The sequence below is a fragment of the Coregonus clupeaformis genome, chromosome 7 (assembly GCF_020615455.1).
Source record: "Coregonus clupeaformis isolate EN_2021a chromosome 7, ASM2061545v1, whole genome shotgun sequence".
In the NCBI taxonomy this organism is placed as follows: Eukaryota; Metazoa; Chordata; class Actinopteri; order Salmoniformes; family Salmonidae; genus Coregonus; species Coregonus clupeaformis.
This window is the reverse complement of record NC_059198.1, coordinates 15,807,099-15,951,277: the sequence shown is the minus strand read 5'-3', so window position 1 is coordinate 15,951,277 and position 144,179 is coordinate 15,807,099. Positions and strand designations below refer to the sequence as shown.

General features: G+C 43.5%; 2 protein-coding genes across 6 annotated transcripts; both read left to right on the top strand.

Annotated features, from left to right (window-relative positions):
- The first annotated feature begins 37,705 nt into the window (after nucleotides 1-37,705).
- LOC121569912 (nuclear receptor-binding protein 2) lies at nucleotides 37,706-109,926 on the top strand. Its single transcript, XM_041881243.2, has 17 exons — nucleotides 37,706-38,251; nucleotides 81,320-81,442; nucleotides 82,264-82,365; nucleotides 82,556-82,645; nucleotides 82,915-82,955; nucleotides 83,312-83,406; nucleotides 83,678-83,701; nucleotides 85,427-85,513; nucleotides 86,077-86,132; nucleotides 102,447-102,542; nucleotides 102,748-102,880; nucleotides 103,235-103,388; nucleotides 103,577-103,712; nucleotides 108,932-108,985; nucleotides 109,172-109,235; nucleotides 109,325-109,380; nucleotides 109,474-109,926. Exons 1-17 carry the CDS (start codon nucleotides 38,132-38,134, stop codon nucleotides 109,558-109,560), a joined length of 1,518 nt encoding a protein of 505 aa, XP_041737177.1. The 5' UTR covers nucleotides 37,706-38,131; the 3' UTR covers nucleotides 109,561-109,926.
- Nucleotides 109,927-128,319: 18,393 nt separating this feature from the next.
- On the top strand, nucleotides 128,320-143,256 carry LOC121569913 (poly(U)-binding-splicing factor PUF60). Of its 5 annotated transcripts, XM_041881246.1 has the most exons (12): nucleotides 128,320-128,403; nucleotides 129,093-129,178; nucleotides 129,495-129,590; nucleotides 129,704-129,793; nucleotides 130,396-130,446; nucleotides 131,757-131,918; nucleotides 132,429-132,521; nucleotides 133,940-134,153; nucleotides 134,246-134,478; nucleotides 140,259-140,433; nucleotides 140,784-141,043; nucleotides 142,581-143,256. In XM_041881246.1, the coding sequence occupies exons 3-12, from the start codon at nucleotides 129,510-129,512 to the stop codon at nucleotides 142,878-142,880; spliced, it is 1,659 nt and encodes a 552-aa protein (XP_041737180.1). In that variant the 5' UTR covers nucleotides 128,320-128,403; nucleotides 129,093-129,178; nucleotides 129,495-129,509; the 3' UTR covers nucleotides 142,881-143,256. The 5 variants fall into 5 exon arrangements, with proteins under 5 accessions (XP_041737180.1, XP_041737182.1, XP_041737181.1 ...); XM_041881248.1 differs by lacking the exon at nucleotides 129,093-129,178 and having other exon boundaries at nucleotides 128,334-128,403; nucleotides 134,246-134,436; nucleotides 140,259-140,415; XM_041881247.1 differs by lacking the exon at nucleotides 129,093-129,178 and having other exon boundaries at nucleotides 128,334-128,403; nucleotides 134,246-134,436.
- Nucleotides 143,257-144,179: the final 923 nt, after the last annotated feature.

The window sequence follows — 144,179 nt, the reverse complement described above, 5'->3', positions numbered from 1 at the left end:
ATCAGTCGTCCTGGTCCCATAACAGAAAAACAGCCCCAAAGCATGATGTTTCCACCCCCATGCTTCACAGTAGGTATGGTGTTCTTTGGATGCAACTCAGCATTCTTTGTCCTCCAAACACGACGAGTTGAGTTTTTACCAAAAAGTTATATTTTGGTTTCATCTGACCATATGACATTCTCCCAATCCTCTTCTGGATCATCCAAATGCACTCTAGCAAACTTCAGACGGGCCTGGACATGTACTGGCTTAAGCAGGGGGACACGTCTGGCACTGCAGGATTTGAGTCCCTGGCGGCGTAGTGTGTTACTGATGGTAGGCTTTGTTACTTTGGTCCCAGCTCTTATCAGTGGTCTTGTATGTCTTCCATTTCCTAATAATTGCTCCCACAGTTGATTTCTTCAAACCAAGCTGCTTACCTATTGCATATTCAGTCTTCCCAGCCTGGTGCAGGTCTACAATTTTGTTTCTGGTGTCCTTTGACAGCTCTTTGGTCTTGGCCATAGTGGAGTTTGGAGTGTGACCGTTTGAGGTTGTGGACAGGTGTCTTTTATACTGATAACAAGTTCAAACAGGTGCCATTAATACAGATAACGAGTGGAGGACAGAGGAGCCTCTTAAAGAAGAAGTTACAGGTCTGTGAGAGCCAGAAATCTTGCTTGTTTGTAGGTGACCAAATACTTATTTTCCACCATAATTTGCAGATAAATTCATAAAAAATCCTACAATGTGATTTTCTGGAGAAAAAAAATCTCAATTTGTCTGTCATAGTTGACGTGTACCTATGATGAAAATTACAGGCCTCCTTCATCTTTTTAAGTGGGAGAACATGCACAATTGGTGGCTGACTAAATACTTTTTTCCCCACTGTATGTGTGTGTAAATATATATATATATATATATATATATATATACTTGCAAAAAAAACATATGGGGGATTGGAAGTGATGCAGACAATTACATTGATGGAAGTTATAATCTATCTGCAATATTAAAGCTGATCTACCCCCTAAAATCTTCTTTTTTTTATTTATTAAAAAACAATTAAAAACATTTCTAAATATTTCTAAAAACCTGATTTTGCTTTGTCATTATGGGGTATTGTGTGTAGATTGATGAGGGGAAAAAAAACTATTTACTACATTTTAGAATAAGGCTGTAATGTAACAAAATGTGGAAAAAGTCAAGAAAAAGTCGGAATACTTTCCGAATATAAGGTATATTTTTGCGACTGCTCGACTAAAAAAATTGAATGTTATCAATACAGGCCCCTTCTGTCATACAGTATTCCATATAAGGCACCCAGACCTTATGAAAGTTGCACAGTATACCCATAATCTTGTAATACATCAAATCTAGTGATACAAAACTTGACATTTCTGCCATCTATTGTGACATTATGGGAGGATAACCAACCTTCCAATTAATGGCAATGCATTTCTTAGCCGCTATAAATGCTAGGTTACACAGTTTCGTCTGATAACAGTCTCCAGTATCAACATTTCTAAGCAAACAAAAACATGGAGAAGGGAGAATCCGTAGACCTGCTGTGATAAAAGAACATACTCTTTGCCTGAATTCAGCCAGCCGTCACATGATCATAACGTATGCAAATATGTCCCCTTTTGTGTTTTACACCTCCAGCAGAGGAATTACATTTCTGAGTGCATGATATTCAGTTTCACTGGCATATAGTATGTTCTATGGATGGTCTTACACTGTACTAATTTCTGAGATTATATTAACATATCTGTATCCATTCATCATCATCAATAATGTCTCCCAGGTCTTCCTCACATTTTTGTTTGCAATGTTTTGTGTCATCGGGAAAAGCCTCTATCAACCCTTGATACAGTTTGGAAATCAACTTTAGCGGTTTGTCAGACTGCCTTAAAATAGTTTCAATCTTTTAAGCTTCTGGCTTTCCAGTGTTTGCTGCACAGAGAGAATAAAGTGTTGTATCTGTAAAAGTTCACTTTAGCGTTGTCACAGACTAGTCTTCCCTGGTTGCCTGACTCTGCTGAGACCCCTGTCACCATCTGATCCTGCTCAGATGAGGCATGACAAATAATTACCTTGGTGTACATTTATACATTATATTATCCAAGAATAGAATCAATGGTTCAATAATTGAAATTACCATTATTCCCAGATCACAGACCGTAGCCTTCCCATCAACTCAAGATGGAACTTTGTATCCCATTCACTGATAATATACTATATAATATACTGCAAAATTCACTTGCGCTCCATAGACTGGTCTTCCCTGGCTGTCTGACGCTCCTGGGACACCTATCACCAGCTGATCCTGCTAAGACATGATGAGCATAGTGTTGTGTACTGACTGTGCACCATGACAGTGTAGCCTGTAGAGCTGTTTATACCACATCAGTGTGAAAAGTAGGGAATTAGCTAGGGAAACTGACAGATCAATAACGCTACATTGCTATACTGACTCTAATAAAAACTCACATTACGCTGTCAAAAAACGTCAGAATATTGGTCTTCAATCGTTTGGCCGCTGGTTTCATCGTTTGATTCAGGGCTAGTGTGATTGAGCAAAAATAGTAGCTAAAGTTAGTGAGCTAGCTAGCTAACTATTTTGGCTAGCTCTAATGGTACATCAACTGGTGATAACTAGCCAAGTTAATTTACTTTTGTTGAAACGGGACATAAAGGCTACAAAACATTTCCATACACACAACCGCTGTTAGATACTGCTACCTGACAGATAGCTAGAGGCTAGAGCTGAACTGGCTGTGGTAGCTACTAGCTAGCTAGCTAGTTCTTTCTCTTCAGACAGAACTTCAGTCGAGAGGGGATGAAACATTAGCTAACGTTACATGTCCGTTACAGTAATATCTCAGCACTGGGAATAAATACTTTTTTTTCTGTTAAGTCAAAAAGCAGTTACCTTGCCAGCTACATTAGTCAAATATAGAGTAGCCAGTTTCTGCTCTGCTTGCTTTTACAACTCAGAGAAAGAGTGCAACACACACAGACAACAGCACCGTGCTGGTCCTATAAGGCAGCCTTTCAGAAGCTTTGCCTTCACACAGCCTGTCCGCACGCTTGGTGGTGTCCTCATGGTCCTAAATCCAGCCGTCTGAAACCTCCAAACAGTCTACCCGACCGCTCTGAGGCGTCCGCATGGTCCTAAAGCACATCGATGCTTCTTTTTGTATCACAGTGCATTGATAAAACTGGGGGGGACAAAAAGGCAATTTTAGAATGTGGGGGGTTCATGTCCCCCTCTTCCCCAGTGAAAGTTGTGCCCCTGGATACCGTGACGAGATCCTGAGGCCCATTGTCATGCCATTCATCCGCCGCCATCACCTCATGTTTCAGCATGATAATGCATGGCCCCATTTTGCAAGGATCTGTACACAATTCCTGGAAGCTGAAAATGTCCCAGTTCTTCCATGCTTGCATAATCACCAGATATGTCGCCCATTGAGCATGTTTGCGATGCTCTGGATCGACGTTTACGACAGCGTGTTCCAGTTCCCGCCAATATTCAGCAACTTCGCTCACCCATTGAAGAGGAGTGGGACAACATTTCACAGGTCACAATCAACAGCCTGATCAACTCTATGCGAAGGAGATGTGTTTCACACTGCATGAGGCAAATTGTGGTTTCACCAGATACTGACTGGTTTTCTGATCCACGCCCCTACTTTTTTTTAAAGGTATCTGTGACCAACAGATGCATATCTGTATTCCCAGTCATGTGAAATCCATAGATTAGGGCCTAATTTATTGATTTCAATTGACTGACTTCCTTATATGAACTGTAACTCAGTAAAATCTTTGAAATTGTTGCATGTTGCTACGGTAGCTAAATATCTGTCAGATGAAAAGCAAGCAGGACCGTGGCATGTGTCAGAAGCATTTACATTTACATTTACGTCATTTAGCAGACGCTCTTATCCAGAGCGACTTACAAATAGGTGCATTCACCTTATAGCCAGTGGGATAACCACTTTACAATTATTTATTTATTTTTTATTTTATTTTGGGGGGGGGGGGTTGGGGTAAGGGGGGGATAGAAGGATTACTTTATCCTATCCCAGGTATTCCTTAAAGAGGTGGGGTTTCAAATGTCTCTGGAAGGTGGTGAGTGACTCCGCTGTTCTGGCGTCGTGAGGGAGCTTGTTCCACCATTGGGGTGCCAGAGCAGCGAACAGTTTTGACTGGGCTGAGTGGGAACTATGCTTCCGCAGAGGTAGGGGAGCCAGCAGGCCAGAGGTGGATGAACGCAATGCCCTCGTTTGGGTGTAGGGACTGATCAGAGCCTGAAGGTACGGAGGTGCCGTTCCCCTCACAGCTCCGTAGGCAAGCACCATGGTCTTGTAGCAGATGCAAGCTTCAACTGGAAGCCAGTGGAGTGTGCGGAGGAGCGGGGTGACGTGAGAGAACTTGGGAAGGTTGAACACCAGACGGGCTGCGGCATTCTGGATGAGTTGTAGGGGTTTAATGGCACAGGCAGGGAGCCCAGCCAACAGCGAGTTGCAGTAATCCAGACGGGAGATGACAAGTGCCTGGATTAGGACCTGTGTCGCTTCCTGTGTAAGGCAGGGTCGTACTCTCCGAATGTTGTAGAGCATGAACCTACAGGATCGGGTCACCGCCTTGATGTTAGCGGAGAACGACAGGGTGTTGTCCAGGGTCACGCCAAGGCTCTTCGCACTCTGGGAGGAGGACACAACGGAGTTGTCAACCGTGATGGCGAGATCATGGAACAGGCAGTCCTTCCCCGGGAGGAAGAGCAGCTCCGTCTTGCCAAGGTTCAGCTTGAGGTGGTGATCCGTCATCCACACTGATATGTCTGCCAGACATGCAGAGATGCGATTCGCCACCTGGTTATCAGAAGGGGGAAAGGAGAAGATTAGTTGTGTGTCGTCAGCGTAGCAATGATAGGAGAGGCCATGTGAGGATATGACAGAGCCAAGTGACTTGGTGTATAGCGAGAATAGGAGAGGGCCTAGAACTGAGCCCTGGGGGACACCAGTGGTGAGAGCACGTGGTGCGGAGACAGCTTCTCGCCATGCCACTTGGTAGGGAGCGACCGGTCAGGTAGGACGCAATCCAAGAGTGAGCCGCGCCGGAGATGCCCAGCTCGGAGAGGGTGGAGAGGAGGATCTGATGGTTCACAGTATCAAAGGCAGCAGACAGGTCTAGAAGGACAAGAGCAGAGGAGAGAGAGTTAGCTTTAGCAGTGCGGAGAGCCTCCGTGACACAGAGAAGAGCAGTCTCAGTTGAATGACCAGTCTTGAAACCTGACTGGTTTGGATCAAGAAGGTCATTCTGAGAGAGATAGCAAGAGAGTTGGCTAAAGACAGCACACTCAATAGTTTTGGAGAGAAAAGAGAGAAGGGATACTGGTCTGTAGTTGTTGACATCAGAGGGATCGAGTGTTGGTTTTTTGAGAAGGGGTGCAACTCTCGCTCTCTTGAAGACGGAAGGGATATAGCCAGTGGTCAAGGATGAGTTGATCAGCGAGGTGAGGTAAGGGAGAAGGTCACCGGAGGTGGTCTGGAGAAGAGAGGAGGGGATAGGGTCAAGCGGGCAGGTTGTTGGCCGGCCTTCCGTCACAAGTCGCAAGATTTTATCTGGAGAGAGAGGGGAGAAAGAGGTCAAAGCATAGGGTAGGGCAGTGTAAGCAGGACCAGCAGTGTCATTTGACTTAACAAACGAGGATCGGATGTCATCAACCTTCTTTTCAAAATGGTTGACGAAGTCATCCACAGAGAGGGAGGATGGGGGGGAGGATTCAGCAGGGAGGAGAATGTGGCAAAGAGCTTCCTAGGGTTAGAGGCAGATGCTTGGAATTTAGAGTGGTAGAAAGTGGCCTTAGCAGCAGAAACAGATGAAGAAAATGTAGAGAGGAGGGAGGAAAAGATGCCAGGTCCGCAGGGAGTCTAGTTTTCTTCCATTTCCGCTCAGCTGCCCGGAGCTCTGTTCTGTGAGCTCGCAATGAGTCATCAAGCCACGGAGCTGGAGGGGTGGACCGAGCCGGCCGGGAGGATAGGGGACATAGAGAGTCAAAGGATGCAGAAAGGGAGGAGAGGAGGGTTGAGGAGGCAGAATCAGGAGATTGGAGGGAGAAGGATTGAGCAGAGGGAAGAGATGATAGGATGGAAGAGGAGAGAGTAGCGGGAGAGAGAGAGCGAAGGTTGCGACGGCGCATTACCATCTGTGTAGGGGCAGAGTGAGTAGTGTTGGAGGAGAGGGAGAGAGAAAAGGATACAAAATAGTGGTCGGAGACTTGGAGGGGAGTTGCAGTGAGATTAGTAGAACAACAGCATCTAGTAAAGATGAGGTCAAGCGTATTGCCTGCCTTGTGAGTAGGGGGGGGACGGTGAGAGGGTGAGGTCAAAAGAGGAGAGGAGTGGAAAGAAGGAGGCAGAGAGAAATGAGTCAAATGTAGACGTAGGGAGGTTGAAATCCCCCAGAACTGTGAGGGGTGAGCCATCCTCAGGAAAGGAATTTATCAAGGCGTCAAGCTCATTGATGAACTCTCCAAGGGAACCTGGAGGGCGATAGATGACAAGGATATTAAGCTTAAATGGGCTAGTGACTGTGACAGCATGGAATTCAAATGAGGAGATAGACAGATGGGTCAGGGGAAAAATTGAGAATGTCCACTTGGGAGAGATGAGGATTCCTGTGCCACCACCCCGCTGACCAGATGCTCTCGGGTATGCGAGAACACATGGTCAGACGAGGAGAGAGCAGCAGGAGTAGCAGTGTTTTCAGTGGTAATCCATGTTTCCGTCAGCGCCAAGAAGTCGAGGGACTGGAGGGTAGCATAGGCTGAGATGAACTCTGCCTTGTTGGCAGCAGAACGGCAGTTCCAGAGGCTGCCTGAGACCTGGAACTCCACGTGGGAGGTGCGTGCAGGGACCACCAGGTTAGAGAGGCAGCAGCCACGCGGTGTGAGGCGTTTGTGTAGCCTGTGCGGAGAGGAGAGAACAGGGATAGGCAGAGGCATAGTTGACAGGCTGCAGCAGATGGCTACAATAATGCAGAGGAGATAGGAATGAAATGAACTAAACATCTGGGAAAGGAGAGAGCAGGGCCTCCCTCACCACAACCCCCAAATATAACTCTCCCAACTTCCACCTCAGAAACTATAATTGTTGTAAACTACAGCGGTTCATTGTTTTCTAGGAATAGACTAACTTAGTTTATTCAGCTAGCTAACTAGGTGCAGTATTATTCCGTGAAAATCGTCCGGGCACCTCGTCATAAGACGCCACAGCCAGCAAGCATGCCGGCCACAACAAACCACCAGTGTATCAACACGCAAGCAGATCGTTCGTGTCCGTGTCTAACGTTGTGGGTTAGTCCCGACAGCTTGAGCGAGTCCGTCGTCAACTTATTCAGCCAGTTAGTTAGCTAGAATAGTTAGCAAACTAGCTAGCCATTGCTTTCAGACAAAGAAGAACCCCTCCTTTCACGGCACGAACACACAGAGAGAGCCAAACTAACATTAACTAGTCACCCATGTCCCGAATTCCTTGAACGACTCGGGCTATCAATATGTAAAAAAAAAAAACACAAATGTAGGTTATGACTTACCCCTAGCAGCTACTGCTACAGAAGCAATGCATGTTGGCTAGCTCACGTTGCTAGATCACTTATTAATCAATAGAGTGGATACTTATCAGAGGAGGCTGGTGGGAGGAGCTGTAGGAGGACAGGCTCATTGTAATAGCTGGAATGGAATGAATGGAACGGTATCAAACATATGGAAACCACATCTTTGACTCCGTTCCATTCATTCTATTCCAGCCACTAAAATTAGCCCGTCCTCCTATAGCTCTTCCCACCAGCCTCCTCTGATACTTATGAGAAGATAGCCACAATACAGGATCGAAGTCAAGACCAGTGGTCAAGACACTGATGCTACACGCTGGAAAACAGGAGTCGTGCAATTTTCAGTATGCTCAGAGTTTTGGCAATAAATATAGTCTTGAAGAGTCGGCAACTGGGGTCAATGAAAGTATGTTGAGCATGGCAGGAAAACAGAAAATATAAATATGGAAGAAGGCAACGTCTACCACTACACCTGACAAGAGTGAGGATGGGAGGGAAGAAGAAGAAGATGAAGGAAGGCCTCCCGAGTGGTGCAGCGGTCTCCCGGCCACGACCTGGAGACCCATGAGGCGGCGCACAATTGGCCCAGCATCGTCCGGGTTAAGCGAGCAGTTTGTCAAGAAGCAGTGCGGCTTGGCAGGGTCGTGTTTCGGCGGACTCATGGCTCTTGACCTTTGCCTCTCCCAAGTCCGTACAGGAGTTGCAGCGATGGGACAAGACTGTAACTACCAATTGAATATCACGAAATTGGGGAGAAAAAGGGATAACAAAAAAACAAAAAAAAGAAGACGAAGGAAGGGAATCCAGCATGGCAGTAAAACAGAAAAGCAAAAGGTGGAAGAAGGCAACATCTACCACTACACCTGACAAGATAAATGATAAATTACCTGTGGTGGCAGGTGCGGTGAAGACCGCTGAGATTGAGCCTCGTCCTGTTGATAACAAAGATGATTCTGGCCCAGTGGGAGTGAGGTTTTTGGAGAAAATGGATCCTTCCCTTCTGGCAGATCCACATGTAGTGTCAGGTTGGGTGGAGAAGAGGTTGGGGACTGTTGAGTCGGTGAAAGTAACTCGAAGTGGACTCGTGATGTTTCTTTGTGTTTCTGCCATCCAAAGGGATCGGGTGCTTCGTACCAAGCGCCTAGGGACAAGTACTGTGACTTGCTTTGCTCTCCGGAGCAGGGCGCCGTTGAAAGGAGTGATAACTGAGGCATATGGTCATGTTCAAATCAAATCAAATCAAATCAAATTTTATTGGTCACATGCGCCGAATACAACAGGTGCAGACATTACAGTGAAATGCTTACTTACAGCCCTTAACCAACAGTGCATTTATTTTAAACAAAAAAAGTAAGAATAAAACAACAACAAAAAAAGTGTTGAGAAAAAAAGAGCAGAAATAAAATAAAGTGACAGTAGGGAGGCTATATATACAGGGGGGTACCGTTGCAGAGTCAATGTGCGGGGGCACCGGCTAGTTGAGGTAGTTGAGGTAATATGTACATGTGGGTAGAGTTAAAGTGACTATGCAGAAATACTTAACAGAGTAGCAGCAGCGTAAAAAGGATGGGGTGGGGGGGCAGTGCAAATAGTCCGGGTAGCCATAATTAGCTGTTCAGGAGTCTTATGGCTTGGGGGTAGAAGCTGTTGAGAAGTCTTTTGGACCTAGACTTGGCACTCCGGTACCGCTTGCCGTGCGGTAGCAGAGAAAACAGTCTATGACTAGGGTGGCTGGAGTCTTTGACAATTTTGAGGGCCTTCCTCTGACACCGCCTGGTATAGAGGTCCTGGATGGCAGGAAGCTTTGCCCCAGTGATGTACTGGGCCGTACGCACTACCCTCTGTAGTGCCTTGCGGTCGGAGGCCAAGCAGTTGCCATACCAGGCGGTGATGCAACCAGTCAGGATGCTCTCGATGGTGCAGCTGTAGAATTTTTTTGAGGATCTGAGGACCCATGCCAAATCTTTTTAGTCTCCTGAGGGGGAATAGGCTTTGTCGTGCCCTCTTCACGACTGTCTTGGTGTGTTTGGACCATGATAGTTCGTTGGTGATGTGGACACCAAGGAACTTGAAGCTCTCAACCTGTTCCACTACAGCCCCGTCGATGAGAATGGGGGGCGTGCTCAGTCCTCTTTTTTTTCCTGTAGTCCACAATCATCTCCTTTGTCTTGGTCACGTTGAGGGAGAGGTTGTTGTCCTGGCACCACACGGCCAGATCTCTGACCTCCTCCCTATAGGCTGTCTCATCGTTGTCGGTGATCAGGCCTACCACTGTTGTGTCGTCGGCAAACTTAATGATGGTGTTGGAGTCGTGCCTGGCCATGCAGTCATGGGTGAACAGAGAGTACAGGAGGGGACTGAGCACGCACCCCTGAGGGGCCCCTGTGTTGAGGATCAGTGTGGCAGATGTGTTGTTACCTACCCTTACCACCTGGGGGCGGCCCGTCAGGAAGTCCAGGATCCAGTTGCAGAGGGAGGTGTTTAGTCCCAGGATCCTTAGCTTAGTGATGAGCTTAGAGGGCACTATGGTGTTGAATGCTGAGCTGTAGTCAATGAATAGCATTCTCACGTAGGTGTTCCTCTTGTCCAGGTGGGAAAGGGCAGTGTGGAGTGCGATAGAGATTGCATCATCTGTGGATCTGTTGGGGCGGTATGCAAATTGGAGTGGGTCTAGGGTTTCTGGGATTATGCTGTTGATGTGAGCCATGACCAGTCTTTCAAAGCACTTCATGGCTACAGACGTCAGTGCTACGGGTCGGTAGTCATTTAGGCAGGTTATCTTAGAGTTCTTGGGCACGGGGACTATGGTGGTCTGCTTGAAATATGTTGGTATTACAGACTCAGTCAGGGACATGTTGAAAATGTCAGTGAAGACACTTGCCAGTTGGTCAGCACATGCTCGGTGTACACGTCCTGGTAATCCGTCTGGCCCTGCGGCCTTGTGAATGTTGACCTGCTTAAAAGTCTTACTCACATCGGCTACGGAGAGCGTGATCACATAGTCATCCGGAACAGCTGGTGCTCTCATGCATGCTTCAGTGTTGCTTGCCTCGGCCGAGCATAGAAGTGGTTTAGCCTCGTCTGGTAGGCTTGTGTCACTGGGCAGCTCGCGGCTGTGCTTCCCTTTGTAGTCTGTAATAGTTTTCAAGCCCTGCCACATCCGACGAGCGTCAGAGCCAGTGTAGTATGATTCAATCTTAGACCTGTATTGACTCTTTGCCTGTTTGATGGTTCGTCGGAGGTCATAGCGGGATTTCTTATAAGCGTCCGGGTTAGAGTCCCATTCCTTGAATGCGGCAGCTCTACCCTTTAGCTCAGTGCGGATGTTTCCTGTAATCCATGGCTTCTGGTTGGGGTACGTACGGTCACTGTGGGGACGACATCATCGATGCACTTATTGATGAAGCCAGTGACTGATGTGGTGTACTCCTCAATGCTGTCTGAAGAATCCCGGAACATGTTCCAGTCTGTGCTAGCAAAACAGTCCTGTAGCTTAGCATCTGCGTCATCTGACCACTTTTTTATTAACCGAATCACTGGTGCTTCCTGCTTCAGTTTTTGCTTATAAGCAGGAATCAGGAGGATAGAGTTATGGTCAGATTTGCCAAATGGAGGGCGAGGGAGAGCTTTGTATGCGTCTCTGTGTGTGGAGTAAAGGTGGTCTAGAGTTTTTTTCCCTCTGGTTGCACATTTAACATGCTGGTAGAAATTAGGTAGAACGGATTTAAGTTTCCCTGCATTAAAGTCCCCGGCCACTAGGAGCGCTGCATCTGGATGAGCGTTTTCCTGTTGATTAATGGCCTTGTACAACTCATTCAGTGCAATCTTAATGCCAGCATTGGTTTGTGGTGGTAAATAGACAGCTATGAAAAATATAGATGAAAACTCTCTTGGTAAATAGTGTGGTCTACAGCTTATCATAAGATACTCTACCTCAGGCGAGCAAAACCTCGAGACTTCCTTAGTATTTGATTTTGTGCACCAGCTGTTGTTTACAAATATACACAGACCGCCACCCCTTGTCTTGCAGCAGCATGTAGGAGTGAGGTTCCAAGATGTGAGAAGTGTGCAGGAGGGCATGTGAGAAGTGTGCAGGAGGGCATGAGACAAAGGATTGTGTAGTACCGGTGGAAGAGGTTGTGTGTGTTAACTATATGGGTACCCATGGTGCTGGAGATCAGAAGTGTCTGGTTAGAGAAAGGTAGGTTGAGGTTGCCAAGATCAGAGTAGTACAGAAGGTTTCATATGCGGAGGCAGTGAAGAGAGTGGTAGAGGCATATGGGTCCAGGGCGAGGGAGCCTAAGAAGATCCCTGTGAGTAGGCCGAGGCCTATAGAAAGTGATAGGAATAACATCTACTTCAGTAAGGTTGAATTCTTAGCGTTCATAGCCATGGTTATCAAATGTACTGCAGAAATGGAACGTAAATCACAGAAAATAGCTGTGGTGGTGGCAGCTGCAGAAAAGTACTTGGGTGTACGAGATTTTACAGCAGAAGAGTTACAAGCTGTGTTGAGCGATAGTGTCCTGTCCTCCCAGGCTGCCGGCCTGGTGTAGGATCAGATAGGGCCAAGTAGTGGAATAGTGGTGAGGTTTTTTAATGGGTGTAGGGTTAGTTGGTAGGACAATTATTCTACTAAGCGTAATGAACTCACACTCCAGAACAGTAGGTGGAAACACAGAGCTAGATAAGAGGAATAGATTAATAGGGAGGCCGTGAACGGTCTCAAACTCCAGTACAGTAGGTGGCGGTGTATGTACCTCAAGGTTGTGATCCGCCAATTCAAATTTAAAGAAGAAGAAGCCTCACTACGGATTAGCCACAATAGTGAATTTGCTTTTCGCATAGCAATTGTTACTGAGATGAGACGTGGTGCCATAATATAAATAATAGCTTAGGTCATTTAATTTGCCATGTAATTTGTCGTAGCCATTATCACAAAATGGCATACATACTTTTAATCAGCTCTATTGTTGTCATTTACAGACATTATATTTTTTACATTTTAGTAGACACTCTTATCCAGAGCAATTTACAGTTAGTGAGTGCATACATTTTCTCATTTTTCATACTGGCCCCCCGTGGGAATCGAACCCACAACCCTGGCGTTGCAAACGCCTTGCTCTACCAACTGAGCTACACGGGTCACATGAATGTGAAGTAGGCAAACTGATACATGAATCCTAAATACAGGTACCATTTTATTTTTGTTAATCTCTGCAGGTTTGTCATCTGATCTCTTGGAGCCTGGTGGCGATAGATGCAACCATACTACAAGGCAGGACATTTCTCTGCATCCAGGTTGAGGCTTGCTACCAGCAGGAACATGGAGCACTCTGTGCCAGTAAGTCATGATATTATTGTTTTCCTTCACATTGCATGATACTAGGCAGGAGGGCCTTTGGGAGGTCAGGGCTCTCTCTCTTTCTAGCACACTTACTACCTCTATCCGTCTCTCTACAGGGAGACAGAATGGTGCTCCAGAGCCTTCTGACCAACTACCTGCGATCTCTCCAGAGCACAGAGAAGTAAGCTACACTCATAATAGTATACTATCTAAACCTCTTTCACTATGGCAGTCTGCCTGTGTGACAACATAGCATATTATCCATGGCCACTGGTTGGATTAGATTTACTGTACTCACTCCTCCCTGTAAAAGTCTCCCAGACTTTTATCAAAACTAACTAATGTGTCCATCCCTCTATCCCCAGATGAGTTTTCTGGGCTATAGAACTCTAGAGCAGCACATCAAAAAACCTGCCACCCTGTTGTCTGCAGACAGTTCCCTGAGGAAGGATGCAACTATCAAGGCTTTCAAAGACCACATTTTGGGGATGACCAAATGCAGTAACGTTTTGTAGAAACAACTAATTTTCATTTTTTTATTGTTAGATTACAAAACAATAACTTTTTTATTTCATGTTTGTCACGTTGGTCTTCACACTAACTTCTGTGGTAACTTAAACACAAAGACTTACACTTAGAGCTTATGATTCTAAAGTAAATGCAAGTCCCATGTCCAGGGTGATTACATTTTTATTCATGCATATCAGACACATCACACAGGTGTGTCAATTACAATATATATATATATATCAAAGACCAGATTGAAGAATGGGACAGAGTGAATATGTCAGTGATTGCATCTGTAGCAGTTTCTATGAATTTGAGTGGTTACATACATGTTGACAGAATGGCTGCGAGACAGAGCGAAAGTGTTGCTGTACTCCAAGGTAAGGCCCTTGCTTCCGGTAGCACTGAAGGCCCCAGTATTCAGTCAGGAAGCTTGAAGAAGATGTGTCACCCTCCAGGCCAATGTCACAGCATGCAGTGGCCTGATGGGGAGATTACAGTAAAGGCATTATGTACCTTTCATCACCAGAGCCATGTTAGCATTTACTGCACGTTGCTTAACAATCAGCATGCTAGCCTGTCAGCAATGTCACTCCTGAAATGTATCAAAAACATGAATAGGAATTAGCTCAGTCAGTAACTTATATGAAAACAACGGCCTATTTGCAGTGAAATTAGGAGGGGCATTTTCTTGCCAACTTTCAGTCACCAATACATCAACAAAGTAGTTTGACAAAAACTGCAGAATAGTCAGTAACTAGCTAGTCTTTAGAATATACAGTGAGGGAAAAAAGTATTTGATCCCCTGCTGATTTTGTACGTTTGCCCACTGACAAAGAAATTATCAGTCTATAATTTTAAATGGTAGGTTTATTTGAACAGTGAGAGACAGAATAACAACAAAAAAATCCAGAAAAACGCATGTCAAAAACGTTATAAATTGATTTGCATTTTAATGAGGGAAATAAGTATTTGATCCCCTCTCAATCAGAAAGATTTCTGGCTCCCAGGTGTCTTTTATACAGGTAATGAGCTGAGATTAGGAGCACACTCTTAAAGGGAGTGCTCCTAATCTCAGTTTGTTGTATAAAAGACACCTGTCCACAGAAGCAATCAATCAATCAGATTCCAAACTCTCCACCATGGCCAAGACCAAAGAGCTCTCCAAGGATGTCAGGGACAAGATTGTAGACCTACACAAGGCTGGAATGGGCTACAAGACCATCGCCAAGCAGCTTGGTGAGAAGGTGACAACAGTTGGTGTGATTATTCGGAAATGGAAGAAACACAAAATAACTGTCAATCTCCCTTGGCCTGGTGCTCCATGCAAGATCTCACCTCGTGGAGTTGCAATAATCATGAGAACGATGAGGAATCAGCCCAGAACTACACGGGGGATCTTGTCAATGATCTCAAGGCAGCTGGGACCATAGTCACCAAGAAAACAATTGGTAACACACTACGCCGTGAAGGACTGAAATCCTGCAGCGCCGCAAGGTCCCCCTGCTCAAGAAAGCACATATACAGGCCCGTCTGAAGTTTGCCAATGAACATCTGAATGATTCAGTGGAGAACTGGGTGAAAGTGTTGTGGTCAGATGAGACCAAAATCAAGCTCTTTGCCATCAACTCAACTCGCTGTGTTTGGAGGAGCAGGAATGCTGCCTATGACCCCAAGAACACCATCCCCACCGTCAAACATGGAGGTGGAAACATTGTGCTTTGGGGGTGTTTTTCTGCTAAGGGGACAGGACAACTTCATCGCATCAAAGGGATGATGGGCGGGGCCATGTACCGTCAAATATTGGGTGAGAACCTCCTTCCTTCAGCCAGAGCATTGCAAATGGGTCGTGGATGGGTATTCCAGCATGACAATGACCCAAAACACACGGCCAAGGCAACAAAGGTGTGGCTCAAGAAGAAGCACATTAAGGTCCTGGAGTGGCCTAGCCAGTCTCCAGACCTTAATCCCATAGAAAATCTGTGGAGGGAGCTGAAGGTTCGAGTTGCCAAACGTCAGGCTCAAAACCTTAATGACTTGGAGAAGATCTGCAAAGAGCAGTGGGACAAAATCCCTCCTGAGATGTGTGCAAACCTGGTGGCCAACTACAAGAAACGTCTGACCTCTGTGATTGCCAACAAGGTTTTTGCCACCAAGTACTAAGTCATGTTTTGCAGAGGGGTCAAATACTTATTTCCCTCATTAAAATGCAAATCAATTTATAACATCTTTGAAATGCGTTTTTCTGGATTTTTTTGTTGTTATTCTGTCTCTCACTGTTCAAATAAACCTACCATTAAAATTATAGACTGATCATGTCTTTGTCAGTGGGCAAACGTACAAAATCAGCAGGGGATCAAATACTTTTTTCCCTCACTGTACATACATACATACATACAAACATACATACATACAGTTGAAGTCGGAAGTTTATATACACCTCAGCCAAATACATTTAAACTCAGTTTTTCACAATTCCTGACATTTAATCCTAGTATAAATTCCCTGTTTTAGGTCAGTTAGGATCACCACTTTATTTTAAGAATGTGAAATGTCAGAATAATTGTAGAGAGAATGATTTATTTATTTCATCACATTCCCAGTCGGTCAGAAGTTTACATACACTCAATTAGTATTCGGTAGCATTGCCTTTAAATTGTTTAACTTGGGTCAAACATTTCGGGTACCCTTCCACAAGCTTCCCACAATAAGTGGGTGAATTTTGGCCCATTCCTCCTGACAGAGCTGGTGTAACTGAGTCAGGTTTGTAGGCCTCCTTGCTCGCACACGCTTTTTCAGTTCTGCCCACACATTTTCTATAGGATTGCGGTCAGGGCTTTGTGATGACCACTCCAATACCTTGACTTTGTTGTCCTTAAGCCATTTTGCCACAACTTTGGAAGTATGCTTGGGGTCATTGTCCATTTGGAAGATCCATTTGCGACCAAGCTTTATCTTCCTGACTGATGTCTTGAGATGTTGCTTCAATATATCCACATAATTTTCCTTCCTCATGATGCCATCTATTTTGTGAAGTGCACCAGTCTCTCCTGCAGCAAAGCACCCCCACAGCATGATGCTGCCACCCCCGTGCTTCACGGTTCGAATGGTGTTCTTCGGCTTGCAAGCCTACCCCTTTTTCCTCCAAACATAACGATGGTCATTATGGCCAAACAGTTCTATTTTTGTTTCATCAGACCAGAGGACATTTCTCCAAAAAGTATGATCTTTGTCCCCATGTGCAGTTGCAAACCATAGTCTGGCTTTTTTATGGCAGTTTTGGAGCAGTGGCTTCTTCCTTGCTGATCGGCCTTTCAGGTTATGTCGATATAGGACTCGTTTTACTGTGGATATAGATACTTTTGTACCTGTTTCCTCCAGCATCTTCACAAGGTCCTTTGCTGTTGTTCTGGGATCGATTTGCACTTTTCGCACCAAAGTACATTAATCTCTAGGAGACAGAACGCGTCTCCTTCCTGAGCGGTATGACGGCTGCGTGGTCCCATGGTGTTTATACTTGCGTACTATTGTTTGTACAGATGAACGTGGTACCTTCAGGCATTTGGAAATTGCTCTCAAGGATGAACCAGACTTGTGGAGGTCTACCATCTTTTTTCTGAGGTCTTTTCTGATTTCTTTTGATTTTCTTTCTTTGGATTTTCCCATGATGTCAAGCAAAGAGGCACTGAGTTTGAAGGTAGGCCTTGAAATACATCCACAGGTACACCTCCAATTGACTCAAACCGTCAATTAGCCTATCAGAAGCTTCTAAAGCCATGACATCATTTTCTGGAATTTTCCAAGCTGTTTAAAGGCACAGTCAACTTAGTGTATGTAAACTTCTGACCCACTGGAATTGTGATGCAGTGAATTATAAGTTAAATAATCTGTCTGTAAACAATTGTTGGAAAAATTACTTGTGTCATGCACAAAGTAGATGTCCTAACCAACTTGCCAAAACTATAGTTTGTTAACAAGAAATTTGTGGAGTGGTTGAAAAACAAGTTTTAATGACTTCAACCTAAGTGTATGTAAACTTCCGACTTCAACTGTACATATACACTGTATATATACACATACATACATACATAACATATACAGATAAATAAATACAGAAAAATGAAACAGAAGGCATTTGAACCCAGTCTGGCAGAAAGAGACAAGCCTGTACACAATCTATATACACACGTACCATTTACCACAAAGAAGCTAAATATTTTTATAATTTAATTATAGGTAGCCCTTTTTCTTTTATTCCAGGCTTTATCTAAATATTCCGCAAACGGAAATACACAACGGACAGAAAACCATTTCAGTTTCTCCTCATCGCTCAGCCACATAATGCCAGGGTATATCTAGTGTGCTTTCTGGAATAAGAGCAAGCGTATATCGTGGTAGAAAGGGCAATAGAGGATAAAATGAAATAGTAACATGTACATATTACCTAAATTACCTCAACTACCTCATACCCTTGCACATTGACTAGGTACCGATTCTCCTTGTACATAGCCTCGTTATTGTTATTTTATTGTGTTACTATTTCCTTTTTCAGTTATTTATTTTCCAATCTTTACTTACTTTTTAACTCTGCATTGTTGGGAAAGGGCATAAGTAAGCATTTCACTGTAAAGTCTATACCTGTTGTATTCGGTGCATGTGACAAATAAAATTTGATTTGATTCAATACGCACAATAGGCTGAATAGTTAGGTGATTTCCCACAGTTCAAGTCCTGCAATAAGAGCTACAATGCTAATATTTGTGTAAACATTTCATGGATTCAAGCTCCATAGGTTTCAATGGATTTAATTTTTTTGTCAACTTTTGTTACATTTATATAACAACATTCCAAACTTGTTAAGGATTATCTAGTCAAATATGGAATGATTCCACTAGTTGTATCTGTTTGCATCAGTTTCATTGCGGGACTTTTATTTTGAAGGCGAACTGCAAAGTCCACTAGTGTAGCTAATCGTTATTGTGGCTAGCTTCACATATGTGGTGCAAAAGCAATGTGCAGTGACATTGATCAACCAATGGTGTGTTAGATACCACCCACAGACGTTTGATTGATACCCCCTCATTATCATATTGGAGGAAGAAATACAGGAAGAAAAAATGAATGAATATATAAATGAATAAAATGAATTAAAGTTTGAATAATTTGATAATACATAGATAAATAATTAAATACATACAGATAGGCAGAGAAAATGAATTAATTTTAGTCAGTGTTTTTGTATTTCCTTGCTCATTTATTTAATTGTGTGGATTTATTAATTTATTTATCTATTTATTTGTGCATTTATTTATTTATTTCTAATTATGGCAGGTTTGGTCCTCCATATATGAGTAGTGGCTGCTGCAATCTGATAAATGGTGTCACCATAGTCAAGAACTGGCAGGAAAGTTTACTGTATAATCTGCTTCTTGCTATTTAGGGAGAGGCAAGATCTATTTCTAAAAAAGAAGCCCACTTTAAATCTTAGCTTTTTAACTACCTCACTGTATATTTATTTTTACATTAACTCTTTGGCAATCCAAATGCCCAGATATTTATAGGCGGGAACCCGATTGATGGGAGAACCTGTAGGCTACAGTCATTTACCTTTCTCATTCTTGGAGTGGAAACATTGTTTGCAGAGTTCGCAACCTACTTGTGAGAAACAAGTTTTGTTTTATTTCATAACCATCCATTTTCATTGTCTTTTGTTTGGAGTACTCCATGTGAGCAATGAGCATGTGTCTGGTTTCTCTGTCCTGATAATGTTGAGGGAGCGCGCGTGCCTGAGCATGCATAGAAGTAGCCTACCTGTCCTGCTGTGTGCAAATGTAGGAAAGTGCCCATTTGGGGATGTCTGATTTCTGATCGTTCTAACTCACCACGTCCACCACTAAAAAGCTGAATAATTTTTTCTTCACCTCACACAGTAAGTCAACAAAATCTGGTTTCCATTGCGAATGATAATAGCCTAGTTCCTTACAGTATTTGAAAATCTTTCCAACACTCTCCCGGCCTCGATAATCACCAAGGCTCGGTATGAAAGAGCAAAATATCATGATCTGATGATCCCATAGCCTACAGTGCATTCAGAAAGTATTCAGACCCCTTGACTTTTTCCACATTTTGTTACGTTACAGCCTTATTCTAAAATGGATTAAATTGTTTTCCCCCCTCATCAATCTACACACAATACCCCATAATGAAAAAGCAAAAACAGGTTTTTAGAAATGTTAGCAAAACAATAATTCTGACCCTTTACTCTGTACTTTGGTGAAGCACCTTTGGCAGCGATTACTGTTACGATTTAACTGGATAGAACCCAAATGCAGACAAGTACACCAAGCCAGAGAAGTTAACAGGTTTATTATAATGTTCAATAGTCCAGGTTTCCAATAAATGGGGAAGAGCAAGTCCAGGTTACAGGGAGGGTACAGATCCAGGTCAGGGCAGGTGTGGTACCGTAATGTCCTAGTGTCCGTGGTGAGTCCAAAGGAGAGGCCCGATAGTGGAGAGCAGGATGGTGGTGGCAGGAGTGAAGCGGAGGCAGGAGTCAGGTTCCAAATATCTGTGGCACAGGAGAAAAGTAAATAAACAGTCCAAAAAAACACAAGAGCGAAAACAGACAGGTTGAGTCGGCAGCGAGACTAACATGGTTGTCTTGACTATGATCTGACGATGAGTGGAAAGTTTGACCGGGTCTTAAAGGCTGAGGTGATTATGGTGAATGAGCTGCAGCTGGAACCCTGACTCCCGCACACCAGACTTCACTCCTGCAATCAAGGACAGACAGAGGGGAGGGAGAGAGCAGAGAGAGAGCTACCTAGCAGCAGTAGGCCTAACAGTACCCCCCTCTACGGACGCCACCTGGCGGCCGACAGGGTTTATCAGGATGTAACCATGAAACTCACGAACCAGAGCAGGATCCACAATGAAGCTCCTGGGCACCCAGGAACGTTCCTCAGGACCATAACCCTCCCAATCCACCAGGTACTGGAAACCACGACCCCGGCGGCGAACATCCAGAAGTCGCCGGACAGTGTAGACGGACCCCCACCCACGATCTTGGGCGGAGGAGGGGGACGAGAGGGCGGGCACAAAGGGCTAACCGACACAGGCTTAATCTGGGAAACATGAAAGGTGGAATGAACCCGTAGGGAGGCAGGAAGCTGTAGCTTAACCGCGCAGGGGTTAACAATAGACAGTATCTTGAACGGTCCTATAAAACGAGGCGCCATCTTCTTCGACTCCACCTTCAATGGAAGGTCCCGTGACTTCAGCCATACCTCTTGACCAGGAGAGTAACCGGGAGCCTGGGACCGGTGACGGTTGGCTTGCCTCTGCATGTACGCCGAAGCTCGGGACAGAGCTACCCTGGCCTTCCTCCAGACCTTGCAGCAGCGGCGCATGTGGGACTGCACCGAGGGTACCGCAAGTTCCCTCTCTTGGGAAGGGAACAGGGGAGGTTGATAACCCAGAGCACACAGAAAAGGAGACAAACCAGAGGAAGCGTTAGTCAAGGTGTTATGAGCATATTCCACCCAGGGGAGCATGGAGCTCCATGACCCAGGGTTAGACCCAGTGACACAGCGAAGTGCGGTCTCCATCTCCTGGTTCGCTCTCTCGGCTTGCCCGTTGGTCTGGGGGTGATATCCAGAGGACAGGCTGGATGTAATGCCCAAAGCTTTACAGAAAGCTTTCCACACCTGGGAGACAAACTGGGGACCCCTGTCAGAGACAATATCCGTGGGTAGACCATGAGAGCGGAACACATGTTCAACCAAAATATCAGCCGTCTCTCTGGCAGTGGGCAGTTTAGGTAGGGCCAAAAAATGAGCGAACTTAGAAAAAACGATCAATCACCGTAAGAATGACAGTCTTACCAGATGAGGGGGAAGTCCAGTGACAAAATCCATAGCGATATGCGACCAGGGCCGGCTGGGTATAGGTAGAGGTCGAGATGACCAGCGCTGGCCTGGGTGGAGTTTTTACTTCGTGCACATACCGTACAAGCAGCAATGAAGGCTCGAGTGTCCGCCTCCATCGTGGCCCACCAGAACTTCCGTCGCACAAAGTCAAGGGTCCGCGAAACTCCAGGGTGACAGGTAAGGGGAGACGAGTGAGCCCACTGAAGTACCTGGGAGCGAGCAGACTCAGGGACAAACATCCGGTTAGGAGGACCCCTCCCAGGGTCAGCTTGATGATGTTGAGCCTGTCTAACAATCCCCTCGATGTCACATGTGATGACTGCAATACTGCAGGTAGGAGGCAAAATGGGTTCAGGGTTACTACCAGTATCAACAGCCGAATGAACACGAGACAGGGCGTCAGGCTTGGACGTTGCGTGACCCAGGACGGTAAGACAGAGAAAAATTGAATCTCCCAAAAAATAGTGCCCACCTGGCTTGACGGGGTTGAGCTGCTTCGCTGACTGGAGGTAAGCCAGATTCTTATGATCCGTCCAAACGATGAAGGGTTGTTCCGCCCCCTCCAACCAATGTCGCCACTCCTCGAGAGCCAGCTTAACGGCGAGCAGTTCACGATTTCCAACATCATAATTCCTCTCTGCCTGAGAAAGTTTCCTTGAGAGAAAAGCACAGGGATGCAGTTTGTTATCTTCAGGAGAACGTTGTGACAACACTGCACCTACCCCAGTGTCGGATGCATCCACCTCCACGACAAACTGGCGGTCGGGGTCCGGCTGCATCAGAATGGGAGCCGAGGCGAAGCGATGTTTCAGTTCTTCGAACGCTGATTCGGCCCCTTCATTCCAAGCGAACGGTCGTGAGATGGAGGTGAGAGCGGTGAGTGGCGCCGCAATGCGGCTGTAGTCCTTGATGAACCTCCTATAGAAGTTCGCAAACCCCAGGAATCGTTGAAGTTGTTTGCGGGTAGAGGGAGCTGGCCAGTCCGTGACAGCAGAGATCTTAGCTGGGTCCATCCGCAGCTCCCCCTGAGCTATGATGTAACCCAAAAAAGAGGTCTCAGACACATGAAATTCACATTTCTCCATCTTCACAAACAGTTTGTTCTCCAACAACCTTTGCAACACCTGGCGCACATGCAGTTCATGTTCCTGGGAGGACTCTGAGAAAATCAAGATATCATCCAGATAGACAAAAACAAACCGATTCAACATGTCCCGAAGGACATCATTGACTAGTGCCTGAAAAACAGCAGGGGCATTAGACAACCCAAAAGGCATAACCCGATACTCAAAATGTCCCAAGGGTGTGTTGAAGGCAGTCTTCCATTCATCACCCCTTACGAATGCGCACCAGGTGATACGCATTTCGTAGATCCAGTTTCGTAAAGATGGTAGCACCATGAAGGAGGGGAAAAGCAGAATTAATCAAAGGCAGAGAATACTTGTTCTTAATGGTGATGTTGTTAAGTCCACGGTAATCAATACAGGGTCTGAGGGTCTTATCCTTCTTAGCAACAAAAAGAATCCCGCTCCTACAGGTGACGAGGAAGGACGCATAATACCTGCCGCCAAGGAGTCCCGAATGTAGTTCTCCATAGCCTCCGTCTCCGGCCGGGAGAGATTGTACAGGCGACTGCTGGGGGAGCGGGGCTCCTGGCTGGAGGTCAATGGCGCAGTCGTAAGGCCGGTGAGGAGGAAGAGAAGTAGCTCTGTGTTTGCAGAAAACGGATGCCAGGTCATGATACACGTCAGGAACAGCAGAAAGATCCATGGACTCCAGTGGAGGTTGAGGCACAGTACTGGCAGGAGTCTGAGCAGAACACAAACAATTCCCATGACAAAATGTGCTCCATGAAACAATGCTACCTGTCACCCAATCAATGTGTGGATTGTGTTTTATGAGCCAGGGGATACCAAGGACCAGGGGAGTCTGTGGGCAGTCGATAATATGGAATTGAATGTTCTCCTGATGATTTCCCGACACTCTAAGACAAACAGGAACAGTCTGATGGGTAATGCGGGTCAACAATTGTCCATTTAGACCCTTAGCCTGCAGCGGACAGTCCATAGGAACAGTCTCCAAATCCATTTGTTGAGCCCACTCTCTATCCAAAAGCTTTCGTCGGCACCAGAGTCAATCAGCGCACTAACAGAGAAATTCTGGGACTGCCACTGGAGGGATGCCTGGAGCAGAATGCGGGGAGAAGAGGAAGAATCCGCTGCTCGGCTCACCAAAACTTCTCCCATAAATGATGAGCCGGCCCTTTTCCCGGACGAACTGGGCAGGAAGGAACGAAATGACCAGCTTCTCCACAATACAGGCAGACCCGAGCCTGAATACGACGTGCACGCTCCTCTGAGGACAACCGTGCACCGACCCACCTCCATGGCTTCGGGTTCAGTGCTCCTCGTATCGACTCGGGAAGACACGGCTCTCTCCGTAGGGACGATGCAGGGAGGAGTTTGTTGATGACAGACAGGTTGCTTGGAACTAACACTCCTCTCCCGGCGGCGCTCCCGAATCCGATTATCCAACCTGATAGTGAGTGAAATAAGATTATCCAGCGTAGGCGATTCATCATATGACACCAATTCATCTTTTAAAGTCTCAGACAAAGCATTGATGAACACTCCTTGTAATGCCTCGTCATTCCAACCACTCACTGCTGCTAAAGTCCGAAACTCCACTGCCATCTCCGCCACACTACGAGCCCCCTGCCGAAGAGAAAACAACCGTTTCGCAGCCTCCTTGCCTCGTACGGGGTGGTCAAAAACCTTCCTCATCTCCGTGGTGAAGGCCACGTAAGCGTTGCAAATGTCCGACTGACTCTCCCAGACCGCGGATCCCCAGGCACGAGCGGAACCGCTAGTAGAGTTGATAAGGTAGGCAATACGGGCTCTTTCTGAGGCGTAGGTGAGGGGCTGTTGTTCAAACACTAACGAGCATTGAGTCAAAAAATCGCCACAGGTTCCCATGTTCCCGTCATAGCGCTCTGGAGCAGGAACAAAGGGCTCTCTGATCTGGGCTGAAGGGGTAGTAAGGGCAGACACTTGATTGGTGAGTAATTGAACCTGATTAAGCAGCACCTGACTGTCCTCAGCAATCGTCTTAAACAGGGTATCATGTTGGCCAAGTAGAATGCCCTGATTGGCTATGGCAGTCCAAATTTGAGTGCACTCTGGGGTGGTATCCGAGCTACTGTCTGCTGGGTTCATGTTGGTCAGATCATACTGTTACGATTTAACTGGATAGAACCCAAATGCAGACAAGTACACCAAGCCAGATAAGTTTTAACAGGTTTATTATAATGTTCAATAGTCCAGGTTTCCAATAAATGGGGAAGAGCAAGTCCAGGTTACAGGGAGGGTACAGATCCAGGTCAGGGCAGGTGTGGTACCGTAATGTCCTAGTGTCCGTGGTGAGTCCAAAGGAGAGGCCCGATAGTGGAGAGCAGGATGGTGGTGGCAGGAGTGAAGCGGAGGCAGGAGTCAGGTTCCAAATATCTGTGGCACAGGAGAAAAAGTAAATAAACAGTCCAAAAAACACAAGAGCGAAAACAGACAGGTTGAGTCGGCAGCGAGACTAACATGGTTGTCTTGACTATGATCTGACGATGAGTGGAAAGTTTGACCGGGTCTTAAAGGCTGAGGTGATTATGGTGAATGAGCTGCAGCTGGAACCCTGACTCCCGCACACCAGACTTCACTCCTGCAATCAAGGACAGACAGAGGGGAGGGAGAGAGCAGAGAGAGAGCTACCTAGCAGCAGTAGGCCTAACAATTACAGCCTCGAGTCTTCTTGGGTATGACGCTACAAGCTTGGCACACCTGTATTTGGGGAGTTTCTCCAATTCTTCTCTGCAGATCCTCTCAAGCTCTGCAAGGTTGGATGGGGAGCGTCGCTGCACAGCTATTTTCATGTCTCTCCAGCGATGTTCAATCGGGTTCAACTCCGGGCTCTGGCTGGGCCACACTGCGTTGTCTTGGCTGTGTCCTTAGGGTCGTTTTCCTGTTGGAAAGTGAACCTTCGCCCCAGTCTGAGGTCCTGAGCACTCTGGAGCAGGTTTTCATCAATGATCTCTCTGTACTTTGCTCCGTTCATCTTTCCCTCGATCCTGACTAGTATCCCAGTCCCTGCCCCTGAAAAACATCCCCACCGCATGATGCTGCCACCACCATGCTTCACCGTATGGATGGTGCCAGCTTTCCTCCAGACGTGACGCTTGGCATTCAGGCCAAATAGTTCAATCTTGGTTTCATCAGACAAGATAATCTTGTTTCTCATGGTCTGAGAGTCCTTTAGGTGCCTTTTGGCAAACTCCAAGCGGGCTGTCATGTGCCTTTTACTGAGGAGTGGCTTCCGTCTGGTCACTCTACCATAAAGGCCTGATTGGTGGAGCGCTGCAGAGATGGTTGTCCTTCTGGAAGGTTCTCCCATCTCCACAGAGGAACTCTGGAGCCCTGTCAGGGTGACCATTGGGTTCTTGGTCACCTCCCTGACCAAGGCCCTTCTCCCCCGATTGCTCAGTTTGGCCGGGCGGCCAGCTCTAGGAAGAGTCTTGGTGGTTCCAAACTTCTTCCATTTAAGAATGATGGAGGCCACTGTGTTCTTGGGGACGTTCAATGCTGCAGAAATTGTTCGGTACCCTTCCTTCGACCTCATGGCTTGGTTTTTGCTCTGACATGCACTGTCAACTGTAGGACCTTATATAGACAGGTGTGTGCCTTTTATACATTTGCAAAAAAATCTAAAAACCTGTTTTCACTTTGTCATTATGGGGTATTGTGTGTAGATTGATGAGAATTGTTTTTTATTTAATCCATTTTAGAATAAGGCTGTAATGTAACTAAATGTGGAAAAAGTAAAGGGGTCTGAATACATTCCGAATGCACTGCATATCCATTGGAAACATCATCAAATACCTGAACACTTTTCCCTTGCACAAAAACAGCTGTCAGTCCCGAGCTCACTGGCTCAGGAAACTCTGAGGGTCCGGAATAGGCTAGTTGATACAATGCTGCAAGTTTGCTTGTGACAGCTTGAGGCTGGACCAGTTGATGGATTTGATACAATGTTGCACTTCACTAGTGATAGCTCAAGAAAGGGAGGCAGACAGGTGGAGTAGAGAGATGAATGCGATTGAAAGAACCTGAATTTTCGACAGGATGTTTTCTACTGTTTTTATTTGTCGGCTTTAGGCCTATGTATTTTTCTTATGTTGATGATGGAAGTTATAGCCCTACTGCTGCATTGGCCTATAGGCTATCTCTGAGTTCCATGAGCTCATTTCTTTAGCCGCCAATGGATCATCGTGTATCAATGTGTCCATGTGGCAGAGGCTGGTGCTCTCGCATTAGTTGAATTCTAACTTTTAGATTTTTATCATTTTAATTCAGATTTCTATGATTTACCACCTGCCAATGATTTTGAAAAACGAAAACATTATTATTGAAATTAAAATGTTCCACGAAAATGCCCAAATGAAAATCATAACTGGCACGCAGATCGGTAGAAATGGTAGGATAAATTGTAAGCTTCTCCAAACTTCAACTTGAACGCGCTGCTTATGGTCTTTACTATAACACCCATAAAAAAATGTTATGAGGTCCTGTGAAAAAAAGTGCCCCCCTATGGAAATCAAATGTCCATCCAACTGATTCGTCCTGATAGTGTCTGAGGATTCCAATTCACCCCCCTTTATTGGTGACAACGTCTATAGATGAAGCAATACAGTCAGAGTGATAATTATACTGTGACATTCAGGGATCTCTATTTTCTTCACAGGACTTCCTATTTGTGCACACTATACAGCTGTATAGTGCTGTAAAAAAGGCCTTTGTTTAAAATGACCATTTTCGTCAGCGGTGGCAGTAGCTTTCTGCCGGAAATAGACACTAATGATGCAAATCTTGATGATATGACACCAGATCCTATTTGTAATGTGTATGAGGATTCCAAATCACCCCCCTTTATTGGTGACAACTTCTTTAGTTAAAATGGTACAGAAGCAAACATGTTTCGATCAATCAATCAAATGTATTTTATAAAGCCCTTTACAGTGCTTTACAGATACCCAGCCAATACCCCCAAAGAGCAAGCAATGCAAATGTAAAGCAGAGTGGCTAAGAAAAACTCCCCAGAAGGCAGGAACCTAGGAAGAAACCTAGAGAGGAACCAGGCTCTGAGGGGTGGCCAGTTCTCTTCTGGCTGTGCCGGGTAGAGATTTTAAAAGTACATGTGGCCATAAAACAGCTAAATCACCATTTTGAATTCTGTAAAGTGTGGAAGAGCTATCAATAATGACCAACCACCTGGTACTGACAACTTGGATGGAAAATTACTGAGGATGGTAGCGGACTATATTGCCACTCCTATTTGCCATTTCTTCACTCTAAGCCTACAGGAAAGTATGTTCCCTCAGGCCTGGAGGGAAGTAAAATTAATTCCTCTACCCAAGAATAGCAAAGCACCCTTTACTGGTTCAAACAGCCGACCAAACTGCCTGCTACCGACCCTTAGTAAACTTTTGGAAAAAATGGTGTTTGACCAGATACAATGCTATTTCACAGTTAACAAATTAACATCTGACTTTCAGCACGGTTATAGGGAAGGGCATTCAACATGTACGGCACCAACACAAATGACTGATGATTGGCTGTAAGAAATTGATAATAAGAAGATTGTGGGAGCTGTTTTGTTAGACTTCAGTGCAGCTTTTGACATTATCAATTATAGTCTGCTGCTGAAAACAATTATGTGTTATAGCTTTCCTCTGCCATATTGTGGATCGAGAGTTACCTATCTAACAGAACACAGAGGGTGTTCTTTAATGGAAGTCTCTCTAACATAAACCAGTTAGAGTTTGGCATACCTCAAGGAAGCTGTCTTGGCCCCTCACTTTTTTCTAATTGTATTATTGACCACTAGCCTTGAGTAAAGCCTGTGTGTCTGATGACTCATCATTATACACGTCAGCTACCACAGCAAGTGAAATCACTGCATCACTTAACAAAGAGCTGCAGTCAGTTTTAGAATGTGTGGTTAGTAATAAGCTAGTCCCAAATACTGTATATCAAAAACTAAAATAATTATATTTGGAACAAATAATTTGCTAAACCCTAAACCTCATCTAAATCTTGTAATAAATCTTGCTTAGTGTAACCCTAGATTGTAAACTGACATGGTAAAAACATATTGATGCAACTGTAGCTAAGATGGGGAGAGGTCTGTCCGTGATGAAGTGCTGCTCTGCTTTCTTGACATCACAATCAACAAAACAAGTCCTACAGACCCTAGTTTTGTTATACCTGGACTACTGACCAATTATATGGTCAAGTGACACAAAGAAGGATACAGTGCCTTGCAAAAGTATTCATCCCCCTTGGCGTTTTTCCTATTTTGTTGCATTACAACCTGTAATTTAAATGGATTTTTATTTGAATTTAATGTAATGGACATACACAACATTGTCCAAATTGGTGAAGTGAAATGAAAAAAATAACTTGTTTAAAAAAATACAAATAAATTAATAGTGGAAAAGTGGTGCATGCATATGTATTCACCCTCTTTGCTATGAAGCCCCTAAATAAGATATGGTGCAACCAATTACCTTCAGAAGTCACATAATTAGTTAAATAAAGTCCACCTGTGTGCAATCTAAGTGTCACATGATCTGTCTTATGATCTCAGTATATATACACCTGTTCTGAAAGGCCCCAGAGTCTGCAACACCACTAAGCAAGGGGCACCACCAAGCAAGCGGCAGCATGAAGACCAAGGAGCTCTCCAAACAGGTCAGGGACAAAGTTGTGGAGAAGTACAGATCAGGGTTGGGTTATAACAAAATATCCAAAACTTTGAACATCCCACGGAGCACCATTAAATCCATTATTAAAAAATGGAAAGAATATGGCACCACAACAAACCTGCCAAGAGAGGGCCGCCCACCAAAACTCACGGACCAGGCAAGGAGGGCATTAATCAGAGAGGCAACAAAGAGACCAAAGATAACCCTGAAGGAGCTGCAAAGCTCCACAGTGGAAATTTGAGTATCTGTCCATATGACCACTTTAAGCCGCACACTCCACAGAGCTGGGCTTTACGGAAGAGTGGCCAGAAAAAAAGCCATTGCTTAAAGAAAAAAATAAGCAAACACGTTTGGTGTTCGCCAAAAGGCATGTGAGAGACTCCCCAAACATATGGAAGAAGGTACTCTGGTCAGATGAGACTAAAGTTGAGCTTTTTGGCCATCAAGGAAAACGTTATGTCTGGCGCAAACCCAACACCTCTCATCACCCCAAGAACACCATCTCCACAGTGAAGCATGGTGGTAGCAGCATCATGCTGTGGGGATGTTTTTCATCGGCAGGGACTGGGAAACTGGTCAGAATTGAAGGAATGATGGATGGCACTAAATACAGGGAAATTCTTGAGGGAAACCTGTTTCAGTCTTCCAGAGATTTGAGACTGGGACAGAGGTTCACCTTCCAGCAGGACAATGACCCTAAGCATACTGCTAAAGCAACACTTGAGTGGTTTAAGGGGAAACATTTAAATGTCTTGGAATGGCCTAGTCAAAGCCCAGACCTCAATCCAATTGAGAATCTGTGGTATGACTTAAAGATTGCTGTACACCAGCGGAACCCATCCAACTTGAAGGAGCTGGAGCAGTTTTGCCTTGAAGAATGGGCAAGCTTATAGAGACATACCCCAAGAGACTTGCAGCTGTAATTGCTGCAAAAAGTGGCTCTACAAAGTATTGACTTTGGGGGGGTAAATAGTTCTGCACGCTCAAGTTTTCTGTATTTTTTGTCTTATTTCTTGTTTGTTTCACACAAGAAAAATATTTTGCATCTTCAAAGTGGTAGGTATGTTGTGTAAATCAAATTATACAAACCCCCCAAAAATCCATTTTAATTCCAGGTTGTAAGGCAACAAAATCGGAAAAATGCCAAGGGGGTGAATACTTTCGCAAGCCACTGTATATGGGCAAATTACAGCTGGCCCTTAAATGTACACGGAGGGCTAATATCAATAACATGCATGCCATGGAGCAATGGAGCATAATGCACATTGTCTAGTTTGATTTACTGTTTTATTTATGATATAGACTATTGTTTTACTATGATGTATATATATGCAGTGCTATGAAAAAGTATTTGCCCCCTTTCTAATTTTCTCTACTTTTGCATATTTGTGATACTGAATGTTATCAGATCTTCAACCAAAACCTAATATTAGATAAAGGGAACATAAGTGAACAAATAACACAACAATTACATATTTATTTCATAAACAAAGTTATGCAACACCCAATTCCCCTGTGTGAAAAAGTAATTGCCGCCTTACACTCAATAACTGGTTGTGCCACCTTTAGCTGCAATGACTCCAACCAAATGCTTCCTGTAGTTGTTGATCAGTCTCTCACGTCGCTGTGGAGGAATTTTGGCCCACTCTTCCATGCAGAACTGCTTTAACTCAGTGACGTGTGGGTTTTCAAGCATGAACTGCTCGTTTCAAGTCCTGCCACAACATCTCAATTGGGATTTGGTCTGGACTTTGACTAGGCCATTCCAAAACTTCCAATTTGTTGCTTTTTAGCAATTTTCATGTAGACTTGATTGTGTGTTTTCGATCATTGTCTTGCTGCATGACCCAGATGCGCTTCAGCTTCAGCTCACAGACGGATGGTCTGACATTCTCCTGTAGAATTCTCTGATACAGAGCAGAATTCATGGTTCCTTCTATTAAGGCAAGTCGTCCAGGTCCTGAGGCAGCAAAGCATCCCCAAACCATCACACCACCACCATGCTTGACCTTTTGTATGATGTTCTTACTGTGGAATGCAGTGTTTGGTTTTCGCCACAGATCAACTGACGATCGAAGTCAGCCTGCAGGCACCCGGCCCGCCACAAGAAGTCGCTAGAGCACGATGAGCCAAGTAAAGCCCCCACGGCCAAACCCTCCCCTAACCCGGACGACGCTGGGCCAATTGTACGCCGCCCTATGGGACTCCCGGTCATGACTGGTTGTGACACAGGGATCGAACCCCAGGCTGGAGTGACGCCGCAACACTGCGATGCAGTGCCTTAGACCGCTGTGCCACTCGGGAGGCCTATGATGTATTGTTTTAGTCCTGTTTGGACCCAGGAAGAGTAGCTGCTGCCTTGTCAACTGCTAATGGGGATCTTAACAAATACATTATTCAAGACGTTATTCAAGACTTTCAAACATTCATAGATGACCAGCAGGGTCAAGTAATAACCATGGTGGCTATAAAATAATCAATGTCAGTTGGCTTTCAGAGGTTTAGAGAGAGGTAGAGAGAGAGAGAGGTAGAGAGAGAGAGAGGTAGAGAGAGAGAGAGAGAGAGAGAGAGAGAGAGAGAGAGAGAGAGAGAGAGAGAGAGAGAGAGAGAGAGAGAGAGAGAGAGAGAGAGAGAGAGAGAGAGAGAGAGAGAGAGAGAGAGAGAGAGAGAGAGAGAGAGAGAGAGAGAGAGAGAGAGAGTCAAAACCAAAACAGCATGTCCGGGACAAAGTAGCACCACCGGTTATTTAGGTCAGAGGTGCCCAGCTGCAGGCAGAACTGGATCGCCAGCACAACCGGGTGAACTGGATACAGGGACAACCAGGAGTCATCAGGCCAGGTAGTCCTGAGGCATGGTCCTAGGGTTCAGGTCCTCCAGGAGTGGAGAAATAGAGGGGAATTAGAGAGAGCATTCCTAAGATCAAACAGTACACCAGATAAGATAATATGCCATTTAGCAGACGCTTTTATCCAAAGCGACTTACAGTCATGTGTGCAAACATTTTTACGTATAAGACAGACTGTCCCTAGGCCCCTGGAATATAGGCTAATGCAGCATAGATACTGGGGTCTAAGACTGGGGGGTTCAGGGGACATTGTTACTCTTAAATCCTGTTCTGTTACGAGTTGACTGCAGTTAAAAACCACTAACACTTCCAGTATTGGTATTGTGTTGTTATTGTTGTTGTTGTTTTTTTTACAGGGGACTATAACAAAAAACATAGTCATTATAGTAAAAATAATGCTGGTTGGGCAAAATAACCGAAAGGTCGCTATTTTGAATCCCCGAGCCGACTAGGTGAAAATCTGTCGATGTGCCCTGGAGCAAGGCACTTAACCCTAATTGCTACTGTAAGTCGCTCTGGATAAGTGCTCTGCTAAATTATGTAAATGTAATATTGTTTGTATTTTCAATAAAATATGTTTATGTAACTTTAAACTATAAATGTTGTGATTTTAAATCATACAAACGTTCAGTAACGGTTAAGTAAAAAGGTTTTACAGGGGGACTTATATTTAGAAAATTATGTTTATGTGACCTTTAATGCCGTTAGATTCACAATGCTGAAGCCCATGCATGGGTTGAAGCAGATACCTATGTGAAGTTAGCCACAATAATGATGAGCCACAATAGTGCGATTTGCGGTTTGCCTTCAAAATAAAAGTCCTTAATTGAACGGCTACAAATAGTGGAGTCATGTCATATTTGTCCTAAATCATTGTTGGAAATCACCTAACTCTACATAGTTGTGATCTGTGGGTGTCACTGAGTAGGCTGACACCCGATTTCATGGCTCCACAATCCATAGGTAAGACTGTACATTGCAATTTGAATATTCAATACGCACAATAGGTTGACTGGGTAGGTGATTTCCCACAGTCAAAGTCCTGCAATAAGAGCTACGAAGCTAATATTTGTGTAAATTCTTGACAGTTGTGTTCTGTGGGTGTCACGGAGTCGACTGATACCCCATTACATGGATGCACAATCCATAGGTAAGGCTGTACATTGCAACATGAATGTCAATGCACACAATATTCAATAAAATAAAGCATCTAATAAAATTGTATTTGTCACAGGTGTAGACTAACAGTGAATTTCTTACTTACGGGCCCTTCCCAACAATGCAGAGAGAGACATAAAAATAATAGTAAGCTAATAAAATAACGTAAGGAATAAATACACAATGAGTAACGATAACTGTCAAACGCTCCCTAAAACACTTCAGCGAGCAGGCCTTTCTAATTGACCTGGCCCGGGTATCCTGGATGGATATTGACCTCATTCCGTCAGTAGAGGATGCCTGGTTGTTCTTTAAAAGTGCTTTCCTCTCCATCTTGAATATGCATGCCCCATTAAAAAAATTCAGAACTAAGAACAGATATAGCCCCTGGTTCACCCCAGACTTGACTGCTCTTGACCAGCACAAAAACATCCTGTGGCATACTGCTTTAGCATCGAACAGCCCCCGCAATATGCAACTTTTCAGGGAAGTCAGGAACCAATATACACAATCAGTTAGGAAAGAAAAGGTTAGCTTTTTCAAACTGAAATTTGCATCCTGTAGCACTAACTCCAAAAAGTTTTGGGACACTGTAAAGTCCATGGAGAATAAGAGCACCTCCTCCCAGCTGTCCACTGCACTGAGGCTAGGAAACACTGTCACTACCGATAAATCTACGATAATTGAAAATGTCAACAAGCATTTTGCTATAGCTTTCCACCTGGCTACCCCTACCCCGGCCACCAGCTCTGCACCCTCCGCTGCAACTTGCTCCAGCTTTGCAGCCGTCTTCATCGACCTGGCCAAGGCTTTCAACTCCGTCAATCACCGCATTCTTATTGGCAGACTAAATAGCCTTGGTTTCTCAAATGACTGCCTCGCCTGGTTCACCAACTACTTCTCAGATAGAGTTCAATGTGTCAAATCGGAGGGCCTGTTGTCTGGACCTCTGGCAGTCTCTATGGGGGTGCCACAGGGTTCAATTCTCGGGCCGACTCTATTCTCTGTGTATATCAATGATGTCGCTCTTGCTGCTGGTGACTCTCAGATCCACCTCTACGCAGACAACACCATTTTGTATACATCTGGCCCTTCATTGGACACTGTGTTAACAAACCTCCAAACGAGCTTCAATGCCATACAGCACTCCTTCCGTAGCCTCTAACTGCTCTTAAACGCTAGTAAAATTAAATGCATGCTCTTCAATCGAACGCTGCTTGCACCTGCCCGCCCGACTAGAATCATTACTCTCGGCGGGTCTGACTTAGAATATGTGGACTATTACAAATACCTAGGTGTCTGGTTAGACCGTAAACTCTCCTTCCAGACTCACATTAAGCATCTCCAATCCAAAGTTAAATCTAGAATCGGCTTCCTATTTCGCAACAAAGCCTCCTTCACTCATGCTGCCAAACACGCCCTCGTAAAACTGACTATCCTACCGATCCTTGACTTCGGCAATGTCATTTACAAAATAGCCTCCAACACTCTACTCAGCAAATTGGATGTAGTCTATCACAGTGCCATCCGTTTTGTCACCAAAGCCCCATATACTACCCACCACTGTGACCTGTACGCTCTCGTTGGCTGGCCCTCACTACATATTCATCGCCAAACCCACTGGCTCCAGGTCATCTATAAATCACTGCTAGGCAAATCCTCGCCTTATCTTAGCTCATTGGTCACCATAGCAACACCCACCCGTAATATGCGCTCCAGCAGGTACAGTGGGGAGAACAAGTATTTGATACACTGCCGATTTTGCAGGTTTTCATACTTACAAATTTTTATCATAGGTACACTTCAACTGTGAGTGACGGAATCTAAAACAAAAATCCAGAAAATCACATTGTATGATTTTTAAGTAATTAATTTGCATTTTATTGCATGACAGAAGTATTTGATCACCTACCAACCAGTAAGAATTCCAGCTCTCACAGACCTGTTAGTTTTTCTTTAAGAATCCCTCCTGTTCTCCACTCATTACCTGTATTAACTGCACCTGTTTGAACTCGTTACCTGTATAAAAGACACCTGTCCACACACTCAATCAAACAGACTCCAACCTCTCCACAATGGCCAAGACCAGAGAGCTGTGTAAGGACATCAGGGATAAAATTGTAGACCTGCACAAGGCTGGGATGGGCTACAGGACAATAGGCAAGCAGCTTGGTGAGAAGACAACAACTGTTGGCGCAATTATTAGAAAATGGAAGAAGTTCAAGATGACGGTCAATCACCCTCGGTCTGGGGCTCCATGCAAGATCTCACCTCGTGGGGCATCAATGATCATGAGGAAGGTGAGGGATCAGCCCAGAACTACACGGCAGGACCTGGTCAATGACCTGAAGAGAGCTGGGACCACAGTCTCAAAGAAAACCATTAGCAACACACTACGCCGTCATGGATTAAAATCCTGCAGTGCACGCAAGGTCCCCCTGCTCAAGCCAGCGCATGTCCAAGCCCGTCTGAAGTTTGCCAATGACCATCTGGATGATCCAGAGGAGGAATGGGAGAAGGTCATGTCGTCTGATGAGACAAAAATAGAGCTTTTTGGTCTAAACTCCACTCGCCGTGTTTGGAGGAAGAAGAAGGATGAGTACAACCCCAAGAACACCATCCCAACCGTGAAGCATGGAGATGGAAACATCATTCTTTGGGGATGCTTTTCTGCAAAGGGGACAGGACGACTGCACCGTATTGAGGGGAGGATGGATGGGGCCATGTATCGCGAGATCTTGGCCAACAACCTCCTTCCCTCAGTAAGAGCATTGAAGATGGGTCGTGGCTGGGTCTTCCAGCATGACAATGACCCGAAACACACAGCCAGGGCAACTAAGGAGTGGCTCCGTAAGAAGCATCTCAAGGTCCTGGAGTGGCCTAGCCAGTCTCCAGACCTGAACCCAATAGAACATCTTTGGAGGGAGCTGAAAGTCCGTATTGCCCAGCGACAGCCCCCGAAACCTGAAGGATCTGGAGAAGGTCTGTATGGAGGAGTGGGCCAAAATCCCTGCTGCAGTGTGTGCAAACCTGGTCATGACCTACAGGAAACGTATGATCTCTGTAATTGCAAACAAAGGTTTCTGTACCAAATATTAAGTTCTGCTTTTCTGATGTATCAAATACTTATGTCATGCAATAAAATGCAAATTAATTACTTAAAAATCATACAATGTGATTTTCTGGATTTTTTTTTTTAGATTCCGTCTCTCACAGTTGAAGTGTACCTATGATAAAAATTACAGACCTCTACATGCTTTGTAAGTAGGAAAACCTGCAAAATCGGCAGTGTATCAAATACTTGTTCTCCCCACTGTATATCTCACTGGTCATCCCCAAAGCCAACACCTCCTTTGGCCGCCATTCCTTCCAGTTCTCTGCTGCCAATGACTGGAACGAACTGCAAAAATCTCTGAAGCTGGAGACTCTTATCTCCCTCACTAACTTTAAGCATCAGTTGTCAGAGCAGCTTACCGATCACTGCACCTGTACACAGCCCATCTGTAATTAGCCCACCCAACTACCTCATCCCCATATTGTTATTTATTTTGCGCATTTGCACCCCAGTATCTCTATTTGCACATCATCTTCTGCACATCTATCATTCCAGTGTTAATACTACATTATAATTATTTTGCACTATGGCCTATTTATTGCCTTACCTCCATAACTTACTACATTTGCACACACTGTATATACATTTTCTATTGTGTTATTGACTATACGTTTTGTTTATCCCATATGTAACTCTGTGTTGTTGTTTTTATCGCACTGCTTTTGCTTTATCTTGGCCAGGTCGCAGTTGTAAATGAGAACTTGTTCTCAACTGGCTTACCTGTTTAAAAAAGGTGAAATAATTTTTTAAAAAGAAAATAAAACTTGGCTGTATACACGTGGTACCAGTACCGAGTCCATGTGCAGGAGTACGGTAATTGAGGTAGATACACAGTATAGGGAGGGGTAAAGTGCCTAGGCAACAAGATAATAATATAATATAATAATATGCCATTTAGCAGACGCTTTTATCCAAAGCGACTTACAGTCACGTGTGCATACATTTTTACGTATGGGTGGTCCCGGGGATCGAACCCACTACCCTGGCATTACAAGCGTCATGCTCTACCAATTGAGCTACAGAGGACCACAAAATAGATAATAAACAGTAGCAGCAGCATATGTGATGAGTCAAAAGAGAGTGCAAAGGTGGGTCAATGCACAGATAATTCAGGGAGCTATTTGGTTAACTATTTAGCAGTCTTATGGCTTGGGGGTATAAGCTGTTCAGGGTCCAGTAGCCTGGATAGTGAGGTGATTCCCCATAGTTAAAGTTCCACAATAAGAGCTATGACGCTAATATTTGTGTAAACTCTTCACAGTTGTGTTCTGTGTGGGTGTCACTGAGTAGACTGATTTGTATCCGTTTGCTGCGTTTCAATTAGGGACTTTTATTTTGAAGGCGAACCGCCAATTCCTCTTTTGTGGCTAATCGTTAGTGTCTAGCTTCACATAGGTGAAGCAAATGAACCAACAACAACACCGACATGACGCATGGTGGTGGTAGATGTAAAAAATTATAATACTTCATACCGTAAATGGGAAAAGTAAATAACGAAACAAAGGGAGGCATCGGAAAACAACTTCGTCTTTCCCATACAGGCTTTTTCCATTCCAGTGGTTTTGCGCTGTGAATACGGGTAGTAGGGGCAACATTTCGCAATCTATTTAGCATGCAGTTGCAGTTGAGTGCGCGCACTAGACTGGAAGCTTTTTCCTCGTTTAACCTAATAACATGAATATTACATAATTTATTGAAGCTTTTTATTTTAACTTTATAAGGCGTACATTTCTAAGGTGTTTTGTGAAACCTTTACTCGCGCGCGACGTCTGCGCTACATTCGAGTGAAACCAACGGGGAATAACATAAAACACGGAATACAATGACTATGTCCGTCGCAGAGAGGAATTCAGGGTCCGAGGGGAAGGAGGAGGAGAGTGAAGATGAGAGTGAAATCCTGGAAGAAAGCCCATGCGGTCGCTGGCAAAAGCGAAAGGAGCAGGTTGGTTTATCTATTTGGTTGCGCCGGTGGCAGTGAATCAACTGTCTGCTGCAGGCGTTTCCATTGCTGCCGCGTAGGCGACACATATTAACAGCTAAAGGGGAGACAAGAAAAATACATCAGTCAGTTTGGAACATGAGATGTCTGCTAGGCCTATCTGTCGTAATGAATCTAATAACCTATCATTGGGGGTTGGATGGTCGTGCCTGTCTGATGATGTCTGTATTGTGGCAGCAGCAGGTGCAACCCATACAGTAGTCTTTAAACCGCCCCTCAGTTCTATTATTTAACAGAAAAGGGCGTGGGCCCTTATCAAATTAATTGCATGGAACACACAATTATTTTGGAGTGATGGATGGCTTATTGAACCAAACCCTCTTATCAATAAGAGCCTATACTGGTTTGACAATTATTATATTTTTTCCAAATAATCTGTGTTGATCTATGATTTTTAGACTATTAAGAAATTGCGCTTGTTGTATTATACAGTAGTAAAAGTGTATGAATATGATATTTAGCCACATTGCAGATACAATCTGCCTCATTAATGATAAGGTCAACACAGAGGCAATGCTGACTACAATGGTGTGCCCAATATGGTTAATACAATACAATGTAGCTCTTCAGACCTGTCTGGAAGACAGTTAGAAAACCAACTCCATCATCAACAACTGCATCAGAAAAGAATGGCCCTGCCTAGTGAGTAGCAAGTTCTAGAGAAGATAAGGCTTCAGCATTGAAACTGAAGGTTATCTCTGTGGGACACCCGTAGGTTCCACCGTGCTTCCCACAACTGCCTGACCTCCCTCCTATCTCTCCGACACAGCGTACTTCACATGACAGACACGGTTGGCCAACAACACTCACATACACACACACACACACACACGCACACCACCTCCCACCGTCGCTCCCAGTGTTTTTCCACTCATTGATTACACATCAGTATGTTTGCTGGTTTCTGGGTCACTTTGTCTGTCTACATTACCATAAACCCTCCAGTGACACTTTTACGATGTTCTCATTTCAACATGGTACTAATGCTACTAGGAGAGGAGATGGAGGGCACATCGATAGGATGCAACAATTCATGAATGAGACTTTCATTCATGTGTAGCATGTAGCATCTCACCTTTTACTGGGCGATTCCAGCATTATGGACATTACATTTGTTGCAAAATAACAACTTTAATGTATCACAGAATAGAAAATATATATATAAATGAAACTTTTGATGTGAGGATCTATAGTATCCCTTGGGTGAGTGTATACCCCCAAAAAGTGGTCTTCTAAATATTGGCATGTTGGAGAAATAAAGATAATAAGATGCGTTATGGATGTTACATGAATTGGACAAGCTTTTTGGGGAGACTGAACATATTAGCAAAAGTCAGTGCGTTTGTAAGTCTTAGGTCAAAACATGGATAGCCATTTTGAAAGAAAGGCTTGGCTGAACACAAAAAAAACAATCATTTTGAAATGATTGTCATTTCCATTATTACTTTAGAGAAGAAAAATTATCGTTATGGATGTTACACCATCCGTTATGGATGTTACGGTGTCTGAAATAGACCTTAATATTTCTTGATCTAAATCTATCAGAACACATTTGTTTTCATTTGGAATGTTTTTAAAATGTCAGCAGAAGGCATAATACCTTAGAATTACATAATTACAGGCAGCCTGAATAGTATACAAGGCCAGGCACCACACCCTAACAGGTCTTTTTTTCTCTTATACAATAGAGGAAAAGCAGCCAACAAGTGCTCAGCATATGTGGGAACTCCTTCAAAACTGTTGGAAAAGCATTCCTCATGAAGCTGGTTGAGATAATGCCAAGAGTGTGCAAAGCTGTCATCAAGGCAAAGGGTGGCTACGTTGAAGAATCTCAAATATAAAATATATTTTGATTTGTTTAACACTTTTTTGGTTACTACATGATTCCATATATGTTATTTCATAGGTTTGATGTCTTCGCTATTATTCTACAATGTAGAAAATAGTAAAAATAAAGAAAAGCCCTTGAATGAGTAGGTGTGTCCAAACTTTTGACTGGTACTGTATATACAGTGCATTCGGAAAGTATTCTGACCACTTCCCTTTTTCCACATCTTGTTAAGTTACAGCCTTATTCTAAAATGGATTAAATAAATAAAAATCCTCAGCAATCTACACACAATTCCCCATAATGACAAAGCTAAAACAGGTTTTTGACATTTTTGCAAATGTTTTAAAAATAAAAAACAAAAATACCTTATTTACATAAGTATTCAGACCCTTTGCTATGAGACTCGAAATTGAGTTCAAGTGCATCCTGTTTCCATTGATCATCCTTGGAATCTTTCTACAACTTGATTGGAGTCCACCTGTGGTAAATTCAATTGATTGGACATGATTTGGAAAGGCACACACCTGTCTATATAAGGTCCCACAGTTGACAGTGGATGTCAGAGCAAAAATCAAGCCATGAGGTCGAAGGAATTGTCCGTAGAGCTCCGAGACAGGATTGTGCAGCATTGAAGGTCCCCAAGAACACAGTGGCCTCCATCATTCTTAAATGGAAGAAGTTTGGAACCACCAAGACTCTTCCTAGAGCTGGCCACCCATCCAAGCTGAGCAATCGGGGGAGAAGGGCCTTGGTCAGGGAAGTGACCAATAACCCGATGGTCACTCTGACAGAGCTCTAGAGTTCCTCTGTGGAGATGGGAGAACCTTCCAGAAGGACAACCATCTCTGCAGCACTCCACCAATCAGGCCTTTATCGTAGAGTGGCCAGACGGAAGCCACTCCTCAGTAAAAGGCACATGACAGCCCGCTTGGAGTTTGCCCAAAGGCTCTCAGACCATGAGAAACAAGATTCTCTGGTCTGATGAAACCAAGATTGAACTATTTGGCCCCAATGCCAAGTGTCACTTCTGGAGGAAACCTGGCACCATCCCTACGGTGAAGCATGGTGGTGGCAGCATCATGCTGTGGGGATGTTTTTCAGCGGCAGGGACTGGGAGACTAGTCAGGATCGAGGCAAAGATGAACGGAGCAAAGTACAGAGAGATCCTTGATGCTCTTGCTCAGGACCTCAGACTGGGGCGAAGGTTCACCTTCCAACAGGACAACGACCCTAAGCACACAGCCAAGACAATGCAGGAGTGGCTTCGGGACAAGTCTCTGAATGCCCTTGAGTGGCCCAGCCAGAGCCCGGACTTGAACCCGATCGAACATCTCTGAAGAGACCTGAAAATAGCTGTACAGCAACGCTTCCCATCCAACCTGACAGTGCTTAAGAGGATCTGCAGAAAAGAATGGGAGAAACTCCCCAAATACAGGTGTGCCAAGCTTGTAGCATCATATCGAAGAAGACTCACGGCTGTAATCACTGCCAAAGGTGCTTCAACAAAGTTCTGAGTAAAGGGTCTGAATATTTCTGTAAATGTTATATTTCAGTTTTTTGTTTTGAATAAATTAGCCACATTTTCTAAAATCAAGTTTTTGCTCTGTCATTATGGGGTATTGTGTGTAGATTGACAAGGGACAAACCAATTTCATCAATTTTAGAATAAGGCTTTAACCTACCAAAATGTGGAAAAAGTAAAGGGGTCTGAATACTTTCTGAAGGCACTGTATACTGTGTAATATATATATATATATATATATATACAGTGGGGGAAAAAAGTATTTAGTCAGCCACCAATTGTGCAAGTTCTCCCACTTAAAAAGATGAGAGAGGTCTGTAATTTTTTTTTTTTTTTACAGACAAATTGAAAAAAGAAAATCCAGAAAATCACATTGTAGAATTTTTTATGAATTTATTTGCAAATTATGGTGGAAAATAAGTATTTGGTCACCTACAAACAAGCAAGATTTCTGGCTCTCACAGACCTGTAACTTCTTCTTTAAGAGGCTCCTCTGTCCTCCACTCGTTACCTGTATTAATGGCACCTGTTTGAACTTGTTATCAGTATAAAAGACACCTGTCCACAACCTCAAACAGTCACACTCCAAACTCCACTATGGCCAAGACCAAAGAGCTGTCAAAGGACACCAGAAACAAAATTGGCTGGGAAGGCTGGGAAGACTGAATCTGCAATAGGTAAGCAGCTTGGTTTGAAGAAATCAACTGTGGGAGCAATTATTAGGAAATGGAAGACATACAAGACCACTGATAATCTCCCTCAATCTGGGGCTCCACGCAAGATCTCACCCTGTGGGGTCAAAATGATCACAAGAACGGTGAGCAAAAACCCCAGAACCACACGGGGGGACCTAGTGAATGACCTGCAGAGAGCTGGGACCAAAGTAACAAAGCCATGTCCAGGCCCGTCTGAAGTTTGCTAGAGTGCATTTGGATGATCCAGAAGAGGATTGGGAGAATGTCATATGGTCAGATGAAACCAAAATATAACTTTTTGATAAAAACTCAACTCGTCGTGTTTGGAGGACAAATAATGCTGAGTTGCATCCAAAGAACACCATACCTACTGTGAAGTATGGGGGTGGAAACATCATGCTTTGGGGCTGTTTTTCTGCAAAGGGACCAGGACGACTGATCTGTGTAAAGGAAAGAATGAATGGGGCCATGTATCGTGAGATTTTGAGTGAAAACCTCTTTCCATCAGCAAGGGCATTGAAGATGAAACGTGGCTGGGTCTTTCAGCATGACAATGATCCCAAACACACCGCCCGGGCAATGAAGGAGTGGCTTCGTAAGAAGCATTTCAAGGTCCTGGAGTGGCCTAGCCAGTCTCCAGATCTCAACCCCATAGAAAATCTTTGGAGGGAGTTGAAAGTCTGTGTTGCCCAGCGACAGCCCCAAAACATCACTGCTCTAGAGGAGATCTGCATGGAGGAATGGGCCAAAATACCAGCAACAGTGTGTGAAAACCTTGTGAAGACTTACAGAAAACGTTTGACCTGTGTCATTGCCAACAAAGGGTATATAACAAAGTATTGAGAAACTTTTGTTATTGACCAAATACTTATTTTCCACCATAATTTGCAAATAAATTCATAAAAAATCCTACAATGTGATTTTCTGGATTTTTTTTCTCATTTTGTCTGTCATAGTTGACGTGTACCTATGATGAAAATTACAGGCCTCTATCATCTTTTTAAGTGGGAGAACTTGCACAATTGGTGGCTGACTAAATACTTTTTTCCCCCACTGTGTATATATATATATATATATATATATATATATATATATATATATAACCATTACCAGTTGAATGTAGACACAAATATAAGACGTTTTTGTATAATAATTATTCTGAAATATTGTAACAAAATATGTAAATGAGACAGTATACATGTGTATTTACTGCCAATGAAGTCAGTATATTTTGGGAGGCTTTTCATTTGAAAAATACACTCATCATTGTCACAGTTGTAAATATGTATATATTATTGTTATTATTATTATTTTTATTATTGTTTCGTTCACACCTGCACTGTATTTCACTGTACACTGCAACTACATCTGCGACCATGTGCATGTGACTAAATAAACACCTTAATCTATTCACAGATTGTTGATAAATACTCTTCTCATGTTTCTATCTAAAAAACAGTACTGCCATGTATGAGACATGCATTTCAGCATATATTTTCCAAGAGAATCTTAGTTAGAACACATGATTTTAGAGATATCAACAATTGCTTCAGGAAAAGTCTGAAGAATACTTCTCAGAATAAAATTCAGTGAATGCACAAGCTTCTGAAGCTAAGATATGATTAATCAATATCCATCACATCCACAACCTTTATGGATGTTATTCATATCATAACGCTGAACAAGGATACTGACAATGAAAAGAGAGAAACCAATTATAGACCATATAAAACGTTGTTGAAAGTTGGCTTTACAGAGAAAGTTTCAAGATGATCCAATGTAAAATCAAAGATTTGCAGATGTTTTCGCAGGTGCAGCGAAATGCTTGTGTTTCTAGCTCCAACAGTGCAGTAATACCTAGCAATACAATTTAAAAACAATACACACATATTCCAGAAAAATAAGAAAGGTGTAAGGTGTAACATGTAAGGGGACTGTTTTACAAAAGCTTTTCCTAAAAAACATTATGGATGTTACATTGCCTGTCCAAGTCACCCCCTATCTTTTCAAGATAGCATAACACACAAACAAACCTCAAGACACTTCAATTTGGTCTGTATTGCTTCATAACATCTGCACTTCATAACTAACACTGTGGGACAGCTGTGAGTGGAAAAACAAGTTATGTGAGCCCCTTTCTAAAAGCCATGAAATATGATTGTCTCATAAGCCTTTTTTGAGACTTGGCCTCCTACTCTGTACTTGTCAAAATTCATGCAATTTCCTACTTAAACTGGTCAAATAAAGCCTGAACTCCAACATACACTGAGTATAACAAACATTAGGAACACCTTCCTAATATTGATTTTGTCTTGCCCATTCAACCTCTGAATGGCACACATACAGTGTATAGACCTTAAGAACGTGGTTTCATTTGGAAATGACTAACTTTATCTGTACATGCTCAGGTTGAACTTCCTATGGAATCACCCTATTACCTTTACTGTTGACTATTTCTCTAATATGTATGAATGATGAGGACTAGCCTATTACATGGTTATAACACTGTAGCTCAATTGGTAGAGCATTGCACTTGTAACGCCAGGGTAGTGGGTTCGATCCCCGGGACCACCCATACGTAAAAATGTATGCACACATGACTGTAAGTCGCTTTGGATAAAAGTGTCTGCTAAATGACATATTATTATTATTATTATCACGCTACATGATGAGTACTTGTTCTATTGCGTCATTTTTATGAGCTCGAGCTGAATCATAAATTATAGGACAATGAGCTCCTTGATACAATAAAAACTGGACTGTTTAGAGTAAGTGCTAAGTGCTATCCACTGAGTCACATTGTTTTGCATTCCTGTTGCACCATTAAGCAAGCCTAGGTGTGTCCAGGCAGGCAGAATATGGAGTGCATTTAGATGTTCAATAAAGGAGTCAATAGGGGAAAGGTTTGGTATTTACTCATGGTGAACCAAATGCTTATAAGAGTTAGTTTATAGCCTAAGCAGAACAAGCTATAGGTAATGTTAAGTATATTGGTTTTATATCCTTAGGAGTTGGTTGGCAGATATTACTCCTCAGACCTTATCAGACAGTGGTTTGATTGCTTTCAGAGACAGACTAGGTAAGCAAGGCTCCAGAGGTTGAAAAACTAGCCAAAGGAAGACATTTTCTGTCAACAATTACAACCAATATCCATGTGTTGTTTTCCATTGACATCCATGTGAAAGGCAAATCAAGACATTAAGCCAAAGCCTTTGTCATGTGTCTCAAGGAGGCAGAAACAATTTGGTGTCTGTCAGAAGCTAGATCAATCCTGCTTGTTGGAGTGGCTGATTAGGTTAAACCTACCCCGTCCCTTCACCTAGACATGGGAAGAAATCAATGTGGGCATTAGGAAGACATAGTAATTATGTGGCAGGCAGAGACACGCTTTTGATGTAATCTATTTTACATTTACATTTGAGTCATTTAGTAGAGGCTGTTATTTAGTAGAGGCTGTTATTTAGTAGAGGCTGTTATTTAGTAGAGGCTGTTATTTAGTAGAGGCTGTTATTCAGAGTGACTTACAGTTAGTGCATTCATCTGAAGATAGCTAGGTGGGACAACCACATATCACAGTCATAGTAGGGAAAGGGGGGGTACTGTGGGATTACTTAAGATACTTTTTGAAGAGGTAGGGTGTTTTCGGAAGATGGGCAGGGACTTTGCTGTCCTAGCTTCAGCAGGAAGCTGGTTCCACCATGGGGTGCCAGGACTGAGAAGAGCTTGGAATGGGCTGAGCGGGAGCTTCCCTCCCGTAGGGGTGGGAGAGCCAAAAGACCAGAGCTGGCAGAGCAGAGTGCTCAGGTTGGGGTATAGGGTTTGAGCATAGCCTGAAGGTAGGGAGGGGCAGTTCCTCTTGTTGCTCCTTAGGCAAGTGCTATGGTTTTGTAGTGGATGCGAGCTTCAACTGGAAGCCAGTGAAGTGTGTGGAGGAGCGGGATGATATATGGGAGAACTTGGGAAGGTTGAACACCAGGCGGGCTGCAGCGTCCTGGATAAGATGCAGGGGTTTGATGGCACAAGCAGGGAGCCCAGCCAACAGCGAGTTGCAGTAATCCAGACGGGAGATGACAAGTGCCTGGATTAGGACCTGCACCATTTCCTGTGTGAGGTAGAGTCGTACTCTAAGGATGTTGTAGAGCATGAACCTGCAGGAGAGAGTCACTGCTTTGATGTTTGCAGAGAACGACAGGGTGTTGTCCAGGGTCAACCCAATGTTCTTTGCACTCTGGGAGGGGGACACTGTGGAGTTGTCAACCGTGATGGAGAGGTCTTGTAGCGGGCAGGCCTTCCCCGGGAGGAAGAGCAGCTCAGTCTGGTCGAGGTTGCGCTTGAGGTGGTGGGCCGACTTCCAAGCCGAGATATCTGCCAGGCATGCAGAGATGCGTGTCACCACCTGAATGTCAGAAGGGGGATGGAGAAAAGTAGTTGAGTGCCATCCGCATAGCAATGATAGGCGAGACCATGTGAGGATATGATGGAGCGGAGTGACTTGGTGTATAGAGAGAAAAGGAGAAGGCCTAGATCCGAGCCCTGGGGGACACAAGTAGTGAGAGTATGTGGTGCAAACACAGATCCTCTCCACGTCACTTGGTAGGAGTGGCCTGCCAGGTAGGATGCAATCCAAGAGTGTGCAGAGCCTGAGACGCTCAGCCCTGAAAGGGTGGAGAGGAGGATCTGATGGTTCACGGTGTCGAACCCAGTGGATAGATTTAGGAGGATGAGAACAGAGGAGAGGGAGTCAGCTTTGGCAGTACGGAGAGCCTCCGTGACACAGAGAAGAGCAGCCTCGGTTGAGTGACCCATCTTGAAGCCTGACTGGTTAGTGTCAAGAAGATCGTTATGAGAGATATAGTGAGAGAGTTGGTCAGAAGGGATACTGGTCTGTAGTTTTTGACGTCAGAAGAGTCGAGTGTTGGTGTCTTGAGGAGGGGAGCGACTCGGGCCATTTTGAAGTCAGAGGGGATGTGATCAGGGATGAGGGAAGTGAGGAATGGGAGAAGGTTTCCAGAGATGGTCTGGAGAAGGGAGGAGGGGATGGGGTCGTGCGGGTAGGTTGTCAGGCGGCCGGACCTCACTAGTCGCAGGATTTCATATGGAGAGAGAGGGGAGAAAGAGGTCAAGGCGTAGAGTGGGACGAGGAGCGGATTTGTACTAAGTTGGCTCATGTTGGTTTTGCCAGGCCTTGTTTCCTCTTTGTCAATTGTGTCATGTTTTTATTAGCAATCGGTGTCAATTTATACGTCATTGCAAAAACCTTAGCTAGTAGTCACTAGCCTGGTCCCAGATCTGTTTGTGTTATCTTACTTTGCCAACTCCTTGTCACTCATTGTCATGCCAAACACGACAATTCCATAAGGAGTTGGCAAGAAAGCAGAAACAGACCGGCACTCAGGCTAAGTAGTCGCCAACTCTGCAACTTGATTTCAAAGCTTTGTGGTACACTGCTTATTTTGGGGCAATCATAGTGTCTGGTTTGGTGTTTGTGCAGCCCTTACACAAGGACAGCCAGATGGACCTCAGAAAGCATGACAAAAGCAATGTATTGAGTCATCACAGAATTCCATCCGTTTTTAAGATAAAACACAGATAGGCATTTGAAATAAGTTCACTATTCAAATAATGTAATGAGTTTTTTGAAAAACAGTCGAAATACATGTCGTTTTTTGGTAACTTTTGTTTAAATGTACTTGCTGCGCAGCTTGCGCGACTCTGGAGAGATGTGCGCGTTGCAGCAGGGCGGGTGATGGGCAGGGGCTGGTGTGTGTGACATGGGAGGGAGAGAGAGAGAAAGTAGCCACTGATTTGTGCTAGTGTGTAGCAATGTCACATAGATCATTTTATTTAATTGAGACAAATACTTTTTTCCATCTTCAAAAATGAATACTCTTGCATGTATTCGAATACTAACGTCCGTTTGGATATTTGAATAACTGTGCCCATCCCTCGTTTCTTATCATCCTATTCGGAAGGAGTGTACATTCCAGAGTTCTATTCTTCCCCAAGGGACCTGGTGGAGCAACTCTACTCTACCCTGATCTGTAAGAGTGGGACTTTTATCTGTGGCCTAGCTGGGGAGATAATCACTAGTCCAGGGAGTAGTGTATAATGAAAGAGGCCCATCGATGAGTGAGCTCTCCGCCCCCTGCAGCCCAACGCACCTTCACCACTTAACCCCAGGGGGCAGGGGAGAGAGATGGAGGGAAATGTGATCTTTGCCCAAATAATCCTCCCTAGTGAGACACATTGTCCATCATCCCATGCTTGTATCCACTATTACAGCAATAGTAGTAGCGGTGAAGATGGGACTACAGTGATGGAAGGACCCAGTGGGATCGGCAGGCAGCCTTCTAGTTAGACAAGCGGGCAAGTAACTGGAGGGTTGCTGGTTTGAATGCCAGCTCTGACAAGATAATCTTGTGCGAAGTGAGCCGGCAACCAGAGGGTTGCTGGCATCATCCTAGATACTATCGCCTGTCGTTGTGCCCATGAGCAAGGCACTTAACCCCCTATAATTACTCCAGGGGCACTGCACTGCGGCTGACCCATTGCTTCCAGCAACTCGGAGTATGTGGGTGTGTGTCTCGGGGGGTGGGGTTGTGAGCATAAAGACACATTTCTGTTCTCTGTAAATTAATGGCCAATAAAGTACATCTTATCTCTTCTTGTTTCAATGTAAATTCATGACTGTTGAGGGACCATGAGAATGATGATTGACAGGCACATATATTTGCATAGTTTTGTACAGGTGTCACTGCTCACTGTTGCACTTGCAGGTCTTTGTTCTGAGACAGAGGGGGGAATAGGTGCCAACAATGTGCACCAACGGCTTTACGCACATGACCCCGAGTGGTGCAGTGGTCTAAGGCACTGCATCGCAGTGCTAGCTGTGCCACTAGAGATCCTGGTTCGAATCCAGGCTCTGTCGTAGCCGGCCGCGACCGGGAGACCTATGGGGCGGCGCACAATTGGCCCAGCGTCGTCCAGGGTAGGGGAGGGAATGGCCGGCAGGGATGTAGCTCAGTTGGTAGAGCATGGCGTTTGCAACGCCAGGGTTGTGGGTTCGATTCCCACGGGGGGCTAGTATAAAAAAATAAAAAATAAAAGTAATGTATGCACTCACTAACTGTAAGTCGCTCTGGATAAGAGCGTCTGCTAAATGACGTAAATGTAAATGTAATGACCGCATGACTGCTTCTCCATGGCAACTTATTACAAGGTTCATGCTTGACATGCCTGTCATGGAGAAAGTTGATGTATCTTAAAAATTAAGAATATTGTCAGCAACGTCTTTAGTTGAACTTTACAGTTACAGTACTATACAGTAGGCCTACATGATATTACAGTACTGTACGTGGATCAAATTCATGTGGTTACTGTAACTGACACACGTCCTCAAGCAAATAATTATCCTAATGGCCACCAAACCCTCAGCTCAGTCCAAGCCACAGGCATAGCTGGCCCTTGTAAGCCCCTGTCATGTCCTGGCTAGCTGTAAGTGCTGTCTTGCTTTAAGGGATCTCTCCAATGACCGCTGCGTCCTAATGATCCAATGCAGACTTTCTCGCCGGAATGACACCCACTGCGATGTCCCCTGCAGGGGAAACAGGGACAAGTCATGTCATGTCTTAAATAGACACTCGCTGTTATGCAAAAGCACTTAACAGAAATGAATCCCCCCCTCATCACATTGTTGGAGTCCACTTTATTGTTTATTACAGGGGTGTTGAGCTAAAACAATGGCCATGGAGGATATCCAATCAGATTGAATTACATGTACACTTTCAGGGAGAGTCTGTTGGATTATCTGTCATTGTGAAACACATAGATTTCAGACAAAATAAAAAGCAAGCATCTAGATTAAATAAAAAAAAGTATAATGTTAATCTTCAAGAATTGCTTACGAATCTATCTGGTTAGGCCTATTGGATAGAATTCCAGGACAAGACAGACCAACATGAACATCAGCCATGCGCGGTAAATCACCTGCTGGGTGTCGACAAATGGTAACGATTCAGTGTAGAATCGATGTTTGTGTTGGAATGTCTTGCCTTTAAGGGAGGACCTCCTCCTTAATGAAGATATAGAGTAAGACTGCAGTTAAACCTGATCCATCATAACAACCCATTGACCCAACCTACATTACTAAAGTGTAGCATGTCTGGCTACCGTTACCACAAGACCTGGTCTCAGAATTGGCTGGGCTGGCCAAACTCAGATTAATATCTGTGCGTGGACAGGAGGTTTTCTCACCTGGAATGATGGCCACTGCTTGTATGAAGTAGTGATATAATGTCCCTCCCCCTTTGGGCGCATCGGGAGATTGATTAATTAATGGTTTTATGACATTGCAGCAGACAGACAGTGTCCTGTATGACTGAAAAGCAGAGGAGTTCAGATGGCAGGGGAATCTCGCCTTGAGAATAATGTACAATGTACCCCTCATTTGATACTCCACACTGTACTTAAAAAAAGTTAAAAAGTCATTGACAAATAGAGTAAACAGAACAGTGTGGAAAACTCATTGTCATTCAGAGTTTTATAGTTCCAGACATTTTATGTTAAAAGATACTATCAAGAGCAGTGTGCGGGTTTCTTCTTTTTTCCCATGTTAAAAGATACTATCAAGAGCAGTGTGCGGGTTTCTTCTTTTTTTCTCATGTTAAAAGAAACACCATACTGAAGCTACTGTATGTGTAAACCATTGAACTTTCTCTTCCTCTACAAATGGACAGTGGGGTCCGAAATGATTGACACCCTTGATAAAGATTAGCAAAAATTACTGTATAAAATCAATATTTCAAATACTTAGTTTATTGTATGCTCAAAAAAATTGGGAAATTGTATTATTTTAAACTAATACAATTGCTCAGAGAACAAGATTTTTTTTAACAAGTAATACTTTTTTTCTCTAAAAAAAAGTAGGGGTCAAAATTATTGACACCCCTGTTTAGGCTTGGGCGGAGTTTGCTAAATGGCATTGGCACTTGGATTGGAACCAGTGCTTTGGTCAAATGACATGAAAATAGAGCCACGTACACCAGTGGTGGGTTTGGCGTCGAAATGAGAATGCATAAGCAGAAAAGAACCCCATACCTACTGTAAAATATGGTGGTGGATCATTGATGTCATGGGGCCATTTTGCTTCCACTGGTCATGTGGTCCTTGTTAAGGTCAACGGCATCATGAACTTTACCCTTGTACCAGGACATTTTTGCCAAAAATCTGGTTGCCTCTGCCATGAGGCTGAAACTTGGCCATAAGAGGATCTTAAAGCAAGACAATAACCCCAAGCACACATCAAAATACACAAAGAAATGGTTAATTGGCCACAAAATCAACATTTTGCAATGGCCATCTCAGTCTCAATCTCAGTCCAATCCTCGCAAGGTGAGGTATTGAAAGGTATTGAGAACAGGGGTGTCAATAATTTTGACCCCTACCTAAATGAGAGAAAGAAAGTAGTACTTGTTAAACAAAATCTCTTTCTCTTAGCAATTGTATTAGTATAAAAAATATAAGTTCCCCATTTTTTGGAGCATACAATATAGCTCAGTCATTTAATTATTTATTTTATATAGTCATTTTTGCTCATCTTTATCAAGGGTGTCAATAATTTCACACCCCACTGTAATTGACCTTCGTGGGGTGTGAAGACATGTTTTATGGCATGAGAGTAGTTCATTACACCAGCAGCTAGGATTACTGTACAGTCGTGGTCAAAGGTTTTGAGAATGACACAAGTATTGGTCTTCACAAAGTTCGCTGCTTCAGTGTTATGAGATATTTTTGTCAGATGTTACTATGGTATACTGAAGTATAATTACAAGCATTCCATAAGTGTCAAAGGCTTTTATTGACAATTACATTAAGTTTATGCAAAGACTCAATATTTGTGTTGACTCTTCTTTTTCAAGACCTCTGCAATCTGCCCTAGCATGCTGTCAATTAACTTCTGGGCCACATCCTGACTGATGGCAGCCCATTCTTGCACAATCAATGCTTGGAGTTTGTCAGAATTTGTGGGTTTTTGTTTGTCCACCCGCCTCTTGAGGATCGACCAGAAGTTCTCAATGGGATTAAGGTCTGGGAAGTTTCCTGGCCATGGACCCAAAATGTTGATGTTTTGTTCCCAGAGCCACTTAGTTACCACTTTTGCCTTATGGCAAGGTGCTCCATCATGCTGGAAAAGGCATTGGTCGTCACCAAACTGTTCTTGGATGGTTGGGAGAAGTTGCTCTCGGAGGATTCTTTATTCATGACTGTGTTCTTAGGCAAAAATGTGAGTGAGCCCACTCCCTTAGCTGAGAAGCAAACCCACACATGAATGGTCTCAGGATGCTTTACTGTTGGCATGACACAGGACTGATGGTAGCGCTCACCTTGTCTTCTCCGGACAAGGTGTTTTCCGGATGCCCCAAACAATCGGAAAGGGGATTCATCAGAGAAAATGACTTTACCCCAGTCCTCAGCAGTCCAATCCCTGTACCTTTTGCAGAATATCAGTCTATCCCTGATGTTTTTCCTGGAGAGAAGTGGCTTCTTTGCTGGCCTTCTTGACACCAGGCCATCCTCCAAAAGTCTTCGTCTCACTGTGCGTGCAGATGCACTCACACCTGCCTGCTGCCATTCCTGAGCAAGCTCTGCACTGGTGGTGCCCCGATCCCGCAGCTGAATCAACTTTAGGAGACGGTCCTTGGGCTTGCTGGACTTTTTTGGGCACCCTGACGCCTTCTTCACAACAATTGAACCTCTCTCCTTGAAGTTCTTGATGATCCGATAAATGGTTGATTTAGGTGCAATCTTACTAGCAGCAATATCATTGCTTGTGAAGCCCTTTTTGTGCAAAGCAATGATGACGGCACGTGTTTCCTTGCAGGTAACCATGGTTAACAGAGGAAGAACAATGATTTCAAGCACCACCCTCCTTTTAAAGCTTCCAGTCTGTTATTCTAACTCAATCAGCATGACAGAGTGATCTCCAGCCTTGTCCTCGTCAACACTCTCACCTGTGTTAACGAGAGAATCACTGACATGATGTCAGCTGGTCCTTCTGTGGCAGGGCTGAAATGCAGTGGAAATGTTTTTTGGGGATTAAGTTCATTTTCATGGCAAAGAGGGACTTTGCAATTAATTGCAATTCATCTGATCACTCTTCATGACATTCTGGAGTATATGCAAATTGCCATCATCAAAACTGAGGCAGCAGACTTTGTGAAAATTAGTATTTGTGTCATTCTCAAAACCTTTGACCACGACTGTACTATCGTACTAGCATACTATTTCCAACTCTGCATTTTACCACACTAGTTAATATTCACATTATTCTAGATACAGTATCGAGTTGACCTGTAGGTGGCTTTTAAACATTTTCCTAACTAATAATAAAACATTGTTGCTACATAATTTTATCTCAGAGAACAGCCTTTGGTCATAAACTTTCACGAAATTACGGTGTGTTTGCCTTTGAGCAAACATATAGAGGATATGCTGACATGCACATTCATACTCCAGCAAACACAGATAGTTCAGAGGTGTTAATAAATGCTAAAAAGCGTTAATGAAATAACTGACATTGGTGATCATTCTTCTTAAGTGGCCTATTACTGTCAGATGTCAGGTAGCAGAAACAAAATATGTAATCCAAACAACTGCCAGTCAGTGTCTACAATAGGCTGTCAGCTTTTCACACAGCACAGCGCATGGCATGTCCAGGTATTATTTACCCTCTGGCCACCTGGTAGGGAAGACTTGGCGTGGCTGGCTGCCTGCTGTGCCTAACCCAAGTCCACTAACAGCCCCAGCCCAGCCTCTCTCCACTGCAGCCTGTGTTGTGTACATTAGGGCACACAGTGGAAAATGTTTTGCAATGGAAAACGCAAATGAGCATTTCTCATTGACAAGTCCATGTTGTCCCACCCTGGTTCAGTCCGTTTTTTTCCCTTTGGTTGCCGAATGAACATGACCCTGGAGTACCAAGAGGAGTGCAACGGGAGAGAGAGAGGTCCTCCTGGCCTGGGCTAAGAATAGTGTCTGTCAGGTGCAGTAGTGTGGATAGATCATGTTGCCAGGACACGGTGTGAACCCATATCACCAAGTGTCATGGGGCTGAGATCTGAATGAGGCAGAGCAAACAACAGACCAGATGGTGTCCAACACAACCAATTAGAGTCTGTCATTAACAGGGGCGGCGATCCTCTTATTTGAAAGAAATGCAGCAGATGTATTTATTTATTTATTTAAACTGGTGTCACTTGTAATGCTTGATATGTTGCGCTGATGGATCCTGCTTTTGTGCTAGTGTAATATCTGAACTGATTAGGCCTATATTACCTTGGACTTGATTAAACCATTGACAACATGAGAGCGTTCATTGATGAGGCCCTTTGGGGCCATCGTATACAACGCAGTATCCATCACCGTTTTCCACTTGAGTCATGTGAAATGGAGCTTCTCATTCTCACGCTCCCTCCGACAGGGTAGCTGGCATGGGAAGAAATCTTTGAGGAATGGCTGACGCCTCCTGCAAGCCTCCTCCGTAGATGTTACCGTTGTCTAAATGCCATGACTTCCCTGCCACCTTGGATCCATGTCACAGTGTCACTATGCAGTTTGAGGGTGCCACCGGTGTGTAATTCTCAATGTCAAAACTCAAGCATTACCCTTTGGCCTATAGCTGTTTGAGTGGCAAAATGTTAATTTTAGCCCTGTTTTGTATGGTTGATTGATTAACATTCTTCCTAATTCTTCCTTCATTCTGACATGTTAATTTGGAGTACTAGAGATACATCTGGAAAGTGCATATTACTACAGACAAAGATTTAAGATTAAGATTTGCATAATTTAAAGCATAAGGCATACGCTGATCCATTTTTCACCATTTGTCACTGACAGTAGGGAGAAGTAGAGCTTTTTCACTTGGCCTCCATTTTCCTATTCTGCATTAAATATTAATATCCATCTTGTTCGATGCAAAGGGGATGGCGCCTCTCTTTAAAAGTTGCTTTTAGTAATTTGCTCAGTGTCTAAGAGAATAAATGTCTTGACTCATGTTAGTCCTGTACTTTTATGGGGAATTCTGGTTTTGAGCAACAGCTCGCAGCTGATTCACAGCTGTATGAGTCCCTTTGTCAAAACTCGGGGAATTCAGGTTTTGACTCACGGTGTTGGGCAAACGCGGGGATAAGTGCTTGATGTGTTCTGCTTCACTGTGTTGGAAGCTCTCAGTCATATTTTATGTATAGTGGTGGGGTGACACAGTCTAGGATATACTTTATTCACCTATCAGTGATCTATAGACTGAAGATACAGTATGTGCAATTGTATAGCCAAGATGCCTCAAAGCATAGCAATAGTGTCAAAAGTCCAAAGAATAACAGCCTTGCAGTCTCATTATTGAAGCCAAAGGTCATCACCCTCCCCCAACCAGCAGCATGAGAGGATTAAGGGGCCTACAGGAAAGGGCAAGGTCATGAGGCCAACAAAACGTTAACATTCCTACTTCAAATACGTTTTGAAACCAGACTTTCCAAAAACTAGAGTTGTCATGCAACCTTAACCCAAGAAGCAAAGGTGTTTGACCTTTTATTTTGTTAGAGGTTTAGGCTTCTTTACCTAAACACAAGGCAAATGTGAAACTACCAGAAGGGTTTTAGGTCAGGGATGTGATCAATGAACATCTAACCTTATTATTTACCTGTCAATCCCTCAGAACCCTCCAAGTTCATATGCTCTCTCGCATTATTGTCCATAATCATTGCCATGGCGGAAGAAATCTCACCACTGCCTAAATAAAAATAACTCCTGTCCTCCATGCTTAAGGGATTATAGGAGATTTGCATTTTCAAATTTGAATGCATCTCTTTCTTGTTTCAGCAGCCTGGCGAGAAGTAAGCAGGTCTTTTGCATGCAGGGGCCAGAATATAATAAAATGTGACTCAACACCGATCGACTCTTCATGAATTAAACATGGTTCTGGCTTCTGTGAATGGCCTCCTGCTATGAGTTTATGAGAAATAGCTTTACTAGTGCAGTAGGCTCTCTTTGTGGGCAGCTCAGGGGAAGTGGCATTGGATATTTATAAAAGAGTGATATTAGTACATACACTATATATACAAAGGTATGTGGACACCCCTTCAAATTAGTGGATTGGTCTATTTCAGCCACACTCGTTGCTGACAGGTGTATAAAATCGAGCACACAGTCATGCAATCTCCATAGACAAACATTGGCAGTAGAATGGCCTTAATGAAGAGCTCAGTGACTTTCAACGTGGCACTGTCATAGGATGCCACCTTTCCAACAAGTCAGTTCTGGAAGCAACGTCAGCACAATAACTGTTTTTCAGGAGCTTCATGAAATGGGTTTCCATGGCCGAGCAGCCACACACAAGCCTAAGATCACCATGTGCATTGCCAAGCTTCGGCTGGAGTGGTGTAAAGCTCGCTGCCATTGGACTCTGGAGCAGAGGAAACGCGTTCTCTGGAGTGATGAATCACACTTCACCACCAGTTTGGTGGAGGAGGAATAATGGTCTGGGGCTGTTTTTCATGGTTCGGGCTAGGCCCCTTAGTTCCAGTGAAGGGAAATCTTAACGCTACAGCATACAATGACATTCTAGACGATTCTGTGCTTCCAACTTTGTGGCAACCGTTTGGGGAAGGCCCATTCCTGTTTCAGCATGACAATGCCCCCGTGCACAAAGCAAGGTCCATACAGAAATGGTTTGTTGAGATCGGTGTGGAAGAACTTGACTGACCTGCACAGTAGCCCTGACCTCAACCCCATCGAACACCTTTGGGATGAATTGGAACGCCGACTGCAAGCCAGGTCTAATCGCCCAACATAAGTGCCCGACCTCACTAATGCTCTTGAGGCTGAATGGAAGCAAGTCCCCACAGCAATGTTCCAACATCTACTGGAACGCCTTCCCAGAAGAGTAGAGGCTGTTATAGCGGCAAAGGGGGGACCAACTCCATATTAATGCCCATGATTTTGGAATGAGATGTTCGACAATCATGTGTCCACATACCTTTGGCTAATGTAGTGTACCTTGGCCCGTGCTTGCACAGACACTTTGATCCTGCTTTGTCTTTCATTATGCTAATTGAATGGACACTCCTCTGTCACACAATCTGAAGTCCTAGTGCTCTTCAGCTGTAATGCAGATGTTAACACGTTGCCAAAGAGCCAGTCAGACTCCCAGCTGTCAGTCCAGTGTGTCACTCAGTCATCACACTGCCTCCCTGGAGTGCCTGGGTAAGAGAGGTACAACAGATACCCGTCAATCATGAGCACAAACACTACACTGCCAAAGGACACTCTCTCTCCCTTAACTGTGTCTCTCTTTCGCTCTCTCTCCCTTTTCTTCTCCCTCTTTCTCTGCATGGGGTCAACTTAACAAGCTCAACACCAGCCACTTAGCTAATTACAACCTTATAAAAAAGAACAATATGTCGGAGAGATTTTTTCATCAAGTTAACTACTGTCCTGACATACTCAGATATTTGTGGTCTATTAAGACGTGTTATAAGAGAAAGTGAGTGCTCGCCTTTTGTTCATTTTTTATTTAATTTATGAAGAGTATAAGAGTTAAGCACGTTCTACCCCTTACCAGATATTGTGCCGACCTTTTACAATCTTCTCAAGGTGTGAGATAATGTCCGTTGGATGTGTCCGACATTCAGTTCTTGCATGCCACCAAACTCTGCCAAGCTGCTTTTCTTAAGGCGTATGCATGCTTCCCAGCCGAAACAGTTCGGAACAGTTTGTGTATATATTATGACTACATTTTGTGACGTTTTTGTTCGTTTTGGTCTTCTGCAAAGTTTTTTGGGGATGTTCGGGTAGCCAAAGTCTACACCCCTTCGTCAGTGATTGGTCAACAGTCGGGATTCTTCAATTAAGTTTTTGTTGTCGTTCAATGAGAGACTAATCATTTTCATGCATAGTTTTTCACTTGAGAAATGCTGCACTAAACATCTTAGTTAGATGTAAAATTACACAACTAAGATCTCCTTGGCAAAAACTTGAAAATTAATAACACATTTCTTGAGTTATCTTAGATTAATTCTGACTATTTTGAGGAAGTATTCTGGCTACGGCATCTTAAAATGGACAAACAGTACTATTGCTGCTTTTTCTAGTTTTTCAAGCAAAAGTATTTTAAGGGAGTATGCGAGCACACTTTTTTGGCTAGGTGCCAGCGGAACCTTTACTTGTCAAATAGTGCAAACTATGTCTTTGCTAAGCTGGCCAAATCAAGCCAAGCTGTTAGCTTTCACCCCGTGTTACCTCTTACTTACTCTTCCTGGCATAGTGCTGAACTTGTTCGACCTCTGAGGTTTGCCTCTGAGGTTTTGCAGGGGGTTCAGACTGAGACCCTGTTGTTCCTCCTCTCTGGTTCTGCAGTAGCCCTTTAAACAAGCAGTATGTGTGATTTACAAGCATGAATTGGGTAATCCAGTGGGCAGCAATTACCCTCTTTATGGAGAACTTTAATACATGGGTGGACTTTGCCAGGCTCTAATAAGCCTCTCCGGGAACCAAGTCAATCCCAGATGTTTTGAAGGAGTGGGACAGGTGCCAGATTCAGGTCAAAGCAAACACACATCCCATTAGCCCAGCTGCCCGACCGACTGACTGACTGACTGTGTTGTGGAGAAGTCTCACCCAGTTCTAATCCTTCTTCCTGGAATTGGACTGTTTTTGTTCACCAAAAATGACACATTTCTTAACACTCTCCATCTTCGTTTGGTAAACCTGCCATTTTTAAATTTTTTATTCTCACGACTGGCTGCTGCCAGCATTGGTGCAAATGAATGTATTTGCCTGAAAGGGCTCCAACTGCTTAGCAAAGCAGGATCAGATTTCCACCCAAAGATAATAATTAAAATGGAGGCCCTGCTTCAGATTCTCTCATGAAATTATGTTTACGGTCTTTGAAGGTATAAACAACCATTTGATTTAGTATTTTTGCCTGCATTGGTAGAAGATCTAGTTCCTCACTTTAAGTGGTGATTAGGGAATACCGCTAAAAGTGGTATGCCATACACATGATCTCCATAATGTTGCATTGCAACTGGCCTCTTAGAGGATGACAGTCACATTGATCTTCATAAATCCCCCATGCATGACATGCTTTAATCATTGGAGTCATGCTCATTGAAGTTGAAGAATGTGTGAAACAAGCTGCTCACTCTTGGATTGCGTCCTACCTAACAGGTCGCTCCTACCAGGTGGCGTGGCGAGAATCTGTCTCCGCACCACGTGCTCTCACCACTGGTGTCCCCCAGGGCTCAGTTCTAGGCCCTCTCCTATTCTCTCTATACACCAAGTCACTTGGCTCTGTCATATCCTCACATGGTCTCTCCTATCATTGCTACGCAGACGACACACAATTAATTTTCTCCTTTCCCCCTTCTGATAACCAGGTGGCGAATCGCATCTCTGCATGTCTGGCAGACATATCAGTGTGGATGTCGGATCACCACCTCAAGCTGAACCTCGGCAAGACGGAGCTGCTCTTCCTCCCGGGGAAGGACTGCCCGCTCCATGATCTCGCCATCACGGTTGACAACTCCATTGTGTCCTCCTCCCAGAGTGCAAAGAACCTTGGCGTGACCCTGGACATCACCCTGTCGTTCTCCGCTAACATCAAAGCGGTGACCCGATCCTGCAGGTTCATGCTCTACAACATTTGCAGAGTACGACCCTACCTTAGACAGAAAGCGGCACAGGTCCTAATCCAGGCACTTGTCATCTCCCGTCTGGATTACTGCAACTCGCTGTTGGCTGGGCTCCCTGCCTGTGCCATTAAACCCCTACAACTTATCCAGAACGCTGCAGCCCGTCTGGTGTTCAACCTTCCCAAGTTCTCTCATGTCACCCCGCTCCTCTGCACACTCCACTGGCTTCCAGTTGAGGCTCGCATCTACTACAAGACCATGGTGCTTGCCTACAGAGCTGTGAGGGGAACGGCACCTCCTTACCTTCAGGCTCTGATCAGACCCTACACCCAAACGAGGGCACTACGTTCATCCACCTCTGGCCTGCTAGCTCCCCTACCTCTACGGAAGCACAGTTCCCGCTCAGCCCAGTCAAAGCTATTTGCTGCTCTGGCACCTCAATGGTGGAACAAGCTCCCCCACGACGCCAGGACAGCGGAGTCACTGACCACCTTCCGGAGACACTTGAAACCCTACCTCTTTAAGGAATACCTGGAATAGTATAAAGTAATCCTTCTTCCCCCACCCCCCATAAAAAAGGTGGTAGTCCCACTGGCTATCATAAGTTGAATGCACCAATTTGCAAGTCGCTCTGGATAAGAGCGTCTGCTAAATGATGTAAATGTAAATTATAAACTGGGTGGTTCGAGCCCTGAATGCTGATTGGCTGAAAGCAGTGATATATCAGACCGTATACCACGGGTAGACCAGGGTGCACATTTTGGTTTTTGCCCTAGCACTACACAGCTGATTCAAATAATCAAAGCTTGATGATGAGTTGGTTATTTGAATCAGCTGTGTAGTGCTAGGGCAAAAAACTAAACGTGCACGCTGACATAGACTGACCATGAGAGAAGAATGGCGCCGGAGGAGATGGCTGCCGTTTTACGGGCTCCTAACCAATTGTGCTATTTTGTGTGTTTTTTTGCGTTGTTTGTAACTTATTTTGTACATAATGTTTCTGCCACCGTCTCTTATGATCGAAAAAAGCTTCTGGATATCAGAACAGCGATTACTCACCTCGAACTGGACGAAGATTTGTTCTTTAACGAGTTGGACGCAAAGGATTTACTCCAGATACCAGACCAGGTCCAAATCCCAGTCATTCGCATGAAGAAAAGACGCCGATACAGGGTCCGCAGGTCCGGGTGCCTTGTGAGAATTCGTCGGCAAGTGGGTAACCCGCCTCTACCATTCGTCCTATTGATCAACGTGCAATCATTGGGGAATAAACTGGATGAGCTCCGTCCAAGATTATCCTACCAATGGGACATTAAAAACTGTAATATCTTATGTTTCACCGAGTCGTGGCTGAACAAGGACATGGCTGGTTTTTCCGTGCATCAGCAAGACCGAACAGCTGCCTCCGGTAAGACAGGGGGTGGCGGTCTGTGTCTATTTGTCAATAACAGCTGGTACGCAAAATCAAATATTAAGGAAGTTTCAAGGTTTTGCTCGCCTGAGGTAGAGTATCTCATGATAAGCTGTAGACCACACTATTTACCAAGAGTATATTTTTCATAGCGGTCTATTTACCACCACAAACCGATGCTGGCACTTAGACCACACTCAACGAGCTGTATAAAGCCATAAGCAAACAAGAAAATGCTCATCCAGAGGCGGCGCTCCTAGTGTCCGGGGACTTTAATGCAGGGGAAAAAAACTCTAGACCACCTTTACTCCACACACAGAGACGCGTACAAAGCTCTCCCTCGCTCTCCATTTGGCAAGTCTGACCATAATTATATCCTCCTGATTCCTGCTTACAAGCAAAAACTAAAGCAGGAAGTACCAGTGACTCGCTCAATACGGAAGGGGTCAGATGACGCAGATGCTAAGCTACAGGACTGTTTTGCTAGCACAGACTGGAATATGTTCCGGGACTCATCCGATGGCATTGAGGAGTATACCACATCAGTCACTGGCTTCATCAATAAGTGTATCAGTGACATTGTCCCCACAGTGACCGTACGTACAGTGAGGGAAAAAAGTATTTGATCCCCTGCTGATTTTGTACGTTTGCCCACTGACAAAGAAATGATCAGTCCATAATTTTAATGGTAGGTTTATTTGAACAGTGAGAGACAGAATAACAACAAAAAAATCCAGAAAAACGCATGTCAAAAATGTTATAAATTGATTTGCATTTTAATGAGGGAAATAAGTATTTGACCCCCTCTCAATCAGAAAGGTTTTTCTGGCTCCCAGGTGTCTTTTATACAGGTAACGAGCTGAGATTAGTAGCACACTCGTAAAGGAAGTGCTCCTAATCTCAGTTTGTTACCTGTATAAAAGACACCTGTCCACAGAAACAATCAATCAATCAGATTCCAAACTCTCCACCATGGTCAAGACCAAAGAGCTCTCCAAGGATGTCAGGGACAAGAATGTAGACCTACACAAGGCTGGAATGGCCTACAAGACCATCGCCAAGCAGCTTGGTGAGAAGGTGACAACAGTTGGTGCGATTATTCGCAAATGGAAGAAACACAAAATAACTGTCAATCTCCCTCGGCCTGGGGCTCCATGCAAGATCTCACCTCGTGGAGTTGCAATGATCATGAGAACGGTGAGGAATCAGGCCAGAACTACACGGGAGGATCTTGTCAATGATCTCAAGGCAACTGGGACCATAGTCACCAAGAAAACAATTGGTAACACACTACGCTGTGAAGGACTGAAATCCTGCAGCGCCCGCAAGGTCCCCCTGCTCAAGAAAGCACATATACACACCCGTCTGAAGTTTGCCCATGAACATCTGAATGATTCAGAGGATAACTGGGTGAAAGTGTTGTGGTCAGATGAGACCAAAATGGAGCTCTTTGGCATCAACTTAACTCGCCGTGTTTGGAGGAGGAGGAATACTGCCTATGACCCCAAGAACACCATCCCCACCGTCAAACATGGAGGTGGAAACATTATGCTTTGGGGGTGTTTTTCTGCTAAGGGGACAATACAACTTCACCGCATCAAAGGGACGATGGACGGGGCCATGTACCGTCAAATCTTGGGTGAGAACCTCCTTCCCTCAGCTAGGGCATTGAAAATGGGTCGTGGGATGGCTATTCCAGCATGACAATGACCCAAAATACATGGCTAAGGCAACAAAGGAGTGGCTCAAGAAGAAGCACATTAAGGTCCTGGAGTGGCCTAGCCAGTCTCCAGACCTTAATCCCATAGAAAATCTGTGGAGGGAGCTGAAGGTTCGAGTTGCCAAACGTCAGCCTCGAAACCGTAATGACTTGGAGAAGATCTGCAAAGAGGAGTGGGACAAAATCCCTCCTGAGATGTGTACAAACCTGGTGGCCAACTACAAGAAACGTCTGACCTCTGTGATTGCCAACAAGGGTTTTGCCACCAAGTACTAAGTTATGTTTTGCAGAGGGGTCAAATACTTATTTCCCTCATTAAAATACAAATCAATTTATAACATTTTTGACATGCGTTTTTCTGGATTTGTTTGTTGTTATTCTGTCTCTCACTGTTCAAATAAACCTACCCTTAAAATTATAGACTGATCATGTCTTTGTAAGTGGGCAAACGTACAAAATCAGCAGGGGATCAAATGCTTTTTTCCCTCACTGTACATACCCCAACCAGAAGCCATGGATTACAGGCAACATCCGCACTGAGCTAAAAGGTAGAGCTGCCGCTTTCAAAGAGCGGGACTCTAACCCGGACGCTTATAAGAAATCCCACTATGCCCTCAGACGAACCATCAAACAGGCAAAGCGTAAATACAGGACTAAGATTGAATCCTACTACACCGGCTCCGACGCTCGTCGGATGTTGCAGGGCTTGCAAACTATTACGGACTACAAAGGGAAGCCCAGCCGCGAGCTGCCCAGTGACACAAGCCTACCAGATGAGCTAAATGACTTCTATGCACGCTTCGAGGCAAGCAACAATGAAGCATGCATGAGAGCACCAGCTGTTCCAGACGACTGTGTGATCACGCTCACCGTAGCCGATGTGAGTAAGACCTTTAAGGAGGTCAACATTCACAAGGCTGCAGGATTACCAGGACGTGTACTCCGAGCATGCGCTGACCAACTGGCAAGTGTCTTCACTGACATTTTCAACCTGTCCCTGGCCAAGTCTGTAAAACCTACATGTTTCAAGCAGACCACCATAGTCCCTGTGCCCAAGAACACCAAGGTAACCTGCCTAAATGACTACCAACTCGTAGCACTCATGTCTGTAGCCATGAAGTGCTTTGAAGGGCTGGTCATGGTTCACATCAACACCATCATCCCAGAAACCCTAGACCCACTCCAATTTGCATACCGCCCCAACAGATCCACAGATGATGCAATCTCTATTGCACTCAACACTGCCCTTTCCCACCTGGACAAAAGGAACACCTACGTGAGAATGCTGTTCATTGACTACAGCTCAGCGTTCAACACCATAGTGCCCTCAAAGCTCATCACTAAGGTAAGGACCCTGGGACTAAACACCTCCCTCTGCAACTGGATCCTGGACTTCCTGATGGGCCGCCAAATGGTAGTAAGGGTAAGCAACAACAAATCTGCAACGCTGATCCTCAACACGGAGGCCCCTCAGGGGTGCGTGCTCAGTCCCCTCCTGTACTCCCTGTTCACCCATGACTGTGTGGCCAAGCACGACTCCAACACCATCATTAAGTTTGCAGACGACACACCGGTGGTAGGCCTGATCACAGACAACGATGAGACAGCCTATAGGGAGGAGGTCAGAGACCTGGCAGTGTGGTGCCAGGACAACAACCTCTCCCTCAACGTGATCAAGACAAAGGAGATGATCGTGGACTACAGGAAAAGGAGGGCCGAGCACGCCCCCATTCTCATCGACGGGGCTGTAGTGGAACAGGTTGAGAGCTTGGTGTCCACATCACCAACAAACTATCATGGTCCAAACACACCAAGAGGGCACAACAACGCCTATTCCCCCTCAGGAGTCTGAAAAGATTTGGCATGGGTCCTCAGATCCTCAAAAAGTTCTACAGCTGCACCATCGAGAGCATCCTGACTGGTTGCATCACCGCCTGGTATGGCAACTGCTCGGCCTCCGACTGCAAGGCACTACAGAGGGTAGTGCGTACGGCCCAGTACATCACTGGGGCCAAGCTTCCTGCCATCCAGGACCTCTATACCAGGCGGTGTCAGAGGAAGGTCCTAAAAAATTGCCAAAGACTCTACCCCCAAGACATAAGACTGCTGAACAGCTAATCAAATGGCTACCCGGACTATTTGCATTGACCCCCCCCCTTTTTTTACGCTGCTGCAACTCGCTGTTTATTATCTATGCATAGTCACTTTACCCCTACCTACATGAACATATTACCTCAATTACCTTGACTAACCTGTACCCCCGCACATTGACTCGGTACCGGTACCCCCTGTATATAACCTCGTTATTTTATTGTTGCTCTTTTATTTTTTACTTTAGTTTATTTAGTAAATATTTGTCTTAACTCTTATTTTTCTTAAAACTGCATTGTTGGTTAAGGGCTTGTAAGTAAGCATTTCACGGTAAGGTCTACACCTGTTGTATTCGGCGCATGTGACAAATAACATTTGATTTGATTTGAGGTGAATCCAGGTGAAAGCTATGATCCCTTATTGATGTCACTTGTTAAATCCACATCAATCAGTGTAGATCATGTGTCAAACTGATTCCACGGAGTGCCAAGTGTCTGCGGGTTTTCGCTCCTCCCTTGATTGATGAATTAAGGTCACTGATTAGTAAGGAACTCCCCTCACCTGGTTGTCTAGGTCTTAATTGAAAGGAAAAACCAAAGACCAGCAGACACTAGGCCCTCCATGGAATGAGTTTGACACCCCTGGTGTAGACGAAGGAGAGGAGACCGGTTAAAGAAGGATTTTTAAGCCTTGAGACAATTGAGACATGGATTGTGTATGTGTGCCATTCAGAGGGTGAATGGGCAAGACAAAAGATTTAAGTACCTTTGAACATGGTATGGTAGTAGGTGCCAGGCGCACCGGTTTGTGTCTAGAACTGCAATGTTGTTGGGTTCTTCACGCTGAACAGTTTCCTGTATGTATCAAGAATGGTCCACCACCCAAAGGACATCCAGCCAACTTGACACAACTGTGGGAAGCATTGGATTCAACATAGGCCAGCATCTCTGTGGAATGCTTTCGACACCTTCTAGATGCCCCAACGAATTGAGGCTGTTCTGAGGGCAAAAGGCGTGTTGCAACTCAATATTAGGAAGATGTTCCTAATGTTTAGTATACACAGTGTAGTTAATGTATGCATACTAATTCTGTGTCTCCAACATATTGGTATATTTTTCCCTCAGAGTAATATATCAAAGGTTCAACAGAAGCTCTCTCAAGTGTTTCATGTGCAGCCTCGGGCGAAGGAAGGAACTCAGCATGTCTGATGGGTTTACCACTTGACCGGATCTGACCATGCCTTCATGTTCCATGTTCTGCAGGAAATTGATGAGAAGCAATTGGGTCATGTTGTTCAAACATTCTCTGTTTAATTGCCATTTAAATGCATCAGTCACTCACTTTCTATGCATACATGTGACATGAGGCTTAGATTTCACACAACAGTTCGGTGATCGCAATTTCAATTAACTTAAAATTTAATGATAATCCATGCCTTCACTGACTTTGACAATTTCAGTTTCATATACTATTCATACTGTCTATACACACCATTATATACAGTACCAGTCAAACGTTTGGACACACCTACTCATTCAAGGGTTTTTCTTTATCTTTACTATTGTCTACATTGTAGAATAACAGTGAAGACATCAGAACTATGAAATAACACATATGGAATCATGTAGAAACCAAAAAAGTGTTAAACAAATCAAAATATATTTTTCAAAGTAACCATAATTTGCCTTGATGACAGCTTTGCACACTCTTGGCATTCTCTCAACCAGCTTCATGAGGAATGCTTTTCCAACAGTCTTGAAGGAGTTCCCACATATGCTGAGCACTTGTTGGCTGCTTTTCCTTCACTCTGCGGTCCAACTCATCCCAAAGAATCTCAATTAGGTTGAGGTCGGGTGATTGTGGAGGCCAGGTTGAGGTCGGGTGATTGTGGAGGCCAGGTCATCTGATGCAGCACTCCATCACTCTCCTTGGTCAAATACAGTGCCTTGCAAAAGTATTTTTCCTATTTTGTTGCATTACAACCTGTAATTTAAATGGATTTTTTGGGGGATTTCATGTAATGGACATATACAAAATAGTCCAAATTGGTGAAGTGAAATGAAAAACATTACTTGTTTCAAAGAATTCTAAAAAATAAATAACGGAAAAGTGGTGCGTGCATATGTATTCACCCCCTTTGCTATGAGGCCCCTAAATGAGATCTGGTGCAACCAATTACCTTCAGAAGTCACGTAATTTGTTAAATAAAGTCCACATGTGTGCAATCTAAGTGTCACATGATCTCAGTATATATACACCTGTTCTGAAAGGCCCAGAACAGAAGTCCAGAAGTACAGATCAGGGTTGGGTTATAAAAAAATATAAGAAACTTTGAACATCCCACGGAGCACCATTTAAATCCATTATAAAAAAATGGAAAGAATATGGCACCACAACAAGCCTGCCAAGAGAGGGCCGCCCACCAAAACTCACAGACCAGGCAAGGAGGGCATTAATAAGAGAGGTAATAAAGAGACCAAAGATAACCCTGAAGGAGATTGGAGTATCTGTCCATAGGACCACTTTAAGCCGTACACTCCACAGAGCTGGGCTTTACGGAAGAGTGGCCAGAAAAAAAACATTGCTTAAAGAAAAAAAATAAGCAGTAACCAAAAAAGTATTAAACAAATCAAAATATATTTTCAAATAGCCACCCTTTGCCTTGATGACAGCTTTACAAACTCTTGGCATTCTCTCAACCAGCTTCATGAGGTAGTCACCTGGAATGGATTTCAATTAACAGGTGTGCCTTCTTAAAAGTTAATTTGTGGAATTTCTTTCCTTCTTAATGCGTTTGAGCCAATCAGTTGTGTTGTGACAAGGTAGGGGGGGTATACAGAAGATAGCCCTATTTGGTAAAAGACCAAGTACATATTATGGCAAGAACAGCTCAAATAAACAAAGAGAAACAACAGTCCATCATTATTTTAAGACATGAAGGTCAGTCAATACGGAACATTTCAAGAACTTTGAAAGTTTCTTCAAGTGCAGTCGCAAAAACCATCAAGCGGTATGATGAAACTGGCTCTCATGAGGACCGCCACAGGAATGGAAGACCCAGAGTTACCTCTGCTGCAGAGGATAAGTTCATTAGAGTTACCAGCCTCAGAAATTGCAGCCCAAATAAATGCTTCACAGAGTTCAAGTAACAGACACATCTCAGAGGGGACTGTGTGAATCAGGCCTTCATGGTCGAATTGCTGCAAAGAAACCACTGCTAAAGGACATCATTAAGAAGAAGAGACCTGCTTGGGCCAAGAAACACAAGCAATGGACAAGTTGTCCTTTGGTCTGGAGTAAAAATGTGAGATTTTTGGTTATATATATATATATATACAGTGGGGGAAAAAAGTATTTAGTCAGCCACCAATTGTGCAAGTTCTCCCACTTAAAAAGATGAGAGAGACCTGTAATTTTCATCATAGGTACACGTCAACTATGACAGACAAATTGAGAGAAAAAATTCCAGAAAATCACATTGTAGGATTTGTAATTAATTTATTTGCAAATTATGGTGGAAAATAAGTATTTGGTCATCTACAAACAAGCAAAATTTCTGGCTCTCACAGACCTGTAACTTCTTCTTTAAGAGGCTCCTCTGTCCTCCACTCGTTACCTGTATTAATGGCACCTGTTTGAACTTGTTATCAGTATAAAAGACACCTGTCCACAACCTCAAACAGTCACACTCCAAACTCCACTATGGCCAAGACCAAAGAGCTGTCAAAGGACACCAGAAACAAAATTGTAGACCTGCACCAGGCTGGGAAGACTGAATCTGCAATAGGTAAGCAGCTTGGTTTGAAGAAATCAACTGTGGGAGCAATTATTAGGAAATGGAAGACATACAAGACCACTGATAATCTCCCTCGATCTGGGGCTCCACGCAAGATCTCACCCCAAAATGATCACAAGGTGAGCAAAAATCCCAGAACCACACGGGGGGACCTAGTGAATGACCTGCAGAGAGCTGGGACCAAAGTAACAAGCCTACCATCAGTAACACACTACGCCGCCAGGGACTCAAATCCTGCAGTGCCAGACGTGTCCCCCTGCTTAAGCCAGTACATGTCCAGGCCCGTCTGAAGTTTGCTAGAGTGCATTTGGATGATCCAGAAGAGGATTGGGAGAATGTCATATGGTCAGATGAAACCAAAATATAACTTTTTGGTAAAAACTCAACTCGTCGTGTTTGGAGGACAAAGAATGCTGAGTGGCATCCAAAGAACACCATACCTACTGTGAAGCATGGGGGTGGAAACATCATGCTTGGGCTGTTTTTCTGCAAAGGGACCAGGATGACTGATCCGTGTAAAGGAAAGAATGAATGGGGCCATGTATCGTGAGATTTTGAGTGAAAACCTCCTTCCATCAGCAAGGGCATTGAAGATGAAACGTGGCTGGGTCTTTCAGCATGACAATGATCCCAAACACACTGCCCGGGCAACGAAGGAGTGGCTTCGTAAGAAGCATTTCAAGGTCCTGGAGTGGCCTAGCCAGTCTCCAGATCTCAACCCCATAGAAAATCTTTGGAGGGAGTTGAAAGTCCGTGTTGCCCAGCGACAGCCCCAAAACATCACTGCTCTAGAGGACATCTGCATGGAGGAATGGGCCAAAATACCAGCAACAGTGTGTGAAAACCTTGTGAAAAAAAACGTTTGACCTGTGTCATTGCCAACAAAGGGTATATAACAAAGTATTGAGAAACTTTTGTTATTGACCAAATACTTATTTTCCACCATAATTTGCAAATAAATTCATTAAAAATCCTACAATGTGATTTTCTGGATATTTTCTGGATATTTTTTTCTCATTTTGTCTGTCATAGTTGACGTGTACATATGATGAAAATTACAGGCCTCTCATCTTTTTAAGTGGGAGAACTTGCACAATTGGTGGCTGACTAAATACTTTTTTTCCCCACTGTATATATATATATATATTCCGGACTTGTTCTGATATTTCTTAATATTTTTCTTTTTAAAATATTTTTGGATTATGTGTATTGTTTTGTATTACTAGGTATTACTGCACTGTTCAAATCAAGCTTTATTTATGTAGCACATTTCAGACATGAATGCAACGCAATGTGCTTTACAGAAAAAAACATAAATAAAAAACAGTGAAAATAAAAACAGGAATATTTACTGCACAACAAACATGAGGATACATTTTTTTTTTAAAAGCACCTTAAGGAACAGCAAAGCTAAAAAGGTGTGTTTTTAAGATCTCTTTTAAATGTCCACAGTTTCGGTCCCCCTGAGATTTACTGGGTACATAACTTAAAAGCATGTCTGATATGTATTGGGGTGCACAATCGTGGATTGATTTAAAAACCTTAAAATTAATTCTAAAACTCACAGGCAGTCAGTGCAGAGACCTTAAAACCGGTGTAATGTGTGCTCTCCGTCTGGTCTTGTTCAGTACCCATGCTGCAGCATTCTGCATGTTTTGCAGTTGACAAATGGCTTTCTTGGATAGACCAGACAGGAGAGCATTACAGTAGTCAAGCCTGATTGTAATAAAAGCATGGATCAGTGTCTCTGTATCAGCCTGAGATAGAAACGCCCGCACCTTGGTAATGTTCCTCAGGTGTTAAAAAGCTATTTTGGTCACATTCCTAATGTGTGATTGGAAATTGAGTTCAGAATCTAAAATGACACCTAGGTTTTTTACCTGGTGTTCTATCTTTAACCGTGAATTAAAATGTGCTGCCAGATTCTCTCTCGGTGCTTTGGCTCCAATAATAAGTACCTCGATCTTGTCTCTTTAGCTGGAGGAAGTTGTGATTTATCCAAGTATTTAAATCACTAATACAGTCTAATAATTTATCTGTGGAGCTAAAATCCTCTGGTGACACAGAAATGTAAAGTTGTGTATCGTCTACGTAGCAGTGAAAATCAATGTAGTGCTGTCTGTTGGAGCTAGAAACAAAAGCATTTCACTGCACCTGCGATAACATCTGCAAATCTGTGTATGCGACCAATAAACGTAGATTTGATTTTGTGTGCAATAATCCACTCCAGACATCTTATATTTAGATCTCCCATTGTGCTTGGAAGTGATGGGTCGTTCGTGAACATCTCTTTTTGAACAGATCTTTTTGGTGAACGTCGGGAACCGAATCGCATCTGTGAAAGAGCCTTTAATTTGGCACCCTGATTTGCATACTGTCTTTTTTGTTGCTCCAGACAACGATTATCTGTAGACCCGTTATAAAAGATTATCTGGAGATGGTAATTATTCACTGCAGGAACAGTAGGTAGTGGGGAGAGAGCCTCATTCTGTCCACGCTCTTTTGCTATGTGTAAAAACAGAATCAGATTTTTTTTGCAAGCAATCTAATTTCTAATTTTATTTTTTTTAACCAACATTTCACAATCTGACATAATGATAGTCAACTTTTTTAGGTATTACATTAGAAATGTACTGTTTTTCATGTTTTTTCATACATTTTTAAGCACTACTGAACAAAGAGCCATTTGGAAGCCAGATAAACATCTCTTTTAGGTGAACGGAGCCAAAAGATCCGGCTCACCGAAAAGACTCAGAATGCCCATCGCTATGGTGCTTGGTATATGGGAATCCTGTGGGGACTGGAACGATGAAACCCCGTTTGATTTGGGGAATGTTTGCGTCATTAAAAACGACATGTGCTTAAAGGGTCAGGCTCATTACCCTTGAGTTGTCACAGCAGGAGCGACAATTTAAACCTCAATTTTAGAGACTTGATGAGCACAAACACAAGCCTAATCATCATCATCATCAACACCTAGTTTTGTCTGTGGAATCTCAATGGAATCCTTGATTAAAGCACATACGACAGCCTAAACCTCCATTTTTGAGTCTTGATGAGCACCACAGATTATCCATTATATTGACCAGATACTCAAGTGGCCGCTTCAAAAATGGAAGGCAGTCGGGAGGAGGCAAGATCAGGTGGGACCATTCTAGCCAATGAGAGGGCAGATACGCGTGTGAACAACAGGTACAAGTCCAATATAAAGTGTTTTTTCTCAAAGTTGCCGGGATGTCAGGTGTCCTACTTATGTCAGTACACTCGTAACAACCTAAGCATTATGAAACATCTATTAGATCAAATAAATCACATGTAGCAAATAAGCTATTACATTTTTTGCTGACCAAATTCGACACTCTCATTGACCACCATACAAAAACTCCTCACTTGGTGAGCGAAAAAAACACAAAGACGCCACCTGCTGGAGAAGACACATTTTGGGCCCAGTTATCCCTCATGATCAACACCTAGTTTAGTCTGGACACTTTCAATCGATTCCTTGATAATAGTACATAGGCCAACCTCTGATACGGTATCTCCCCCTTGTACAAAAGAGCAATGTCCCTTTCACGATGACCTTCCACAAAGAAAGACAAACATGGTTATAGGTTTTCTCTGTGATAAGGCAGGGTGTTTTTTGTCTGTAGTAGGTTATGCCTATAGCCTGTTCTCTGTAAATTGTCTCTTGATGACAGTTGTGTTTCTATCACATGACCTGGTGCTGGTGACTAAGGTGCTTATCTGGTACCACCGATTCATCATGTCCAATATGATCGATTCACAGGGAAAGATGGATCTCAGAGCAACATGGAGAGTATAAATCAAAATATTCTAATAACTTAATCAGAAAAGGGCTTAATGTGTATGTCACATCAGACACAATCATCAATTGTGAACATGATTTGCAAATCCATATACCGGCAGTCTACTCTAGCCAGACTGTTTGTGAGTGCGAGAGTGTTTGTGTTTAGGTCTGTATCTTTCTGTCGGCCTTGTGCATTTACCTTCCTGCCAAGATGATTGCAATCAATTAAGAACACCTTATCTCTTCTGTCCAAACTCAAGAGGTCTACCCTGAAAAGGAATACACTTGCAGGTTAGATAAAACCCACTTTGTATTTTCCTCTTGGCCGCAGTAAAAGCTGCATAGATTGGTGTGCTCTGTTCCGGATGTGTCAAGTGAGCAGTAGAGGACTGAGGTTACAGTGTTAGAAAGGAAAGGAAGGCCTTGATAAACCAGAGGTGAGATAGAATAGCACACAGTTCTCGCGCACACACATACACACACACACGGTATGTTCAGACACACACAAGCACACACATATGCAAAAACAAAGAGACCCACACAGTCACACACATCTCTTTAGAGGTGGAGGTGAGATCAAAGACTCCTTTCCACTCACCAGACTGAGCAGACTGTCTTATATAAAGAGGCTGTTCAACACTCATTCTAATGCTTATCACATCATAGACCAGATTGCTTTTAACTTCTAGAATGTAATTGTGTTTTAGTCATCTCTCTCCCACTGGCGCTCTGAATACAGAGCTTTGTCACAAGGCAGACAAGGGGAACAAGGACAATGTGGCTAGTGTAATCTTGTAACCATGGGACTAAAAGAAGCACAACACACTGGAGACAGCGGACAAAGAGAGGGAATGATGCAGATGATTTTACAATGTTTATTTTAGGGTGCAAAACATATTCACCTGATGTTACAAGAACGTTTCCAGAATACATTTTGTCTGTTCTTTAATGGTTCCCAGAATGTTTCATTAGGGTTGTGGGAAGAGTCTGGTGGGAACATTGTGGGGACCTCACAAAAGATATGTTCCCAAAACACAAAACTGTCAAATGTTTCCGATATAATTCTTACTTTGATACACTTCAAATAGCCACCCTTTGCCTTGATGACAGTTTTGCACACTCTTGGCATTCTCTCAACCAGCTTCACCTGGAATGCTTTTCCAACAGTCTTGAAGGAGTTCCCACATATTTTACATTTACATTTTAGTCATTTTAGCAGACGCTCTTATCCAGAGCGACTTACAGTTTTAGTGAGTGCATACATTTTTCATACTGGCCCCCCGTGGGAATTGAACCCACAACCCTGGCGTTGCAAGCGCTGTGCTCTACCAACTGAGCTACAGGAGGCCTATGCTGAGCACTTGTTGGCTGCTTTTCCTTCACTCTGCCGTCCGACTCATCCCAAACCATCTCAATTGGGTTGAGGTCGGGGGATTGTGGAGGCCAGGTCATCTGATGCAGCACTCCATCACTCTCCTTCTTGGTAAAATAGCCCTTACACAGCCTGGAGGTGTGTTGAAAAACAAATGATAGTCCCACTAAGCTCAGATGGGATGGCGTATCGCTGCAGAATGCTGTGGTAGCCATGCTGGTTAAGTGCGCCTTGAATTCTAAATGAATCACAGTGTCACCAGCAAAGCACCCCCACACCATAACACCTCCTCCTCCATGCTTTACGGTGGGAACTACACATGCGGAGATCATCCGTTCACCCACACCGCGTCTCACAAAGACACAGAGGTTTGAACCAAAAATCTCCATTGCTCGTGTTTCCTGGCCCAAGCAGGTCTCTTCTTCTTATTGGTGTCCTTTAGTAGTGGTTTCTTTGCAGAAGTTTGACCATGAAGGCCTGATTTACACAGTCCCCTCTGAACAGTTGATGTTGAGATGTGTCTGTTACTTGAACTCTGTGAAGCATTTATTTGGGCTGCAATTTCTGAGGCTGGTAACTCTAATGAACTTATCCTTTGCAGCAGAGGTAACTCTGGGTCTTCCATTCCTGTGGCGGTCCTCATGAGAGCCAGTTTCATCATAGGGCTTGATGGTTTTTGCGACTGCACTTGAAGAAACGTTCAAAGTTCTTGAAATGTTCCGTATTGACTGACCTTCATGTCTTAAAGTAATGATGGACTGCCGTTTCTCTTTGCTTTGCTATTCTTGCCATAATATGGACTTGGTCTTTTACCAAATAGGACTATATTCTGTATACCCCCCTACCTTGTCACAACAATGACTGGAACAAATTGCAAAAATCTCTGAAGCTGGAGACTCTTATCTCCCTCACTAACTTTAAGAATCAGTTGTCAGAGCACCTTACCGATCACTGCACCTGTACACAGCCCATCTGAAATTAGCCCACCCAACTACCTCAGCCCTATATTGTTATTTATTTTGCTCATTTGCACCCCAGTATCTCTATTTGCACATCATCTCTTGCACATCTATCATTCCAGTGTTAATACTAATTGTAATTATTTTGCACTATAGCCTATTTATTGCCTTACCTCCATAACTTGCTACATTTGCACACACTGTATATATATTTTCTGTTGTATTTTTGACTTTATGTTTTGTTTTACCCCATTTGTAACTCCGTGTTGTTGTTTTTATCGCACTGCTTTGCTTTATCTTGGCCAGGTCGCAGTTGTAAATGAGAACTTGTTCTCAACTGGCTTACCTGGTTAAATAAAGGTGAAATAAAAAATTAAAAAATAAAAAGAACACAACTGATTGGCTCAAACGCATTAAGACTGAAATAAATTCCACAAATTAACTTTTACACACCTGTTAATTTAAATGCATTCCAGGTGACAAGCTGGTTGAGAGAATGCCAAGAGTGTGCAAAGCTGTCATCAAGGCAAAGGGTGGCTATTTGAAGAATCTCAAATATAAAATATATTTGGTTTTGTTTAACACTTTGTTGGTTACTACATGATTCCATATGTGTTATTTCATAGTTTTGATGTCTTCACCATTATTCTACAATGTAGAAAATAGTTTTAAAAAACACACACAAAAACACTTTAATGAGTAGGTGTGTCCAAACTTTTGACTGGTAGTGTATATATATATGTTCTGAGGACCTCCAAGACAAGGTAAAATGTATATAGCGTGAACATCAATGTAATATTTTGTTAAACCTAAAATAGATATGCTATGAACGTCATTCTATTTAATTCTTACAACATTAAGGGAATGTCATGTGCAACCTAACTCAAACATTGTATGAATGTCATCACAACTGTTTTTGTGTGTGTTTTTTAAAACTATTTTCTACATTGTAGAATAATAGTGAAGACATCAAAACTATGAAATAACACAACTGAGCATATTTTGTGTTTTGGGAACCTATCTCTTGTAATGTACCCACAACTTAATTAAATGTTCTGGGAACCTTTTAAAGAACTCAAAAAGACTGTTCTGTCAACATTCTTGCAACATCAAATGAATGTTTTGTGCACTCTGATACAAACATTATTTGAATGTCAGCACAACTGGACAGTTTTTGTGTTATGAGAACATTTGCCGCGACCTAACGAATGTTCTGGGAACTTTCACAGAACCAATTTTGGTTTGCTGTGATCACTCTTTCATCTGGACCACAAATGGAAGACTAGAGTCTTCAATACATTTGAATGTAACAGCAGACATTTTTTGTAGGACTGGTAAAGCCCATGTTGTTCGAGTTAAAATCTGTAGAAAATTATTTTCAGTGTTTAAGGACATTGTTATTGCAAGTGCAAGCACATTTGAAGTTGTGTGTTTTCAAATAGTTTATTTGAGTGGTGTTACAAATAGACCGTTTTACGTTTGGGGAATGATTAGGAATCTTGCGGTCTCCACTTCCCACTCAAGCTCTCCAGGCAACATCAACAATGCTTCCTCCGTCATACAGTGTGTTTTGACTGTATCGTGTCCAACGGCTCTGTGTTTTGGTACAGCTTTGGTACTACTGACTCAGGACTTAAGATCTCCCAGCCTGCCTTGCTCTCCTACATTCCATCCTTGACATGGCCTCTAAGAAAATTAACAAGTGAAACTTGATTTGAGCTTATCTCCTTAACATCTCTTCATGAAGTTGACAGGGACAGAGTCTTCTATTCGGACGGGGCCATTAGGCTAAATTCGCAGTGACCTATCCAGATTGTGAAGGTCACAGAGGGAGGCAGGGGGTCTTAGTAATTGGTAGTAGGTCCTGGCAATGGGCCTTTTCTCTTGAAGGAACATGAGCTTTACAATGAGACTGAGCTAAGCGATGACAAATTCAATGTTAGGAAATTGTTTTACTTTCCATATATCATTCAAGTTATTCCTTGGTTCGCAGTGTTGTGATGTAAGTCATTTTGTATTATTCCAAACTATTTTATATTTGTCAAAGTAAAGAATAACATTAGAATGTTGGTTGCTATCATCATCATTGTTAGTTGGAAAACCAGTGAACCACAGAACAAATAGGGCGCCAATCTTCCTCTAACTCCCCACCCATTTTTCTGTGCATTGCCAGGGAGTTGGGAATCATTGTTCTGTGTGTCACACATCAACAGTCATCTCCGTAGCAAAGGAGTCTAGGCACTTCTTTGATCCGTGCTCTGCTTTGGTCACAGCCACCCCTCAGAGAGAGAAGGCAGAGAACCATGGAAACTGACTCCCTCATGTGCATACTCTACTGTACGGCAGCACCACATAGTGTGGTGTAATGCAGATTTTCTGGGTGCAGCAGTCTCAATGGTCTGTATCAAGTCTACTATTAATGTTAAGCTGATGTAACTACATGTAGTCGTGCAGTAGGCTACTCTGATTCGTCATCTGGTATTAAAATGGGTGTAGGAGGAGGCAGAGAGATAGAGAAATATGGTAGAGTGGGGAGACTGAGTCCTTTGTTATTGTCAAGACCCACACACTTACATTGTATCTCCCTCAGACAAAGGCACTCTTTCATTTGTTCTCTGCTACAGTGAGACTACAGGTCAGTACAGAGACAGAGACGCCCACTGCAGGGCCATAGATAGTGACGAGCTGCCACATTGTAGAGGGCCTTAACATCCTCCCTTCTACCTCTCCCTAATCCCCTCTTCATTATCTCCTCTCTGCCTGACTCACCGCACTAATTCTAGCATCCGGTCTCTAACACACACAGAGACAATATGCTGGCCTTATGCCACATGTGAATGAGCCTTTACTCCTCATCATTGTGTGTGTACTGGGGATGGCTCTAGTGGTGAGTTTCCCGGGAGTGTATCTGTAATCAGGTTATGTCCAGGGAGGTTTGAGATCAGATCTTTAGTCATCGGGATTGCGTCCCAAATGTCACCCAATTCCCATTGGTGCACTGCTATTGACCAGGGCCCAAAGTCATACGGTTCTGGTCAAAAGTAATGCGCTGTAGGGAATAGGTTGCCATTTGGGACGCAGCCCTGGTTTTCTTCACGTAGGGTTTGGAGTGGAGCCGGACATGGGCCTCCACAAGCCTATTTATGCCTACTATAAAGTATAAATCATAGTCCTGAGACGCTATAGTCCGGTGTCCCATTGTGACATAGCTATGCGGCTCTGAGACCAACATCCGCGGGGGACGCACAGCCCCTGACCTCTTATGGACAGTGTGTATTACTGGTGTGGCCTAGGGGTTACGCCCCAGGCCGGAGGATTGTGGGTAATCTGTGCTGATCACTTGGGCTCAGACAGTCACACGCCAAGGCTTACCTGTGGCTGACTGTCTGTGGATTCATGTAGATAGAGGTAGGCCTACTCCTCAACTGCAAGCAATATGAAAATTCATGTTATTATCAGCATCGTCTTTTTTAATCAACTTGCTGGAGATCATGACATTATTTTTTATCCAAACTAACATAACTCAAAGCTGTCTAAAATGTAGCTGACCAGTTTCCTTGTTTATTAGTATCAGGAAATGGACTGGTACAGTTAATGTAAATAAACAAGCATGTAGTAAATCTATCTGACAAAATTGATTTTCCAAACAACAGAAAGCTTTCCAGACAGATTTACCGGAATTACCTCTGTTATCTGATAATCTGTCTGAACAGCAAAACATCAACGTAGATGTTTGTGTTGTTTTGACGTGAACCCACCGACCTCTTCCCCACCCTTAACCCACCTCCCTTCAGCAGCCAATCACAGACTGTTTACTAGTTTCACCCTACCATGACTGAGCACCCAACCCCACCACCCCACCAAACACTCCGGGAGCAACTCCAGCACAGGGGCCTAACTGTTTCGTAACACCCACAGAAAATATACAACAGTACCCAAACATGAGTCCCTGTGTAGCCCCAGTAGACATGCTTTAGCTGGGAATTCCCAGCCAGCCCTGGCACTCCGTTAGTGTCACTATGTCAGAGCATTGTGTTCCTACTTCCTGCCCTGTATTGCCCCATAATCAGTTCATCATCCCTCACTGAGTAGGAGTAGAACAGAGAGAGAGAGATTCAAATGTCATCGCCCCACTGCAGCCCCTCTAGACTAGGGCCCTCCGTACTTCGAGTAGGAGAGTATTGGAACAACACTGCTGGTTGTGTAGTGGACAAAGCCAACAGTGTCTACAATAACATTTTAACTATGAAATGGATAGGGTGTGTACTGTGTACACCTCAGATAATGGTTTGCTCTAGCCAGGGACATAACAGTGATATTAAAAGCGTATTGTGTGGTCACGCTGTGTTGCAACCTCACTTGGGCCAAAGCAGCCTGGTAGGATGCCAATGTGGCAGGCTGCTGTCATCTGGGCTTTATATTTATGGCAGTGGGCGCAGCAGTTGATTGGGTGTGGGCTTGTTGATTAACAATGTGGTAACACACCGTGGTGAAAGAGGCCATTTCGAATCCATTTATAACTATGTGTGTGCTCTTGCATTTCGTGAAGGTGCCTATGAAAATGTCTAACGTGCTACTACTATGTAATTACTATTTAATAATACGTTAATAGTTAATTCAATCATAACTTGAATGCTTATGAACACTTAACTAGTAACTTTAATACAGTAGGAGGACACCCAAAACGAAATAGCATCACAGATTGATATTCCCTCTTTCAAATGAATTCGAATACATTCACTGAAGACATACAGAGTGGCTTAAGAATACACACCCAGAAGTGGTGATGATCAATTGCTATATGCTTATTCTGTAAATGCAAATAAGGTATATGTTAATCTTACATGATGGAACACGGTGCATCCTATAAGAGATCAGTGCCGAGCAAGCGTACCTTTGAAGTAGCAGATGCGGGTTCAGGTTCATTAAGTGACAGTCAGGTATTAACAAGTGGAATGGGTTGGGTGCATCATACAATCGAATGCTACACCAGATGTGTAGCTGTTTGTGAAGGTGTCACAGTAACAGATGTTCTTTGTACTGCTCAGAATTCTTTGGTCATCATAGAGACAGGCAGGCAGCCAACTAGTATCTGTAAAGGACAGGTTTGACCACTACCTATGTGCTGCTCTTTTGCCTCTTTGGTGTTATCCGTCCATCAGGGGAAAAGGGATTGGGATAAGTTAGCTTGTGTGTGCTTAGCTCAGGCTCTGAGCTGCAGTGTGTGACTGACTGTTCTTTGGTTGTATTCTGGGCTGAGCAGTCATCTCAGTGCTGTGTCAATGCGTACTCCCTGCTAATCTGAGGCGGAATGAATGGGAGCCCAGGGTTTGTCTGTCTCTGCTCTGCCAGACTCTGGAACACAGACACAAACAGTGCTGCTGCTGTTCTGCTCCGAGTCAGTCTGGCCTATTCTCTGACTCAGTGTCCTCTTAAGTCTGATAACAGCACATGCTCCCGGCAGCCGGCTCCCCTCCCCCTCCATAACACATTTTTCCCTCCCTCTCTCTCTACCTCTGTCTTTATCTCATCCTCTTGCTTACTCCCACTCCCAATCCCTCACTCCCAATTTCTCTTTCTCTCTATCTCGCCCTCTCTCATCTCCCAATCTCCTACTCCCAATCTCTCTCTTTTGCTCTCTGTCCCATCCCCCTCCCCTGTCTCGCTCTTTCGTTAATCCATCTCTTCACTCTGACAGAATCTCTGATCCTCACCCCCCTTGTCTTTTTACATCATCATGACACAGATGGTCAGGGCAGCAGGTTTTTAGTAGTCAGACATTATGTGACATCAGTGCTATAGATTATTTTTTTATTTTTTTACATAAGATCCATATCCGTCCATTTAATGAATGAAAACCGCTATCCATTTAGGATTTGAAATCGGGATGCATAGCTTTGCAAAATAGATCGGAATCCTACCCTTGCAGGGTCATTCTAGATATCCTGTGAGGTTTTGCGGCCATAGAGAGCTGACGCCGAAACATCTAAATTATTCACGATAGCAGCTACATGTAGTAAATTGTGTCTGCAACAACACACATACCATTATGTTCCTCTTCAGTTATAGCATCTGCGGCGCTTGTGAGATCTCTCATGTGTGTTTGTCTCCCCCTGCAGATCAGTCAAGGTAATGTCCCCGGTGTTGAGAGCGCGTCGCTGGCCATGGACACAGAGGAGGGAGTCGAAGTGGTGTGGAATGAGGTGCTCTTCAATGACAGGAAGGTCTTCAAGGCACAGGAGGTACGGCAAAGTTAGACAGGGGGTGTCTCACAAATAGCACCCTATTCCCTATATAGTGCACTACTTTTGACCAGGGCTCATAGGACTCTGGTCAAAGTAGTGCACTACACTAAGTATACAAAACATTAAGAACTCACATAGACTGACCAGGTGAATCCCGGTGAACGCTATGATCCCTTATTGATGTCACTTGTTAAATCCACTTCAATCAGTGTAGATGAAGGGGAGGAGACAGGTTAAAGAAGGATTTTTAAGCCTTGATACAATTGAGACCTGGATTGTGTATGTGTGCCATTCAGTAGGTGAATAGGCAAGACAAAATATTTAAGTGCCTTTGAACAGGGGCTATGGTAGTAGGTGCCAGGCGCACTGGTTTGTGTCAAGAACTGCAACGCTGCTGGGTTTTTCACGCTCAACAGTTTTCCGTGTGTATCAAGAATGGTCCACCACCCAAAGGACATCAGCCAACTTGACACAACTGTGGGAAGCATTAGAGTCAACATGGGCCAGCATCCCTGTGGAACGGTTTCAACACCTTGTAGAATCAATGCCCTGACGAATTTAGGCTGTCCTGAGGGCAAAAGGGGGGGGGTGTTCCTAATATTTGGTATACTCAGTGTATATAGGGAATAGGGTGCCATTTGGGACGCAGACAGAGTTTCTATTGTCACTGGCTATATGTTCCATTCTATGTACTTCCATTCTCCAGAGCGAGCACACAAATGGAAGTAGGAGTCAATGGTTTAAACGTGCATATTTTGGCGAACCACCTGTGCTACTCTTAAGTACACAAACCTCTCCCCACTCCATCTCTTTTTCAGGAGAAGATTAAAGAGATGTTTGAGAACCTGATGCAGGTTGAGCACCCAAATATAGTCAAGTTCCATAAGTACTGGCTGGATATGAAAGAGAGTCGAGCTCGGGTAAGTCTGCTATCTAGATCAACCTCTAAGGCCTGTCATTATCACTCATTCTCTTAGGAAATGTCTCTCTCTCTTTATCTCTGAACCCGAATCTATTGATTTGGTCTGCACACTGACAGTATCTCTGAACTGGGATCGATTGCTTTGGTCTGCACACTGATAATATCTCTTTCTGCTATCTTTTGGACAGGTAATCTTTATCACAGAGTACATGTCCTCAGGCAGCCTCAAGCAGTTTCTCAAGAAAACCAAGAAAAACCATAAGACCATGAATGTCAAGGTCAGTGTCTCTCTGCTATTGGGGAAATACCCTCTGACCCCTGGCTGTGACACACGTTTTGAAACACTCGAAACAGGGAGGTACTACCTGAACACTACCAATAAAAACACACATTTTCTTTGTCCATTTCAAAATGTTTTGCTACCTTGTACTGAACCCGTCCCTGGTCAGACATTAGGGGATTATACTTAAATAGTTTTCTATCCTTGCAAACTTCAATCATATCCCACTTTTTAAGTGTCTGCAGTTCACTCTGTTATGTATTCCAGGCTTGGAAGCGATGGTGTACACAAATTCTCTCTGCCCTCAGGTAAGACGAATAGCATTCTCATCCCCTCTATTATTTTCAGTGGCAGTGTAAACTATTACTCTAGGACTGACTGGGGTCTTCATCTCTTGTCGTGGAGAGGTAATGGGTATGCAGGCTTTTGTTCCAGTCCAGCCCTAACATATCTGATTAATATAATAATTATTATAATAATAATAATATATGCCATTTAGCAGACACTTTTAGCCAAAGCAACTTAGTCATGCGTGCATCAATTTTTTACATATGGGTGGTCCCGGGATTCTACTAATCATGGTCCCATAGTTTTCCGGGGGCAAGAGTTGGAATTGGAGACCCAAAGTGTTCAGTCACTTAATTGCCATGTTATTTACCACCAGTTACCTGCACTCCTGTGAACCGCCCATTATCCATGGCAACCTGACCTGTGACACCATCTTTATCCAACACAACGGCCTCATCAAGATTGGCTCAGGTCTGATACAGCAAAGACTTTCTACCTAACCTTAACCTAACCCTAACATAAACCTAACTCTAACCCTGCCGTAGCATGGCCTTTAGGAACAACTCAATTGTGACTTGACAGCTTCATCTGAATAAATGGTAGCAATAACAGTTAGCATTGCATACTAGAAAACACCTATACATTGTGTGTAATACAATTACCCGAAGGTGTATTGTCATTATTGTTGTCGTTCTATGCCACTGAAGTTAATACTGGATACTCTGCTCTTTTCTATCTACAGTATGGCACCGGCTGTTTGTGAATGGTAAGAACCATATAACGTGCTGCACATCTACAGTGGGGAGAACAAGTATTTGATACACTGCCGATTTTGCAGGTTTTCCTACTTACAAAGCATGTAGAGGTCTGTAATTTTTTATCATAGGTACACTTCAACTGTGAGAGACGGAATCTAAAACAAAAATCCAGAAAATCACATTGTATGATTTATAAGTAATTAATTTGCATTTTATTGCATGACATAAGTATTTGATCACCTACAAACCAGTAAGAATTCCGTCTCTCACAGACCTGTTAGCTTTTCTTTAAGAAGCTCTCCTGTTCCCCACTCATTACCTGTATTAACTGCACCTGTTTGAACTTGTTATCTGTATAAAAGACACCTGTCCACACATTCAATCAAACAGACTCCAACCTCTCCACAATGACCAAGACCAGAGAGCTGTGTAAGGACATCAGGGATAAAATTGTAGACCTGCACAAGGCTGGGATGGGCTACAGGACAATAGGCAAGCAGCTTGGTGAGAAGGCAACAACTGTTGGCGCAATTATTAGAAAATGGAAGAAGTTCAAGATGACGGTCAATCACCCTCGGTCTGGGGCTCCATGCAAGATCTCACCTCGTGGGGCATCAATGATCATGAGGAAGGTGAGGGATCAGCCCCAGAACTACACGGCAGGACCTGGTCAATGACCTGAAGAGAGCTGGGACCACAGTCTCAAAGAAAACCATTAGTAACACACTACACCGTCATGGATTAAAATCCTGCAGCGCACGCAAGGTCCCCCTGCTCAAGCCAGCGCATGTCCAGGCCCGTCTGAAGTTTGCCAATGACCATCTGGATGATCCAGAGGAGGAATGGGAGAAGGTCATGTGGTCTGATGAGACAAAAATTTAGCTTTTTGGTCTAAACTCCACTCGCCGTGTTTGGAGGAAGAAGAAGGATGAGTACAACCCCAAGAACACCATCCCAACCGTGAAGCATGGAGGTGGAATCGTCATTCTTTGGGGATGCTTTTCTGCAAAGGGGACAGGACGACTGCACCGTATTGAGGAGAGGATGGATGGGGCCATGTATAGAGAGATCTTGGCCAACAACCTCCTTCCCTTAGTAAGAGCATTGAAGATGGGTCGTGGCTGGGTCTTCCAGCATGACAACGACCCGAAACACACAGCCAGGGCAACTAAGGAGTGGCTCCGTAAGTAGCATCTCAAGGTCCTGGAGTGGCCTAGCCAGTCTCCAGACCTGAACCCAATAGAAAATCTTTGGAGGGAGCTGAAAGTCTGTATTGCCCAGTGACAGCCCCGATTCCTGAAGGATATGGAGAAGGTCTGTATGGAGGAGTGGGCCAAAATCCCTGCAGCAGTGTGTGCAAACCTGGTCAAGCCCTACAGGAAACGTATGATCTCTGTAATTGCAAACAAAGGTTTCTGTACCAAATATTAAGTTCTGCTTTTCTGATGTATCAAATACTTATGTCATGCAATAAAATGCAAATTAATTACTTAAAAATCATACAATGTGATTTTCTGGATTTTTGTTTTAGATTCCGTCTCTCACAGTTGAAGTGTACCTATGATAAAAATTACAGACCTCTACATGCTTTGTAAGTAGGAAAATCTGCAAAATCGGCAGTGTATCAAATACTTGTTCTCCCCACTGTATCTTATTCTCAGTGAACGTCACAATATTCTGTGTGGTCTGGTGTCTGGGTTAGATTTTTTTTACTGTCTATCTTGCTCTCCCAGTGTTTCCGGAGGCCAGTGTTCATGGTAAAGTCCGCCCCAACCGAGACGAACAGAGGAACCTGCACTTCTTCTCTCCTGAATACGGCTGTGAGTGTTTTACTGGGCCTTCCTCTATTTCTATATCTATTATGGCCCGTATTCATAAAGCATCTCAGAGTAGGAGTGCTGTTCTAGGATCCGGTCCTTTTTGTTCATGTAATCTTATTCATTATGATCTAAAAGGCTAAACTGATCCTAGAAGCTTGAATGAATATGGGCCTTTCTTGCTTTTATGGGTTGCCAGTTTCACTAAAGATGCGGAAAAGAAGTAAATGGAACTCCAAAACAATGGAAATGCCTTGGAAACGCGTTGGGGAAAGATGCTGTCATTGCCCCCCAGCAAAATAAGCCTACATTTGGCCTATTGTTTATATGTGTATTTCATACTATGTTGAGGTAAAAATCACATTGTGGGCCTGTTACAATACATAAATAATGACTTTGTTTGATCAGATTTGTTGAATGTGCGCCAATCCAGCGTCCTTCTATCCCCCATGGTCTGCATTCCATTGACCTCTTTACTGCATCTATGGAATTTCTAACCATGCTGTGACTAGACAGTCATTATGTTACATATTGATTCCAACTGTTCTCTCTCTCCTTATGTCTAGTGGCTGAGGATGACTATGCTATTGACATCTTCTCCTTTGGGATCTGTGCTCTGGAGGTGAGAACCCAGCTGCCATGTTTTATAAATGTATTATAAACCATATGTGTTACATTTAGGGTTGTTGCGGTGACCGTATTACCGCCACACCGGCAGTCATCAATCACGACTGCATTAAAATTCCACCTTTTATGCACTCTGGACATGCATTGGTAGTACCCAACTCACTAACGACCCTAATGGCCTGGTACTCGGGACTCTATTGTCCCTCTAACCACTCTGACATCAATGGAAATGCAATTGAAAATCACATCAAACACTTTTAAAACTCACCTCAATGTGATTGATCAATTTGAAGAAAGAAGTTCAACAACCGGTTGAAAAAGTGGAATTTATGGTCGTTGTGGATGTTGTTTCAAAGCCTAACATAACTAAATGGACAGCGCTTTCTAAGGTGATGATTCATTCAAAACACCCATACACATATTAGAGCTTATGCATACGCATAGGCCTATGAGCCCAACCCTGAAAAAATCATTTAATTAAAATAATGATTGTGCCGTTGTACAATACATAGCCTACCGCATATTACGCATAATATTTTATATATTATTTTACTGATTTAAGATGTCTTTGGTACATAATTGGTCTAGCCTATACAACCAATGCTCTGACAGGGATGTTAACATACTCGGTATACATATCCCGAAAGAAAGAAATGATGTCACTCTAATACATTTTTATAGAAAGCTAGCAAAAATAGATAAGATCTTGCTTCCATGGAAAGGAAAATACCTGTCTATTTGTGAAAAAATCACCCTGATTAACTTTAGTCATATCCCAGTTTACCTGTTTGCTTATGGTCTTGCCTACACCTAGTGACCTGTTTTTTAAATTATATGAGCAAAAAAATATTCCATTTAATTTGGAATGGCAAGCCAGGCAAAATTAAAAGGGCCTATTTATATAATGAATATGAATTCGGAGGGCAGAAATGATTAAATATTAAAGCATTAGACCTCTCACTAAAGGCGTCAGTCATCCAAAAGTTATACTTAAATCCAAACTGGTTCTCTAACAAATTAGTAAGAATGTCTCAAACCATGTTCAAGAATGGCCTTTTTCCCTTTATTCAGATTACAACCTCTCACTTTCGGTTATTTGAAAATGAAATAATCTCCAAAATATCGCTATTTTTAAAACAAGCCATAGAAAGTTGGTTGCAATTTCAGTTTAATCCACCAGAAAAGACAGAACAAATAATACAACAAATGTTGTGGTTAAACTCAAATATACTAATTGATAAAAAAGCATTATTTTTGATAAAATGTTTAAAAAAGGTATAATCTTTGTAAATTATATAATAAATAGGACTGGTGGAGTTGTGTCACATATGCAGTTAACAAAAATATATGGAAATATCTGCTCTACCCAAAATTACAACCAACAAATTGCAGCATTACCGCAAAAATGGAAGAGGCAAGTGGAAGGGGTAAAAAGTAAGGAACTTGTCTGTCAGCCCTGCATTAAAGACCGAAATTGGTTAAAGAAAATTGTGATAAATAAAGAAAATATACCAGTTTAATTTAAGGAGCAAAAAATTGACAGCTGTGCCATATAGATTGCAAAATAGTTGGGAAGAGATTTTTGATGTACCGATTCCATGGCACATGGTTTATGAACTGATACGCAAAACAACGCCGGATTCAAAACTTAGAATTTTTCAATTTAAATTATTATACACATTTCTTGCAACCAATAGAATGTTATATAAATGGGGGATACAACCTTCCAAGCTCTGCAGATTTTGCTGCGAAGAGACAGAGTCATTAGATCATTTATTTTGATACTGTCCATATGTAGCTTGTTTTTGGTCACAGGTCCAGGAATGGTTGAAGAATTGTAACATTTACCTGGAGCTAACGCTGAAAATAGCAATTCTGGGTGATTTGAAAAGTCATAGTCAATCAATCAATAATATAAAAATACTTTTAGCAAAATGTTTATCTTTAATTTACAATCTGTAGAAACTATGAGAATAGAAAGGTTCAGAACTTTTGTGAAGCATCACAGCACAGTTGAAAAATATATGGCAAATAGAAATCCAATATGGATGGTGTTAAGAGATAGATGGGAGAGGTTGAATGGAGCTAAAGGGAGGGCCTAATAACAAAATAACAAATGTAAAATATACTGTGTCTGTAAAATGTATATACAGTGGGGAGAACAAGTATTTGATACACTGCCGATTTTGCAGGTTTTCCTACTTACAAAGCATGTAGAGGTCTGTTATTTTTATCATAGGTACACTTCAACTGTGAGAGACGGAATCTAAAACAAAAATCCAGAAAATCACATTGTATGACTTTTAAGTAATTAATTTGCATTTTATTGCATGAAATAAGTATTTGATACATCAGAAAAGCAGAACTTAATATTTGGTACAGAAACCTTTGTTTGCAATTACAGAGATCATACATTTCCTGTAGGTCTTGACCAGGTTTGCACACACTGCAGCAGGGATTTTGGCCCACTCCTCCATACAGACCTTCTCCAGATCCTTCAGGTTTCGAGGCTGTCGCTGGGCAATACGGACTTTCAGCTCCCTCCAAAGATTTTCTATTGGGTTCAGGTCTGGAGACTGGCTAGGCCACTCCAGGACCTTGAGATGCTTCTTACGGAGCCACTCCTTAGTTGCCCTGGCTGTGTGTTTCGGGTCGTTGTCATGCTGGAAGACCCAGCCACGACCCATCTTCAATGCTCTTACTGAGGGAAGGAGGTTGTTGGCCAAGATCTCGCGATACATGGCCCCATCCATCCTCCCCTCAATACGGTGCAGTCGTCCTGTCCCCTTTGCAGAAAAGCATCCCCCAAAGAATGATGTTTCCACCTCCATGCTTCACGGTTGGGATGGTGTTCTTGGGGTTGTACTCATCCTTCTTCTTCCTCCAAACACGGCGAGTGGAGTTTAGACCAATAAAGCTCTATTTTTGTCTCATCAGACCACATGACCTTCTCCCATTCCTCCTCTGGATCATCCAGATGGTCATTGGAAAACTTCAGACAGGCCTGGACATGCGCTGGCTTGAGCAGGGGGACCTTGCGTGCGCTGCAGGATTTTAATCCATGATGGCGTAGTGTGTTACTAATGGTTTTCTTTGAGACTGTGGTCCCAGCTCTCTTCAGGTCATTGACCAGGTCCTGCCGTGTAGTTCTGGGCTGATCCCTCACCTTCCTCATGATCATTGATGCCCCACGAGGTGAGATCTTGCATGGAGCCCCAGACCGAGGGTGATTGACCGTCATCTTGAACTTCTTCCATTTTCTAATAATAGCGCCAACAGTTGTTGCCTTCTCACCAAGCTGCTTGCCTATTGTCCTGTAGCCCATCCCAGCCTTGTGCAGGTCTACAATTTTATCCCTGATGTCCTTACACAGCTCTCTGGTCTTGGCCATTGTGGAGAGGTTGGAGTCTGTTTGATTGAGTGTGTGGACAGGTGTCTTTTATACAGGTAACGAGTTCAAACAGGTGCAGTTAGTACAGGTAATGAGTGGAGAACAGGAGGGCATCTTTAAGAAAAACGAACAGGTCTGTGAGAGCCGGAATTCTTACTGGTTGGTAGGTGATCAAATACTTATGTCATGCAATAAAATGCAAATTAATTACTTAAAAATCATACAATGTGATTTTCTGGATTTTTGTTTTAGATTCCGTCTCTCACAGTTGAAGTGTACCTATGATAAAAAGTACAGACCTCTACATGCTTTGTAAGTAGGAAAACCTGCAAAATCGGCAGTGTATCAAATACTTGTTCTCCCCACTGTAGGTTCAGAACTTTTGTGAAACAGCACAGTTAAAAATACAGTGGGGAAAAAAAGTATTTAGTCAGCCACCAATTGTGCAAGTTCTCCCACTTAAAAAGATGAGAGAGGCCTGTAATTTTCATCATAGGTACATGTCAAATATGACAGACAAAATGAGAGAAAAAAAATCCAGAAAATCACATTGTAGGATTTTTTATGAATTTATTTGCAAATTATGGTGGAAAATAAGTATTTGGTCAATAACAAAAGTTTCTCAATACTTTGTTATATACCCCTTGTTGGCAATGACACAGGTCAAACGTTTTCTGTAAGTCTTCACAAGGTTTTCACACACTGTTGCTGGTATTTTGGCCCATTCCTCCATGCAAATCTCCTCTAGAGCAGTGATGTTTTGGGGCTGTCGCTGGGCAACACGGACTTTCAACTCCCTCCAAAGATTTTCTATGGGGTTGAGATCTGGAGACTGGCTAGGCCACTCCAGGACCTTGAAATGCTTCTTACGAAGCCACTCCTTCGTTGCCCGGGAGGTGTGTTTGGGATCATTGTCATGCTAAAAGACCCAGCCACGTTTCATCTTCAATGCCCTTGCTGATGGAAGGAGGTTTTCACTCAAAATCTCACGATACATGGCCCCATTCATTCTTTCCTTTACACGGATCAGTCGTCCTGGTCCCTTTGCAGAAAAACAGCCCCAAAGCATGAAGTTTCCACCCCCATGCTTCACAGTAGGTATGGTGTTCTTTGGATGCAACTCAGCATTCTTTGTCCTCCAAACACGATGAGTTGAGTTTTTACCAAAAAGTTATATTTTGGTTTAATCTGACCATATGACATTCTCCCAATCCTCTTCTGGATCATCCAAATGCACTCTAGCAAACTTCAGAAGGGCCTGGACATGTACTGGCTTAAGCAGGGGGACACGTCTGGCAATGCAGGATTTGAGTCCCTGGCGGAGTAGTGTGTTACTGATGGTAGGCTTTGTTACTTTGGTCCCAGCTCTCTGCAGGTCATTCACTAGGTCCCCCCGTGTGGTTCTGGGATTTTTGCTCACCGTTCTTGTGATCATTTTGACCCCACGGGGTGAGATCTTGCGTGGAGCCCCAGATCGAGGGAGATTATCAGTGGTCTTGTATGTCTTCCATTTCCTAATAATTGCTCCCACAGTTGATTTCTTCAAACCAAGCTGCTTACCTATTGCAGATTCAGTCTTCCCAGCCTGGTGCAGGTCTACAATTTTGTTTCTGGTGTCCTTTGACAGCTCTTTGGTCTTGACCATAGTGGAGTTTGGAGTGTGTCTGTTTGAGGTTGTGGACAGGTGTCTTTTATACTGATAACAAGTTCAAACAGGTGCCATTAATACAGGTAACGAGTGGAGGACAGAGGAGCCTCTTAAAGAGGAAGTTACAGGTCTGTGAGAGCCAGAAATCTTGCTTGTTTGTAGGTGACCAAATACTTATTTTCCACCATAATTTGCAAATAAATTCATTAAAAATCCTACAATGTGATTTTCTGGATTTTTTTTTCTAAATTTGTCTGTCATAGTTGATGTGTACCTATGATGAAAATGACAGGCCTCTCTCATCTTTTTAAGTGGGAGAACTTGCACAATTGGTGGCTGACTAAATACTTTTTTTCCCCACTGTATATGGCAAATAGAAATCAAACTGGATGGACTTCAGAAATAGATGGGAGAGGTTGAGGGTAGAGGAAGGACAGGACTAAAAACAAACAAAATGTAACTATTGTAAAATAGATTGTGTCCGTAAAATGTATATAGTATGAATAAGCTGGAAGTAGAAGCCTAAGTGTTGTTGTTAGTTAGTTTACTCCAATTAGGGGAGGGGTGGTAGGGTTAGCGGAAAATCATTTAACATTTTAGTTATTTAGCAGACGCTCTTATCCAGAGCGATTTACAGCTATTGCATTCATCTTAAGATAGCTAGGTGGGACAACCACATATCACAGGCATAGAAAGTACATTTTTGGATAAGTTGCAGGGGTTTGATGGAGTTGTCAACTGTGATGGAGAGGTCTTTGAGCGGGCAGGCCTTCCCGGGGAGGAAGAGCAGTTCCATCTTGTCGAGGTTGAGCTTGAGGTGGTGGGCCGACATCCAAGTTGAGGTATCTGCCAGGCACGCAGAGATGTGTGTCGCCACCTGGGTGTCAGAAGGGGGTAAGGAGAAAAGTAGTTGAGTGTCATCCGCATAGCAATGATAGGCGAGACCATGTGAGGATATGACGGAGCCGAGTGACTTGGTGTATAGAGAGAGGAGGGCCTAGAATCGAGCCCTGGGGGACACCAGTAGTGAGAGTATGTGATGCAGACACAGATCCTCTCCATGTCACCTGGTAGGAGCAGCCTACCAGGTAGGATGCAATCCAAGAGTGTGCATAGCCTGAGACGCCCAGCCCTGAGACGGTGGAGAGGAGGATCTGATGGTTCACGGTGTCAAAGGCAAGTGATAGATCTAGGAGGATGAGAACAGAGGAGAGAGAATCAGCTTTGGCAGGTTGAGTGAGCCGTCTTAAAGCCTGACTGGTTAGGGTCAAGAAGATCGTTCTGAGAGAGATAACGAGAAAGTTGATCAGAGACAGCACGCTCAAGTGTTTTGGAAAGAAAATAAAGTAGGGATACAGGTCTATAGTCGAGTGTTGGTTTCTTGAGGAGGGGAGCAACTCGGGCCATTTTGAAGTCAGAGGGGACACAGCCAGTGATCAGGGATGAGTTGATGAGGGAAGTGAGGAATGGGAGAAGGTCTCCAGAGATGGTCTGGAGAAGGGAGGAAAGAATGGGTTTGAGCGGGCAGGTTGTCGGGCGGCCAGACCTCACTAGTCGCAGGATGTCATCTGGTGAGAGAGGGGAGAAAGAGGTCAAGGCGTATGGTAGTTCTGTGTTAGTGAGACCAGTGGATTCAATAGGCTGAGTGAATGAGTAGCGGATGTCGTCAACCTTTTTTTCAAAGTGGTTGACAAAGTTGTCCCCAGAGAGGGAGGAGGGAGGGGGTGGAGGATTAAGGAGGGAGGAGAAGGTGGAAAATAGTTTCCTAGGGTTAGAGGCAGAAGCTTGACATTTAGAGTGGTAGAAAGTGGCTTTAGCAGAAGATACAGAGGAAGAGAAGGTAGAGAGTAGGGAGTGAAAGGATGATAGGTCCTCCGGAAGTTTAGTTTTCCTCCATTTTCGCTCAGCTGCCCGCAGCCCTGTTCTGTAAGCTCGCAATGAGTCACTCAGCCACGGAGCAGGAGGGGAGGGCCGAGCCGGCTGGGAGGAAAGGGGACAGTGCGGGTCATAGGACGCGGAAAGGGAGGAGAGTAGGGTTGAAGAGGCAGAATCAGGAGACAGAAGGGAGAAGGATTTAGCAGAAGGGAAAGGTGATAGGATAGAAGAGGAGAGAGTAGTTGGAGAGAGAGAGCAAAGATTCCGACGGCGCATTACCATCTGGGTAGAGGATGAGTGGTTAGGTTTGGAGGAAAGGGAGATAGAAAAGGAAACAAAGTAGTGATCAGAGACCTGGAGGGGGGTTGCAGTGAGATTAGTAGGCAAGCAGCCTCTAGTAAAGATGAGGTGAAGCGTATTGCCTGCCTTGTGAGTTGGAGGTGATTGGAATAGGGTGAGGTCAAGAGGCAAGGAGGGGAAAGAGAGAGTTGGAAAGAAAGGAATCGAAGGCAGACGTTGGGAGGTTGAAGTCGCCAAGTACGAAGAGCGGTGAGCCATCGTCAGGAAATGAGCTTATCAAGGTGTCAAGCTCATTGAGGAACTCTCCAAGGGCACCTGGTGGGCGATAGATGACAATAATGTTAAGCTTGAGTGGACAAGTGACAGTGACAGCATGAAATTCAAATGAGGAGATTGACAGGTGAGAGAGGGAGAAAATAGAAAATCTCCACTTAGGAGAAATGAGTAGACCTGTGCCACCACCGCGACAACCAAATGCTCTCGGACTATGAGAGAAAACATAGTCAGATGAAGAAAGAGCAGCGGGAGTAGCAGTGTTCTCTGGGGTGATCCATGTCTCCGTCAGGGCCAAAAAGTCAAGGGACTGAAGGGTAGCATAGGCTGAGATGAACTCAGCATTCTTGACCGCAGATCGGCAGTTCCAAACGCTGCCAGACACCGGGAATTCCACATGTTAGAAGGGTTGCAGCCAAGGGGTGGAGAGCGTCTGTAAAGCTTACAGGGAGAGGTGCGAACAGGTATAGAAAACACACACATAGTTGACAAAGCTACAAAAGAGCAAAATTAGATAATCTGTAAGTAACTAGGTAAGATACTCAAGTGAGAGAGTGGTGTGAAGCCCTCCTCTCCCCTTCCTTGAATAACACTGCAGAACAACTCGGCAGAACCGTCTTTGTTTTGCCGATGGTTTTAGTTTTGCGACAAAACCGCCACTGACGAGACCGCCGCTTACAGCTGCCGCTGAGAAACCAGGGGAGACTGAAGAACTAACAATAATTGCTAATTGCCTAGCAGAGGTGAAACCACTCAACCCCCAATACAGCCACTGATGACCAAAACAAGTCACAAATTGCCCTGCCCCTTGATCCTGGTTGATGTGTCAACAACTATCTGCAAATTATGAGCAGTCAGCAGTTCACACACCAAGTAGGCCACTGGGAAAACAGGAAGCACTTAAAGTAGATGGCCCTAGCTAACAAAAAGACAGTACTAGACCACAACAGATAAAGACAAAAATACATATACTTATCACTCCTCTAGCTATAGAATAAAGGACAATATATTTTTAAAAGATATGTATATATATATACAGTACCAGTCAAAAGTTTGGACATACCTACTCATTCAAGGGTTTTTCTTAATTTTTTACTATTTTCTACATTATAGAATAATAGTGAAGACATTACAACTATGAAATAATACATATGGAATCATGTAGTAACCAAATCAAAATATATTTTATAATTGAGAATCTTCAAAAGCCACCCTTTGCCTTGATGACAGCTTTGCATACTCTTGGCATTCTCCCAACCAGCTTCACCTGGAATGCTTTCCAACAGTCTTAAAGGAGTTCCCACATATGCTGAGCACTTGTTGGCTGCTTTTTCTTCACTCTGCCGTCCGACTCAGCCCAAACCATCTCAATTGGGTTGAGGTCGGGGGATTGTGGAGGCCAGGTCATCTGATGCAGCACTCCATCACTCTCCTTCTTGGTAAAATAGCCCTTACACAGCCTGGAGGTGTGTTGGTTCATTGTCCTGTTGAAAAATAATTGATAGTCCCACTAAGCGCAAACCAGATGGGATGGCGTATCGCTGCAGAACGCTGTGGTAGCCATGCTGGTTAAGTGTGCCTTGAATTCTAAATAAAAAACAGACAGTGTCACCAGCAAAGCACCCCCACACCATAACACATCCTCCTCCATGCTTTATGGTGGGAACTACACATGCGGAGATCATCCGTTCACCCACACCGCATCTCACAAAGACACAGCGGTTGGAACCAAAAATCTCAAATTTGGACTCCAGACCAAAGGTCAAATTTCCACCGGTCTAATGTCCATTGCTCGTGTTTCTTGGCCCAAGCAGGTTTCTTCTTATTGGTGTCCTTTAGTAGTGGTTTCGACCATGAAGGCCTGATTCACACAGTCCCCTCTGAACAGTTGATGTTGAGATATGTATGTGACCTGAACTCTGTGAAGCATTTATTTTGGCTGCAATTTCTGAGGTTGGTAACTCTAAAGAACTTATCTTCTGCAGCAGAGGTAACTCTGGGTCTTCCATTCCTGTGGCGGTCCTCATGAGAGCCAGTTTCATCATACCGCTTGATGGTTTTTGAGACTGAACTTGAAGAAATGTTCAAAGTTCTTGAAATGTTCCATATTGACTGACCTTCATGTCTTAAAGTAATGATGGACTGTCGTTTCTCTTTGCTTATTTGAGCTGTTCTTGCCATAATATGGACTTGGTATTTTACCAAATAGGGCTATCTTCTGTATACCACCCCTACCTTGTCACAACACAACTGATTGGCTCAAACACATTAAGAAGGAAAGAAATTCCACAAATTAACTTTTAACAAGGCACACCTGTTAATTGAAATGCATTCCAGGTGACTACCTCATGAAGCTGGTTGAGAGAATGCCACGATTGTGCAAAGCTGTCATCAAGGCTACTTTGAAGAATCTCAAATATAAAATATATTTTGATTTGTTTAACACTTTTTTGGTTACTACATGATTCCATATGTGTTATTTCATAGTTTTGATGTCTTCACTATTATTCTACAATGCAGAAAATAGTCAAAATAAAGAAAAACCCTTGATTGAGTAGGTGTGTCCAAACTTTTGACTGGTACTGTATATATATAAATATGTATATTTACAACAACAAAAAATATATATGGGGGATTGGAAATGATGCAGACAATTACATTGATGGAAGCTACAATCTATCTGCAATATTAAAGCTGATCTACCCCCTAAAAAAATTGTAAAAAATACAAATAAATTGGTTTCTCTATTTCTTCTGGTAGTGCTCCCAGTCCCTGGCACACAACACTTGATTAAGTGGTGTTACAACACACCATGTAATGTTTCAAAACATCTCAGGATGATGTGTTTCAATACTCCAGCAGAGTTAAGGTTTTGTCTCCTTTAAGTTGGTGGAAGCACAGTTGCCACTAGTTTTGGTGTTACAAAGCACTTAATTTTAACAGTGTAGTAATGTCCCAATAGGACATTTTAATTAATAGGCTGACACATTACCTTTAGCTACAGAATATCTCACCACCGTGCGTTTCCATCTCCTCCTCTCTCTCCTTCATTCCTTTCTCCAGCATGCAGAGAGAGGGGCTGTCAACAGTTTAATGAAATATGTTTTGTTGTGAAAACATGTTACTATCGATGTTCCCGAACAGATTTCACTTGGTTTTCCAAATTAAGCACTGGGTAGCTGCAGGAACAGGGTTGGAGAGTCTACAGAATTTGGGCGGAATATCACCTGTCTGCAGTGTGAGGCTGCATGCTCCTCAAACAGTGGTTTATGCATGGTGTGAAATAACCGGAGTAGCCTACCAGCATGATTGAAAAACGACCAGCGGGAAAGCAGCCTCCATTCGCTATCCGAGTACATACGGATGACATTACTTTTTTCCCTGCCCCTATGCCTGCCCATTTGTTAATAGGCTAAATCTAAACTAATTTTACATATTAGTAATGACAATATTAAATTGAGATAAGAACAGCGTGTGCAGCCTGAGGCAAGGAACAGAGCGCAATTTTTTTTGCTTCTTTCTCAAATCATCAATAGCCTATAGTCACATCATGCAGCCCATATATGTTTTGATTTCTAAGACATTCTAAGGGTTGTATCATTCACAACTAAAGTTGACGAATAATTCTAAATCTAGCGTATAGGACCTGTTTCAAGTTATCACTTTTATGCTCAACATAGCACACTCGCTCCGGAATGGGACAAATATCCTTTCTATTTTATTCAGCTAAATTCATATTTTTCTTACTATAAAATCATATAATATAAAATAATGTCACAGCATTTATAAGCATATCTTGTCTGCTAAATGAACAAGCCTACAGCCTATGGCATGGTGCATAGCCAAATAACATACAGTACAACTCATTCTGTTCTTCTGAAATACATTTTCTTCATATCATAGTGTTTCTTTAGACCTGCCTAAAATAAATAATGTATTTATTGTGATGGTGTATATTAAATTGATTTATTCTACTTTTTTAAATGTAGATGTTCCAAAGCCGCACATCAGCGGCTTGTACAGTGGGGAGAACAAGTATTTGATACACTGCCGATTTTGCAGGTTTTCCTACTTACAAAGCATGTAGAGGTTTGTAATTTTTATCATAGGTACACTTCAACTGTGAGATACGGAATATAAAACAAAAATCCAGAAATTCACATTGTGTGATTTTTAAGTAATTAATTTGCATTTTATTGCATGTATTTGATCACCTACCAACCAGTAAGAATTCCGGCTCTCACAGACCTGTTAGTTTTTCTTTAAGAAGCCCTCCTGTTCTCCACTCATTACCTGTATTAACTGCACCTGTTTGAACTCGTTTACTGTATAAAAGACACCTGTCCACACACTCAATCAAACAGACTCCAACCTCTCCACAATGGCCAAGACCAGAGAGCTGTGTAAGGACATCAGGGATACAATTGTAGACCTGCACAAGGCTGAGATGGGCTACAGGACAATAGGCAAGCAGCTTGGTGAGAAGGCAACAACTTTTGGCGCAATTATTAGAAAATGGAAGAAGTTCAAGATGACGGTCAATCACCCTCGGTCTGGGGCTCCGTGCAAGATCTCACCTCGTGGGGCATCAATGATCATGAGGAAGGTGAGGGATCAGCCCAGAACTACACGGCAGGACCTGGTCAATGACCTGAAGAGAGCTGGGACCACAGTCTCAAAGAAAACCATTAGTAACACACTACGCCGTCATGGATTAAAATCCTGCAGCGCACGCAAGGTCCCCCTGCTCAAGGCAGCGCATGTCCAGGCCCGTCTGAAGTTTGCCAATGACCATCTGGATGATCCAGAGGAGGAATGGGAGAAGGTCATGTGGTCTGATGAGACAAAAATAGAGCTTTTTGGTCTAAACTCCACTCGCCGTGTTTGGAGGAAGAAGAAGGATGAGTACAACCCCAAGAACACCATCCCAACCGTGAAGCATGGAGGTGGAAACATCATTCTTTGGGGATGCTTTTCTGCAAAGGGGACAGGACGACTGCACCGTATTGAGGGGAGGATGGATGGGGCCATGTATCGCGAGATCTTGGCCAACAACCTCCTTCCCTCAGTAAGAGCATTGAAGATGGGTCGTGGCTGGGTCTTCCAGCATGACAACGACCCGAAACACACAGCCAGGGCAACTAAGGAGTGGCTCCGTAAGAAGCATCTCAAGGTCCTGGAGTGGCCTAGCCAGTCTCCAGACCTGAACCCAATAGAAAATCTTTGGAGGGAGCTGAAAGTCCGTATTGCCCAGCGACAGCCTCGAAACCTGAAGGATCTGGAGAAGGTCTGTATGGAGGAGTGGGCCAAAATCCCTGCTGCAGTGTGTGCAAACCTGGTCAAGACCTACAGGAAACGTATGATCTCTGTAATTGCAAACAAAGGTTTCTGTACCAAATATTAAGTTCTGCTTTTCTGATGTATCAAATACTTATGTCATGCAATAAAATGCAAATTAATTACTTAAAAATCATACAATGTGATTTTCTGGATTTTTGTTTTAGATTCCGTCTCTCACAGTTGAAGTGTACCTATGATAAAAATTACAGACCTCTACATGCTTTGTAAGTAGGAAAACCTGCAAAATCGGCAGTGTATCAAATACTTGTTCTCCCCACTGTATGTGTGGAGGCCTGGAGATGCTACATGTGTTTATGTTAATTAACGGTCAATTACTGCAATCTATTGCATGACAATAACCAGCTGACAACATTTCATGACTGCCACAGCCCTAATTGCATTGTTCTCTTTGTAGACGTTCAAGTTGTTTTCATATGTTCACATGTCCTATCTGTCGTGACGTGACTTTCATCAATCTGATGACTGTTATTTATCGAATCAACTAACTATGTTTAATTATTACCCAATTCAATTAATCATGTAACAATTAACTCATTAGGAATTTGGGGCACCACGGAAGAAGTTGTTTAAAGAGTTACCATCTCCCGAATTAAACTCTAAAGGTCTTTACCTATCACATCCATAAAACAGTCAACGTATTAATTCATAACCTCTTATCATATCATTCTGAATGAAAACCCCAGCTTTACTTATGATTCAGCACTACACAAATTGGTTTAATCATTTATTTACAAGCGAACTAAATAATAACACAGAATAACATACAGTGTCTTGCAAAAGTATTCATCCCCCTTGGCATTTTTCCTATTTTGTTGCATTACAACCTGTAATTTAAATGGATTTTTATTTGGATTTCATGTAATGGACATACACAAAATTGTCCAAATTGGTGAAGTGAAATTAAAAAAATAACTTGTTAAAAATAATTCAAATAAATAAATAACGGAAAAGTGGGCGTGCATATGTATTCACCCCCTTTGCTATGAAGCCCCTAAATAAGATCTGGTGCAACCAATTACCTTCAGAAGTCACATAATTAGTTAAATAAAGTCCACCTGTGTGCAATCTAAGTGTCACATGATCTGTCACATGATCTCAGTATATATACACCTGTTCTGAAAGGCCCCTGAGTCTGCAACACCACTAAACAAGGGGCACCACCAAGCAAGCGGCACCATGAAGACCAAGGAGCTCTCCAAACAGGTCAGGGACAAAGTTGTGGAGAAGTACAGATCAGGGTTGGGTTATAAAAAAAGATCAGAAACGTTCAACATCCCACGGAGCACCATTAAATCCATTATTAAAAAATGGAAAGAATATGGCACTACAACAAACCTGCCAAGAGAGGGCCGCCCACCAACACTCACGGACCAGGCAAGGAGGGCATTAATCAGAGAGGCAACAAAGAGACCAAAGATAACCCTGAAGGAGCTGCAAAGCTCCACAGCGGAGATTGGAGTATCTGTCCATAGGACCACTTTAAGCCGTACACTCCACAGAGCTGGGCTTTACGGAAGAGTGGCCACAAAAAAGCCATTGCTTAAAGAAAAAAATAAGCAAACACGTTTGGTGTTTGCCAAAAGGCATGTGGGAGACTCCCCAAACATATGGAAGAAGGTACTCTGGTCAGATGAACTAAAGTTGAGCTTTTTGGCCATCAAGGAAAACGCTATGTCTGGCGCAAACCCAACACCTCTCATCCCCCCCAGAACACCATCCCCACAGTGAAGCATGGTGGTGGCAGCATCATGCTGTGGGGATGTTTTTCATCGGCAGGGACTGGGAAACTGGTCAGAATTGAAGGAATGATGGATGGCGCTAAACACAGGGAAATTCTTGAGGGAAACCTGTTTCAGTCCTCCAGAGATTTGAGACTGGGACGGAGGTTCACTTTCCAGCAGGACAATGACCCTAAGCATACTGCTAAAGCAACACTCGAGTGGTTTAAGGGGAAACATTTAAATGTCTTGGAATGGCCTAGTCAAAGCCCAGACCTCAACCCAATTGAGAATCTGTGGTATGACTTAAAGATTGCTGTACACCAGCGGAACCCATCCAACTTGAAGGAGCTGGAGCAGTTTTGCCTTGAAGAATGGGCAAAAATCCCAGTGGCTAGAAGTGCCAAGCTTATAAAGACATACCCCAAGAGACTTGTAGCTGCAATTGCTGCAAAAGGTGGCTCTACAAAGTGTTGACTTTGGGGGGGGTGAATAGTTTTGCACGCTCAAGTTTTCTTTTTTTTTGTCTTATTTCTTGTTTGTTTCACAATAGAAAATATTTTGCATCTTCAAAGTGGTAGGCATGTTGTGTAAATCAAATGATACAAAGGAGTAAGAAATCATGAATATATTTACGTGTGGATGCCTTTGTTCAAAGTCTATCTCTGTCAAACCCAAGCCCTCTGGGAATGGGGGTTTTGGCTGGGTCTTCACTCAGCTCACTTGTAAGGCTCTGATTGTTCACAAGAGGTCACAATGTCCTTCTTCTTATTTGTCCTGGTTTGTAGTGGAGTGTTTCTTCAGAACAGCTACTTAGCTGTACCAGTGATTGTCTGCTTTCCACCTTGTGTGGTTAGTCAGAGTTTGAACCACTTGACACACACAGCTGCAGCCTGGCAATGTTCGGGTCAAGTCTGGGAGGTGATCTTCTTCACCTCGTGTTGAGGTTCAACGTTCCAACCATTTTCAGACGTGTAGTGACCGCCTCACGTCTTTCTGGTCTAATGTTAATTTTGTTATCAAGGCTTTTTATGCACACTGGCCGAAGGGCGTTCTGTCATGCTGACACGCTCTCTGAGCTCCCTCGGGGCGTGGCTACTTACTTGTGCAAAGCTTATATGAAAAACAATTATCTCATTAGAAAATTAAAATCACATTCCTATCTAAACAAAGATGCATTCATCATTTTTCATATTATATACACAACGTATTGGATGAAAACTTGACAGATAAAGTGTGTATACTTTTCAAGTTACAGTATTTTATTGATACCATTCTTAATGACATCACTAAATAATAAACAATATGACATGATTTTTCTTTAGATCCCCACTGACCATTCACCACATTCTTATGTTATAAATATTGTTCCAGTATTCATAATTTGAACATTTGAGTTTTGGGCGGGAAAAAGTCTCTGGAGACAAAAGACATTCCTCTAGCCAATACTAGAGGGTACAGAGAGAGTCCTCTCCTGCTTAAATTTACGACCGGGTGTGAGGTGTCAAAACCGGCCCAGTGCCCTCCTCCCCTCTTCTGTGGGTGGGAGAGGCCTGGTTATTGTCAACCATTGCCAAGCTAATCGGAGCCCTTAGATCCTCACACAGGACAGTCATGACATATCTCAGCCTAATAGATTACACAGAATGTATACCAGCACACACCCAGAGTTCCTCACACCATGGAGACCACACTAATATACCCATGTTCATTTCTTAATGGAATCTCTTTATTTATTTATAGATGGCTGTCCTGGAAATACAGGCTAATGGAGATGCTGTTGTGTCCAAGGAGGCCATCACCAACGCAGGCCAGTCTCTGGAGGATCCTCTTATGAGAGTCAGTCTCACTCATGTTTCCATCCATTGGCCAAATATAGCAAAGCATCACAGTGGGCCAATGTACAAAAACACATTTGATTAAAACCCACACCTTATGAAATCAAGTTTATTGAATGTACATGTTAAAGGATCCCAACACACTAATTAAACCCTAACTAATACGCTACATAGCTTTGACCTTTGACCTCCACTCTCTCTTGCAGGAGTTTACTCAGTCATGTGTGCGTCATGAGGCCAAGCAGCGTCCCACAGCCCACGACCTGCTGTTCCACCGTGTGCTGTTTGAGGTTCACTCCCTCAAGCTACTGGCTGCCCACTGCCTCATCAGTAACCAGTGTGAGTATCTCCTCAGTCCTCAGCTCTGAAGCCCCAATGCACATGGCATGCAATCTGTGGAATGACAACTGCAATCTGTTTGGCATGACAATGAGTGGCAAGAAGTGGCATGATGGCACAAACAGAATGGTACCCAGGCTAGCCATTTGTGTGGGAGAGAGAAAATGTTTCCACGTCTATTTCCTTTTTGTCATGGGACAGCTGAAAAATACTGAAATCCTTTTTGGGATTTCATGGGATTTCTTTGGACGTCTGTTGTTACAATGGAAGTGGAAAAGTTGTTCTATTTAATTTGCTATATAACAAACTGGTGTGGCATCCATGTAATGCTCCCTTACCCCTCTCTCTTTGCAGACCTGCTGCCAGAGAACTGTGTGGAGGAGAAGACCAAGTCCTTTGACCCCAATGGTCTCATGGCAGAAATCAAACATGGCAACCGGCCTGGCGTCCAGCTCAAGTATTCCCATGTGTCTCCTTTGGAGCTGGACAAGTTCCTTGAGGACGTCAAGTAAGGGCTAATTCGATTCACCCATTGGGCTCTGGTCAAAAGTAGTGCACTATATAGGGAATACGGTGCGATTTAGGATGCAGCCTTAGAGGGCTGCCTTGGTCATTGCCTCTTATGGGCTTTGTGTAGCGTGTCTTTAAGAGATGGCCTTGTGGCCTCTGACTTCATTCTGACTCCCCCCTCTTCAGGAATGGGATATACCCCCTCATGAACTTTGCGTCGTCGCGTCCCCACCCTGTACCCCGTGCCCTATCCCTGTCCCACGAACAGGTGGAGACGGCGAAGTCCCCCACCCCTGAGCCCCAAGAGACAGAGAGCAGAAAGGTGAGGGTTAGGTGTGTGTCTGTGTATGTCTCTTTCTATTTGTTTATGTGTGTGTGTTAAGCCCTATTTGGACAGGATTAATTTTACTGGTGGAGGTCGGGTAATGTAATTATGTGCACGAGCACAAAACACCACATTCGTAATTCTAGTCCCGTGGGAATCTGCCACGTCAGTAATTTTTACATTGTAGGAGAGTAACAATTCCAGCCAGAATAACTACTAGGGTTTTTTGGCAAATTCCAAGGTCCTCTGATGATACTAGTTCCTGTGCGAATCGACATCCCTGTGTTTTGAGAGAAATGTCTGAGTTTGGCAGCTGTTGCTCACGGTTTGAGCAAGAAAACAAAAACTGATTTGATAAATTGAACGAAGTGCTGCGCATAAGATATAATGAAGGGCCTACATGTATCAACTTTCACAGTGAATGCTTTTATTTATATGTTTTGTGCGTATTAATTGAATATTGCCAAATGCATCAGTAAAATATATTGCGCCTATTTAATGTAACCCTTGCCGTTAATAGATGGCCATGCAGCATACAGCTGACCTAAACTTTTGGAAATGATAAGTTCACTTTCTCATTCATAGCAAGTGCACTGGCACTGTTTAGCTCACATCTGAAGGATAGGGGGCATTTAGGATGTCTACTGCGGATCGCTAAAATATCCTAATGATTATGATCACACTTCTTCAATTCAAATATTATGGCGACACTATACCAAAGATGGTTTGGTATGGTTTTGAAACCAAGAAAAAACCTCCAGGCTTCCGTCATAACTGTTAATTTATTGAAAAAAATGAAGAATTACAGGGGGCCGTTTGGAAAAAACGAATCCTGTTCGAATTGTCCTCTGGAATAACAGACATTCTGGGGTAATAATTACATAATCAACGTTCTCTAGTAATACTAGTCCCATGCAAATATACAATTCCAGCCAGAATAACCTACTGTTTTTCAGCAAACTCCAAGGTCCTCTCATAATACTAGTTTACCGAGACATTACAGCGTTTGACAGGTACTGCTCGAAGTTTGAGCAAGAAAACATAACTGATTTGATAAATTAATGCTTAAACAAAGTGCTGCATATATTTCATATGAATGGCCTGCATTTAGCAACTTTCACAGTGAATGATTGTGTTTATACGTTTTGTGCCATGGAATTAAAGTTGAACATCGCCAAATGTGTCAGTTTAATTAGGCCTAAATGTGGAATAAAAAATAATTGTGCCTATAGGCTTATTTAATGAAACCCTGGCTGTTGATGTAATAGGTAACTTATGACAAAGCAGGGCATCCCCGATTCCCCACTGAGCTAAACTTTTAGGAAATAGCAAGTTTATCATCCATAAAAGCATCTCAAGCAAATACTCTCCATACGCTCAAATCAGCAGGATGGGGGGCATTTTTATTAGGAGGGACATCTACCATGGATCGCTAAAATTATCATTATAATTACACTTCTTCAATTTAAATATTATGGGGACACCTATATATTTGGCAGCCAATCACAAGTTATCATTGTAGCTTATTATCGTTTAGACATGATGTTAAAATATCTTCACGCCTAGACTAAAAACCTCCACTCCAGGCTTACGTCATAGACTCAATTGAATGAAAAAAAAAATAATTACAGTATGGAAAAACGAATCCTGTGAGAATCTTCCTCTGAAATAATGCACATGCTGGGATAATGATTACATACAGTGCCTTGCAAAAGTATTCATCCTCCTTGGCATTTTTCCTATTTTGTTGCATTACAATGTCACGATCGTCGTAAGAACCGGACCAAGGCGCAGCGTGATAGGCGTACATCTTTTAATGAGTACTTAATACAATCACAAAAACAACAAAACGATACGTGAAGTCTAAAGGTTCACAAACACAAACCTATAAAGAACAAGATCCCACAAATAACTGTGCAAAACAGGCTGCCTAAGTATGGTTCCCAATCAGAGACAACGAGCAACAGCTGCCTCTGATCGGGAACCACCCTGGCCAACATAGATCTAAACGATCTAGAATAAACACATAGAAACTACAACATAGAAACTAACACCCTGGCTCAACATAAAAGAGTCCCCAGAGCCAGGGCGTGACAGTACCCCCCCCCCCCAAAGGCGCGGACCGCGCCAACTAAACCCAACAGGGGAGGGGCCGGGTGGGCTTTCCGCCTCGGAGGCGGATCCGGCTCCGGGCGTGACCACCACTCTCTTTCTCGCCCTCGTGGTCTGGCCCTGCTGGCCGGAGCTGGACTGAACACCGGTGGAGCGGATTGCTCTACCTCCGGCGTGGAGCAGCTGACCAGTGCCGGACCAGGCACAGGTGGAACAGGCACGGACCGTGCCGGACTGACGACGCCCACCACTGGCTTGGTGCGGGGAGCGGGAACGGGCCGGACCGGGCTGACGACGCGCACCACTGGCTTGGTGCGGGGAGCAGGAACGGGCCGGACCCGGGCTGACGACGCCGCACCACTGGCTTGGTGCGGGGAGCAGGAACAGGCCGAACCGGGCTGGCGACGCGCACCACTGGCTTGGTGCGGGGAGCAGGAACGGGCCGGACCTGGCTGACGACGCGCACCACTGGCTTGGTGCGGGGAGCAGGAACAGGCCGAACCGGGCTGACGACGCGCACCACTGGCTTGGTGCGGGAAGCAGGAACAGGCCGGACCGTACTGGGAACACAGACCACTGGCCTTGTGCGGGGATCAGGAACGGGCCGGACCGGACTGGTAACACACCCCAGTACCTCTCGCCGTGCCTCTACACTCTCCTTCCCCCTCATGACCAATGGCCCCCGTAACCTGGTGGCCTCCTCTCCTAGTCCACAAACTCGCCCTGTAGCTGCCTCCAGCAGCCCCGTCATCCATGCCGTGTGCCCCCCCCAAAAAATGTATTGGGGTTGCCTCTCGCCTGTCCGACGACGGCACGGTTGGCGCCGTACCTCCTCTCTCGCCAGGGCTTTAACTTTTGCCCATGGCCCTTTGCCCGCGAACATGTCCTCCCAAGACCACCATTCGCCCACCTGGGACATCGCCAACTTCTCCAGTTCCTTACCCGGTGTCTGCTCCTGAACACGCTGCTTGGTCCTTCTTTGGTGGGATCTTCTGTCACGATCGTCGTAAGAACCGGACCAAGGCGCAGCGTGATAGGCGTACATCTTTTAATGAGTACTTAATATAATCACAAAAACAACAAAACGATATGTGAAGTCTAAAGGTTCACAAACACAAACCTATAAAGAACAAGATCCCACAAATAACTGTGAAAACAGGCTGCCTAAGTATGGTTCCCATTCAGAGACAACGAGCAACAGCTGCCTCTGATCGGGAACCACCCTGGCCAACATAGATCTAAACGATCTAGAATAAACACATAGAAACTACAACATAGAAACTAACACCCTGGCTCAACATAAAAGAGTCCCCAGAGCCAGGGCGTGACATACAACCTGTAATTTAAATGGAGTTTTATTTGGATTTCATGTAATGGACATACACAAAATAGTCCAAATTGGTGAAGTGAAATGAAAAAAATGACTTGTTTCAAAACATTCAAATAAATAAATAACGGAAAAGTGGTGCGTGCATATGTATTCACCCCCTTTGCTATGAAGACCCTAAATAAGATCTGGTGCAACCAATACCTTCAGAAGTCATGTAATTAGTTAAATAAAGTCCACCTGTGTGCAATCTAAGTGTCACATGATCTGTCACATGATCTCAGTATATATACACCTGCTCTGAAAGGCCCCAGAGTCTGCAACACCACAAAGCAAGGGGCACCACCAAGCAAAGGCCCCAGAGTCTGCAACACCACTAAGCAAGGGGCACCACCAAGCAAGCGGCACCATGAAGACCAAGGAGCTCTCCAAACAGGTCAGGGACAAAGTTGTGGAGAAGTACAGATCAGGGTTGGGTTATAAAAAAAGATCAGAAACTTTCAACATCCCACGGAACACCATTAAATCCATTATTAAAAAATTGAAAGAATATGGCACCACAACAAACCTGCCAAGAGAGGGCCGCCCACCAAAACTCACAGACCAGGCAATGAGGGCATTAATCAGAGAGGCAACAAAGAGACCAAAGATGACCCTGAAGGAGCTGCAAAGCGCCATAGCAGAGATTGGAGTATCTGTCCATAGGTCCACTTTAAGCCGTACACTACACAGAGCTAGGCTTTACAGAAGAGTGGCCATAAAAAAGCCATTGCTTAAAGAAAAAAAAACCAAACATGTTTGTTGTTCGCCAAAAGGCATGTGGGAGACTCCCCAAACATATGGAAGAAGGTACTCTGGTCAGATTAGACAAAAATTGAGCTTTTTGGCCATCATGGAAAACGCTATGTCTGGCGCAAACCCAACACATCTCATCACCCCGAGAACACCATCCCATGATGTGGGGATGTTTTTCATCGGCAGGGACTGGGAAACTGGTCAGAATTGAAGGAATGATGGATGGCGTTAAATACAGGGAAATTCTTGAGGGAAACCTGTTTCAGGCTTCCAGAGATTTGAGACTGGGACAGAGGTTCACCTTCCAGCAGGACAATGACCCTAAGCATACTGCTAAAGCTACACTCGAGTGGTTTAAGGGGAAACATTTAAATGTCTTGGAATGGCCTAGTCAAAGCCCAGACCTCAACCTAATTGAGAATCTGTGGTATGACTTAAAGATTGCTGTACACCAGCGGAACCCATCCAACTTGAAGGAGCTGGAGCAGTTTTGCCTTGAAGAATGGGCAAAAATCCCAGTGGCTAGATGTGCCAAGCTGAAAGAGACATACCCCAAGAGAGGTGGCTCTACAAAGTATTGACTTTGGGGGGGTTAATAGTTATGCACACACAAGTTCTGTTTCTTTGTCTTATTTCTTGTTTGTTTCACAAGAAAAAATATTTTGCATCTTCAAAGTGGTAGGCATGTATTTCCTATTCAAACTCATTTTATGTATGTTTTCATGGAAAACAAGGACATTTCTAAGTGACCACAAACGTTGTGTAAATCAAATGATACAAACCCCCAAAAATTCCATTTAAATTCTTGGTTGTAAGGCAACAAAATAGGAAAAATGCCAAGTGGGGTGAATACTTTCGCAAGCCACTGTAACTAACGTCTCTAATAATACTAGTCCTGTCCAAATAGGACTTTAAAGAGAATAGTGCAAGTTAAAGTACGCTCATCACTCTAACACTGTGTTGGTCTGATGGTGTGTTGCAGGTGATTCAGATGCACTGTAACTTGGAGTCAAATGAAGAAGGGACCAAAACTCATGTGAGTTTGACTATCATCTTCTTTTAAGTAATGGTGTCAATGTGTACAACCCTCCCATGTCACGTGACCTTTTGGAGTTACCATAACTGACATAACATAAAAATCCATTCTGATCCTCATTGCATTTGGGCGATAAGCATATTCTGTGTTGATAAAATGTATTCCTCTATCCTGTCCTCTCCTTAGCTCTCTCTGTTTCTTAAGATGGACGACAAGCTCCATCGACAACTTAGCTGTGACATCCTTCCAAGTGAGTTCTAATGGACACTTTCATATCCATTAATATGTTTTTTTACATATCGTTGTATGAGGCTGAACTATTTTGGATTAATCTTTCAGCTGACAGCTCCAAAGACCTTGCCAATGAACTTGTTCACTACGCCTTCATAAGTGAGGTAGGTATTCTTGTCGCCTAATGTTATTGCAAATGGCCTTTGTCATTCTAATTGATATCCTGTAATGATCTAACCCTGTGTAACCCCATGCAGGAGGACTGTGAGAAGCTGGCAGGATTCCTTGAGGACGCGCTCACCAGACACAAGGGCAAAGCGCTGGCCTCTGGGACCACACAGTGAGAAGGGGCCGCTACGGAAGCTGGCCCACAGAGAGGGGCCTCGGGCATTGACCACTCAAACAGAGCAAGACAGGGGCAAGAAGGCAGGATCACTCAGCCAGGATCAGAGGGGCTGGGTCCAGTGAGGGTTTGAAGGATTGGGCCTGATGAGTGGTGATTGGGACTGGGCCTGATGATTGGTGGATCATCCCAAAGAGGGCTAGGATAGGCCAGGACTGAGAGGGACAGAAAGCATATCCAGTTGGATGACCCAGAGGCATCATGGCTGGTTAAATTAATTTGAATTCAATCACTTTTTGACAACACCCCTTTTGATTTGAACAAAACCTTCCATACATATTTGCCCATTGTAGAAGTGCTCAGAAAGTGACATTCAAGTGATAAAGGTGCTCAAAGTTGACTGATTTAGCAAACTCCACCATACCATGAGACATTCCATTTCTTCATCACTGGAAAATATAATCAGTTGAGATTGATATAATTTAAAAGCTTACAAACAGGGTTGTGAAATATTTTATAATTTCTGGCAAAAATAAATAAAAATCATACTAATGTCATTTTTTAACCTTTAACGTCAATTTTATTTTCGCATATGTTGTAGCTCAGACCCTATTTTACATCATCTAAGGTTTTGTGTTAATGCCCGCCATCGGTTGAGACACAACATGCTCTTGAATAAATCAAATCACATTTTATTGGTCACATACACATATTTAGTAGATGTTATTGCGGGTGTAGCAAAATGCTTGTGTTCCTAGCTCCACAGTGCAGTAGTATCTAACAATTCACAACAATACACACAAATCTAAAAATAAAAGAATGGAATTAAGAAATATATAAAAATATTAGGACGAGCAATGTCGGAGTGGCATTGACTAAAATACGGTAGAATAGAATACAGTATATACATATGAAATGAGTAAATCAGTATGTAAACATGATTAAATTGACTAGTGTTCCATTATTAAAGTGACCAGTGATTCCATGTCTATGTACATAGGGCAGCAGCCTCTAAAGTGCAGGGTTGAATACAGGGTGAGTGTCATGTTTTGGCAGAAAAATGGGAATAAAATGAAAATGTCAACTTTCAAATGGTACCACAAAGATCATCAGAGAATGTTGACTTGAATGGGAATATTTGTTGTTTTAAATCTTTCTGAAAATCTTTTCTTTCTGACCACTTCTTCCATGGGCAAACATGCATGGAAAGTTTTGTTTAAATCAAAAGGGATGCTGTCAAAAAGTGATTGAATTCAAATGAATTTACCCGGCTGTGTTCAGCTATCCCACAATGCAGTGGAAGATTGATAAGTCCCCCTGCCTAAAAGGGCTGTAATGCCTTAAGATGTCATCATCCATAATGCCACTACTATACTGTACTGCCAGTAGAGATGTTTCCAATGATGGATGGATGTAGTGCATTCAAGAAGAACCAATAAAACAGCTATGTTTTTATGTTATTTTACAGTCTTTTAATTAATAGTTGATAACTCCAGAAATGTACATTTGGAAGTTGTTTTTGGAAAATAATAAAAGAAAAAGGCTCCCTAGTTTTATAAGCCCAAGCAATACCTACCGTAGAAATGTCTAGCTCTTAGAGAGCAAATTTGATGACAAAGATAAGAACCGTCCAACATGCATGGTTAACATGCTAACACTTAAGTTAACTTCATTATTTTTGCTTAGTTCTATGAACAGCATTAGCGTTGCACAGACCTCTTTTTCTGTTGACGTTTTAATGGTGTATAATGGTCTTCAAAACACACTCGCAGTGCATTCTACCAGTGCTTTGCTAGCCTGAATGACTCTCCATGCGTTAGTAGTAACGAGCAATGAGATGATGCCTCTCTTTTAGCCTGTAGTGCTCTTAAGGGTTTTCCCTGTGAAAGTGTTCTGTAAGCCAAAGACTTGCAAAGTGCCTGTGATGGCAACCCACTATGTACAAAACCCATAATACATAACTACACAGCAACAGAACGCAACTTCAGAATATGACAAAAACTCCAGACAGTCAACGATTCAGTCTATTGGGTTGGTGTCAACAGAATACTATACTTTTCATTTATTCTGAAAACCAGCTTGTGAATGTGTTGAGGGACCACAGCTTGTACTCTAGAAATGTCTAAATCCATTCTAGAAAATGAATTGCAGCTAAACACAGAATATAGTCTACTCCGATTGAGCCATTTCAGAATATGATTATGAATGGAGGGTTTTGTTAAATAGTAGAGGGTTTAAAATAAATAATGCCCAGAATAAAACTGATTTGAAAGCAATTCATTACTATTCTGCTGAACGATATAACTACTACAGTACACAACACAAAAAAGCATGATATACTTTCTGTAGGTTGAAGCTGAATTCTGCATTAGTAAATGTGTTATTTGGCTGTTCTGTCCACAGATGTCCAATGCATTCTAAAGCAAGCAAAAGTAAATAATTGATCTGTTGCAGTGGGATTTAATAATTTATGGATGCCTTTAAAGTAAAAAATAAATAAAAAATAAAAGTTGCTTTATCAATCTTAAACAGTATACACTGAGTGTACAAAACATTAGGAACACCTTCCTAATATTGAGTTGCACCCCGTTTTGCCCTCAGAACAGCCTCAATTCATCGGGTCATGGACTCTACAAGGTGTCGAAAGCGTTCCACAGGGATGCTGGCCCATGTTGACGCCAATGCTTCCCACAGTTGTGTCAAGTTGGCTGGATGTCTTTTGGATGGTGGACCATTCTTGATACACACAGGAAGCTGTTGAGCGTGAAAAACCCAGCAGTGTTGCAGTTCTTGACACACTTAAACCAGTGCGCTTGGTACCTACTACCACACCCGGTTCAAAGGCACTTACATCTTTTGTCTTGCCCATTCACCCTCTGAATGGCAGGCACACATACACAATATATGTCTCAATTGTCTCAAGGCTTAAAAATCCTCCTTTAACCTGTCTCCTCCCCTTCATCTACACAGATTGAAGTGGATTTAACAGGTGACATCAATAAAGGATGATAACTTTCACCTGGTCAGTCTGTCATGGTGTTCCTATTGTTTTGTACACTCAGTGTATATTCTTCAGTACCTGCATCTGTTAACAATATGACGTTTGTTCCTTATCCTATCAGTAAATCTTTGGTCCTATTACAATTACACTCCTGTATAGATGTTGCATAATATGCTCATTGCTCTTAAAATGTCAAGCCTTTTATCAGCTAGTCTCTTGGGGAAAGCTTTTCTCCCAGTCATTTATCTGTAGGATATGGTGTACATAAATATGTCTGTGTCTGTTCAAAGGTGTTTACCTTGAACAGAAGTATGAATGCTCGGAGTGGTGCTACTGTTGTCTAGTAGTCTGCAATGCATGTCTTAATAATAGCTCCAAACTGTTCAGACTCTTCTTTTCCAAGATTGCCTTAGTCATTGACAGAGCTCCATTGACTGACTCCAGGGGTAACCTGATCAAGAAAAATGAATGTTCAGACTAAGCAAAGCCCATCCATCCATTAGTCTTTTTCCGTAGCTATCACTTCTTTCTCCTGAGTCTGGATTCTGTTGTATGTCGGCTCTTTATTGTACTGGACGTGTTCTACTTATCCTTCTGTAAAATATTGTACTGCAATGAATGACAATAAAACAATGTGATGTCACATCATGGTGAGACTGCGTTTACAGAGGGGTTTTGAATGTTATTATATCTTGGGGTCCTGACTTAGTTACATTCAATTTTACATATCAACATCAAGACACAGATAACTAACCATTTTTATTTTTTAGAGAATTCAGTTCTAGGGGCCTCTCAGCAGATAGATCGTGACAAGGGGCAGGTTACACTTATTAAAACAGTTTTACTTAAAGCTAGAATCCTTGTTGCTACATCCATTTTTGGACATATAAATGAATGATATATACACATTGATTATTGAAGAATATAACTTATTAATGCCTCATGAGCTTAGTTCAACTGTCGTAACCCATCAGAACCCAAAATATAAGCTTATTTTACTCCAATATTAGTAAACAATGTAAATGTAAACAAACACTGTATAGCCTCAAAACATGGTTAAAACCAGAGCCATATATATTAGGCTCTGGTTTAAACTATAATTTTCTATATCATGGATGGTCAGACAGAGGCATCCATACCTCTGTCTATGAATTTGAGAGTTAACATTTCTCCAGGCCTATCCCTCAGCTTTTTAGCAGAACTGAGGTGGGGTCAATGCTTTGTTATTGTTTCAATTACGGATTCTAGCTTTAATCTGTCCTGAATATGACCCCCCACATTTTTTTTTGATGAATGTAAAGCAATCTTATGGCTACATCAACACTACACTGTGTAATGCAAAGCACCTGGCTACTTTTGTCAAAGAAAATGGGCAAAAAAACATGAAACCAAACCTGGCAACCCTGAACTGTGCATGAACATCCTGGGCCCGGTTTCCCAAAAGCATATTAAGGCTAAACCCGCTGACAGACAGCGCCGGTGGACGGGGTGGCCCATTCATTTTCAATGAAGCCTCTATCCAGTCGGAGCGGTCAGCGGTGCTCAATGGAAGCTACTCAGCCAGCCGAGGCGGAGAAAGTAGGATTCTGCTCTATTTTTCAAGCGGTTCCATCGTTGTTGACCAATCATAGTTGAAAACGTAGCCTGCGTGGTGATACGTCAGAACATATGTCCAACAGCAGGACCAGCTAACTTGCCCACTCTAGCCTAGGAATTTATGCCACGTTCAAGTACTCGTCGGAGCTAGGAAACTCTGACATTTCCGACTTGCTAACTGGTTGTAGTTATGCACGTGCCTAGGTGGCTAACACTATCATTTACAGAATCACGTTTAACCATAAAAATAATTATTTTCTAATCCATTTTTGGATTATTAATTTCTGTTGCATGTAAACACATCTTTATGCATGCTAGCGATTCTTTTTTCACACGTCGATAATTTTTTTCAATTTCCGTTGCTATTTTCACCAGTGGCTGTCACATGGACTGTGGGCTTTCACCAAGGGACCAGGGTTCCGGTTTAGAAGCACGGTTTCTACTGCTCCTACAGTTTTGCTTCGGTACGGCAGTTTAACTGACGCCCAGCCCAGAAAGACAATGTCCATACACGGCCACATAGAGAACTCAGATTTGAAAATTCCTAATAAGACACTTTAGTTATCACATTTGAGCACAGAACATCCATTGATTTATTCAAATAATTGTGACTGAAGCCGATTTTTAAAAATGTCTCACAGCCGAAGATATTAACATTTTATATACATCCAAAGTCTGCCATGTTTTTGGATGACGTAATGAGATAGTCGCTGCTCGCACTGCTCCCTGTGCTTACTGAGTGCTAGTGCACATGTGATGTTGGTCCTTATAAACTGGATGCAACCCAGATTTAAAAAGGTCCATAAATTGTCATATGCGAACGTGAGTAGATTACCTCGAAAACAACGGTCAAACATCTTGAATGCAGTCTCCAGTTCTTATTATATCTCAGTGGCTGTCACCCTTGTGTATGAATGCACTAGCCGCTTTGACTAGAGGGACAAGTGGTGTACATGGCGATATTCCGCTGGCTGTCCAAAAAGCGCTTTAGTTTATCGTTAGAACGTTTGTAGGTGCAGTTAAATTCTATCCAGATGCAGCAGTTGGTGGTGCTCATGCCCAAAATGGGCTTGTTCAACATTGCAGCCAACGACAGTGCAGGCCACTGCCGATTGACTGATCTACAAAAAACCTTGCATCATAAATAAGTACTCATTTTTATTTTGTAGAGCAGTCATTCAGTCACAATTTATTATGGTTTTGATCCTCTCGAACACGGCGAATAGAATTCTACTCTTATTTGCTCTATTTTTCAAGCGTTGCCGTCATTGTTAACCACTAGGTTACCCCATTTGCTCACAGCAAAAACTTGACCTTTTTCAAAAAAAGCAATTTTGTTGTCTGCTTGTTTTAGTCAATTACAAAACTACATTTAAGAAAAGTACATGTATAAAGATTACTTTTCAACATTGCCTGCTCCCTAGTGTAGGGCTTCACTTATGCCCCTTTTCATGACGGTGCTAGCAGCCACGAGTGAGTGAGTCAATAGTTAACTACTGACAGGAACATTAAGCTACCCAAGACCCACAACACAAACAAATGGACTATACAGCTACAAGTAGTGAATAGACTTACAAATGGACCATACTGTACAAGTTCAATGTTTTACCTGTGATGAAATGTTTTCCACACACATAGAGCTAGAGGTCTAACTAGGTGTAGCCTACTTGGACACCAGCTCCCCACAATTTCCCACACCGAATAGCCTGAAGCCACAGGGCTCTTCTCGCAAGCTCCATTTCCCTACCCGGGAGCAATACGAACCATAGGTCGGGATTTTTGACCTGGTTACATGTACATTGAACAACACAGCAGTTTTTCTGCATGTTTTGTTATTTCTGTATAACAAAAAAATATATGACAATGTTGGCTCTTTTACACTGAGGGTAAATTGTTTCCCCAATTTGTGGGCATGGTTGAGGGGATTTTCTTATTATTACGAAAAAATTGCCTATTATAAAAAATGTCTTGCAATTCTACGTAATTTTACATATCAGCTGAATCTTTTTTTAATACCACACAAATTACCAAAATTACAGGCTAAGAATGGACAGAGAGATAGGCCTATGTGTTCATCTGATCATATTTCTCCAATGCCAAATCAGTGTCTTCTTTGCAACGAAACTGTCCCTGTTTGCAAATAATTCAATCTAATATGTCATTAGGAATCTGAGCATTGTACTTTCAAAAGTTAGGCCTACCCGAGACAGAGTAGGCCTACTGACGTAGAAATATTTTAGCTTTAACTGCTGGCTACTCTTCTTCCATGTCTTAACCCAATGAGAGGTCACAAGTGTATCCCTAAAAGCTGTCTGGGTTTAAACATCTTATATTGTACAGAAAGTGAATAGCTTAATCAATTGATAGTGACAGAATTAGATTACTTCCCAAGGAAAGTCAGCCTCTGAATGTCAAATAAATTAAACAATGATATCCCCATATGCATCAGAGTCACGTCTTTCCCGGGTATTTTACAGCTTGTTTCTAGCATAAAGTATGGCAGACCAAAGCGCTGTTAAAGATCACTTTATATAATTGGATCCATTTTATTTTATTTAAGCTATTAGGCCTGTGCTTTTTGCCATTTTCTTTAATAAAATGTAGGCCTATGGCATACCCTCTCATACCCCCTCAATTCGAGTCTCGGTTTTAACTTAACAGCCCTTCACTGACATGGAGGTAGGCTATTTAAAGAGTGCATGGTGGGTGGAGGAATTGACCGACAAATCTATAGATATAGCATTTAGTCTGTCAAACAGGTAGGCCTACCTCTTATTCCTTAAATAGGAATAAATAGGCTCCAACACAAAGCCCTCGTTGTTAGTCAGATTAAAATTAAGACGATTGAAATTAATTGTGCCTACTCAAATGTGCATACTTTCCGCACCATGAGCTGTCCATTTCCGATTGTTTGTGCCGTGGCTGCTGCTTTAAGTATCAGCACCACAATGTAAATTACTCTAATCTGTTTTATTGGGAGGTCAAAAACTGACCTGGAAGACCAGGTGTGTTGAATTTAGGCAATCACCGAAATGATCAATTAGCTCAGTTGGTCAGGGCTGCGTTCAGTACATGAAAACGTAATAGAACGTTCAATTGAATGGAAACAGTGCTGTACTGAACGACCAGTTGAAAAATGGGGAGGGGTTGGGTTGTGGCTTCAAGCCACACTCCGGCATACCCACCGAACGGCGGAGCAAACGTATCTCAAAGTCTGTTCAAGAACGTTTTGGGATAACGGGTCGTTCAGTACAAACCGTTCCACAATGTTACAAACGTTCAAGCGAACTGAACGCTCCCCTGGTGTGGTGCCTAGTTGGAACAAAATCCTGCAGTACCTGCGGCACTCCAGGAACAGGGTTGCCTACCACTGCTCTAGAGACCTGTGGTGAAACGATTGCTGTGCAAGGTATTGGGCAACAGCTTTCTTCCAGGGCCCATATTCACAAAGAATCGGGGCAGTAGGGATAGTGATCTAAGATAACCTCCCCCTTGTCAATGTAACTTTACTCAGTGTGAAGACAAAACTGATCCTAAAATCAGTACTCCTACTCTGGGATTCTTTGTGAATATGGGCCCTGGCCTGTCAGTATGCTGGCGTGTCAGTAATGCCACGCCACCTGAAATGCAACAAAAACATGAATAAGAATTAGCTTAGTCAGTCAGGAACTTTGCTAACTAACTAAGGAAACACACATGTAGCTAAATGTGCACAAGCCCCCAGATCAGCCAAATTATATGAAAACAACACAGCCTATTTGCAGTAAAATGAGGGGCATTTTTCTTGCCAACTTTAGGGCACAAATACATCAATAAGCAGGCAGGGGAACAAAGTAGTTTGACAAAAACTATTAAAATAGTCAGTAACTAGCTAGTCTTTAAAATATAGCTACCAAGTATATAGCTAGTTGTTATTTTCTAGAAACCTAGTTAGAGTCCACTTAGCTAGCTAGCTAGCTAAGGTGAACTGTTGGTGGGAGTACTTTATCAATCAGATGAATAGCTAGCAAATATATTTGTTCACCTATGTGTACCTTGTAGCAGCTAGCTGACCCACGTTTTCGATGCATGCCTCCACACAGAAAATAAATTAATCTGGAGATGTGTAGTTTATTAGCCACAATAAAGATAAGCCACAATAGTGGAATTTGCGGTTCGCCTTCAAAATAAAGGTCCCACATTGAAACGGATACAAATAGTGGAATCATGCCATATTTGGACTAGATAATGCTTAACAACTTTGGAATGTTGTTATATAAATTCAACAAAACACAATAATTAGTTAATTTGACAAAAAAGGACAAATCAGTTGAAATCGCACTGTGGATGTATTAGATTTTATACTCAGTGACACCCAGAGAACAACTGTGAAGAGTTTACACATGTTAGCGTAAAAGCTCTTATTGCAGGACTTTGACAGTGGGAAATCACCTCCCCAGTCAGTCTATTGTGCGTATTGGACATTGATATTGCAATGTACAGCCTTACCACTTTTCATGGACTCAAGATCCATTAATTGAAATGCATTCCAGGTGACTACCTCATGAAGCTGGTTGAGATAATGCCAAGAGTGTGCAAAGCTGTCATCAAGGCAAAGGGTGGCTATTTGAAGAATTTCAAATATAAAAAATATTTTGATTTGTTTAACACTTTTTTGGTTACTACATGATTCCATATGTGTTATTTCATAGTTTTGATGTCTTCACTATTATTCTACAGTGTAGAAAATAGTAAAAAATAAAGAAAAAACATTGAATTAATAGGTCTTCTAAAACTTTTGACAGGTATTGTATATAAATGAATAAAGTGAATTAAAGTTTGAATAATTAAATAATACATACAGTGGGGAGAACAAGTATTTGATACACTGCCGATTTTGCAGGTTTTCCTACTTACAAAGCATGTAGAGGTCTGTAATTTGTATCATAGGTACACTTCAACTGTGAGAGACATAATCTAAAACAAAAATCCAGAAAATCACATTGTATGATTTTTAAGTAATTATTTTGCATTTTATTGCATGACATAAGTATTTGATCACCTACCAACCAGTAAGAACTCCGGCTCTCACAGACCTGTTAGTTTTTCTTTAAGAAGCCCTCCTGTTCTCCACTCATTACCTGTATTAACTGCACCTGTTTGAACTCGTTACCTGTATAAAAGACACCTGTCCACACACTCAATCAAACAGACTCCAACCTCTCCACAATGGCCAAGACCAGAGAGCTGTGTAAGGACATCAGGGATTAAATTGTAGACCTGCACAAGGCTGGGATTGGCTACATGATAATAGGCAAGCAGCTTGGTGAGAAGGCAACAACTGTTGGCGCAATTATTAGAAAATGGAAGTTCAAGATGACGGTCAATCATCCTCGGTCTGGGGCTCCATGCAAGGTCTCACCTCGTGGGGCATCAATGATCATGAGGAAGGTGAGGGATCAGCCCAGAACTACACGGCAGGACCTGGTCATTGACCTGAAGAGAGCTGGGACCACAGTCTCAAAGAAAACCATTAGTAACACACTACGCCATCATGGAATAAAATCCTGCAGCGCACGCAAGGTCCCCTTGCTCAAGGCAGCGCATGTCCAGGCCCGTCTGAAGTTTGCCAATGACCATCTGGATGATCCAGAGGAGGAATGGGAGAAGGTCATGTGGTCTGATGAGACAAAAATAGAGCTTTTTGGTCTAAACTCCACTCGCCGTGTTTGGAGGAAGAAGAAGGATGAGTACAACCCCAAGAACACCATCCCAACCGTGAAGCATGGAGGTGGAAACATCATTCTTTGGGGATGCTTTTCTGCAAAGGGGACAGGACGACTGCACCGTATTGAGGGGAGGATGGATGGGGCCATGTATCGCGAGATCTTGGCCAACAACGACCCGAAACACACAGCCAGGGCAACTAAGGAGTGGCTCCGTAAGAAGCATCTCAAGGTCCTGGAGTGGCCTAGCCAGTCTCCAGACCTGAACCCAATAGAAAATCTTTGGAGGGAGCTGAAAGTCCGTATTGCCCAGCGACAGCCTCGAAACCTGAAGGATCTGGAGAAGGTCTGTATTGAGGAGTGGGCCAAAATCCCTGCTGCAGTGTGTGCAAACCTGGTCAAGACCTACAGGAAACGTATGATCTCTGTAATTGCAAACAAAGGTTTCTGTACTAAATATTATGTTCTGCTTTTCTGATGTATCAAATACTTATGTCATGCAATAAAATGCAAATTAATTATTTAAAAATCATACAATGTGATTTTCTGGATTTTTGTTTTAGATTCCGTCTCTCACAGTTGAAGTGTACCTATGATAAAAATTACAGACCTCTCTACATGCTTTGTGTAATGACGCTCCAGGAGAGTGAGGATCCATTTGCAGTTTTATTACAATCTGGGTCGTACAAACAGGGTCAATCGCCAGCAGACACAACAGTAGGGATAAGGCAACTCGTAATCCAGGTACAGGCATAAGGTCAGGGCAGGCAGCAAGCTTACAAAAATCAGTCCAGTAAAGAATATAGTCCAGGGCAGGCAGCAAAGAATCAAGGAGGGAAAAACAGTCCAGAGTAAATCCACGGGCAGACAGACACAGGCGAAAACGCTCAGAAATGATCACCAGGGTAAACAAGACTTCGCAAAGAGAGAGAGTTTGAGAGCACCTAAATAGTCTACTGATGGGAGTCAGGTGCAACGGTAATCAGAGCCAGGTATGTGGGAAATGTAGTTCAGGGGTTTAATACTCAGGAGAGGGTTCCCTCTGGTGGTGAGCAGGAGGAACAGCGGGAGTCTCGTTTGTGACAGAGCCCCCCCCCTGCGAGCGGCTCCTGACGCGAAGAGGCGAACGACGCCGGGGTCTTCCTCGAGGTCGGGGGGCCGGTTTCTCCGGGTGCGTCCTATGGAACTCAGTCCTGAGTGCGGGGTCGAGTATGTCCTCTGTATTAACCCAGGATCGCTCTTCCGGTCCGTACCCCTCCCAATCCACCAGATATTGGAGGAGCCTGCCCCGGCGTCTGGAATCGAGTAGATCTCGAACCTGATATGCCTCCTCGCCGTCCACCAAGATGGGTGGGGGGCCCTGATCACTGGTCTGCTCCTCCTCCTCCGCTCTCGGACCACCAGCGGGTTTGAGAAGTGATACATGAAAAGTGGGAGAGATACGATAATTAGAGGGTAATGCCAAACGGAAGGAAACTGGTGTAATCTGTTTAACAATTTGGAAGGGACCTACATACCTGGGACTGAGTTTCTTGCAAGGAAGTCTGAGGCGTAGGTCTCGAGTGGATAGCCAGACCCATTGACCTGGAGTATATTCGGGATTGGGGCGACGGTGACGATTGGCCTGCAACTTCTGTCTCCTGACAGCACGTAGCAAGTGGGTGTGAGCCTGACTCCAGATGTCCTCGCTTCTCTGGAGCCAGTCGTTGACAGAGGGTACCTCGGTGGGTTCCCCTGACCATGGAAATAGGGGAGGTTGGAAGCCCATTACACATTGGAATGGAGTTAGACCGGTGGAGGGTTTCTGGAGTGAGTTCTGTGCATACTCCGCCCACATGAGGAATCGACTCCAGTCTGCTTGGTTCTGATGACAGTAGGCTCTGAGAAACCGGGTGATCTCCTGATTGAGGCGTTCTGTCTGACCATTAGATTGTGGGTGATATCCTGAAGTGAGGCTAATGTTGATGTTGAGTTGTTGGAAGAATGCTGACCATACTCTGGATGTGAATTGGGGCCCCCGGTCCGACACGATGTCCTCAGGCAGGCCATAGAAGCGAAACACAAGGTTGCACATGAGTTCGGCTGTTTCCAATGCTGTGGGCAGTTTGGGAAGTGGAATCAACCGGCAGGCCTTGGAGAAGCGATCTATGACAGTGAGTATTGTGGTGTTCCCATTGGACTTGGGAAGATCGGTAATAAAGTCTATGGCAAGATGGGACCATGGTCGGTGGGGAACTGGCAGTGGTTGCAGTAGGCCCGATGGTAGTTGTCTGAGATGTTTGCTTGTGTTACAGGTGGTGCATTCGTTAATGAATTTTATTGTGTCTGCCCGCAAGGTTGGCCACCAAAAGCTGTTCTGAAGCAGGTGAACAGTGGCAGCGATTCCAGGATGACCGGAGCTGAGTACGGAGTGAACTTGCTGTAGCACTTTCTGACAGAGATCCTGAGGTACAAAAGTTTTGTTAGGGGGCATTCGGGAGGAGGGGTCTTTTGTGAATTGGCCTGGGTGAGCTCTGTCATGATGTCCCACTGAATAGGGGCCACGATTAATGACTCAGGAAGCAGGGTTTCCTTGGATTCAGTGGGAACTACACCGTCGTGTTGGCGTGATAATGCGTCTGCTTTGGTGTTCTTTGAACCGGGACGATAGGTAACGGTGAAGTCAAATCGTGTAAAGAAGAGAGCCCACCTCGCTTGTCTGGGATTCAGTCTCTTGGCAGATCGCAAGTATTCCAGATTCTTGTGGTCAGTTAGAATCACAAACGGGTGTTTAGCTCCCTCCAGCCAATGACGCCACTCCTCCATAGCTGCTTTCATGGCCAACAGTTCTCGGTTTCCGACGTCGTAGTTCTGTTCGGCTGGACTAAGTTTGCGGGAGTAATAGGCGCACGGATAGAGCTTGAGTGGGGATCCGTGCCGCTGTGAGAGGATGGCTCCAATGCCCGTATTAGAAGCGTCCACCTCAACTGTAAACGGGATTTCAGGATTAGGGTGGTGGAGGATGGGGGCAGATGTGAAACGTGACTTGAGTCTCTGCGAAAGCCTCCTGTGCTGTAGTTGACCAGGTGAGGTGTGGTGCATTTCTCTTAGTCATAGAGGTTAAGGGAGAGGCTACCGAGCTGAAATTCCTGATGAAGCGTCGGTAGAAGTTCGCAAATCCCAAGAAGCGTTGTAACTCCTTTAAGGTTACTGGCAGTGGCCAGTCTAGAACGGCCGTGACCTTCTTCTCGTCCATGGCGACTCCCTCCTGGTTGATGATGTAGCCCAAGAAAGACGTGGAAGTCTGGTGAAATTCGCACTTCTCTGCTTTGGCGTATAATTGGTGATCAATGAGTCGTTGTAATACTGTTCTCACGTGTTGCACGTGTTCCTCATAGGTGTTGGAATAGACGAGAATGTCATCGATGTAAACAATTACCCAACGATTAAGCATGTCCCGAAAGACGTCATTGATAAACGACTGAAATACAGACGGACTATTGGACAGCCCGAAAGGCATCACCAAATACTCATAGTGCCCAGTGCTGGTAGAGAAGGCTGTCTTCCATTCATCACCGTCCCGGATGCGAATGAGATTGTAGGCGCTGCGGAGGTCCAGTTTGGAGAAGTACTTGGCTTTGCGGAGTTGTTCTAGGGCAGCTGGTACCAGCGGTAAAGGATATCGAAACTTGACGGTGATGTCGTTGAGACCCCGGTAGTCGATACAAGGGCGTAGGCCACCGTCTTTTTTTTTTAACAAAGAAGAAGCCAGAGGCTGCAGGTGATGTCGACGTTCTAATGAACCCCTTCGAAAGTTCCTCCTCGATGTAGTTGTTCATGGCTTCTGATTCGGGTTGTGATAGGGGGAAGATTCGGCCCTTAGGTGGTGTTGTGCCTGGTAATAGTTCGATGGAACAGTCGCTTGATCGGTGGGGGGGGAGTTCCATCGCCTTGGTCTTGCTAAAAGCTTCGATGAGGTCAGAGTATTCAATGGGAAGAGTGGGGAAAAGGACCGGCTCGTCCTTTAGCGTGACGGTCTGAATGGAGAGTGAAGGGCTGCCAGTTAAGCAGTTGGAGTGACATGACGGGTCCCATTTGATGATACGACCCTCTCCTCCATGAGATGAGGGGATTATGTTGACGTAGCCAGGGGAGTCCAAGAATAACCGGGTTATGAGGTGATGAGATGACGTAGAAACGAATTACCTCAGTGTGAAGGGTACCGGTCTGTAGTTGAAGGTCCACGGTGGTGTGCAGGACCCTCCCATCGCCGAGAGGCCGTCCATCTAGCGCCTCCACTGCCAATTGAGAGTTACAGGAGATTAATGGGAGTTGTTGTTGTTGGGCAAACTCGTGAGACATAAAGTTCCCGGCTGCTCCTGAGTCTAATAGAGCTGATGTGGATATATGATTGCCCTCTAGAGATAATACTATAGGTACTTTGATGCAAGAACTGGAATGATGTGCTTGAACACAAGGACTCACCGAAGAGGGATTACGAGGAGGTGGTCTTGTGGGGGCAAAACGCCCTCAGATGGCCCGGTTGACCACAATAGAGGCAGAGATGTTGACGTATGCGGCGTTCTCGTTCTTCCGGAGTCAGGTGAGTATATCCGAGCTGCATGGGTTCAGTTTGAGACAGAGTGACCGGGTATTGTGTGCTGGTGGGTACCGTTCTGAGTGGACGACGTGAACGAATCAGATTGTCAATCTGAATGGTTAGTTCGATGAATTGATTCAGCGATTTCCCTTCATCTCGGCAGGCCAGTTCGGATTGCAACTCCAAGCTGAGTCCCTTGCGAAAGAGCAGTTTAAGTGTGCTCTCCACCCAGTCGGTTTGAGCTGCTAGAGTGCGAAATGTCAAAGCATATTCTGCTGCGGTATTCCTGCCCTGGCTCAACGCAAGTAGTCGGTCATCAGCTCTCATACCTCCCTCCGGGTGTTCAAATATTTCCCGGAAGCGTTGAAGAAAGGTACCAAACGATGGAAAAGCAGTGCCATCCTCTCTCCAAACCGCCGTCACCCACTCTAACGCCTTGTCAGCGAGGAGTGAGCATACCAAGGAAATCTTGCTGGCATCGGTGACATACATAGCTGGTTGTTGATCAATGAATAATGAACATTGCAGTAGAAATCCCTTACTTTTAGTTGGGTTGCCGTCGAACTTATCAGGGAGAGCCAGACGTGGGTTAACTGTGAGTGACGGTGGTGGAGAAGCGCCCACATTCGCGTTCGGTGGAGGAGGGGCTGGGTTCGTTAGCGACACCGGCAACCTCTGTAGCGTCCTGACGAGTTCCTCTGTTACTGTAGTTAAATGGGTTAGCTGCTGTTGATGAATGGCGAGTTGGTGAGCTTGAGTGGAGATCTCCGTGGACATCTGAACCAGAGCTGCTGGATCGTGTGTTGGCAAAGTCTTCTGTAATGACGCTCCAGGAGAGTGAGGATCCATTTGCAGTTTTATTACAATCTGGGTCGTACAAACAGGGTCAATCGCCAGCAGACACAACAGTAGGGATAAGGCAACTCGTAATCCAGGTACAGGCATAAGGTCAGGGCAGGCAGCAAGCTTACAACAATCAGTCCAGTAAAGAATATAGTCCAGGGCAGGCAGCAAAGAATCAAGGAGGGAAAAACAGTCCAGAGTAAATCCACGGGCAGACAGACACAGGCGAAAACGCTCAGAAATGATCACCAGGGTAAACAAGACTTCGCAAAGAGAGAGAGTTTGAGAGCACCTAAATAGTCTACTGATGGGAGTCAGGTGCAACGGTAATCAGAGCCAGGTATGTGGGAAATGTAGTTCAGGGGTTTAATACTCAGGAGAGGGTTCCCTCTGGTGGTGAGCAGGAGGAACAGCGGGAGTCTCGTTTGTGACACTTTGTAAGTAGGAAAATCTGCAAAATCGGCAGTGTATCAAATACTTGTTCTCCCCACTGTATATACAGTGAGGGAAAAAAGTATTTGATCCCTTGCTGATTTTGTACGTTTGCCCACTGACAAAGAAATGATCAGTCTATAATTTTAATGGTAGGTTTATTTGAACAGTGAGAGACAGAATAACAACAAAAAAATCCAGAAAAAAACGCATGTCAAAAATGTTATAAATTGATTGGAATTTTGATGAGGGAAATAAGTATTTGACCCCCTCTCAATCAGAAAGATTTCTGGATCCCAGGTGTCTTTTATACAGGTAACGAGCTGAGATTAGGAGCACACTCTTAAAGGAGTGTGGCAGCTTGGTCAGAAGGTGACAACAGTTGGTGCAATTATTAGCAAATGGAAGAAACACAAAATAACTGTCAATCTCCCTTGGCCTGGGGCTCCATGCAGCTGGGACCATAGTCACCAAGAAAACAATTGGTAACACACTACGCCGTGAAGGACTGAAATCCGGCAGCGCCCGCAAGGTCCCCCTGGTCAAAAAAGCACATATTCATGCCCGTCTGAAGTTAGTGAACATCTGAATGATTCAGAGGAGAACTGAGTGAAAGTGTTGTGGTCAGATGAGACCAAAATGGAGCTCTTTGGCATCAACTCAACTCGCCGTGTTTGGAGGAGGAGGAATGCTGCCTATGACCCCAAGAACACCATCCCCAACGTCAAACATGGAGGTGGAAACATTATGCTTTGGGGGTGTTTTTCTGCTAAGGGGACAGGACAACTTCACTGCATCAAAGGGACGATGGACGGGGCCATGTACCGTCAAATCTTGGGTGAGAACCTCCTTCCCTCAGCCAGGGCATTGAAAATGGGTCGTGGGATGGCTATTCCAGCATGACAATGACCCAAAACACACGGCCAAGGCAACAAAGGTGTGGCTCAAGAAGAAGCACATTAAGGTCCTGGAGTGGCCTAGCCAGTCTCCAGACCTTAATCCCATAGAAAATCTGTGGAGGGAGCTGAAGGTTCGAGTTGCCAAACGTCAGGCTCGAAACCTTAATGACTTGGAGAAGATCTGCAAAGAGGAGTGGGACAAAATCCCTCCTGAGATTTGTGCAAACCTGGTGGCCAACTACAAGAAACGTCTGACCTCTGTGATTGCCAAAAGGGTTTTGCCACCAAGTACTAAGTAATGTTTTGCAGAGGGGTCAAATACTTATTTCCCTCATTAAAATGCAAATCAATTTATAACATTTTTGACATGCACTTTTCTTGATTTTTTTGTTGTTATTCTGTCTCTCACTGTTCAAATAAACCTACCATTAAAATTACAGACTGATCATGTCTTTGTCAGTTGGCAAACGTACAAAATCAGCAGGGGATCCCTATTAGGGTGTGGTGCCTGGCTGTAGAATTCCATTAATTCCTATGGAGGACTTCTTTTCTGAGTAGTGCCAATATGTCCTCTCATTGGTCAATACATAACATCAGCAATCCAGAGGTGGCAAGTAACCTAGCGGTTAGAGAGTTGGACCAGTAACCGAAAGGTTAAAACTCTGTCAATTTGCCCTTGAGCAAGGCACTTAACCCTAATTTGCTCCAGTGGCGCTGTACTTCTATGACCGACCCTGTAAAACAACACGTTTCACTGCCCCTATCCAGTGTATTTGACAATAAAACATCTTATTCTTATAAATTGTCGTGGAAATTCTACACAGGGACACTCGAAGTCAAACTCAAAGTAATCATTGTTTATTAACAGCAAGCTGGAGAGGTCACAGTCAAACTTAGATGCATAAAGTACCGGTCTGAAGTGAGCTCTCTCGGGGCAGTCCCGTTAGATCTCTTATACTGCTTACAGTCACGTTACATAGGCATAGTTCATAGGGTTGGTTCCGGCATGTGTCTGGAACCATCTCCTATCTTAACTTATAGAACATATTCTGGGCGTTCTGCCAAATGGTCCTAAGGAGGAGGTCATGCTGATCCTCCTCATATCTTTACCAAGCACAGGCAGGAACCAATTATTATTTATGACACAAAAGAAAATATGAAAATGTTCAAGGCTGTCTCTTCACATGATACAATTTTCCATCACTATACATCATGTTGCTGGAGATCAGAAGTGTCAGGGTCAGAGTAGTACAGAAGGAGTCGTATTCTGAGGCAGTGAAGAGAGTAGTAGAGGAAGATGGGTCCAGGGCAAGGGATCCTAAGAGGCTCCCTGTGAGTAGGCAGAGGCCAATAGAGAGTGATAGGAATACCATATGCTTTAGTAAGGTTGGCTTCTTAGCATTCAAAGCCATGGTTATCAACTGTACCACATAAATGGAATGTAAATCACATAAAATAGATGTGGTGGCAGCTGCAGAGAAGTACTTGGGTATACGGGATGGTTGAACGATGGTTTCCCGTCCTCCCAAGCTGCCGGCATGGTGTAGGATCAGATAGGGCCAAGTAGTGTAATACTGGTGAGTTGTTAGTTTATAGGGCAATATTTCTTCCCTTTTCCCCGTCCTTTTCCCTTCCATTTTCATATAGCTGTATAGGGCCTCGCACTCCAGTACAGGAGGTGGCGGTGTATGCACTTCTTAGTTTGATGCGATCCGCCTATACAATTTAAAGAAGAAGAACGGTGGGGCCTATTCAAGAAGGTGTGCTTATGGCGGTGACGGAGATTGCGGTAAATAGCTTGCTAAATAAGTTAAATATGAACTCAGTTATTGATTTCTTCATTCTGTTTGTTTAACGGTTGTGCGTATACATCTCTTGTGGGAGCTATTGGTTTATTCCCATTAACCATGTTTAATTCACAAAACCTGAATTTAGGCATGCGGCCTTTTATCAGCTAGCTAGCTAACGTTAGCTTGCTCTCTACTGCGACAATTTGCTCCTGGCTAATACTACTTAGCTACAAAAATGAAGCAATCGCTAAATGTATCGTATTTGTAACCAACTAATCATAGATAGAGCTGCTAGTGTGACATACTGTCGTTGGAATGCATGATTGAAAATGGTGAAACGCTAGCTAGCTAGCTAGCCTAACTATGATATGATGCGACGACCAGCTTAGCTAGCTAGCTACGTTAGCTAGTTAACTGACGTTAGCTCGCCTAACGTTAGCCTAACCAACGTTACATTGAGCTCCACTGAAGTGTATCAAGTTAGTCAACTAACTTAACTAACGTTAGCTATCTTTTGTACGTGCTTCTATGCTAACACTGCGTTATATAGTAACTAACTAGCTACATAGTTATCTAGCTAAGTTAGTTGGAAATTAGCTAGGTAAACACTTGGTACAAATGGAGGATACCAAGTTTACCGCCTTGCAGCTGCTACCATATTAGTCTGAAGGCATTTTCTCTCTCTCAGACTTTTTGAATTGTTAAGGCTTCCCCATCACTCTTCCCCTTGGGGTTATCCTGCCTCTGGTGGTCCCAGCGTTTAGCAGGTTGTAGGTAAGGAGCTCATCTCTACGCACCCTTGTGCGTTCCAATCACTGGTGACTGGTCTGATTTTGTGCTTTTAGGCCTATAGCTACCCAAATCAAGATTAACTGATTCCCCTCCTCCAGTACGATATATGCACTGTGATGATTCCCAATCTCTGTACCTCAAATCTCTTAAAGATAGTGATAGTAGAAGAGAGATGTAGCCTACCAAATGTGCAGTGCATGGCACTGCAAATGTTAATTTCTCCAATTAATAAATGTTCCTGTCTCTGAGGATGCTCATATATGTATTAATGTATTTTTTTTTTGCTGTGGTTCTTCAGGGAGGGACAGCTCTGATGATGGAGAATGGACAGGGCACAGGTGGGAAGCTTGGCCTTCCGCCTCTCACCCCAGAGCAGCAGGAGGCTCTACAAAGGGTGAGCCTACTACATAAACATTACTAAATACATGTGTATACATAATGACTCAAGATCTGTCAATTTACCTGTGGTTCCATTATTCTCTCTAACGCTGACTGACTTTTCTTCAGGCAAAGAAGTATGCCATGGAGCAGAGCATTAAGAGTGTCTTGGTGAAGCAGACCATTGCCCATCAGCAACAGCAGCTCACGAACTTGCAGGTGAGACGTGCTGAATTCTCTACTCCTGCAACTAAACTCTCCATCCCCTTGATCATATGTTCTTATCTCTTAACACCAACCACATGCACTCAATTAGAGCCTTGTTTCTAAGAGTAACTTGGACTATTAGTTAGATGGTCACATATCAAATTAATAGGATCAGCCTTAGTAACTTTGTAGTTATGAACATTACTTTATTGTTCAGTTGCACAAAAACATAGTAACCTCCTCCACAACTGCAGCACAGCATATACAAGTGTATTTCTCGATGATGGGATAGGGATGTTTGTCCTCTTGCTTCTGCCTCTTCTTTTTCAGTTGGAGAAGATCAACATGAAGACTTAGTTAAACATGTTGAATGTTTGGACTTGTTCTCACATAGGGCTTTTGAATGTCTTGAATGTGGGGTAATATTGTGAAATGCTTTGGGGCAGATTGGAGTGGGTGGGACTGCAGAGGGAAAGTCAAATCAGTCCTGAAAGCTTTTTAGGAGATGTGTGTCAAAGCTGATGTATAGCAAAGCAATAACATTTGAAAAAGCAAAGCTTAAATATATATCTAACCTACTTTTCAGCACCTTTTTCATCTTTACTGTCTTTCAGATGGCAGCAGTGACAATGGGCTTTGGAGATCCTCTCTCACCTTTACAATCGGTCAATAGATTATTAAACTTTTTTTTCTCTGTTCGCATTCCTCTTAAAAAGGACGGTTACCCTTCTTTGATTGGCCATCTGCCCTCAGTCCTAGCCATAGCAGCTGACCAAAGAAAGCATATTTCAAAAGAAGACATGGTTTTTAATATTATAATTATGAGGGACCAGTTCTTACACACACACTGTTTCTGCTTAATTCAGTCTGGTTAATGAAACCGTGTGTTTGTATGCCCACTGCACCATTTCAGAAGAAATGCCCTGAAGTACTTCCACTAGTGGCGACAGCTGTTAGTTGATGTAGTTTTTTTTTATACTGATAGTGATTTATAATGGGACTTTGGGTTATGTATGATGAATTCGTACATTTGAGCACAATACAAACTTCATCAGTGCATTTTAGCAGTACATCATGATGGCTTTTTACGCTAGCCTGAAATGGCTATCCAAGAGGGGTCGAGAATATTAACATGGGGAAGACCATGTCTTCTTTATAAATATGCTGTTACTTTGCATTGATTGAAGCTGAAAAAGCCAGCTTTGGTGTGGGGCTAAAGAGGGTTAGCAGTCTCTTTCAATAACCAAAAACAAGAGAACTGCTCAAACAGGAATCACTTTTTGGCAATCTCAAATTTTATGTTGTAATAGGGGGAAACACTTTTCTCTTCTCTAATAGATTAGGCTGTTAGTTTTGCCTGTGGGTGATAGTAAAAGCAGCTATGCTCAAGTAAAAATACTTGAGTAAAGGACCCAGTAAACTCTGCTTTCAGTGGTTAACCATCCCTCCCTCCCCTTAGAGACGTAAGTGTAAAATGTTTTCCTTAGGCTTTTTATGGATGCTTTTCAACTGATATAGGTGTTTATTTCATTTGTTTGCCATGTTGAAATATGTCACAATATACAGTATATGCAGCCCTGGACTACAGGTCAGTTTCAGGAGCCAAATATTAGCGAAAGACATTCATGTTATCACCTTCACTGCTTTCACCCATATTAATGCAGTAATGAGAAAAACATTTTTACGTTGCTTGCATTTACCAAATTGTTAATCTTTGTATAGTTTAGTAATAGTCGCAAAATCGTTGTTCAGGACTCATGTTGCATATGCCCAGATTGCATCCATCCCTGACATTGGCCTGTATGTCTATTGTTGGGAAAAGCAAACACCATACAGAAATTAAAAAATATGTATGTACATAATGAGATTTCAATGAAAGAAAATCACAATTTACCCATACACAGATTGATTTGGTGTGTTCTTGCTTTCTTAGACACCCTAAACATCATGGTGTGTTTTTCTCCGTGGTTACCAGGTGGCGGCTCAGCGGCAGCGTGCTCTAGCCATCATGTGCCGGGTGTATGTGGGCTCCATATACTATGAGCTTGGGGAGGACACCATCAGACAGGCCTTTGCCCCTTTTGGCCCCATCAAGAGCATTGACATGTCATGGGACTCCGTTACAATGAAGCACAAGGTCAGTGTATAGAGCACCCTTAAACTACATCACACAGCATTGCAATATGATTAGAATTTAGATCTGTAATAAATAATGTGAGGGGAAACTTTTAAAGCACAACTGAGTGGCGCAGTGGTCTAAGGCACTGCATCGCAGTGCTAACTGTGCCACTAGAGATCCTGGTTCGAATCCAGGCTCTGTCGCAGCCGGCCGCGACCGGGAGACTCATGGGCGGCGCACAATTGGCCCAGCGTCGTCCAGGGTAGGGGAGGGAATGGCCGGCAGGGATGTAGCTCAGTTGATAGAGCATGGCGTTTGCAACGCCAGGGTTGTGGGTTTGATTCCCACGGGGGGCCAGTATAAAAAAAAAAAAAAAATGTATTCACTAACTGTAAGTCGCTCTGGATAAGAGCGTCTGCTAAATGACGTAAATGTAAAATGTAAATGTAATGTAAATGGAGAATGTGGCATGCACGTGTCTGTAATGCAGTGGACTGTTGTTCCATGGTTGTGTGTCTGTCTGTGCAGGGCTTTGCCTTTGTGGAGTATGAGATCCCGGAGGCGGCACAGCTGGCTTTGGAGCAGATGAACTCAGTCATGCTTGGGGGCAGGAACATCAAGGTGAGTGGCCTGGAGAGGCAGCCTGTCCGGCCCAGTGGAAGTGGACCTCTCAGAACCCCCTCTCTATACCCCTGGAAAGAGGGGTGCTCCTGCTATCATCTTTTTAACCTTTATTTTTTATTTTATTTTTTATCGAGAACGCATGGAACCAGTTTGAAATCCTCATTTCGCTCTTTCCGTGTAACTGCACTATTATTTCTGTGTGAATCACTAATTGGTAGTCTCTAAATTCTGTATGGAAGTGTATCTAAAGCCACTCATTTCTTTGTCTTTCTTTGCTTGTATGTATGTCAATTCATTTACAGGTATGCGTGTGTGTTTGGGTGCGTGTGTGCGCACATGCGCACGGGTGTGTTTTTTTGTGAATGTCTGTGCTGTGTTCTGCTTCCATGATGTCATCACCACATTGTTTTAGTGACCAGTTCCTCTAGGATGCCCGGGCAGCGTGTGATGATGCGTTGCTCTGTGTCCGAGATGTGCTGATGATGGGCTGCGCCTGGTTGGTGTCGCTTGGCCGCCCCACCTGCAGCACAGATCATATACTACATAGCCGCTCATAGAGAAGCTCCAAACACTAGCCTATAGATGGACAGTTGTGAGAGGAGATACCTCCGACATTTCGGTCCTAGAAAGTGTAGTGCCAGCCACACGTGTGGTTTTATCTTGTTCATTTTATAAGCATTTCCACTATCTGATCCTCAGCTGCAGCTCTGGCTGAGGCAATCTGAACATTCCTTTTAGTGTTGTTCAAACGTGCCTAAGTGAGTGAAGCAGCTATTACAGTAGAAATATATTCTAGACGGGCTATTTTCTTGATCTCTTTTTTTTTAAAATTTTATTACGTGTGATCTTCGCTATAGTTAATTTCCAGGTGACGATTTTAAAGTGAACATCTAAGTTGTTGGTATGTTGTCAGTTTCCATAATCTAGAAAGAAAAGGGGGAGTGTGAGAGAAAAAAAAGTGTCAATAGAAGGCATTGTCTCTAGGTTATAGTGCAGGTTGTCAAGTTTTATATCACTCGTATTACCTAAGCCTTTGCAGAAAGCCCTGGTGGAAAGATGCTGTTTAGCAAGGCTATTGGAAACTTGGCGAATAATACATTGGGCTGCAATTACATTTTAGTCATTTAGCGGACGCTCTTATTCAGATTGACTTACAGTGAGTGCATACATTTTTTTGTTACTTTTTCGTACTGGTCCCCGTGGGATTCGAACCCACAACCCTGGCGTTGCAAGCGCCATGCTCTTCCAACTGAGCCACACGGGACCAATTGCAAAGAGAAATGGTATCCTACGATCTCTAATTGCATTGCTCCAGTTGAAGGCGTTAGGTGGTTTTGTAGCTCGAGGTGTTGCGTTGCTCGGTCAGTGGCTGTGACACCCCACTCATTGGCCCTGTGCTGGTATCTGTGCTGTAGGTGGGGCGGCCAGGTAACATTGGTCAGGCGCAACCCATCATCGACCAGCTGGCAGAGGAGGCGCGCGCCTACAACCGGATCTTCGTGGCCTCCGTCCACCCTGACCTCTCAGACGAGGACATCAAGAGCGTCTTTGAGGCCTTCGGGAGGATCAAGTCCTGCACGTTAGCCAGGGACCCCACCACGGGAAGACACAAGAGCTTTGGCTTCATCGGTGAGCAGAGAGGCGTTTGGCGGCCCTCAGGATGTGCTGTTGCTGTGTGTTTGTTCTCCTAATTCCTCTTTCCCCCCCTCTCTCCCTGGCAGAGTATGACAAGCCCCAGTCGTCCCTGGACGCAGTGTCCTCCATGAACCTGTTTGACCTGGGGGGCCAGTATTTGCGGGTGGGCAAGGCCGTCACCCCGCCCATGCCCATGCTGACTCCCACCCAGCCTGGTGGCCTGCCGCCCGCTGCAGCCGTGGCTGCTGCAGCAGCCACCGCTAAGATAACGGCCCAGGCAAGTATGATTCCCTTCCAAAGGGATCTATTGGCCTTCCAGGTAAATATACCTCTGATATACAGTGAGCTCCAAAAGTATTGGGACAGCGACATTTTTTGTTGTTTTGGCTCTGTACTCCAGCACTTTGGATTTGAAATGATACAATGACTGAGGTTAAAGTGCTGACTGTCAGCTTTAATATGAGGGTATTTTCCATCTGTATCGGGTGAACCATTTAGAAATTACATCACTTTTTATACATAGGGGACCAAAGTATTGGGACAAATTCACTTATGTTTATTAAAGTAAAAATATTTGTGCAGGCCTCGCAAGTGGCGCAGCGGTCTAAGGCACTGCATCGCAATGCTTGAGGCGTCACTATAGATCCGGGTTCGATCCCAGGCTGTGTCGCAACCGGGAGACCGATCAGGCGGCACACAATTGGCCCAGCGTCGTCTGGGTTAGGGGAGGGTTTGGCCGGCCGGGATGTCCTTGTCCCATCACGCTCTAGCGACTCCTGTGGCTGGCTGGGCGCATGCACGCTGACTTCGGTCGCCAGTTGTACAGTGTTTCCTCTGACATATTGGTGCGGCTGGCTTCCGGGCTAAGCGAGCAGTGTGTCAAGAAGCAGTGCGGCTTTGCATGGTCATGTTTCGGAGGATGCATGGCTCTCGACCTTCGCCTCTCCGGAGTCCGTACGGGAGTTGCAGCGATGGGACAAGACTGTAACTACCAATTGGATATCACGAAATTGGGGTAAAACGTACAAATTAAAAAATATATATAAATATATTTGTGCGTCTAATTTTCTTTCAGGATTATCCATAATCATGATAGCATCCACATTAATGTAGAAGTGTTTAGAAACATTCTATTCTTATTACAATAAGTGACTCCAAAATGACTACTTTATTTACCATTAATTTCTATTGGGCACAAAATAATCTGAAACGCAACCAAAACAAACAGCAAATGCATCCACGCTTGATGTAGTCATTGCATGCTATGAATATAGGACCAAATACTAAACTTTTTAATACAATACACAAGTGAATTTGTCCTGATTTTTATTTTTGTTCCCCTAAAAATGGGGGGACTATGAACAAAACGTTCTGTAATTTTGAAAAGGTTCATCCGATATGAATGAAAATACTCTAATATTAAAGCTGAAAGTCTGCACTTTACCCTCTGTTATTGGATCATTTTAAATTCAAAGTGCTGGAGTACAGAGCCAAAACAACAAAACATTTGTCACTGTCCCAATACTTTTGGAGCTCACTGTAGGTAGCTAGGTGTAACCATTATTTAAAATGTGCTAAGTAAAATTCATATACTAAAGATAGAAATGTAATGTATGTGCATATAAAGCTGAATATTCTATTTTCTGTGTGCAATAAGTAAGATATATTTTGATGTGCCCTGCCGTTGTAGAATTTGATATAATATTTGATGAATTGATAATGCAGAACCCATGCAGGGCAATATAAAGTATTCTATGTTCACTGCTCTGTGTTTGCTAACAAAATGTGCTGTGCCATATGTGCTTGTGATGTGAGCTCAACCCACGGTTGCAAAAGTTTATCCCCTGTGAAAAGAAGGCTGCCCCTCTTTCCTTGTCATTTTTAAGTACTATAATACTAAGAAGCAAAGCTCCTCCTGTAAACTATACTGAACAAAAATATAGATGCAACATGCAACAATTGCAAAGATTTTACTGGGTTACAGTTCACATAAAGTAATCAGTCATTTGAAATGCATTCATTAGGCCCTATTCTATGGATTTCACGACTGGGCAGGGGTGTAGCCATGGGTGGGCCAGGCCACTGGCGAGCCAGGCCCAGCCAATCAGAATGAGTTTTTCCCCACAAAAGGTTACACGTGGTCTGACGTTGGAGGCAGCTTATTGTAGAGAAATCAACATTCAGTTCTCTGGCAACAGCTCTGGTGGACATTCCTGCAGTCAGCATGCCAATTGAACGCTCCCTCAAAACTTGAAACATCTGTGGTGTTGTGACAAAACTGCACATTTTAAAGTGACCTTTTATTGTCCCCAGCACAAAGTGCCCCTGTGTAATGATCATGCTATTTAATCAGCTTCTTGAGATGCTACACCTGTCAGATGGCTAGATTATTATGGCAAAGTAGAAATCCTCACTAACATGGATGTAAACAAATTTGTTCACAAAATTTCAGAAATAAGCTTTTTGTGTGTATGGAACATTTTCTTGGATTATTTTTTTTGAGCTCATGAAACATGGGACCAACACTTGTGTTTATATTGTTGTTCAGTGTCATTGGTTGTGGAAGCTAATTACTCCCTGGAGTCTCACTGCTCAAGCAAGCACACACCCTCACTGCTATATCTGGCACTGGCAACAGTAGTCATAGTTCTGTTTAGTAATAAATAGTCTTATGAGTTAAATTGATGTTTATATTGACAAGTTTTAGTAGTAGAATATATTATATATTATATTATTTTATGTATATTGGCCTGGCACTATAGTAATCTGACATGAGCCTTGAGGACAGGAGAGTAGGGTTGGGCTATTTTACCATAGTGTCGGATATTGAAGATGATTGACAGCCATCGTTGATGGTGATTACATTGTGATGTGACAGACGATGTATAGCCTATTTCAACTTGACTGACACCGCAGTAAAAAGCTGACCGGGCAGCCCACAGCACTGCCACGCCAAGTGGCCTATTCCTTAGGTTATGCAGGCTATAGCAATTTCAATAAATATGTTATAAACAATTTACAGAATGAAAGAGAACAATGTAGACAGAGCTAAGATTTTTACCAAAGCAGCACAAAATGTCCAGTCAGAATTATTAATTTTTTCCTATGTTGGATGATCTGGGCCATATAGTTGAAGCCTATTTAATTTTTTATAGTGGACACTAAAAGCCCAATTCTGTATTTTCTCTCCATTTGATATGAATGTCTTTCTCCCGCTGCACTATTCATGATCAAACAATGAATTTATCTGCGTTCTATGCTTTATCTAAAGGAGTTCTCAAACTTAAGTAATTTTGGAATAACCTGATGGGCCTAAGATGAGGTAGAACAAACAATAGCAAGATAGAAAAATCGAACGAGTAGTTTGAAGAAATCTTAAAGTTGTGAAAAGCTATAAAAATCATATCATGCACGCATCCCTCTTGCCGTTGCGAACCAAATGGCCAAAGTCCAAATCCTACTAATTAAAATAGCCTATCAAAAGCATTAAGACAAGTTAAAGTTATGAAGAGTATTTTCCAAATAGGATATTCTACTTGTGTTTAATGTCCTAAAGTTGCAGCCTTCAAATAAACTCAGCAAAAAAAGAAACTTCCCTGTTTCAGGACCCTGTCTTTCAAAGATAATTTGTAAAAATCCAGATTACTTCACAGATCTTCATTGTAAAGGGTTTAAACGCTGTTTCCCATGCTTGTTCAATGAACCATAAACAATTAATGAAAATAACGCAGGTGACAGTGAGGACGTTTCTTTTTTTGTTGAGTTTAGTAACATTTGTGAAAGTCAGTCTATAGGCTATTTTTTATGAATGACAACTATTACAGGCAACAAGAAGTGAAATTGAGCAAACAATATAAAGATGGAAAAATCAAATGAAGTCAAAAGAATTTACAGCTGAGCAAAGCTTATGAAAGAAACTGTGTAGAGTAGGCCTATTTCCATAGCCTTTTATTAGCAATGTAGGCTACAACCTACTTACAACTTATAGAGGAGCTTAGGCCTAATAAGAGAAAGATTAGGCAAAAATGATCCAGTTCTGGGGACAGCAAAGTTGCGTGCTCTGCAGCCGCGCCCATCACATGACGCACAGCCAGCGAGGCTCCTGACTGTCACTTGTGCGTCGGCACACACACACACACACCTCTTTCGTGCAACAGTTCCAATAGCGAGGAATAGGCTACTAAAAAAAGATTTGGCTCCAAAATATATTTTGTCATGATTCCTCTCATCCCTCCCATAGGCTACATTTCCTTTCGTAGGATAGCCGGAGGCAAAGTCATCATTATCCGTTGGATGATTGGTTGAGCCTTCTTGGTTGCGTGACATCACTCCGAGCCCGTACCAAAATACAAAACATGGCTGACAACTTATCTCGCCTCGGATCTAAAACCAGTAGTAACCACCAACTTCAATGATGGTTATCTTAAAAATAAAATGCATATCATTAGGCCCTAATCTATGGATTTCACGACTGGGAATACAGATATGCATCCATTGGGCACAGATGCCTTAAAAAATAGGTAGGGGGGTGGATCAGAAAACCAGTCAGTATCTGGTGTGACCACCACTTGCCTCATGCATCACGACACATCTCCTTCGCATATAATTATTCAGGCTGTTGATTGTGGCCTGTGGAATGTTGTCCCGCTCCTCTTCAATGGCTGTGCGAAATTGCTGGATATTGGCGGGAACTGGAACATGCTGTCGTACACGTCGATCCAGAGCATCCCAAACTTGCTCAATGGGTGACATGTCTGGAGAGTATGCAGGCCATGGAAGAACTTTGACATTTTCAGCTTCCAGGAATTGTGTACAGATTCTTGCGACATGGGGCTGTGCATTATCATGCTAAAACATGAAGTGATGGCGGTGGATGAATGGCACGACAATGGGCTTCAGGATCTCATCACAGTATCTCTGTGCATTCAAGTTGCCATCGATAAAATGCAATTGTGTTCGTTGTCCGTAGCTTATGCCTGCCAATACCATAACCCCACCGCCACCATGGCACTCTGTTCACAATGTTGACATCAGCAAACCGCTTGCCCACACAATGCCATACACGTGGTCTGCGGTTGTACTGTCAAGTACGTCCAACCGACGTTGGATGCGGCTTATGGTAGAGAAATGAACATTCAATTCGCTGGCATTGTGTTGTGACAAAACTGCACATTTTAGTGTCCTTGTATTGTCCCCAGCACAAGGTACACCTGTGTAATGATCATGCTGTTTAATCAGCTTCTTGATATGCCACACCTGTCAGGTGGATGGATTATCTTGGCAAAGGAGAAATGCCCACTAACATGGATATAAAGAAATGTATGCACAAAATTTGAGAGATAAAATATAGATAAACTTTTTGTGCGTAAGGAAAATTTCTGGGATCTTTTATTACAGCTCATGAAACATAGGACCAACACTTTATATGTTGCGTTTTCATATTTTTGTTCAGTATAGTTTATTCAGTGAACACTGCATTTAGAAGGATAGCTACCGACTGAAATGTAGCTAGCTAGCTCACTGGCCAGCCACTAACGTGACTAGCAAACTAATCGTGGATGACCTATTCTTTGATACATTTAGGTTAACTTGCTCATATCGAGCATTAGACAGCTTGTGGAAAGGTAGAAAAATAACAATTAGTGGACTCGTTTTATGAATGATCAGACAGTGAAACTGAAATCGATTGGGTTTCCCAAGTTGTTCAGTGCTTACTGCTCATGCTGGTGAGCAAGCTAAAGGCTTGTGACGTCACTCACCCAAGAAGGCTCAACCTTTGCCTCTGACTATCCTACGAAAGGAAGTTTCACCTCCCGTAGCATGCGAGCTTGCGCTAGTGGTCCTTTTTTGCTTGCGCTAGTGGTCCTTTTTAGCTGTCTTTTTTTTAAACCGTTTTTTCTTCAATGTTTTTTGGGGGTTGGCCAATAGGAAGCAATATCATCGTATATCACTATGTTTTTATGGGTACTTAATCACGATAGGACAAAGGTTGACATCCCCCAACCCTAATGCAGAGTAGAACACTATACATGCTGTATGAAGTCTGACTGTGCAACCTCACTGTGTTTTCCTGCTAATGCGTCCCGCCCCTCTCTCAAGGAGGCTGTGACCGGGGCGTCCATCTTGGGGGCGATGGCCGGGGCGAACCAGATGGGCCAAATGGGTCAGATGGGCCAAATGGGTCAGATGGGCCAAATGGGTCAGATGGGCATCCCTCAGGCAGTCATGGCTGCCCAGGCCCCCGGAATGATCACAGGTGTGTATCGAGACATGTGTGAGTACAAAGAGTATTGTCCACTGACCTATGCACTCACTTAGGTCTGTTGGAATCTTGTTAGAGGATCGTTTAAATGATTTCAAGTGTGTATCTTATCTACTCAATGCTACAGTGTTGAGAGGGATTATCTGGTCAGCCAGGTTTTGTAGTTTTCCATCTGATCCTGCTCATTAGAGATTGTGTTAAAAAAAAACTTGACTACAGTTGGTTCACATGAGACCAGTTAGAGAAACAAGAAAATTGCAACAGAGGATTTGACTCATATGAATGGCCATGTCAGGTCTCGGAGAAACCATATCAATGAAAATTTATATTTGTATGGCTGATGCATGTGAATGTCCCTGTAGGTGTGACACCAGTGCGTCCTAACCTGCCAGTGCTGCCCCAGGTGGGCCTGGTCAACCCTGTGCTGGCCTCACCGCCCGTGATCACCAACCCAGCCCAACTCAACCCCTCTCTACAAGAGCTTCAGAAGAAGAAGCAGGAGGAGAAGGAGATGCTGCAGGATGGGACAGGCCAGGAGATGTTGAGCGACCAAGAACACATGAGCATTTCAGGAAGCAGCGCCAGACACATGGTCATGCAGAAACTGCTGAGGAAATCAGAGGTAAGATCAGACATGACGATATACAGTGCTTTCGGGATGGATTCAGACCCCTTGACTTTTTCCACGTTATGTTACAACATTCTAAAATTGATTTAAATTGTTAAATAAAAAAAAACAGATACCTTATTTAAATAAGTAGTCAGACCTTTTGCTATGAGACTCAAAATTGAGCTCAGGTGCATCCTGTTTCCATTGATCTTCCTTGAGATGTTTCTACAACTTGATTGTAGCCCACCTGTGGTAAATTAATTTGATTGGACATTATTTGGAAAGGCACACACCTGTCTAGATAAAGGTCCCACAGTTGACAGTGCATGTCAGAACAAAAAACATGTCATGAGGTCAAAGGAACTGTCCATAGAGCTCCGAGACAGGATTGCGTTGAGGCACAGATCTGGGGAAGGGTACCCAAAACTTTCTGCAGCATTGAAAGTCCCCAAGAACACAGTGGCCACCATCATTCTTAAATTGGAACCACCAAGACTCTTCCTAGAGCTGGTCGCCCGGCCAAACTGAGCAATCGGGGGAGAAGGGCCTTGGTCAGGGAGGTGACCAAGAACCAGATGGTCACTCTGACAGAGCTCCAGAGTTCCTCTGTGGCGATGGGAGAACCTTCTAGAAGGACAACCATCTCTGCAGCACTCCAATAATCAGACCTTTATGGTAGTGTGGCCAGACTGAAGCCACTCCTCAGTAAAAGGCACATGACCGCCCGCTTGGAGTTCGCTAAAAGGCACCTAAAGACTCTGACCATGAGAAACAAGATTCTCTGGTCTGATGAAACCAAGATTAAACTCTTTGGCCTGAATGCCAAGCGTCACGTCTGAAGGAAACCTGGCACCATCCCTACGGTGAAGCATGGTGGTGGCAGCATCATTCTGTTGGGATGTTTTTCAGCGGCAGGGACTGGGAGACTAGTCAGGATAGACGGAACGATAAACAGAGCAAAGTACAGAGAGATCCTTGATGAAAACCTGCTCAGGACCTCAGACTGGGGCGAAGGTTCACCTTCCAACAGGACAACGACCCTAAGCACACAGCCAAGACAACGCAGGAGTGGCTTCGGGATAAGTCTCTGAATGTCCTTGAGTGGCCCAGCCAGAGCCCGGACTTGAACCCGATCGAACATCTCTGGAGAGACCTGAAAATAGCTGTGCAGCAACGCTACCCATCCAACCTGACAGAGCTTGAGAGGATCTGCAGAGAACAATGGGAGAAACTCCCCAAATACAGGTGTGCCAAGCTTATAGCGTCATACCCAAGAAGACTTGAGGGTGTAATCGCTGCCTGTTTTTGCTTGTTCATTATGGGGTATATTGTGTGTAGATTGAGGATTTAAAATTTTAAAGAAAATCCATTTTAGAATAAGGCTGTAACGTAACAAAATGTGGAAAAAGTTAAGGGGTCTGAATACTTTCAGAATATACTTTTATTTGCCTTATTTAATAGCAAAAAAAAATCACTGAGAAATTGATATTTTAATGTAATGTGATTTGGGTAGGAATACATATTGACATGTTGTCTTGCTCCTCTCCAGTCTACGGTGATGGTGTTACGGAACATGGTGGGGCCGGAGGACATCGATGATGACCTGGAGGGTGAGGTGACAGAGGAGTGCGGCAAGTTTGGTGCCGTCAACCGGGTCATTATCTACCAGGAGAAGCAGGGGGAGGAGGAGGATGCCGAGATCATCGTCAAGATCTTTGTGGAGTTCTCCATGGTCTCAGAGATGAACAAGGCCATCCAGGCGCTCAACGACCGCTGGTTTGGGGGTCGCAAGGTCATTGCGGAGGTCTACGACCAAGAGCGCTTCAACAGTAGCGACCTCTCCGCATAAACTGTCTGAAATGGTCGCCCAACACCCATCCCATACCCGTTGCTCAAACTCACTTCAGCCACTGTCACTGCTGCTAGAGATTTGGGCCTCTTTTTAAAATGTAATATTTTTTTTTATTGATGTTGATGTTAATATTAATATTATTAATGGCCTCTTTTGAGGGATTGGTTAAGAAAATAATATTTGCACCTCATGGATTTTGTTTTGTCACCTACTGTGAAGACTTTTGATTTATTTTGTATTATTTGCGGGTTTTTTTGTTATCAAATTGAGAAGTCATTAGGTTACCCCCATTTTAAGTTGTCAGGATTCTTTAAACACAGTTTTTAGAGCTATTGGTTCCCGTTTACCCACAAAAATAAATTCTTCAACTATGTGAATGTCTGTTGTGAATTTCTTATGGGTTTGGGAAGGAAAAATCTGATTTCAAATAATATTCCACATTTCTAGACATTTCAACAGAACTTAGTCATTTCAGTTGAAATTTCAATTATTAAATATACAGTAGCTATGACTGCAATTATTGACCTTTGGCTCTGAAGACCACTAATGAATATTAAATTTTTGTCAGCATCACTGGTTTGGGGAAAAAAAAATTCCTCAAGTTTTTATAAAGTGAGTTCAATCAATTTAGATACAGTATGTGCATAGACATGCATTGAACACATTTGAATGAGATCTGTTATTGTGTTTTATCAAGTTTCTGTTTATGGAATTCTCAAAGTTTTATAAAGCTTTTTTTATTTAAAACTTGTCTGTAGATTCTGAAGGCTCTTTTTTTCAAGGTTGAATAATTGACTGGTTGCAGCCTATTATAGGCTTAATCATACTGTATCTTTGCAAGTGTTGCACGAAAACGTGTTGGTAACTTTACTTCCAACTGTCCAGCATTAATGTAGCTGAGGAAAGTTCAACTTTGTTCTCTTATACCGAGGCGGAGTATTGATAACTGGTGGCGCGATTTGCTAGCAACATTGAGTCACCATCCGTCGATAATTGTAGAAATGTCGATTCTGAAAACTTTTACCTGTACCTATGTTTGTCCTGTACAACTGCGGTCCTTCCGCGGGGTGCTGAAATTCATACTTTCAATCAAAACTTTTATGGAAAACCGACTTTTTCCTAATTTGTGTTGCTCAACTCAGCACAAATGTGCTTGTGCCAGTTGAATCTCAGTTTATGTAACATGTCAAGGCCGCTATGTCTCCAGTTGAGCAACACAAATTAGGAAAACGTTGGTTGTATTCTATACTGAACACATATAAATGCAACAATTTCAACGATTTTACTGAGTTACAG

Excerpts from the sequence above, each read along its gene's own strand:
- LOC121569912 (XM_041881243.2), top strand. The coding sequence starts at position 38,132 with ATGACTATGTCCGTCGCAGAGAGGAATTCAGGGTCCGAGGGGAAGGAG. Across the intron at positions 83,407-83,677 it reads CCTCATCAAGATTGGCTCAG|TATGGCACCGGCTGTTTGTG; the intron begins GTCTGATACAGC and ends TTCTATCTACAG. Across the intron at positions 102,881-103,234 it reads CTGCCTCATCAGTAACCAGT|ACCTGCTGCCAGAGAACTGT; the intron begins GTGAGTATCTCC and ends CTCTCTTTGCAG.
- LOC121569913 (XM_041881244.1), top strand. The coding sequence starts at position 128,383 with ATGGCGGTGACGGAGATTGCG. Across the intron at positions 130,447-131,756 it reads CTCTCTCACCTTTACAATCG|GTGGCGGCTCAGCGGCAGCG; the intron begins GTCAATAGATTA and ends CGTGGTTACCAG. Across the intron at positions 131,919-132,428 it reads CCGTTACAATGAAGCACAAG|GGCTTTGCCTTTGTGGAGTA; the intron begins GTCAGTGTATAG and ends CTGTCTGTGCAG.